Source organism: Bos indicus, chromosome 20, assembly GCF_029378745.1.
Source record: "Bos indicus isolate NIAB-ARS_2022 breed Sahiwal x Tharparkar chromosome 20, NIAB-ARS_B.indTharparkar_mat_pri_1.0, whole genome shotgun sequence".
In the NCBI taxonomy this organism is placed as follows: Eukaryota; Metazoa; Chordata; class Mammalia; order Artiodactyla; family Bovidae; genus Bos; species Bos indicus.
The window spans coordinates 23,047,864-23,169,759 of NC_091779.1; the positions used below are offsets into that span (position 1 = coordinate 23,047,864).

Below are 121,896 nucleotides of genomic sequence, written 5' to 3' on the forward strand. Positions count from 1 at the left end.
CCTGGCATTTCACATGATGTACTCTGCATAGAAAGTCAAATAATCAGGTTGACAACATACAATCTTGTTGTACTCCTTTCCCAATTTGGAACTAGTCCATTGTTCCATGTCCAGTTCTAACTGTTGCTTCTTGACCTGCAAACAGGTTTCTCAGGAGACAGGTAAGGTTGTCCGCTATTCCCATCGCTTTAAGAATTTTCCAGTTTGTTGTGATCCACACAGTCAAAGGCTTTAGCATAGTCAATGAAGCAGGAATAGATGTTTTTCTGGAATTCCCTTACTTTCTCTATGATCCAACAAATGTTGGCGATTTGATCTCTGGTTCCTCTGCCTTTTGAGACAGCCCTGACTTTTCCCATAAGCCTCGCTAGAAGCCCTTGTGTTATAAAATATATATAAATTTTATCACAACCTCCAGAAAGCAAGTTGGGCAAATTCTCCTGATGCCAGATGGCTCGGCAGACTTTTCTGATGTTACTACTCTATTGCACATCTTTCCCTCTATTACCCCATGCCCCAAGTACATCCAACTAGAAAGTGCATAAAAAGCTCATTATTTCACAGGTCCTCAGGCAAAAGTTCCTTCTCTTCAAAGGAGTCATTTGATCCCTCCCCAAACTGTGAGTAGTGAGTCTTCCTCCACAGTTTCAACCGGAGCACCTAAGTAGGGAGGAGTGTGTGAATGGCAACCCACTCCAACATTCTTGCCTGGGAAATCCCATGGATAGAGGAGACTGGTGGGCTATATAGTCCATGTGTTTGCAAAGAGTCAGACACCACTGAGCAACTAACACTTTCACTTTCAGAGGGAGAAGGTCATCTATTACACATATAATCAGCAAAGATAAGGGAAAGCATAATCCAAGGGCTGGAGACCACTAATACAGTTTTCCTTTCTGCCTCTTTCTTCTGCTTTTCTCTGCAAGAGAAAAAGAGAGGGAACAAAGGATGCAAACCACATTTGTGTACATTGAGATGGACACACACACTCACCAGTCACATTTAAGATTTAGTCTATATATTAGAGCAATGAGATGCAAGGGAACAATGTCCAAAAGGAAGAGGACAACACAAACGTGGTCCCTGGGAGTAATGTTTGAACCAAGAAGAGATTATTTTTATCTTAAGGCATCATATATTTCCAGGCACAAAGCCTCAGATTCCCAAGAATACATTGACGTCATTATGAGAAGCACAGACGTGTCATACCGTACTTTAGAAGGCCTCAAATCCATGTCCTGTAAAGAATTCTCTAATGAAGCATTGTCTGTTCTTTGATAAGACATTTAGATGGACACTGAGAGCCTCAGGAACTTTTGGAGATAAGACAGTGAGAGAGAGTTAAAAATCCTTTTCAGAAAAAAAAAAAGAGCAGGAATGTTGGGTTATTAAAAGAAAGAAATGGATGAAAGGAATCAAGTGAGAGAACAAGTCTACATGAGCCTGAGCACTGCATTAAAAGTCCCTAGTAGTTAGAAGGCCGAGGAATCTCTAAAACTTAGGAGCTATAACATTAAATGTGAAAAAATTTGCATCTCTGTGGTGTAAATCCTCTGACCAAGACAGATTTGGTATTGTACAAAGCCATTTTCTTTTCTTCCTTGGTTCAAAACTAGACTATATTTCCCAGCCATCCTGGCAGTTAGGTGCAGCCACAGCACTAGTTCTAGTCAATGGAATGTGGGCAGGAAGGATGTGGGCCACCTCCAGGCCTGGCTACTATAACTCCCACCTTATCCTCCACACCTTGCCCTGGGTTGCAGAGGATCAGGTGGAGGAAGCGAAAGCCCCAGAAGATGCTGGAGCCACCAGATGAAGGACTGGGTAGATCAGGCCCCTTCCCATAACCACTGGACTATGACTTAGGTAAGGGATCATCCTTTTCCTCTTTCCTTTTGTTGTTAACTTCTTGCAGTTGGGACTGGTTTGCTATAGTGGTTAAGCAGACTCATCCTGACTAAAACTTCTTCATCTCATTTCCTTTCAAAACTTTTTAAAAAGTCTACCATATATACAAATATGGTGGCTCTGTGGTGATCATAAAGGAGACTGGCTGAGTTTCACATCTGAGTTAACATGGCATGGAACAGAAATTGTATTTATAGGAAAGCAATATGTTTCATGATCCAAATCCATCTACAAAAGCAGGCGTGATACAGGATGAGATAGTTGGACAGCATCACCAACTCAGTGGACATGAGTCTGAACAAACTCCAGGAGACAGCGAAGGACAAAGAAGCCTGGTGTGCTGCCATCCATAGGGCTGCAAAGAGTCGGACGTGACTTAGCAATTGAGCAACAACAACAACAAAAGCAGGAGTTCAGGGCAAGCCATGACCATGAGATCATAAACTCTTTCAGTGCTTTACAGAAGTACTGAAATGCACTTTGACTTCTACAGAGCGTGGAATGAGGGAGGTTTTATGAAACTTTATCTAGATCTGAAGGGAATGACATGGATTATGTTGCTATTTTTATTGTGGGTCAAGATGCAATGAGTGAAAACAGTTTTTGACTAACATGTCAAGGGTGGAGATTTTAAAATTCTTAGAACTACAACTTCCAGATGTTCAAGCTGGTTTTAGAAAAGGCAGAGGAACTGGAGATCAAATTGCCAACATCCTCTGGATCACTGAAAAAGCAAGAGAGTTCCAGAAAAACATATATTTCTGCTTTATTGACTACACCAAAGTCTTTGACTGTGTGGATCACAACAAACTGTAGAAAATTCTGAAAGAGATGGGAATACAAAACCACCTGACCTGCCTCTTGAGAAACCTATATGCAGGTCAGGAAGCAACAGTTAGTTCCAAATAGGAAAATACATCAAGGCTGTATATTGTCACCCTGCTTATTTAACTTATATGCAGAGTACATCATGAGAAATACTGGGCTGGAAGAAGCACAAGCTGGAACCATGATTGCCGGGAGAAATATCAATAACCTCAGATATGCAGATGACACCACCCTTATGGCAGAAAGTGAAGAGGAACTAAAAAGCCTCTTGATGAAAGTGAAAGAGGAGAGTGAAAAAGTTGGCTTAAAGCTCAACATTCAGAAAACGAAGATCATGGCATCTGGTCCCATCACTTCATGGGAAATAGATGGAGAAACAGTGGAAACAGTGTCAGACTTTATTTTTTTGGGCTCCAAAATCACTGCAGATGGTGACTGCAGCCATGAAATTAAAAGACGCTTACTCCTTGGAAGGAAAGTTATGACCAACCTAGAGAGCATATTGAAAAGCAGAGACATTACTTTGCCAACAAAGGTTCGTCTAGTCAAGGCTATGGTTTTTCCAGTGGTCATGTATGGATGTGAGAGTTGGACTGTGACGAAAGCTGAGTGCCGAAGAATTGATGGTTCTGAACTGTGGTGTTGGAGAAGACTCTTGAGAGTCCCTTGGACTGCAAGGAGATCCAACCAGTCCATCCTAAAGGAGATCAGTCCTAGGTGTTCATTGGAAGGACTGAGTGTTCATTGGAAGGACTGATGCTAAAGCTGAATACTTTGGCCACCTCATGGGAAGAGTTGACTCATTGGAAAAGACCCTGATGCTGGGAGGAATTGGGGGCAGGAGGAGAAGGGATGACAGAGGATGAGATGGCTGGATGCATCACTGACTCGATGGACATGAGTTTGAGTGAACTCTGGGAGTTGGTGATGGACAGGGAGGCCTGGCGTGCTGCGATTCATGGGGTCACAAAGAGTTGGACACGACTGAGCGACTGAACTGATCTGAACTGATAACCACAAAATCCTGAATTAATACTTAAATCCCTTGGATGCTTACAGAAGAATTTTGCTCTGAAAAATCCCTGATAGCTGAATGGAGTCTGTTTTACAGGCAAGGAAAAGAGCAGCCAGCATCTACTTCCCTGGCTCCTCAACATAAATTACATTCTCCTCATTTTTGTCTCTTGTAACACGCTGTTGTTTTCCTTTAGGCATTAATGAGATATTTATTATTGCATTTGTTTTTATTGTGTTTCCTCCATTAGACGCTAAGCTCTAGGAGGACCAGTCTGTGTCCGTTTCATCACTCAGTGTATACATACCGTCCAGCACAGCACCTGGCACACACGTCATGAATATTTGTTGGGATGAAATGAAATCTGTAGGTGTGGGAACTTCAGATAGTCCCTGGTTGTTCTTAGAGAATTCACCTCCTAATTTAGGTTTAACAAATCAAATATCTTTTTAAACTATCTGGTCATTTGCAAATGCATTACTACTTTTATTTAAAGAATAAATGACATCTATCATACATGAATGTGATATGGGTTCTCATACATGAATCTTACAACAGCACAGCTATATAGAGTTATTATTATTTTTATTATTATTATTGATAACATCTGCTTCTTCCTAGAAAACACATGAATCCTTTTTCCATGTGTTATAGCCTAGGCTGAGTTTGAAGCTAAGAGTGTCTCTTTCTCTTCAATCCAGGCAGCAACAATATTAAGTAAATAGCCTTCCTGGCTGAACCTCAGCTGACCTGAGTACTGGAACCATTCTTATCAGAGTTCCAGGAATAATCACTTTTGTTTTTTAAGAACGAGATATTGATAGAACATAGCAGCATCCTTTTTTTCTGATTGCTTTGCACAAGTCTGGCAAATCTTCCTCAAACAGGACAGCTTAGACTCACAATTATGTTCTTTCTCACCATATTTTACCCCTCCCCCAGCCATTGGCATCCAGGAGTCCAAACTTCCACCTTAACACTGTCTTAGCAGATTTTAATCATTTTGTGCAAGTTTATACCGAAGACAGACTTATCTCCTTTCCGTTGTTTGCTTATAAGATTATGGAGACAGATTGAATAAATACCTATTGATCTTTTTTCCTTCATTCTGAGAATGAGTCCTTGGGATAATTATTGTTTCTTAGAATAGTAGAAAAACAATGAAGTCTAAATTCTATATTGAGCTCTCCATTTTACAGATGAAGCAACTAAAACCTAGAGTAACCAAGCTGACTTGCTTGACGTCAGATAGCTAATTAGCAGCATGTCATTTTCCCTCTGACTTTACTGCAATATTATAATACACTTGTATTTCACATGACAGCATCTTCACAAACATAACAGCCTCACTTACATACCAAATGATTACTTTGAGTTCATTATGAAATTGCAAAGTAGTTTACAATACAGCACTGTAAGTGACTACACATCGCCTCCAGAGCAGAACTTTTAGTAATGGTAAATCGCTCAGTTTCTCAAATATGCCGCATGATCTTGTTAAACCTCCATGCTATTATAAATGATTTTACCCCAGTCTAGATTCTCTAGCTTCCCTGGTGGCTCAGATGGTAAAGAATCTGCCGGCAATGCTGGAGACCTGAGTCTGATCCCTGGGTTGGGAAGATCTTCTGGAGGTGGGCATGACAACCCACTCCAGTATTCTTGCCTAAAGAATCCCCAAGGGCAGAGGAGCCTGGAGGGCTACAGTCCATGTGGTCACAAAGAATCAGACACAACTGAATGACTGAGCACAGACTCTCCTTTGCTGCCTGATGAATCCTTTTCATCCATCAACACCCAGTAAAAGGGTCACCTTCTCTTTACAGCCTTTCTTGCCTCCTCAAACACACTCTCCTCTGTATTCCCGTGGCTCTTCGTTCTTAGTTTGTACTCCAAGTACCTGAGTACTTAGAAGCCAGGACCTTGTTTGTATGCCGCACCCTAGCACTGGCTTTTACACTTAATAGATACTTAAATAATATCACTGAAGGAATAAATGAATGAATTAATAAGTAAATTGAATTAAATATTCTCTGCCAGAAATTATTCACTTCTTGGGAGGTACAGCAGAAAAGGAAAATTAAAGATGCTTCTTATACGCTGTCAGTGTGGTTCTTCTAGCTGCTAAATGACATCAAATATCTGTAGCAACTTGCAATGTGCTGACACAGACATTTAGGAAATGTTCTTTTGTTTTTCTTCTCCTATGTCCAGCCTCCAGTATGTATGTGTGATTAACAAAGTGAAATGAAAAGCAGAAGATCAATATTTAAAATTTTGTCAAGTATTGTGAGGGACTTCCCTGATGACTCAGTGGTAAAGAATCTGCCTGCCAATGCAAGAGACACAGGAGACATGGGTTCAATCCCTGAGTCAGGAAGATCCCCTGAAGGAGAAAATGGCAACCCACTTCTGTATTCTTGCCTGGAGAATCCCATGGACAGAGGAGCCTGGTGGGCTACAGTCCATGAGGTCACAAAAGGACCAGACAAAACCGAGGGACTGAGCACCCATTCATGCAAATACTGTGAGGAGGGAAAGGAGCGCCTTTGTCCTTTAAATGACTGGACTGTCTCAGAGTAGGCTGATGTCCAATCACATTTGAAATAATATCTGGGTTTTTAACACAAAGAAGAAGTTGCAGATCTGTGTGGCTGAAATGACTAGGATTTAATTCTGAGGTGACGCTTTAGAAAATGCTCAACACATTATTAGCCCTTCCTCTCAATGAGCAGGGGCTTTACAGAGCCTAACTGTAGGGAAAGATTATAAAATTTTTCTGCTCAGAAGGGAAAAATTGCCATGATCAATTAGTTGTGTCACCTGGGGCACAGATGGGGAAATGGAACATTTTTCCCTGGATCTAGAATCTATTGCCTTAAACGTAAGCAAGCTTCGATTAACTTTCTGAATTCCTGAGGCTCACAGAGAGACAAAAGAGAAGTGAACTTTTGATGTATTGTGTTAATGTTGATGGAGTGACCAAATAGCATTGACTGTAGATAGCTGCACGGGACAATACAGGAGCCACTAGCCACACGTGGCAATTTAAATGTAGATGTCAATTAATTAAAATTAAAAGAAATTTAAAGTACAGTTCCTCATTTTTCCAGCACTCAATAGCCACATGTGCCTATTGGCTACCATACTGGACAGCATAGACCTAAAATATTCTCATCATCTCAGAAAGTTCTATTGGACAGAGCTGGCCTCTAGGACTCCTTAGAAAATTGTGTTAATGCTTAAAGCACATTTTAAGAGCTTCGGAGCCTGGACCTTGTACTACTGCTGCATATTGTCTTTCCTATACTGTAGACAATTTGTCGAACCTAGGTCTAAGAACAGTTAGGCTTCTAGCTAATTTTTATTTTATCATAAAAGTAAACCAGCTTTTCCTCCCATGTGGTTTGCTCCTTGGGCCTTGCTGTATGTGACAGATCCACTCTTTGATTTTCAGCTCATCTCCCTTGGCTACTCTGAGGGCACACTGGCATATCTACTGTATACTTTAGTACACATGCTGTTTGTGCATACGTGCTAAGTTGCTTCAGTCATGTTGGACTCTTTGTGGCCCCATGGACTGTACCCTGCCATGCTCCTCTGTCCATGGGATTCTCTAGGCAAGAATACTGGGATGGGTTGCCATGCCCTTCTCCAGGGGATCTTCCTGACTCAGGGATCAAACCCATGTCTCTTGTGTCTCCTGCATTGGCAGGCAAGTTCTTTACACTGGCACAACTTGGGAAGCCCCTGATATGCTGTTTACTTAGAAGTAATGAGGATACACTTGTCAGATTTAGGAGGAAAAAAGGATCCCTAGATAAACAACAAATACATTTTAGTATAACTATGTCTCATGCAATATTTGTGCTTTATCTGGCAACCCTAATTGAAGATACCACTGGTTCCATACTAAAGGGATCAGTTGTCCTACCATGTGATGTATAGGAAAGCTTAACAGGAACGTGGTAAATTAAAGATGGTCACAAATTCTTTGCCACTTCTCCAGTTGAGAAGATCAGTTTATTCCCCTCCTTTTGAATCCTGGCTAGCCTTAGAGATGTTCTTAACAAATATTAATACAATGTGACAAAAGTGACATTCCATGATTTCTGAGGCTAAGGCACAAAAAGCCTTGCAGCTGTTACCTGGGTCATTCGAACCCTCAAGAAGCCCTGAGAAGGGTAGCATCTGAGAAATGCTACCCTTTCTAAGGGTAAGAAATCTGAGCATCTAAGGGTAAGAAATGCTACCCTAAGAAATCTGAGCATCCTGAGATCACCATGCCGGAGAGGACACATGGAGGTGCCCTGGTTGACCATCCCTGCTGAGCCCAGACTTCTAGTCAACCCTGCTGAGATATCAGACATGTAAGCAAAGCCATCCTGGGCCCTCCAGGCCAGCTCACCCCACAGTTGAATCAGTCAGTTCAGTTCAGTTCAGTCGCTCAGGTGTGTCTGACTCTTTGCGACCCCATGAATCGCAGCACGCCAGGCCTCCCTGTCAATCACCATCTCCCAGAGTTCACTCAAACTCACGTCCATCGAGTCAGTGATGCCATCCAGCTGTCTCACCCTCTGTTGTCCCCTTCTCCTCCTGCCCCCAATCCCTCCCAGCATCAGGGTCTTTTCCAATGGGTCAACTCTTCGCATGAGGTGGCCAAAGTATTGGAATTTCAGCTTTAGCATCATTCCTTCCAAAGAACACTCAGGGCTGATCTCCTTCAGAATGGACTGGTTGGATCTCCTTGCAGTCCAAGGGACTCTCAAGAGTCTTCTCCAACACCACAGTTCAAAAGCATCAATTCTTCAGCGCTCAGCTTTCTTCACAGTCCAACTCTCACATCCATACATGACCACTGGAAAAACCATAGTCTTGACTAGACGGACCTTTGTGACTAAGTTGACACCTCATCCTGCCCAAATTTCTGACACACAATCGTAAACTATTTAAAAAAAAAAAAAAGCTGTTTTCAGGCACTAAATTTGGGGGTTCTTTGTGACACAGCAGTAAATAATCAGAACAGAAGAAAACAAAACTATTTTATTACTTAATATTTTAATAATCAGTGTATAGAATACCAGGAATAGGGTGTTTGCTCACATAATAATCTCATTTAAACTAATACCAAGATCATACATAAGGGTGAAGCAAAAGCAATGTATTCATTAACATCAAAAATATAAGAATGATTACTCTCAAAATTATTATTTAGGTTTTCTGGAATTTTAGGTGCATTTCAATGAGCAATAGTAACACAAAACTCATTTATTCTTTTTGGTATCTGATACCTCTAGTGGCCAAGCCTGACATCCTCTCAGCCCACACTTTCCTCCAGTCACTGCTAGGAAATCTGCTTTTTGCAGGTGTAACCTGGAAGCACCTTCCTTCAGCTTCCCCTCATTTCTCTAACTTTCTGCCCCCGGGGCTTCTCTGACATCCAGGAAGATGCCTGCCAGAACCTGCTTAGCACCCAGGTAGACACCTAGGGCCTGAGAGCTTGGTGATGAGGCTTATGCAGTGTCCCGGGCTCTGTGCTCAGAAGGGCCCCAGGCTTGATTTAAGACTCTTTTATCATTCATTGTCTTGAATTTCTTACTACTTTTTGAACAAGGATCTATAAATTCATTTTGCATTAGACCTCATGAATTTTATACCTGGTCCCACACGTACCCATTGGAATGACAGCCCTTGACCAGAGCCGCAACAGAATCCAGTAGGTAGATACCCACTTCCTCTGTCCCTTGAATGGACAGTTCTGAGACACATTCTATGTGGCTCCACAGCAAAAGCCTGTTTCCACGATCCTCTGTCTGAGTAGCGGCTTGAGGACAAACATTTGTATTGGGTCTCCTGCTTCACTGTTTTTCTTCCCCAACCCCCAATCTTACATGAAATCATTTCCCCCAAATGCACGCAAGCTCTGGTAGCAGACATCATTTTCTAGGAATAACACGGGCCAAAGTAGTGTTTTCCAAGTGCTTTCTATGCCACGGTTCTGGATACCAGGGATTCAGACGTAATCCGATGTAATCAGAACAAACCAAATTCAGGTGGCAAACATATGATTAATTAGTGAACAAATAAACAAGATCATTACAGATTGTGATAAGTGCCTTGACGAACACAAACAAGGTGCTCTAAGAGCAGGAAGTGTGGGGATATTGGTATTGGATATGATCCCTGAGGGGCTTCCTTGGTGGTTCAGATGGTAAAGAATCTGCCTGCAATGAAGGAAACCTGGGTTAGATCCCTGGGTTGGGAAGATCCTCTTGAGAAGGGAATGGCAACCTACTCCAGTATTCTTGCCTGGAGAATTTCATGGACAGAGGAGCCTGGCGGGCTACAGTCCAGGGGGTCACAAATAGTTGGACACGACTGGGTGACTAACAAACACACATGAGGCCTGAATCATAAGAAGGTGAATATATGCCAAGGGTTAGAGTGAAAAACATGTTCCAGGCAGGAGTAGCGAGTCCAAAGGAACCAAGGTGAAAATGCCCTTTGTGCGCTCTAGAGAAAAAGAGAAAGCAGAGTGGCAGGAGCCCAGAGAACAGGAAAAGAGAGTGTTAGATGCTATTAGAGTTAGAAAGGAGAAGGCGATGGCACCCCACTCCAGTACTCTTGCCTGGAGAATCCATGGATGGACGAGCCTGGTGGGCTGCAGTCCGTGGGGTCACTACGAGTCGGACATGACTGAGCAACTTCACTTTCACTTTTCACTTTCACACATTGGAGAAGGAAATGGCAACCCACTCCAGTGTTCTTGCCTGGAGAATCCCAGGGACGGAGGAGCCTGGTGGGCTGCCGTCTATGGGGTCGCACAGAGTTGAACACGACTGAAGCGACTTAGCAGCAGCAGCAGCAGCAGCAGCAGCAGAGATAGAAAGGGCTTCCCTTTTAGCTTAGCTGGTAAAGAATTCACCTGTAATGCGGTAGACCTGGGTGGGGACCCTTGGGTTGGGAAGATCCCCTGGAGAAGAAAAGACTACCCATTCCAGTATTCTGGCCTAGAGAATTCCATGGACTGTATAGTCCAAATCACATGGCACCATGTTCAGGAGTTTGCATTTCATTCTAAGCCCCATTGTTAGCCACAGAGTGTATGCATGGGATCCAGCTGCTCACTGCTCAAAAGCCAATAAACAGGCCAGGTTGGTGGAAAACAAAGTTTGCTTTATTTCAGTTGCTGGCAACTATGGGGTAGAAGGGTGGCAGACAACTGTCCAAAGGCCAACGCCCCAACTGACAAGCAGAGGGTAAGGCCTTTTACAGACAAACTGGGGGCGGGGGAGTGCTACATATAGAGACAGCACAGTCATCTCGAAGTCATCTTCAAATTGGTCATTGGTGGTCTGACCAGCATTATCTTGATTGTTTTAGGTACACTCAATCTTCAGTTTTAGGGTCCATTCATTTCCCATTTCTTTGCTGTCAATTCTCAGAACTGTGGCAGCTCATGTCCTAGGAATAGTCCAGTCATCATGGAGTTAACTTCTCCACCTGGGGTTTTGGTATCTACAAGACAGCTCACAGGAATATTCTCTGTAACCCTTGAGAGAGAACTAAAGGTCCTTGACTATGCTTAATGACATTATTATTATTATTATTTCATCTCCTTTGACTGCTTTCCTTTGTTTCAGCATTTCTCACTTCTCTGATTCAACTTATGCTTTGATTAAAATTTTCTGCAGACAAAAAGCAGGCAGAGTACATGGGGACATGATGGGGGGTTGGGGGTGGCAAAGACCATAGTGTCCTGCTCCGCTTCACAATGAGGGCTGGAAAGTTTTTAACAAGGGAGTGCACTTCTGATTTTGGTTTTTAAAATACGTCCCTGAGAGGAGAATGGATTGGAGAGGAACCATTTAGAAAACTAATGGAAGTGTCAATGTGAGTGCTATTGGTGGTTCATAAGAAGCTGGGAGCAGGAAAGATGGGGAGAAGGGAGGAATTGCATCAGGACAGGAGCTTCCCACGTGGTGAGGTGGTTAAGAATCTGCCTGCCAATGCAGGAGATACAAGAGTGTGTCTCTTGTATCTTGATCCATGTGTCAGGAAGGTCCCCTGGAGAAGGGAATGGCTACCCACTCCAATATTCTTGCCTGAAGAATTCCATGGACAGAGGAGCCTGATGGGCTACAATCCATGGGGTTACAATGAGTCAGACATGACTGAGTGACTAACACTTTCACTTTCAGGAGCATAATTGCACTCATCTTATACGCTAGTAAAGTAATGCTCAAAATTCTCCAAGCCAGGCTTCAGCTATACGTGAACCATGAACTTCCAGATGTTCAAGCTGGTTTTAGAAAAGGCAGAGGAACCAGAGATCAAATTGTCAACAAGCCTGGATCATGGAAAAAGCAAAAGAATTCCAGAAAAACATCTATTTCTGTTTTATTGACTACGCCAAAGCCTTTGACTGTCTGAATGACAATAAACTGTGGAGAATTCCGAAATATTGGGAATACCAGACTACCTGACCTGCCTCTTGAGAAACCTATGTTAGGAAGCATAGTTAGAACTGGACATAGAACAACAGACTGGTTCCAAATAGGAAAAGGAGTACGTCAAGGCTGTACACTGTCACTCTGCTTATTTAACTTACATGCAGAGTACATCATGAGAAATGCTGGACTGGAAGAAACACAAGCTGGAATCAAGATTGCCAGGAGAAATATCAATAACCTCAGATATGCAGATGACACCACCCTTATGGCAGAAAGTGAAGAGGAACTAAAGAGCCTCTTGATGAAAGTGAAAGAGGAGAGTGAAAAAGTTGGCTTAAAGCTCAACATTCAGAAAACGAAGATCATGGCATCCAGTCCCATCACTTCATGGGAAATAGATGGGGAAACAGTGGAAACAGTGTCAGACTTTATTGTTTGGGGCTCCAAAATCACTGCAGATGGTGATTGCAGCCATGAAATTAAAAGACGCTTACTCCTTGGAAGGAAAGTTATGACCAACCTAGAGAGCATATTGAAAAGCAGAGACATTACTTTGCCAACAAAGGTTTGTCTAGTCAAGGCTATGGTTTTTCCTGTGGTCATGTATGGATGTGAGAGTTGGACTGTGAAGAAAGCTGAGCACCCAAGAATTGATGCTTCTGAACTGTGGTGTTGGAGAAGACTCTTGAGAGTCCCTTGGACTGCAAGGAGATCCAACCAGTCCATTCTAAAGGAGATCAGTCCTGGGTGTTCACTGGAAGGACTGATGCTGAGGCTGAAACTCCAATACTTTGGCGATCTCATGCGAAGAGTTGACTCATTGGGAAAGACTCTGATGCTGGGAGGGATTGGGGGCAGGAGGAGAAGGGGACGACAGAGGATGAGATGGCTGGATGGCATCACCAACTCGAGGCACATGAGTTTGGGTGAACTCTGGGAGTTGGTGATGGACAGGGAGGCCTGGCGCGCTGCGATTCATGGAATCGAAAAAAGTCGGCCACAACTGAGCAACTGAACTGAACTGAACTGAAGGACTTTCAGAGCTGGTCCAAGGTCCTATCCCTGGGCAAAGATGAACTGGCTCCTAGTAGAACTAGAAGCATGTCAGCAACTTCTTTCCTGGATGCAGAGGCTACAGCCCCTGCCATATCCTCCCCTCAAGGAATAAGAAGAGGGAAAAGCAAGGTTCCAGGCAGAGAAATGGGAAACAAAGGATCAATGACAAGAGTAGGTCAAGCGCCAGCCCTCAGTTCAGTTCAGTCGCTCAGTTGTGTCCAACTCTTTGTGACCTCATGAATTGCAGCATGCCAGGCCTCCCTATCCATCACAATCTCCCAGACTTCACTCAGACTCACGTCCATCGAGTCAGTGATGCCATCCAGCCATCTCATCCTCTGTCGTCCCCTTCTCCTCCTGCCCCCAATCCCTCCCAGCATCAGGGTCTTTTCCAATGGGTCAACTCTTCGCATGAGGTGGCCAAAGTATTGGAGTTTCAGCTTTAGCATCATTCCTTCCAGTGAACACTCAGAGCTGATCTCCTTCAGAATGGACTGGTTGGATCTCCTTGCAGTCCAAGGGACTCTCAAGAGTCTTCTCCAACACCACAGTTCAAAAGCATCAATTCTTCGGTGCTCAGCCTTCTCCACAGTCCACCTCTCACATCCATACATGACCACAGGAAAAACCATAGCCTTGGCTAGACAAACCTTTGTTGGCAAAGTAATGTCTCTGCTTTTCAATATGCTATCTAGGTTGGTCATAACTTTCCTTCCAAGGAGTAAGCGTCTTTTAATTTCATGGCTGCAATCACCATCTGCAGTGATTTTGGAGCCCCAAACAATAAAGTCTGACACTGTTTCCACTGTTTCCCCATCTATTTCCCATGAAGTGATGGGACTGGATGCCATGATCTTCGTTTTCTGAATGTTGAGCTTTAAGCCAACTTTTTCACTCTCCTCTTTCACTTTCATCAAGAGGCTCTTTAGTTCCTCTTCACTTTCTGCCATAAGGGTGGTGTCATCTGCATATCTGAGGTTATTGATATTTCTCCTGGCAATCTTGATTCCAGCTTGTGTTTCTTCCAGTCCAGCGTTTCTCATGATGTACTCTGCATATAAGTTAAATAAGCAGGGTGACAGTATACAGCTTGATGTACTCCTTTTCCTATTTGGAACCAGCCTGTTGTTCCATATCCAGTTCTAACTGTTGCTTCCTGACCAGGACGTAGGTTTCTCAAGAGGCAGGTCAAGTGGTCTGGTATTCCCATCTCTTTCAGAATTTTCCAGTTTATTGTGATCCACACAGTCAAAGGCTTTGGCAGAGCCAATAAAGCAGAAATAGATGTTTTTCTGGAACTCTCTTGCTTTTCCATGATCCAGCAGATGTTGGCAATTTGATCTCTGGTTCCTCTGCCTTTTCCAAAATCAGCTTGAACATCTGGAAGTTCACGGTTCATGTATTGCTGAAGCCTGGCTTGGAGAATTTTGAGCATTACTTTACTAGTGTGTGAGATGAGTGCAATTGTGCGGTAGTTTGAGCATTCTTTGGCATTGCCTTTCTTTGGGATTGGAAGGAAAACTGACCTTTTCCAGTCCTGTGGCCACTGCTGAGTTTTCCAATTTTGCTGGCATATTGAGTGCAGCACTTTCACAGCATCATCTTTCAGGATTTGAAAGAGCTCAACTGGAATTCCATCACCTCCACTAGCTTTGTTCGAAGTGATGCTTTCTAAGGCCCACTTGACTTCACATTCCAGGATGTCTGGCTCTAGGTCAATGATCACATCATCATGATTATCTTGGTCATGAAGATCTTTTTTGTACAGTTCTTCTGTGTATTCTTGCCACCTCTTCTTAATATCTTCTGCTTCTGTTAGGTCCATACCATTTCTGTCCTTTATCAAGCCCATCTTTGCATGAAATATTCTCTTGGTATCTCTAATCTTCTTGAAGAGATCTCTAGTCTTCCCCATTCTGTTGTTTTCCTCTATTTCTTTGCATTGATCGCTGAGGAAGGCTTTCTTATCTCTTCTTGCTATTCTTTGGATTCTGCATTCAGATGTTTATATCTTTCCTTTTCTCCTTTGCTTTTTGCTTCTCTTCTTTTCACAGCTATTTGTAAGGCCTCCCCAGACAGCCATTTTGCTTTTTTGCATTTCTTTTCCATCGGAATGGTCTTGATCCCTATCTCCTGTACAATGTCACGAACCTCATTCCATAGCTCATCAGGCACTCTATCTGTCAGATCTAGGCCCTTAAATCTATTTCTCACTTCCACTGTATAGTCATAAGGGATTTGATTTAGGTCAAACCTGAATGGTCTAGTGGTTTTCCCTACTTTCTTCAATTTAAGTCTGCATTTGGTAATAAGGAGTTCATGATCTGAGCCACAGTCAGCTCCCGGTCTTGTTTTGTTGACTGTATAGAGCTTCTCCATCTTTGGCTGCAAAGAACATGATCAATCTGATTTTGGTGTTGACCATCTGGTGATGTCCATGTATAGAGTCTTCTCCTGTGTTGTTGGAAGAGGGTGTTTGCTATGACCAGTGCATTTTCTTGGCAAAACTCTATTAGTCTTTGCCCTGCTTCATTCCATATTCTAAGGCCAAATTTGCCTGTTACTCCAGGTGTTTCTTGACTTCCTACTTTTGCATTCCAGTCCCCTATAATGAAAAGGACATCTTTTTTGGGTGTTAGTTCTAAAAGGTCTTGTAGGTCTTCATAGAACCATTCAACTTCAGTGTTACTGGTTGGGGCATAGACTTGGATTACTGTGATATTGAATGGTTTGCCTTGGAAATGAACAGAGATCATTCTATCGTTTTTGAGATTGCATCCAAGTACTGCATTTCGGACTCTTTTGTTGACTATGATGGCTACTCCATTTCTTCTGAGGGATTCCTGTCGCAGTAGTAGATATAATGGTCATCTGAGTTAAAATCACCCATTCCAGTCCTTTTGAGTTCGGTGACTCCTAGAATGTCGACATTCACTCTTGCCATCTCTTGTTTGACCACTTCCAATTTGCCTTGATTCATGGACCTGACATTCCAGGTTCCTATGCAATATTGCTCTTTACAGCCCTCAGGTTACAGCAATTGTGCTAGGTGGGCTTCTCTGCCTCTTCCCAGATAAGCAGATAAGCACCACCCTTGCTCCTCACCCCACCCTCAACTCATCCTCTGCAAATTTGTCATAGAAGTGGAGAGCACAGAGAAGAAAAGATTGCTTTAGATATAGCATTTTCCATACATTTTCGACAATTAACAATATCCATGAAACAAAAAAGATACAATTATTTGAAAAACATTAATGTTATGCCAGATGGTCTGATTATGAACTAAGAAAATCCAACTGACTCAACCATTGTAGTTCAGTCGCTACGTCATGTCTGACTTTTTCCAACCCCATGGACTGCAGCCTGCCAGGCTTCCTGTCCTCCACTATCTCCCAGAGTTTGCTCCCATCATGTCCATTGAATCAATGGTGCTATCTAACCATCTCATCCTCTGTCGCCCCCTTCTCCTTTTGCCTTCAACCATAAGTCTGTGAAATTCCTAAGAAAGTTCCTCAGAGTGGTCATGCAAAACAGCCAGAAATCTGTAGATGTCTCATATGTCCGCAGTAAGTTAGGTAATATAGGGGGAGAAATAATCCAATTTATGATGCAAAAATATTTTTTAAACTGTAGAAATAATCCTAGTAAGAAACGTATAGGCCTATATGAAAACAACCACAAAAACAGTAAACCTGTGTAACTTTAAACTAAAATTGCAATAAATCAAGAAACAGTTCATGGGTCTAAAGCAGATTTAATTTATGAGTTAAATCTTGGTCTAATTAAAAATATTTTCCATATATGGGAACTTTACAACAGGACATGAAAATAACTGAGAAATGAATATTTCCTGCCAAATCAGTAAATAAGGATTTCACAATCCTCAGTAATTGCAGCCCTCCAGTGTGAGTGGGTGGAGAAGGCAATGGCACCCCACTCCAGTACTCTTGCCTGGAAAATCCATGGACAGAGGAGCCTGGTAGGCTGCAGTCCATGGGATCTCTAAGAGTCGGAACGACTGAGCGACTTCACTTTCATTTTCACTTTCCACTTTCATGCATTGGAGAAGGAAATGGCAACCCACTCCAGTGTTTTTGCCTGGAGAATCCCAGGGATGGAGAAGCCTGGTGGGCTGCTGACTCTGGGGTCGCACAGAGTCGGACACAACTGAAGCAACTTAGCAGCAGCAGCAGCAGTGTGAGCGGGTGAACCCTAAAGGAACCCAGGAAGGAGAAGAAAACCTGCTATCTAGCAGGCATCAGGCTACAGCCACTCCCTAAGGCGAGCCTTGGGGAACTCAGGATGTGAAAACAGGACACTAGCCCCAGATAGCTGAGTGAGTGAAAAGTGAAGTCGCTCAGTCGTGTCCGACTCTTTGCGTCCCCATGGACTGTAGCCTACCAAGTTCCTCTGTCCATGGGATTTTCCAGGCAAGAATACTGGAGTGGGTTGCCATTTTCTTCTCCAGGTGACCTTCCCGACCCAGGGATTGAACCCACATTGTAGGCAGACGCTTTATCATCTGAGCCACCAGGGAAGTGGTTCGTGTCAAAGGAATGATTTCACTGAGCCCAGACTCTTGCATCTTCCCCTATGTAGAAAAGTTTCTAAATTCTTTAACTTGGGATATATGGTTTTCTTTAATTTACGGAATCTTGACATTTAAGCCACCTGCCCTTTGCTGCAAAATTTCTATATAAACTAGATCCACCTCTCACCTCCCCAGAGAAGTACTCACAGGCCACTTGAAATGCTATCTCTCAGTCTTGGAGTTCTAAAAATTTCCACCAAATAAAACATAACTCTACACTTTTAGGTTGCATGTATTTTTTCAGTCGACATAATTATAAATTGAAAGAAAAAGAATATCTAAGAAATTTTTGAAAGAAAAAAGCTATCAGGTATTAAAACATAAAGCTAGAATAATTAAAACATGGTATTACTGATGCAAAAATGGAATCTTTTCAGTACAGTTCAGTTCAGTCACTCAGTCGTGTCCGACTCTTTGTGACCCCATGAATTGCAGCATGCCAGGCCTCCCTGTCCAACACCAACTCCCGGAGTTTACTCAGACTCACGCCCATCGAGTCAGTGATGCCATCCAGCTATCTCATCCTCTGTCGTCCCCTTCTCCTCCTGCCCCCAGTACCTCCCAGCATCAGGGTCTTTTCCAGTGAGTCAACTCTTCGCATGAGGTGGCCAAAGTATTGGAGTTTCAGCTTTAGCATCATTCCTTCCAAAGAAATCCCAGGGCTGATCTCCTTCAGAATGGACTGGTTGGATCTCCTTGCAGTCCAAGGGACTCTCAAGAGTCTTCTCCAACACCACAGTTCAAAAGCATCAATTCTTCGGTGCTCAGCTTTCTTCACAGTCCAACTCTCACATCCATACATGACCACAGGAAAAACCATAGCCTTGACTAGATGAACCTTTGTTGGCAAAGTAATGTCTCTGCTTTTCAATATGCTCTCTAGGTTGGTCATAACTTTCCTTCCAAGGAGTAAGCGTCTTTTAATTTCATGGCTGCAATCACCATCTGCAGTGATTTTGGAGCCCCAAACAATAAAGTCTGACACTGTTTCCACTGTTTCCCCATCTATTTCCCATGAAGTGATGGGACTGGATGCCATGATCTTCGTTTTCTGAATGTTGAGCTTTAAGCCAACTTTTTCACTCTCCTCTTTCACTTTCATCAAGAGGCTCTTTAGTTCCTCTTCACTTTCTGCCATAAGGGTGGTGTCATCTGCATATCTGAGGTTATTGATATTTCTCCTGGCAATCTTGATTCCAGCTTGTGCTTCTTCCAGTCCAGCGTTTCTCATAATGTACACAGCATATAAGTTAAATAAGCAGGGTGACAGTATACAGCCTTGACGTACTCCTTTTCCTATTTGGAACCAGTCTGTTGTTCCACGTCCAGTTCTAACTGTTGCTTCCTGACCAGCATATAGGTTTTTCAAGAGGCAGGTCAAGTGGTCTGGTATTCCCATCTCTTTCAGAATTTTCCACAGTTTATTGTGATCCACACAGTCAAAGGCTTTGGCAGAGCCAATAAAGCAGAAATAGATGTTTTTCTGGAACTCTCTTGCTTTTCCATGATCCAGCAGATGTTGGCAATTTGATCTCTGGTTCCTCTGCCTTTTCCAAAATCAGCTTGAACATCTGGAAGTTCACGGTTCATGTATTGCTGAAGCCTGGCTTGGAGAATTTTGAGCATTACTTTACTAGTGTGTGAGATGAGTGCAATTGTGCGGTAGTTTGAGCATTCTTTGGCATTGCCTTTCTTTGGGATTGGAAGGAAAACTGACCTTTTCCAGTCCTGTGGCCACTGCTGAGTTTTCCAATTTTGCTGGCATATTGAGTGCAGCACTTTCACAGCATCATCTTTCAGGATTTGAAAGAGCTCAACTGGAATTCCATCACCTCCACTAGCTTTGTTCGTAGTGATGCTTTCTAAGGCCCACTTGACTTCATATTCCAGGATGTCTGGCTCTAGGTGAGTGATCACACCATCGTGATTATCTGGGTCGTGAAGATATTTTTTGTACAGTTCTTCTGTGTATTCTTGCCACCTCTTCTTAATATCTTCTGCTTCTGTTAGGGAATCTCTTAGTGAATCTCAAAACAGACTTTGGAATATAAAAAATCCAATTTATGAATGAATGGTAAAGAATGTATGATAAACTAATGTGGGCAAAGGGCTGGATTTCTAAGTATAAAAGCAGTAGAAAAATATGTCAAAAATGACATTATATTTGACCACATAGAAATTTAAGCTTTCATATAACAAAAAATTTATAAAGATTAAAAGGAAATCACAAACTGGGAAAAAATATTTGCAGTATAAGTGACATGCATGAAGTAAATCTCCTTACCATGGAAAAGTCCAAAAAAAATCTGTAACAAGAAAACTGCAACCCCAATTGAGAGTAGTCAGTGGACAGGAATAGTAATTCACAGACGTGCACATTGGCCAAGAAGCATGAAAAATATTTATCATCACTAGTAATCAAAGAATGCAGTTTAACCATGAGATAGTTTTCATATATCAGATTGGAAGGGAATTTTACTGATGATCATAGACCAGCATTTATTGGTTATTTACTATGTACTAGGTACTCTTCTGAGTGTTTATGTATGTCATTTAAATGTCATAATAACTCTACAAAGTAAGCAATATTGCTAAGCCCACTTAATAGAAGAGAAACTAAGACACAGAACAGCTAAGCAGCTCCTCCCAGCCAAGCAACTCTTCCTAGTCCACACAGCTAGGATGTGGTCAAGATTCAGTTTTAGACAGTTTGATTCCGGAGCCTGATCCCAGTGCTAACCTATGAGGCAAGAGTTAGTGTTGGGAGGAAATCATGAAACAAACACTCTTCTGTGCTACTGGTGGTGGAATAAGTTGGTAATGCCTCTTTGAAAAGCAGTTTGACTCTAAGTATCAGGGATCTCAAAAGGATTTGTGGTTCTTGATTCCAATAATTTCATTTCCCAGATTCAAATTCTAAGGATGTTAGAAATAGAGAATTGCATGAAGAATATTTATTATAGAATTATGTATAAGACTGAAAAATTTAGATACAAGCCAAAGTGTTCAACAACAGGAAAGCATCTACTAAAATAAATATGGATTTTAAAATACATTTAGTGATATGAGGAAATGCAATAATTTAAAATATTAAATTTTAAAAAGCAAGATATAATATGTTATAGTATGGTCTAGGTATTTTAATACAGAACAGAAAGACTTGAGCAAACACATCAGGGTGTTCACAGTGTTTATCTCGAAGAGGTAGAATTACAGGTGAACTGTTTCCTCTTAATACTCTTCTGTGCCTTGCAAACTTTCTACAAATAAATCTATGAGATTTTTTTTTCTGTAATCAGTAAAAGGCCAATGAACATTAGATTGTGCTTTAACAGAATTATTTGGCACATTATGAATGACTTTTACTCCTTTTCAGGAGATAAACTGCATACCAGTTAGAGGTATCTCCCAATCTTATCCACCCAAAACTAAAAACAGCAGCAGAGTGATTATTTCTGTCAAAAGCAGAGCTGCAGAGAGAAGGCCACAACTCTTTCCTCCTGGAGTCAGAAGAGGAACCACCTGAACTGCCCAAGATGTGAGCAAAGATGCTCACAAACTTACAGCCTCAGTTTTTGTTGGGGTACTTGTGCTCAGTCACATCTGTCTCTTCGTGACCCCATGGACTGTAGCCCGCCAGGCTCCTCTGTCCATGAGATGTTCCCAGCAAGAATACTGGAGCAAGTTGCCATTTCCTTCTCTAGGGGATCTTCCCGAACCAGGGATTGAACACGCATCTCTTGCGTCTCTTGTATCTCTTGTGTTGGCAGGTGGATTCTTTACCGCCGTGCCACCTGGAAAGCCCTACAGCCTTAGTGGGAGGAAACAAAATACATCAGCATACCTTCTTAAAACAATTTCCTTTGATAAGCACAGCTAAGGTCTGAATAAGAAATGTCCATACTCTCTGGCCGTTGTATTTTTATAGCACCCTACAGAAGAGTTGATGCCAGAAGACATGAACTCAGCTCTAAATTTCTCAGCTGCATGACTATGGGCCAATCATTTTATTATTGTCTCTGAATCTTAATGATGTCATTTCCCAACTAGGAATACTAAAAGTGCAGGGCCAATCAGCTTAAATGCCTTCAAATGTGTAGGAGTCATTTGGATATAAAAAATTCCCTAGGTAAATGAAAATTATTATTATAATTATACCTTTCTCCATACCCAAAAAGACTGTCATTATCATCAATGGAACAGGTTACCTATCACCAAAAAAAGGACAGAAGCTGCATAAAACTCCAGATGTGCTGGACCATGTTTCTCTAAACCTCGATCTTCTGAGGTCCTACCTGTTCCCCTCTCAATGCCCCCAGGCCCTCAGGAATGAGAGAGAACATGAGCTCCTTTACTGAACTACATCTTGGCCTCCTCTACCTAGCTTCAAAGTGCTTCCTTCATGTGACCTCAATAGACTTTTAATGTAAACAAACATTTCCTTTGAATCTCAAAGGGCCATATTTGCTATAGTCATATGTTTGTCTTAATGCGGGTGAATAACAGTCTGTAAATATTTAAAGTCTTGCCCTAAAAACTTATTAAGCACTTTTTCCTAAGTTAATAAGTATAAAGAAAAATGCAAATAATTTCATAGCAGCTATGTATGTTTTTTAACCAAATGCTTTTGTCTCATCAACCCTGGGTCAAGCAGACATGAGTAGCTCTGGCCTACAATGAAGCAAGGATTCTTTTTTTTAATAATTTTATTTATTTGTTTTTGGCTGTGCTGAGTCTTTGTTGCTGTGAGGGCTCTTCTCTAGCTGCAGCGAGCCGGGGTGACTCTCTAGATGTAGTGTACTCTTTGCGTAGCTTCTTTTGTTGCACAACAGAAGCTCTAGGGCGAGCAAGCTTCGGTAGTTGTGATACGTGGGCTCAGTAGTTGTGGCTCCCAGGCTCTAGCAGGCAGGCTCAATAGTTGTGGTATACAGGCTTAGTTGCTCTGCGGCATGTGGGATCCTCCCGGATCAGGGATTGAACCTGTGTCTCCTACACAGACAAGCAGATTCACCACTGAGCCACCAGGGAAGCCCAAGAACTCTTAAAGCATTCTCCAGAGTTCTTCTCCTAGCAAATTTAGTAGGCCTCTGGAAGTTCATCCAAAAATTAGGAAACTTGAGCTAATAATTAAAAAGAGTGTCTGCCCAAGATTTTAGAGAGCCAAAGTCTCTGCAAGGTTCTCTGCAAACTCTGGAAAGTCTGTAGACCTCAGTTTCTCCAATTGTAAAACCAAGGCCAAATGACCCCTAAGGTGATTTCTAGCTGAAAAGTCCATGACCATAATTGCCAAGGTCCATTTAGTTCTTGGGTTTCTCCAGTGACTCCAGCAGTAAAGAATCTGCATGCAAAACAGGAGACATGAGTTTAATCCCTGAGTCAGGAAGATCCCCTGGAGGAGGAAATGGCAACTCATTCCAGTGTTCTTGCCTGAAAAGTCCCCTGGACAGAGGAGCTTCCGGGCTACAGTATAAAGGATCGAAAAGAGTTGGATTTTGGCCTAAACTCCCAGGCTCAGTCTCTCTCCCTAGACTAAGTACAAATGAAATTCATAGATTCTCCACTTCTCCCTGAGGAGGACCATGCTTAGGGCTCAAAAGGATTCCTGCCCTGAGGCCCTCTCTTTAGAGGAACTCTTTTGGAGAGCTCTCCTCTGGTTGCTTTTCCTCCACACAGATCAAAGACCCTGCAGGGCCAACCCATGTGCCCAAAAAGAGCCTGCCCCACACTCCCTGTATTAGTCAACTCCAGCTGTCATAATAAAATACCACAGACTGGGGGCTTAAATAATCGAAATGTATTTTCTCACAGTATAGAGGTTACAGGTTTCCTAGGTGGCTCAGTGGTAAAGAATCTGTCTGCCAATTCAAGAGACACAGGAAACATGGGTTTGATCCCTGGGTTGGAAAAGATCCCCTGGAGGAGGAAATGACAACCCACTCTGTATTATTGCCAGGAAAGTCCCATAAACAGAGGAGTCTGGCAGGCTACAGTCCATGGGGTTACAAAGAATCAGATACCACTGGGCAACTGAGCACTCACACACACTTCCATTAGAGGCCCTATCTCCAAATATAGCCATACTAGAAGTCCGGACTTCAAAATATAAATTCGGGGGTGGGGGGGACACAATGGTTAGTGTATAACATTCCCTTTAGAAGGAGTTCCTAGTATCCAGGACTCCACCTGGGACTTCCCTCAAGACTGCTAGGTAGCACACTTTCAACACTGAGCTGTGTGTGGTAGTGGGGATGAGGAGGGTAGACCTTCAACACCGAGGCGGGGCACAGGAAGAAGCTGGGCGATGGAAGAGGCTCTGGGCCAGAGGCTAGACTCTGGCTCCATTTCTACCTCCAAGTTCTGACACGGAACTCTGAGGAGTGGTTGTAAAGAAATATTTCTCAAGATAGGAGAATTTTGTTAACGTCTTACTTAACAGCTTTCTAGCTTGATCTATAACATTTTTCCATTTTTATTGAGATATAATTGACACATGACATTGTATAAGTTTAAGGTCTACAACTTAATGATTTGAAGTATGTATAAACTGTGAAATGATTAATGCAATAAGCATAGTTAACATCCATCACCTCCTATATATACAGCTTTTTTCTTGTGATAAGAACCTTACTATTGACTCTCTTAACTTCCAAATATGTAATACAGTATTGTTAACAATGGTCACCATGATATACCTTACATCCCCAGAACTAATCTGTTTATTTATGAGGTGTGGTTTGCTTGATCTATAACATTTAAGCAGTTGAAATATGGCAGGCAGGGCTGATTAATATACTCTGTCTGGTGCCCTACAGATGTGAGGGACAAACCTGATGGCAGTGCTGTCCAGGTTCCCTCTGGACTACCTTTTCACTTCTCTCTCTGATAATTAGCCAGCCTTCATCAGGTAAGGAAGTTAAGGAGAAAAATACTAGTCTGATTCTACCTGAGAGCAGGTTCTTGACTCATCCCTACTATATACTGAGAAAAATTCTATGTCATGATTCCTATATCACAGGACTAATACTTAATTCAAATTTATGCCAATACTTAATTCAGCTATATGCCAATTGATGTTATAAGCCCTTCACATGCAGTGATTCATTTGATCCTCCAGCAACCTGTGAAATAACAGTATTACTATTCCTATTTTATAAATAAGGAAATAGAAACACAGAGAAGTTAGGAAACATATCCAAGATCACCCAGCTAGTAAGTGGCAAAGCTCAGATTTGAACTAAACAGTTTGGCCTCAAGATCCTGTTCTTAACCAGTTTGCTGTACCACTCAAATAAGAGGTAATATTTATTGAACACTTCCTGTGTAACAGACCCTGTGCTATTGCTAATACTATGAGGTTGGTACTATTATTTCCTCATTTTATAGGTGGGGAAACTGCGCTTTAAAAAGACTAAGAAACCACCCAAAGGTACACCACTTTCAAGCCATGCTGGTAGATTTCAACAAGGGTAATCTGATTCCAAGCACATGCCCTTAACTAGACCATTTCTGTTTGCTCAATGTCCTTCCTTGAAGGAGAAGACACAAGTGGCCAGGGGAGCCTGATCACTGGGTCAGATTGTAACAGTTACCACAGAGGAAATTCATCTATGCTCAATGAAGAAATAGGCTGTTTTGAGTAATATGGCAATTTGAGGAAGTTAAATGGATTAAGATTACAAGTTGTGTTTCACATTAGGAAATATAGTTGCATTTTTAGTTCCTGTGGCTTGATATGAAATCTTAGAGTGAATCATTAGATTCTGACTTTAAACATGTCTTCAGTCCCCGTAAGAGTGATCTATTTCTCGAGAATTTATAAGCTATATGAAGCAGGTGTGATCTAAAGCAGCCTATCCCTTAGACCTGTTTCAGTCTATAATACATTTTTCCACAACAAAGAAATCTGAAAGTTTGTCAGTGGGGAGGCTTTTCCAATGATATCACGGTTTTCCTGCTTAGGGCACTGCTGAAGTCCTCACTGATGAGATCAAAAGCTGAAAACAGAATATGAAGCATGTGCGAAAACACACAACTTCCCACCTCCAAAGTTTCATATCTAAAGGTTCCCTCAGAGCCAACAGGATCATTGAGGGACAAAATAGATCAGAAAATATCATTCTTCAGCTCCAACTGTGACACAGCTCTCTGGCATGACCGAATCACGCGATGGCTGTAGTAAGGACCCAGTGGATTCCCAGGGACATGTCTTGGCTCAGCGTGACTTTGAGCGTTTTCAGACCTTTTGTCAAGTGCAGGGTTTTGTTTGCTGATCTTCATTGTCTTTGAAAATATTGTTTGATTATAGGGAAGGGCCTACATTGAATGGGTTAAAATATAAGCTCATAGTCAATACAAAAAGAGCTTAGCTCAGGGGAGAAGATGTCAGCCTATGCAGTGTGATTTCTTGGGGAAAGAACCTATACCTCAAAGCAGAGTCCTCTTCAGTTACTGTCTTAGATTTCTACAGACACATTTTATTTAGCCAAGCAAAGCCTTATCTATATTCTCATTTATAACTAAAATGTTCTATCAGAAAAAAATAGGTATCTAACCCATTTAGGGGCTTCCCCAGTGGCTCAGCAGTAAAGACTACCCGCAATGCAGGAGCTGCAGGAAACAGGGGTTCAATCCCTGGGTCGGGAAGATTCCCTGGAGGAGGGCATGTTAACCCACTCTAGTATTCTTGCCTGGAGAATCCCATAGGCAGAGGAGCCTGGAGGGCTACAGTTCATGGGGTTGCAAAAAGTCTGACAAGACTGAAGCGACTTAGCACGCATGCTGGCAACCCAATTGTATTCACATTACAAGTTCAGCATACTATAGGTTAAGTTAGAACAGTGGATCTCAAATTTTACTATAGATCACAATCATCTGCAGGGTTTTTTAAAACATAGATTTCTGGACCTCACCCTGAGAGTCTCTAATTTAGGAAGTCTGGAGTTAAGCCGGAGAACATGCATTTTCAAAAAGCTCCCAGGTGATCCTGATGCTGCTGGTGTGTGAACTATAGTTTAAGAGTCACTGGGCTGATGGTCCCCAAGTTTTTTTCTCCACACTCATACACTGGGCTTGGGACATGGAGGATGGGTTGCTCTCCTGTCAGCCACAGGGGATCACCAGGGCGGTGATCCTGGCTGTGCATTAAAAGCACACTGGCGCTTTTGAAAAATGTCATTCAGGATTGTACCTTAGACCAAAGAACTCAGAACACCTGGAGGTGGGCCTCAGGCCGGGAAATTTTGTTTTTAATTCCCCAGGTAATTATAAAGTGCAACCAGGGTTGAGAATCTTCACTAGCATGAGATCCTCTTGGGAGGGTCTAAGGCAGAGATTCCCAGTTTAACACCACTCCATCAGGTATTTTTGGACTTCCGTGGTGGCTCAGATGGTAAAGAGTCTGCTTGCAATGCAGGAGACCCAGGTTGGATCCCTGGGTCAGGAAGATCCCCTGGAGAAGGGAATAGCAACCTGCTTCAGTACTCTTGCCTGGAGAATGGACGGAGGAGCCTTGTGGGCTGCTAGAGTCCATGGGGTCGCTATGAGTTGGACACGACTGAGCGACTTCACTTTCACTTTTCACTTTCATGCATTGGAGAAGGAAATGGCAACCCACTCCAGTATTCTTGCCTGGAGAATCCCAGGGACGGGGGAGCCTGGTGGGCTGCTGTCTATGGGGTCGCACAGAGTCGGACATGACTGAAGCGACTTAGCAGCAGCAGCAGCAGCCAATATTTTTGCCTGGAAAGAGGAGCCTGAATGGTTACAGTCCATGGAGTCTTGAAGAGTCAGACACGATTGAGCAACTAACACTTTCACTTTATTTTCTTTCTCAGGTATTTTTCATACATCTTCATGGGGTAATATGCCTTCTGTCCATTTTGTAACCAGATTGAAAATCATCAGATAACAATGTTCAAAAGTTAAGGTGTGAACACGTGCAGGGTCAGGCCACTCCAAAAGTTCTCTTGCTCTTTGTCCATCCCCTGCTCAGCCAGCCCTGCCTTACCGACACCCTACTCATGTGAACATGCGTGCCCCCTGCCTCAGTGAGTGACTGTTTTAACCCTTAGGCCAGAATGACTCCACCTGCTAATTTACTAAAGGAAAACATCTGCCCTCGTGATGGTCATTAACCTGGAGGGCTGGGAGGGATGTCGTTCAGCCGCTTGTTTCCTGGGTAGCTGATGAGTCCATCTGAGGTCAATTTCTCCTAGAAATAGTAGCCTCCTCCCTGCCGCCCTCCACCACACCAAGAGCGAAGATTGCTGCCACATTCTACCTACTGTCTGTCGTACAGTGGCATGTTGCTCCAGCACTTTTTGCTGCAGACATGTAAGATCCCCTCCTCAATAAATTGTTGCGGTCTCTGTCACTGTCTACACACTCTATTCGGCCTCCAGCCTGGGCAACCACAAGGCTTGCAGGTCTGTGGGTACAGCCTAACAACATGACATTCCCAAAAGCTAAATGGTCAGTGGCACTTGTCTAGATTCTTTTATGATTCTCATTTTCCTGTTTTTTTGTTGTTGTTCCTATAATTGATTAGAAGAACGATAAGTTACAAGCTGGGAGTAGCAGTAAGATAAAGGAACTGGAATAAACATGATTGCTTCCTTCTTCTGGCCTTTCCTCCTGCCCCACTTTCACTCCTACACCCTCCTTCTGTATCTGCTGATATCTGGACTAGAGGGAAGGCTGGGCCCCATTGGCTAAGAGAGATGACCTGGAGTATCCTGAGAACTGCTGCTACCTGAGGCCTTTTGACACTGAGAATGTGGACCCCAGAAACAGGGGAGGTCAGAATGAGTGTTACAGTGAAAGGCCCCTGGCTCCCAGAGACACTTGGAGGCAAAGCTACGTGACCTCTTACACTAACTGACTCAAAATCAGATGTTGCTAGACAGTGACCCTGAAATCTACAGTTTCCCATTGCCATTCTAACACTGCCGGAGTGACTAAGTGCAAGATACCTATCTTCATGGTGTTTCAAGTTTCCCCACATATACAATGAGGAAAGCATGCTAATCTATCTACCAGAGGACGTATTTTAAGACCAACCAACATGTTCTTACTGCTGCTGCTAAGTCGGTTCAGTCATGTCCGACTCTATGCGACCCCATAGATGGCCTCCCACCAGGCTCCTCTGTCACTGGGATTCTCCAGGCAAGAACACTGGACTTACACAATGGTAAAAACAAAAAAATGAAAAATACTCGTCAGTTCAGTTCAGTCGCTCAGTCATGTCCGACTCTTTGCGACCCCACGAATTGCAGCATGCCATGTCCATCACCAACTCCCAGAGTTCACCCAAACTCCTGTCCATTGAGTCAGTGATGCCATCCAGCCATCTCATCCTCTGTCATCCCCTTCTCCTCCTGCCCCCAATCCCTCCCAGCATCAGAGTCTTTTCCAATGAGTCAAGTCTTCACATGAGGTGGCCAAAGTATTGGAGTTTCAGCTTTAGCATCAGTCCTTCCAATGAACACCCAGGACTGGTTGGATCTCCTTGCAGTCCAAGGGACTCTCAAGAATCTTCTCCAACACTACAGTTCAAAAGCATCAATTCTTCGGTGCTCAGCTTTCTTCACAGTCCAACTTTCACATCCCTCAGCTATATTCTTTGCATTCGAACATACTTCCATTTTTTAATTTCACAATATTTCTAGACACCTAATTCTACCTTTATAAATATCCAGGAATTCTAGAGTTTGTAATTCTTTAATTATAACTTTAATACATGTACATATAATTCAACCTTCTGCATAACAAGCAGTCCATAAATATTTGTTGACTAAATTATGGATGATGGGTCAGTTGACTAAATGAAGGCATTTCAAAGTCAGATATATCACTAATAAATAAAATCACAAGTTGTTACTCTAAATGAATACCTCAGTAACTATTTCCTAAGCTGAATTAATTACCAGAGTCTACAACAAACCTGCATTACAGATATTAAATATGTGAAATACATAATAAATTTCCAAAGTGATCAATTTATTCATGGCTGAGTTTGAGGCAACAGAAACAGAAAAAGTTAACAACCATGTTAATGAACATGTGCTTCTTGCTGTGCTCTGACCAGAAGAATGTAATCCCCAGAACTCCTACTCTGCTTTCCTTTCTCTTGTTTTCCATAGAATTTAGCCCTTTCCAACATACTATATAACTGACTTACATGTTATGTAAACCAATTGGCTCTTGGAATTCACAGCTATATGGTGAAATCCCATTGACCATTGAAAAATGAGGAGGTTAGGGACACCCATGCACTCAGATATCTGAGTTTACCTTTCTAGTCAGCCTTCCACATCCAAATTTCCACATTCACAGATTCAATCAACTGAAGATCATGTAGTGCTATTTATTGTGGGAAGGGTGGAAATGTTTAAACCTGTGTTGTTCAAGGGTCAACTGAGTGACTTTTCTTTAAACTTCTACATTTTTCTTCATATGATCTCATGCTTGGTATGAGCCTATTCGATTACAGGACCCAGAAAGAAGCTCACTTTTAAAAATATGCAGATTTTAGGTGGCCACAAATTTAAGTTGTAAATAATGTGTTCCTGAAAACCCAAAACCAACGTTTGTATGGCCCACAATAATACATGCAATCTAGCATAAAGAAAATAATGTTTTAATGTATACTTCACTGGTCAGAATGAATTTAGAATATTCTATGTTCATTTTTAGACAACTTTATTTTAATGAGACAGACCCAAGCTGCACAGAAATTAGGTAAAATAGAACTCATGGTGAATCTTCATTTTAAAGACTGTGTTAGGATAGCTGAGACCTCTGGTATTGAAAAGGCAGTCTGTATAGCATATCTTCGTCAGCTCAGGTCACTATAACAAAATACTCTAGTGTGTGTGTGCTAAGTTGCTTCAGTTGTGTTTGACTCTTTGGGATCCTATGGACTCTAGCCCAACAGGCACCTCTGGCATCAGATTCTCCAAGCAAGAATACTGGAGTGAGTTACCATTTCCTCCTCCAGGGGGGTCTTCCCGACCTAGGGATTGAACCTGTGTCTCTTATGTCTCTTTCATTGGTTCTTTACCACTAGCACTACCTGGGAAGCCACAAAATACTGTAGACTGAGTGACTTAAATGCAGAAATTGATTTCTTACAGTTCTGGAGGCTAGAAGTTCAAGATCAAAGTGCCAGTCTATTCAGTTTCTGTTGAGAGCTCTCCTTGTGGCTTGCAGATGGCTGTCTTCTCACTGCGTCCCCACATGGCCTTTTCTCATTCAATGCATGCAATGGAGAGAAAGAGCTCTTTCTTCCTCTCTCCTTATAAGACCACTAGTCCTATTACATTAGGATGCCACTCTTATCACCCCATTTGGGGCTTCCCTGGTAGCTCAGCTGGTAAAGAGTCCACCTGCAATTCAGGAGACCCCAGTTCAATTCCTGGGTTGGGAAGATCCCCTGGAGAAAGGGATACCAATTCCAGTATTCTTGGGCTTCCCTGGTGGCTCAGGTAATAAAGAATCCACCTGTTATGCAGGAGACCTGGGTTGGGAAGATCCCTTGGAGGAGGGCATGGCAACCCACTCTAGTATTCTTGTCTAGAGAATTCCCATGTATAGAGGAGCCTGGAGGGCTGCAGTCCATGGGGTCAAAAGAGTCAGATATGACTGAGCGACTAAGCACAGCACAACACAGTTGTAACTCACTGTAAGAAAACTTTCTAGCAAAACTTTTCAACAGTGAAACCAATCCCCCACCCTTTGAGACTGTGGCCTTCCTATCACTGGAAGCAGTAACTCAGTTTAAAGAACCATTTTCCCAGTGATGTTAGAGAGGGGACTCCTAAACGATCAGCAGTTTAGAGAAGAAGACTGCTAGGCTCTCTCCAACTCAAAACTTCTACCTTCTTTAAACTTTTATAATATTGCTGTTTTACTAGTTTCACCCCAAGTTGTCTTCCTCTCAAAGGATTGAAACCATAAGTGGCTACATTGGCATAAGAAGAAAAGTCTAGTAAAAGGCTTGGAACAACACAATTCAAACAATTTTGAATTAAGTAAAATTTCACAATTCTTGGTTTTGCAAAGAGCAATGAGATATCTATGAGTCTCATCTAGATTTTGCTTGAATTTATGATTTTGTGTGGGGTTTGGAGGAAGTGGTTTAAGTAAACTCTTAAGCTGCACCCCAAACACTGCTTGCTATCAGTTTCTTAAGAAACTCATGAGGTTAAATCTGATTTTATGAATAAGGTGGGAGCTATCTGATATGTAAGATCATTCCAAACCTAGTCTTGGTAACCTTTAGGTAGAAAAAACTAAGAAAAGTGTACTAGATTAAGAAAGAAAAACAGGAATATTCTTTCATTGCTTTTCTTCCAGAAATTACATGGCCTCCTACTATGACTGCCAGATGTAATAAATTTTCAACAAAAATTTTTAGTTCTGGATGAATCAGAAGTACTTGGCAACTAACACTATTTATTAATTCTGAACTCTGTTTTACTGTGAACTGCATTATGGTCAAAGTTTTTAAAATAGAATATGTTAGATTAATATACATGTTTCACATTTTCATAAAAATTATAAGTCAATAAACATGAGACATTAAATGAGTTATTTGCAATTGATGGCTTACAGCTTAGTAAAGTGGTAAAGAGTCCACCTGCCAATGCAGCAGACATAAAGAGACTCGGGTTTGATCCTTGGGTTGGGAAGATCCCCTGGAGGAGGGCATGGCAACCCACTTCAGTATTCTTGCCTGGAGAATCCCCATAGACAGAGGAGCCTGGTGGGCCTCAGTCCATAGGGCCTCAAAGAGTTGGACACAACTGAACCATGTAGCTTAATAAAATGAGTTATACTGTTAAGAACATTAAGCAAAAAGGGTATCAAAAGCTATATTTATTTTATGAATAGAGGATGCTGCTGCTGCTGCTGCTGCTAAGTCACTTCAGTCGTGTCCGACTCTGTGTGACCCCATAGACGGCAGCCCACCAGGCTCCCCCTTCCCTGGGGTTCTCCAGGCAAGAACACTGGAGTGGATTGCCATTTCCTTCTCCAATGCATGAAAGTGAAAAGTGAAAGTGAAGTCGCTCTGTCGTGCCCGACTCTTAGCAACCCCATGGACTGCAGCCCACCAGGCTCCTCCGTCCACGGGATTTTCCAGGCAAGAGTACTGGATTGGGGGTGCCATTGCCTTCTCCGGAATAGAGGATAGTTTCCTAATAAATTAAGAGCAATGCTCCTACCACACATCAGTCAGGACCCAATAGTATAAAATATGGTTGATGCTGTTGGATTTTCCCCCTCCTTTACATCGTTGGATACAGGACAAATAAGAGATTTCCCAGTTGGAATACATACTTTCCTGATAGATCCTAGCCTGGGCTCACTTGTAGGGAAAGGTCTCCATCTTCAGATAATGGCTTCATCCAGCAACTAAACAGTGCCAGTCAGATATATCTGATTATATCTTATATATATATATATGTGTGTATATATATATATATATATATATGACTATATCTTATAGTCAGATAATCATACAGTTTATATGTGAAAGTGACCAGGGCACTTTTGAGAGTAAAGGAGACATAATCACACTGGCTTAACAGACGTAAACAGGAACTGTATGCCAGATGAACGAGTGCATTCAGTGGCCATATCCATAGGAGACATTGTGATTGAGGCCCCAACCTCCACTTCACCCCCAATATGAATAATCATTCTAAGATAGTGCTCCCCAAAGTGTGGTTCCAGACCAAGTAGTATTAATCATACAGCAACTTGTTAGAAATGTAAATTCCAACCCAAGACCCACTGAGCCAGAAACTCTGAGGGAGAACAGGGTGGCAATATGTGTTTGTATGAGCCCTCCAGGTGAGTCCAGTGCAGATTGAGGTTTGAGATCCACTGATACAAGCCATTCATAATATTCAATTTCCTTCAATGATGGGTTTAGGAACAGGCAGGCCTAAAGCCAGTTTGAGCCAATGAAATACATAGACAGGTTAGTTTGAGATTTTGGGTAAAGATAAATCAATCATTCTTTTGTTGGATATGAACAAGGAAATCTATTGCCTGACTGTTAAATGTGACACTGGGAACTGCAGAGCAGAGACATGAAAATCTGGCACTGTTTAGTTGCTGGATAAAGCCATCCAGAAGCCCCTCCAACTTCTGGACTATGTTAAAGAATTAATGTGTGGAAGCCATTTCTGGCCAATGAGCAGAAAGCATCCTTACACACTAGTGCTCATTCCCACTTTTCTTGAACCTACCTTGGCACTAAACCTTCTCCCACAATGCCATCCTTTCTCACCTTTCTCCCTTCAATCCCCACCCATTTTCACATAGTCAGATTTCATTCCTCTTTCAAAGTCCAGTTCACTCCCTCCTTCATAAAGTTCATCCTGACTTCCCCACCCCAAATTGTCTTTAGAATCCACTTACTTTCTGAGCCACTGATTTGTCTTCATCATATGCTATCTTCTGTCACTTTCTTTTAGGTTTAAGTGCCTTATTATCTATAAGTCCCTGGCACCTGGCTTTGTGTGTGGCATTCCAGCCATGCTCAGGAATATTTCCTACAGATGGTGATTCCATTGGTCCATGGAGGTAAAAGTTGGTGTGCACCAGTTGCTGTCACAATTGTTGTTGTTAGCAACTGTTCCCCATCTCCAGGTCACAGACATTCCTTGGTTTATGTCCACATCATCAAACCCTGCCTTGCGACTTCCCTAGTGGTCCAATGGTTGAGAATCCACCATCCAATGCAGGCGTCATGGGTTCTATCCCTGGTCGGGGAACCAAGATCCCACATGCCATAACTAAGCCCATAAGCCACAACTGGAGAGGCCTGCACACTGCAACTACTCAGCCCTGGCACTCTAGAGCCATGCTCCACACCGAGAGAAGCCCGTGTGTACCACAAGACCCAGCACAGCCAAACAAAGAAAAACCCTGACTTAATTACAATGCTAATCCTGTGGTGGCCCAAACCTAGGGTTAGACAACTTTATGACGCCTATTAGCCAGAATCTCCAGCAGCAAAAAGACACAGGTAACCAGATAAATGCTTGGTCACCCTTCCAGGACAGGACTTCACTGCGCTGATGCAGCTCTACATGGTGAGTAAGAAATGCAGTTTCTAGATCATCATTAGCACCCAACCCCCTTCTCTGCTTTTGCTTTCTTCAGAATCTGGATCCCACCAGTGGGGTTTTGTTTGGTGGCAGGAAGCTAAGGGTGTGAGAATGTAGAGATTACTTGGGCTTCTAAGAAGACAGTACATCTCAGTGTTTGAGGATGTGGGTTTTAGAGTCAGACTACCTGGATTAAACTCTCAATGAAGACCGCTGTCTACTTATAATCTTGGGCAAGTCATTTGACTGCTCTGACTCTCAGTTTCCTCGTCTATAAAATGGGATAATACTCATACCTATCTCATGTTCTGACATGCAAAATACATAAGATCATGTACGTAAAATCCTTGGCATCATGCCTGACACATAGTAGATAGCAGTTATTGTTAGGAACCCAACCTCTCTGTGGCTCAGCGCTGGCTTCCCTGCTCTTTGTGGTTGTGGGATGTGAAGGGTCTAGTACTTCCCTGTTCACAGACAAGGCAGTGAGTGAACAGTGCAGAGAGGAACTGGAGTCTCACATGCAGTAGAGAGAGCAGGCTTGGCTGTGATTTAACATCTGAATGTAAACACTACCAATGTCCTCCTTAGCACCACACTTCCACCCCTTCCCCACCTCCCCACCCACTACCCTCTCACAGAAGCCATGCACAAAGCAAGGAAGTTCTGCAGTTGCTACTAACTCCCTACATCTCCTTAGCTCTTCGTGGTCTTTGTCTCATTTGGCCGTCACACCATCCCTGTGCAGTACCCAGGCGCAGCCTTTGTTAGTCCCATGTTACCCATTAGGAAAGTGAAATTCAGAGAGATTATGTGAATTTCTCTTCCAAAAGCTGAACAGTCAGGAAGTTACAGAGCCAGGGCTCAGAGATGTTCTGACCCTTGGTCATTTGCCCACCCACTTCACGGCCCATATGCCTGTCACATGGGATGAGGTTTTCCAAAGGAAAGCATAATGTGTATGTTCTACATGTAAGATAATTGAAGTCAAATTGTAGAATAGTAAAAGCTTTCTTACCTTCCTCTCCAGGATCTTTTGCTCAGTACTCAAGTATGTGTACTGCTCCCAGGAAACACAAGGGTCAGGTCTGTTCTTCAGTTAGTTATCCAAAAAGTGTCTAATGTCGTGTTTTAGGGCTTCCCTTGTGGCTCAATTGGTAAAGAATCCACCTGCAATGTAAGAAATCTGAGTTCAACCCCTGGGTTGGGAAGATCCCCTGGAGAAGGGAATGGCTACCCACTCCAGTATTCTGGCCTGGAGAATTCCATGGACTGTATAGTCTGTGTTGTGTTTTAACCCTAAGCTGTAATCAAATCCTATTTAACTTGAGTGTTTGCCCAAATCTCTACTTCTTGTGTTTATTCAAACCAAAGTTTCCATATGTGACTAGGTATAATGATTCTTCTCCTTCCCTTCAAATTCCAGGCAGGAACGTGAAGTGTTTGGAAAGATTTGGAGAGTTGGGGTCAGCGCAGTGTGAATTCACTGTAACGAGGAACATTCCAAGCACTTATTTGAAGTAGGGAATTTTAACAGTATGAATTGTGTTAAGCAAGAAACTCTGCTTTAGGACAACTAATTTTGGGGGCAGAAGTTTTGTTTTCAAATTAGCTAGGAACTAAAGATATGGCCATCAATGAGACAATCAGTCTTTGTCCCTGAGTCGTCCATACTAAGTGGTATAAAGAACCTAGGTTTCATTGCCTTACCGACTTGGCTTAGAATCCTGGGTCTGACATTTACTAGATCTGTCACCTTGAATAAGCTCCCTAGTCTCTCTGAGCTTTGATTTCAGTAAAATGGGAAACTAGTATCAACTTTCCAGATTTGTGGAAAGATAAAGTTACCTTAAGTAGAATACCTGTCACATAATGCATGGTTAACTCATAATGGTGGGCATAATTTCTTATCCTAAGCAATTAACAAGAATTATGCTATGGCTGCTGCTGCTGCTGCTGCTGGTAAGTCGCTTCAATCGTGTCCGACTCTGTGCGACCCCATAGACACAGCAGTGTTTCCTAAACAATATCCTTAAGATGATGTAATGTATGATATCAGAACAATCTATCTCTGACCTCTATCAGGCTCAGCCAGTTACTCAAAACTCTCAATTATTTATAGACAAAAGACTCTGTATCTCCATGTAATGGGATCACTTGAGGGTTTAACATCAGACCCACACTGCTCTGCGTCAATGGGTCCTTTACTTACCTACCTGGGACAATGGAAAGAGCCTAAGGCTGTGGGTTATCATCCCAATTCTGCCATTAACGATTTATTTGAACCACGGTCTAATTAGAAGCAGAGCAGGTCCCAATTTTCTCATTTGTGAAATAAGATTGGATGTACAGTCAAATTTCTGGGGTATTTACCAAATCTTAAAAGTTAATGATCCTGGAATTTGAAAGAATCCTGCCTTGACTACTTTGCAAATGGGTGGCAAAAACTAGAAACATTAAAAAAAAAAAAAAAAAACTACACTACCACATCATTACCAAGGGCACCAAGTAAACAAATTGCAGTGTGTGTGTGTGTGTCTATGTGTCTGTGTGTCTATGTGTAAAATCAGGATAGATATTTGTTTGTTTTTATAAAATGGGAGACTATTACCAACATTTATGTTTTTGTTGTTATTTTGAGACCCTAAGCCACAGATCTCTACCAAGCTATCACAGTTCACTATTCAATATGCAAGTGTTTGAATGGTTAAACTTAATAATAATTTTAATGACAATAATAACACACCTTAATATTTATATTTTTCCACATAAGTCAACTTTACATATACAATCTGATTTAGATTTCATAATAACTTTTATTTTTATAATTTTTTTAATATGGTTGATTTACAATGTGTTAGTTTCAGGTATGCAGCAAAGCAAATTATGTGTGTGTGTGTATATATATATATGTGTATATATATATATATATATATATATATATATATATATATATATATAATATGGTGAAAAAAGTGAAAATGTTAGTTGCTCAGTCCTGTCCAACTCTTTGTGACCCCATAGACTGTGGCCTACCAGGCTCCTCTGTCCATGGAATTCTCCAGGCAAAAATAGTGGAGTGGGTAGCCATGCCCTATTCCAGGGGATCTTCCCAACCCAGGGATTGAACCCATGTCTCCCACATTGCAGGCAGATTCTTTACTGTCTGAGCCACCAGGGAAGCCCCATATATATGCAAACTCATTCTTCTTCAGATTCTTTTCTCATAGAAGTTATTAGAAAATACTGAGTAGTTTCCTGTGCTCTGCAGTAGGTTCTTACTGCTGCTGCTGCTAAGTCACTTCAGTCGTGTCCGACTCTGTGCGACCCCATAGACGGCAGCCCACCAGGCTCCCCCATCCCTGGGATTCTCCAGGCAAGAACACTGGAGTGGGTTGCCATTTCCTTCTCCAATGCATGAAGTGAGAAGTGAAAGTGAAGTCACTCAGTCGTGTCTGACTTTTAGTGACCCCAAGGACTGCAGCCTACCAGGCTCCTGCATCCATGGAATTCTCCAGGCAAGAGTACTGGAGTGGGGTGCCATTGCCTTCTCCAAAGTTCTTACTAGTTATCTATTTTATATATAGTAGTGTGTATAACGAAGATCATGGCATCCGGTCCCACCACTTCATGGGAAATAGATGGGGAAACAGTGGAAACAGTGTCAGACTTTATTTTTCTGGGCTCCAAAATCACTACCGATGGTGACTGCAGCCATGAAATTAAAAGATGCTTACTCCTTGGAAGGAAGGTTATGACCAACCTAGATATTGTTGTGACCAACCTGCATATTCAAAAGCAGAGACATTACTTTGCCAACAAAGGTTCGTCTAGTCAAGGCTATGGTTTTTCCTGTGGTCACGTATGGATGTGAGAGCTGGACTGTGAAGAAGGCTGAGTGCCGAAGAATTGATGCTTTTGAACTGTGGTGTTGGAGAAGACTCTTGACAGTGCCTTGGACTGCAAGGAGATCCAACCAGTCCATTCTGAAGGAGATCAGCCCTGGGATTTCTTTGGAAGGAATGATGCTAAAGCTGAAACTCCAGTACTTTGGCCACTTCATGCAAAGAGTTGACTCATTGGAAAAGACTCTGATGCTGGGAGGGATTGGGGGCAGGAGGAGAAGGGGATGACAGAGGATGAGATGGCTGGATGACATCACTGACTCGATGGGAGTGAGTCTGAGTGAACTCCAGGAGTTGGTGATGGACAGGGAGGCCTGGCGTGCTGCAATTCATGGGGTCTCAAAGAGTCGGACACGACTGAGTGACTGATCTGATCTGATCTGATATGTTAATCCTGATCTCCTAAATTATCACTTCTCCCAAAGTTTCCCTTTTGGCAACCATAAATTTGATTTGGGGATCTCCGAGTCAGTTTCTGGCTTGTAAATAAGTTCATCTGTATCATTTTTCACATTTCACATATGAAAGTGAAAGTGAAAGTTGCTCAGTTGTGTCCAACTCTTTGCGACCCCATGGACTATATAGTCCATGGAATTCTCCAGGCCAGAATACTAGAGTGGGTAGCCATTCTCTTCTCCAGGGGATCTTCCCAACTCAGGGATCGAACCCAGGTCTCCCACATGGCAGGTGGATTCTTTACCAGCTGAGACACCAGGGAAGCCCAAGAATACTGGAGTGGGTAGCCTGTCCCTTCTGCAGTGGATCTTTCTGACCCAGGAATCAAACCAGGGTCTCCTTCATTGCAGGCGGATTCTTTACCAGCTGAGCTACCAGGGAAGCCCAGATTTCACACATAAGTGATATCATATGATATTTGTCTTTCTCTGTCTGACATAGTTCACTTAGTATGATACTCCCTAAACCCATCCATGGTGCTGCAAATGGCATTATTTCATTCTTTTTTATGGCTGAGTAAAATTCCATTGTACATATGTACCACATCTTCTCAATTCATTCTTCTATTGATAGACATTTAGGTTACTTCCATGTCTGGGCTACTGTAAAGAGTGTTGCAATGAATGTTGCACATATCTTTTTGAATTATGGTTTTCTCCAGATATATACCCAAGAGTGTGATTGTTGGATCACATGGTATTTCTATTTATAGTTTTTTAAGGAACCTCCATACTGTTCTCTATATGGCCATAATAACTTATGGAAAGAGATTATATTCCCATTTTACAGATGAGGAAATAGAGGTTCAGATGAAACCTTCCTAAAGTTAGTGACTTGCCTAAAGTTACTAGATCTGAGAAGTGGTAGAGCTGTTTGGTCTTCTGTCTCTTCTCAGACCCATAATATAAACACCAAATCATTACTAATTGCCCCTCATGTGAGTGAGAGGCATTTGTCTACCTCTATTCACCTAACTGGTTGCTTCTATCCAGGCCCAGCAGAACAGAAATCAGAGCCAATAGCTGCCCACTGCTTGGCCAGTGCCTTGCACCATCACACATAATGTGATCACTATAAACTTTGCTTAGAGACTAACACACAAAGCGTCAAGTCATCTGAGAGCACAAAACACTGATTAATAGTTCTCCATATTTGTATAGTTCCCACTCTTCTAGAATGTTAGCTTTACAAATACTATCATATAACCCACCCCCAACCCCCGCCAAGGCAGTGTTAATGATGTGACCTATTTCCTTATGTGTGAAAGGTCCAAGTAGAATATTGGAACTTGTTACATGCCTCAAAGAAGAAAATATTTTGTTTGGCACATACTGACTGTTAATCCACAAGTTCAACCTGCCTATTCTACTTGGGAAAAGCACAAATGAGTGTGGACCCACAAATTCAGGATCTAAAATATTCTGTCCAAATCCAAGAGAAATTGGCCCTCTTGCAAGTGAAAATCCAACCAAAGTGAAAAACACCTCACACAGAGGCGATACTGTATGTCTTCAGAGACTGATGCCAGGGCCATGCTGGGGGTTTTCAGAGTCATGCAGTGGAAGCTCCTTCCACCCATAACTTGCCATAATTCTAATTAATTTCTCCACACTGTTTGGTCTTTTTACTCAAGCTATAGAGTTTCTCAGGTCATGAAGAAGCATATGTTGGTGTCTATAGTTTTTTCCGTTGGGGATAATGGTGATGAAGCAAAAGAGGCTGAATACTGCTGGGAAGTTAGAACCTACATTCTCCTCATCCTCTCCCCTCACAAACCAAACCCCAAAAGCCATGCAAAGAGGGACTTGAAGCTTGGCTGTAGGAGAGGCAAGAGTAGTGGGGAGCAAAAGAAGACATACAGATGGTAGTAGTCACATGAAAAGATACTTGACATCACTAATTATTAGAGAAATACTAATAAAAACTGCAATGAGGTACCAACTCATAGCAGTCAGAATGGCCATCATTAAAAAGTCTACAAATGCAAATGCTGGAGAGGGTGTGGAGAAAAGGAAACCTTCCTACCCTGTAGGAAGGAATGTAAATTGGTAGGAATGTAAATTGGTGCAGCCACTATGGAAAACAGTACGGAGTTGCCTCAGAAAACTAAAAATAGAATTACCGTATGATCCAATAATCCCACTCTTGGGTATATACACAGGCCAAACTATAATTCAAAAAAAGACATGCACCCTAGTGTGTTCATAGCAGCAGTATTCACAATAGCCAACAGAAACAACCTAAATGTCCATGGACAGATGAGGGAATAAAGAAGATGCGGTATATATACACAGTGGAATACTACTCAGTCATAAAAAGGGAAAACAATGCCATTTGCAACAACATGGATGCAACTAGAGATTATCATACTAAATGAAGTAAGTCAGAAAGAGAAAGACAAATACCATATGATATCACTCATGTGTAGAATCTAAAATATGGTACAGATGAACCTATCTATGAAAGAGAAACAGGCTCACAGACATAGAAACTTGTGGTTGCCAAGGCAGGGGAGAGGGAGAGACATGAACTGGGAATTGAAGTTAATAAATGCAAACTATTACATTTAGAATGTATATCAGCAAGGTCCTCTACCACAGGGAACCACATCCAACCTCCTGGGATAAATTATAATTGAAAAGAATACTTGAAAATATATGTGTGTGTATAAAACTGAGTCACTTTGCTGTATAACAGAGACTGGAACAACATTGTAAATCAACTGTACTTCAGTTTAAAAAAAAAAAGAGTAGTTGGGAGCAGCCAGGCAGCTGCCTTTTTCCAAGACCACACCCAGGCTAATTTGAAATTACTATACCTTCCAGGCGGGCTTCCCAACTGGCACTAGTGATAAAAAATCCACCTGCAATGCAGGAGATGAAGGAGATTTGAATTCGATCCCTGGGTCAGGAAGATTCCCTGGAGGAGGGCATGGCAACCCACTCTGGTGTTCTTGTCTGGAGAATCCCATGGACAGTGGAGCCTGGTGGACTATAGTCCATGAAGTCACAAAGAGCTGGACATGACCGACTAATACGTATGCCCTCCAGCTATGTCTATTGTTAATATCTATATCAGAGGGATTTATTTGAAGATCTCTGAGAGCTAATAAACACATGATGAGTGTAGTCAGTAGAATGAGCTTCTAACAATACAGGAAATTGCTTGGGCTATAACAGTAGGATGAAGAAACAAAAAGTATATGGAAGTAAAAATATTCTTAGAAAATATGAATAATTCTCAGCCGTAGGAGCATGGGTGTCATTGGCAATTGCCATTTCCTGCCCAGCATATATTCCCCCTCCATGAAATAACCCCCTGCATTTGCTTTGGGGAACCATCCTCTCATTCTTAGACATGTCTCTTGTGTGAACTACATAAGTGGGACCCAGCGAACTGAAGCTAATCAGTTTAGCTCATTCTCTTGGTCATGGTTTATGTGTGGACATGCAACCTAATTAGAGCCAATGAGACATGAGGAGATGTTTGCCAGAGCTTTGGGGAAAGGCAAGCTTTCACTCTTTCCCCATTAAAATGGTGTAGTAATGTTAACTTTCAAACTTTTGCAGGTATTTTGTCACCACAGGATGAAAACATGTAATGTCTCAGGTGACCGCTTTGTAGAGCCCAAGGCTCTATCTATACCATGGAAGCAGAGTAGCGAGATAAGAGAGAAGACATATCCATGGTGCCAACATTTGAGCCATTGGATCAGTTTTCCTGGAGCCTCTGGACTTCTCTCAGAAGTAGTACTGGGTTATTCTGTTATTTACAGGATAAGGAGCCCTAGCTGATCTAGACATTGATGCTGACTACATATTTTAAGGGCTTCCCTGGTAGCTCAGAGGTTAAAGCATCTGCCTGCAATGCAGGAGACCTGGGTTTGATTCCTGGGCTGGGAAGATCCCCTGGAGAAGGAAATGGCAACCTATTCCAGTATTCTTGCCTGGAGAATCCCATGGACGGAGGAGCCTGGTGGGCTACAGTCCACGGGGTCACAAAGAGTTGGACACGACTGAGCGATTTCACTTAAATAACTTTATACACTATAATTTATAAATAGCTGTTTCCAGAGTGTTCAAGAACACAGTCTCAGGATTCAAGTCCCAGATTCTCCATTTAGCAGCAGTGAGATCTTGGGAAAATTGCTTCACCACTGAGACTCAGTCTTTTTCTCTTTTTAATATTTATTTAATGGCTGCCCCAGGTCTTAGTTGTAGCATGCAAACTCTTAGTTGTGGGATTTGGGATCTAGTTCCCTGGCCAGGAATGGAACCCTGGCCCCCTGCATTAGGAGCATGGAGTCTTAGCCACCAGACCACCAGGGAAGTCCCTCGGTTTTCCCATTTCTAAAACAGAGATAATAACCATACCAATTTCATAGACTTGTCATGAGAATTGAGAATTAAGATATAAAGGACTTAGGAAAATGTCTAGTGCATAGTAAGCACTAAATGTTTGTTATTATCACTTTGATTTTCACACATAGTAAACCTTACTCATAGAAATTAGTGCCATGACATCCCTGAATTAGAAGGAGCAACATGACAAAACTTTGTGGCTAGAAAAGACTTTTCTCCAAAGCCTCTCTCAATACAATTTGATAAGCTCAAAATGGTTTCCCCTGGTGGCTCAGTGGTAAAAATCTGCCTGCAATGCAGGAGACACGGGTTCCACCCCTGGGTCAGGAAGATCCTCTGAAGGAGGAAATGGCAAGCCACTCCAGTATTCTTGCCTGGAGAAAACCTTGGACAGAGGAGCCTGGGGGGCTACAGTCCATGGGGTCACAAACAGTCGGACGTGACTGAAGTGACAGAGCACGCACAGCAGCTCAAAATAATGAAAATCAATAGAAAGCATTTGTGAGACATGTAGTAAGGTGACAATGCAGCATCATGAAATAATAGACTTTCAGCAAAACAGACTCAGGTTTCAGTCTCCACAAATAAAGTTCTGTGTGTCCATGGCCAGTTGTTTGAACTCTCAGAGCTTTTGCTTTCTGATATATAAAATGGAAATGACAACAGTTTCCACATTGGTTTATTGCAAAGATTAATTGGGATATAAAGTACCTAATATGGTGAGTTCCTGTCACATAGCTATGCTCAAGAAAATGGTCACTGTTATGATTACCCTTGTTATTCAGGCATTGAAAATTTGTTTCTGATCAGTTATAGAATGCAGCATAAAGTATTTCTACCTAGAAAAAAATTATCTTTAAAAAAAAAAAATCAAAATCACAGTCTAAATGGTTTAGAATAGCTTTCTGCATTTCAGGTTGGGTTATTTAGTTCATCTGTACTTTTTCATCTCAAAAAAGAGTCAGACACAACTTAGTGACTAAACAAGAAAACAACAAGCTAGTCATTAGAGAGATTTAAAGATATTCCCTGGTGGCTCAGAGGTGAAGAATCTGCCTGCAATGCAGGAGATGCAGGTTCCATCTCTAACTCAGGAAGACACCCTGGAAGAGGAAATGGCAATCCATTCCAGTATTCTTGCCTGAAAAATACCAATCCATGGGGTTGCAAAAGAGTCAGACATGACTGGAAGACTAAATAACAAACAACAACAGCTTTCTTATCACCTCCTGCCAGGTAAACACTTCAGAGCTATTGCTCATTCTTTCATTGCTTGTTCTGCCTTCACACATGCAGCAAAAGACAGGATATGGAAAAACATTTGTGATTATGATGTTAAGAGGTAAGCGAGTGTAGAGAAAGGAACACGTGAAGAAAGCCAAAGGGGGAGAGATGTGTGACAGGGATCCTCGCTCCCACAGCTGCACAATGCACAACTGGTTGAGCCACAAAAGAAGTCTGGTGCTAGGCAGCTTTTTCAGTTTCCCTTTATTTACCACAATAGAGAGTGTGGCCTACCTTGAATGTCACTGGGAAATTTTCTACATGACCTCTGAGGCTCAGTCCCAAGTCAATCAACCCCTGGGAAAATATCCCGTTCTAAGCTCTGGCCTAGGTGGTGGTGGTGTTTAGTTGCTAAGTCGTATCCGACTCGTTTGCAACTCCATGGACTGTAGACCCCTTGGACTAGAGTGAGTTGCTATTTCCTGCTCCAGGGGATCTTCCCAACTCAGGGATCAAACCCATGTCTCCTGCATTGACGGGCAGGTTCTTTATCGCTGAGCCACCAGGGAAGCCCCTGGAGCAGGTACTTGAAAGCAAGTTTTCATCTAGTTGATCTTTCCCCTCTTTTAACCCACACAGCAGATATTGGACTAAAGAAGTAGACACTCTTCATTCCAGTGTGAATCCAGTATGACTTCATTCAGGTCAACACCTATGACTGTGTGGGCCAATGTGAGAAGAGGAAGCCTAGATTTGGAAGAGCTAAAAGCTTTATTCTGGTATTTTACAATATTTTAGTATTCATTCCAAATTATGCTTTTTCTCTCTGCACTCCCCTTTTACTAAATTTTCTCCATTGCTTTAGAAAAATTAGTTCATCATTAGCAGAGAATCAAGTTGTCAGACTGTTAACGTCCAAGTTCAGAAGACTTGATCCAGGTATAAGATAGAGGGACTTGGGAAAAGTGTGTGCTGATCAGTTTTAACTGCCCCTCTACTAACATCAAGCTCCCATCCATCCCCATCTTCAGACTAGATAAAGACTTTCCGAGTTGAGGATCACAGAAGTGGATAAATGAGGGTAAGCAAGAGAATTCAAGGTACTGAAGGTGTAAGAAAGTGTCCTTCGCTATGCCTCTTACCTTGAGGTTGGCTCCAAGATGGGGAAAGATGATGAAGGCTCATGATGCCATCAGGAATCTGTTACTGTATGAAATCCTAGGAGGCAAGAGCCTAGTAGATGTTTCTTCGTGCACAAGGTCGTGCCAATGGTGAGTTAAAGATGACCACATAGCGTGCCACACGTAGGGAAAGCCTGAGACAGCCTTTCTAAATCTCTAGCAGCTCCAGAGAGGCAGAAGCAAAGAGTTAAATTGCTCCTCTCCCCCGAAAAAGGGCACACAATTTAGCTGACAGAAGGCCCAAGAGGCTATGTAATTGAGACAACGAGTCATGAAAGTGGAAAGTGGCATGGAGTGTATATCAAGAATCCAGTTGGGCCAAAGACATCTCCATAGATGCTTAATGTGGGGGTGATGACACCTAAGCACAGGGCTATTTGCTTATCTCAACAGATGCCAGGGCATGTCAAGACTGAGGACAGAAGCCCTCTCCTACTGATGCAGAAGTCAGCTTATTCTGGCAAAAAGGAGATAGTGGATAATGCCTAGAATTATTTTCATTCTTTTTCTGTGAGTTTCTCAGGGCCTAGAGCTGGGAGAAGTCAGAAAAGACTTCTGGAAGGAGGATATAACTCCCAAGATATTGAAGGAAAGTGATCAGTTTAGATAAAGAGAATGAGGAAGGCAGGGATAGGCCAAGGGAGCAGCATAAGCTATCTTTGCTTGGCATGGAAGCAGGAAATTGTATGCTGGAGGCTGGCCTGGGCACCATTAGCAAATTGGTAATGTGATGGCCAGGAGTTATATTAGAGATAAGGCTAGAGAAGTGAGTAGAGGTCAGGTGAAGGGGGACTTTTATGACTTACAAAAAGGGCTAAGGTAATAGGAAAGCATTGACAGACCCTCAAGGAGTGAGATGGTCAGATTTTCAGCACTGTGCATTTGGATGTGAGGGTTTCATTCTGGATATTTACTGCTTCCTAACAAAACTTAGTGACTGAAAATAACAAACATTTTACTATGTCTCACAATTTCATGGGTGAGAAATTTGAGCAAGACTCATTAAGGCAGATTTTCTGCTGTATGTGGCCCTGATTGGCATCACAGTAATATTTGCCTGGCAGCTGATACAGTTTGAAGGTTCTAAGGTGGCTTTATTCACATGCCTCTTGCCAGGACTTGTGCCTGGAGCCTGGTCCCTCTCCATGTCACGTCAATCCTCTCCATATGGTCTAACAAGGCAGGGGGACTTATAAAGATAGCTTAAGATTTCCAGAGACCAAAGTGAAAGCTCCTCTAAAAGGCTAGCCCACCCCAACTGGCACATTGTCACTTTCTCTGCATTCTATTGAATAATCAATACAGTACTCAAGCCTATGTCAGTGAGAGAGGAGGGGGAATAGACCTCATCACAAAAAAATTTGTGGCCATCTTTAACCCACCACAGTCTGAGGATGTGAGATTGGAGGTAGAGAAGAGTACAGAGTTCCTATAATCCCCAGTTCCTGAAGTATTGTGCACGAATATTCCCAGAATGGGCTTCCCTGGTAGCTCAGTCGTAAAGAATCCACCTGCAGTGCAGGAGCCACAGGAGACACGGGTTCAATTCCTGGGTTGGAAAGATCCCCTGGAGAAGGGCATGGCAACCCACTGCAGTATTCTTGCCTAGAGAATTCCATGGACAGAGGAGCCTGGTAGGCTACAGTCCATGGACTCAGGTCACAAAGAGTCGGACAACACTGAAGCAACTTGACATGCACATATTCCCAGAATGCTCTTATATAGAAAGCTCTCTTACTTTATTATAATTGATGATTTATTTAATCCCTCTTTCTCTCATTAAATTTTAAGGGAAGAAAAATATCTATCTTGTTTAGATCCAAATCTAAGTGTCTGATACATAGTTGATACTCAATAAACATTTATGGAAAAAATAAACTGAATAAACTGAAATAAACTGAGAGCCCCTTAATTTCTGGGTCTTTAGGACACCAGAGCAGCCTCCTGTCTGATATAATTTCCTTCACCAGATACAGATCTTCTAATTGACTTAAGAACTGCTTGAATTGAATGTATAAAAATAACACTCACTATGAACATTTACATGAAGAACTTTCAGCTTTTGCTGGCTGTATTAGACTTCTAATGTGGGATAACACCAGCCTCTAATGGAGGCAGGGCTCTTGTCAGAGGCTCTGGAGGAAAAGAAGTGTGGGAGAGTGGCCTCCTTCACATTTACCTGGGAGTCTCCACATGCCTTCTCTAGGAACCTCGGGGGTACTTGGCACTTAATAGCTCCTCCCCTAAACCTTCAGGCCCCAAGTTGCCCACAGCTGATGCAGCGTTGACTGCAGGATACCAGCAGCATCCTTGGAGCATTGCATCCTGATTGCAGGATACCAACCTGAGGATCTCCAAGTAGCTGAGTCATACTGGGTATCACGGCCACCAGGGCAGGTCCCTGGGGACCAGATTGGTAGGTTGCATTGCCCATAGCCAAAGTGTCACCACGCCACATAGCAGGGTCCTTGTCTCCAAGCGCCAGCAGCAGAAGGTTGAGCAGTCCTTCCTGGCTCAGCAGGGCCCCACACAGGGCCATACTATGTTGGAGCAAGTGTCCCAGGAGCCCATAAGTACAGGCCCACACAGAATTCTACTAAAAACTTAGCACCTTCAAACAACACACATTTATCTCACAGTTTCTATGGGTCTGGATTCCAAGCACAGCTTGACTGGATTCTTTCCCTTGGGTCTCCAAAGGCAGTGATCAAGTTGTTGGCTGGGGATGCTGTCTCATTTGGGATTTGACTGGGGCAAGATCTGCTTTTGTTGGCAGAACTCAGTTACTTGAGGTTGTAAGACTGAAGGCTTCAGTTTTGTACTAGCATTTGGCCAGAAGCCACCCTCTGTTCCTTGACACACGGATCTATCTATGTGGTAGCTTGTTCATCAAAGCTGGCAAGGGAGAAATAAAGAGTCTCTTCACAAGATGAGCACTATAATCTCAAGTAATATAGAGGCCATGATATGGAAATTTGATTTTTCAAAGGCATAATGAAGAGACTAGTAAGACGGCACTAAAATCTATGCAACATAGTCACACATATCCCTTTAAACTCCTGGGAAGAAAATCACACCAAGAGCACTGGGAAGCAGGAGGTCAGAGAGTTCACCCTACGAGTCTGCTTACCATGCTGCTTATAGCAACATTATGATTCTCATAAAATTAAATATGAGGTAGATTAGCTTTCTCTCCAGTGTAATTGGACACTGAAACAGAATTCCATTTGTTATTTGTTGATCATGGAAAATGATCAACCCCTAAAATTCTAAAGAAAAATCAGGATGGACAGTTTTCAGAACATTCCAGTTATCTCAGAAAGTAGTGTTACTTAATTTTTGCCTTTTCATCAGGCACTGCCATCTTCCCTTGAGGAAACAGACGTGCATTTGCCTAAGCCACCATTTAATGCAATTAGTATCATATCTTTACCCAAATCCTAACCAAGGGGCTGGGAATTCTGACCCATACAAGCCCACAAAGCACATATTTTTAAACATTCATGTTGGTACTTTCTCACCTATCTGGTTTTAGTATAAGTATCAGACTTGGAGCTAAGGAATGTATTTTGTACCTGAGGAGGATTCCTTCAAACAAGGGCCAACATAGGAGAGCCTTTTCTTCTGTAGGAGTTGTCAGAGTAAGCAAAAAGAAAATCTGCTCCAACTCCTCAGGATGGTGTTCCAAAAGCAGTCTGGGCCATCCCAAAGCTATGGTCCCAATACCTGACTTCTTTATCCTATATGTGTGCCTAGGAACCGTATGAACCTAACTGCTGCTCTTTCCTGCATTAGCCTTCCCTTCTCTGGAGCCAAGCTCCCTGTGAAAAAGGTAATACAACATTATTAACCAGCGCAGGGCCATTTGACAGGGTTTCCCAGAAGTCCAGAGTTACAAGAAGCTAGACTCCCTCTGCTTCAATTTGTGTTGTTTGACCTTCGACAGAGTAGTACTTATTTCATTTCAAACTCTCTTGCTTTACTATAGTTATTCATTAAAATGAAATCAAATAAGAAATAACATTAAGACGTTTCTGCTAACATCTCAATTTTAAAATGACAGTCATAAAACTCTGGTATTACAAGTCTGAATATGGTCACCAATAATATGAGTGGCCTTCCAGTAACTAGAAGGGAGGAGGAGGGGCTTTTTGAGGTTCTGGTCATGTTCTGGTTCTTGATCTAGATGCAAGTTATGTGGCTGTGTTCAGTTTGTGAACATTTTTCAAACTGTACTCATAGTATGCTCATATTTCTGAATATATATTATCCTTAAGTAATATTTTAAGTGTTTAAGCGATTTTGAGTCAATCTTTGTGTACGGTGTGAGGATGTGTTCTAACTTCATTGATTTACATGTAGCTGTTCAACTTTACTGTCTGAGCCACTAGAGAAGCCCAGACTTTCCCAGCACCACTTGCTGAAGAGACAGTCTCATCTTCATTGTATTAATATATTCTGGCCTCTTTTGCCAAAGATTAATTGACTGTAGGTGTGTGGGTTTATTTCTGGGCTCTCTATTCTGTTCCAGTGATCCATATGTCTGTTTTAATGCCAATATCATGCTGTTTTCATTACAGTAGCTTTGTATTCAGTAGCATTTTTGAAATGGAGATGTAATGTTGCTAACTTTTATTGCCATAAAATGAATTTTTCCTGTTTTCTAGCTTAGAAATTTACCTAAACTTGATTTAAGTTCATATTTCATTACAAACTTCTTTTATTAAGTGGATTACAATGTGCCTTAAATAGCTTCATTTTGAAACATATATTGAATTAATTACTTTTAATTCTTTTCAGTGAATTAGATGCTATTAGGTTCCAAAGATTTTAACACATACAGCAATACTGTCTCCAGTTCTTTGCGCTGACGTTTAATTTTTTAATTTTCCAAGGTATTTTATGCTAGTAATGAAAAATATAAAACTATGAACAAAGCTAGTGGGGGTGATGGAATTCCAGTTGAATATTTCAAATCCTGGAAGATGATGCTGTGAAAGTGCTGCACTCAATATGCCAGCAAATTTGGAAACTCAGCAGTGGCCACAGGACTGGAAAAGGTCAGTTTTCATTCCAATCCCAAAGAAAGGCAATGCCAAAGAATGCTCAAACTACCGCACAATTGCACTCATCTCACACGCTAGTAAAGTAAAGCTCAAAATTCTCCAAGCCAGGCTTCAGCAATACATGAACCGTGAACTTCCAGATGTTCAAGCTGGTTTTAGAAAAGGCAATGTGTATACCTGTGGTGGATTCATTTTGATATATGGCAAAACCAATACAATATTGTAAAGTTAAAAAATAAAATTAAGAAAAAAAATGAAGAAAAGAAAAGGCAGAGGAACCAGAGATGAAATTGCCAACATCTACTGGATCATTGAAAAAGCAAGAGAGTTCCAGAAAAACATATATTTCTGCTTTATTGACTATGCCAAAGCCTTTGACTGTGTAGATCACAATAAACTGTTCTGGAAGAGATGGGAATACCAGACCACTTGACCTGCCTCTTGAGAAACCTATATGCAGGTCAGGAAGCAACAGTTAGAACTGGACATGGAACAACAGACTGGTTCCAAATAGGAAAAGGAGTACTTCAAGGCTGTATATTGTCACCCTGCTTATTTAACTTATATGCAGAATACATCATGAGAAACGCTGGGCTGGAAGAAGCACAAGCTGGAATCAAGATTGCTGGGAGAAATATCAATAACCTCAGATATGCAGATGACACCACCCTTAAGGCAGAAAGTGAAGAGGAACTAAAGAGCTTCTTGATGAAAGTGAAAGAGGAGAGTGAAAAAGTTGGCTTAAAGCTCAACATTCAGAAAACAAAGATCATGGCATCCGGTCCCATCACTTCATGGGAAATAGATGGGGAAACAGTGGAAACAGTGTCAGACTTTATTTTGGGGGGCTCCAAAATCACTGCAGATGGTGATTGCAGCCATGAAATTGAAAGACGCTTACTCCTTGGAAGAAAAGTTATGACCAACCTAGATAGCATATTCAAAAGCAGAGACATTACTTTGCCAACAAAGGTCCGTCTAGTCAAGGCTATGGTTTTTCCTGTGTTCATGTATGGATGTGAGAGTTGGACTGTGAAGAAAGCTGAGCACCGAAGAATCGATGCTTCTGAACTGTGGTGTTGGAGAAGACTCTTGAGAGTCTCTTGGACTGCAAAGAGGTCCAACCAGTCTATCCTAAAGGAGATCAGTCCTGGGTGTTCACTGGAAGCACTGATGCTGAAGCTCCAATACTTGGGCCACCTCTTGCAAAGAGTTGATTCATTGGAAAAGACCCTGATGCTGGGAGGGATTGAGGGCAGGAGAAGAAAGAGACAACAGAGGATGAGATGGCTGGATGGCATCACCGACTCGATGGACGTGAGTCTAGGTGAACTCTGGGAGTTGGTGATAGACAGGGAGGCCTTGTGTGCTGCAATTCATGGGGTCGCAAAGAGTCAGACACGACTGAGTGACTGAACTGAACTGAGGGGACTGAACCTAGTAAAAGCAAGACCAAAAACTTAGAAGGGGGGAAACTTTTAAAAGAATAAGATTGTTCTTCTTGGGCATTCAGAAGACAGGCAAAAGATACTCAAAAATGATAGTCCTGGTTTTTCCAGGGAATAATGAAACAAGGCTCTGCAGTAGTGTTGGGATAGAGCTGCCAGTTCAGGGAACTAGGATATAACACTGAAAAGGTGCCATGGCTGAAGGTCAAGGGAATTAAAGATACTAGTGAGAGTGCAACTAAAATGGTTGATAAAAGGGTTCTCAGAGTTTAGGAGGATAAGAGAAGGTGGGAAGTAACTGATTAACTATGAGAAAAAAGATTGGAGGTCACACTAAGGACAAATGACAGACTCAGTGGGAGTAAGTAAGAGAGGCAGAAGGTGGGTGGCTGTGGGTAGAGAGGGAAACTCACAATCCAAAATTTTGCAGGTAGTGTACTTTCATCTGATGACTGGCCTCAAGGTGTGGCTACATGTGTGGGTTCCTGATATAGAGTGAAGTTGAAGATGACTGAAAAAAAAGAAAGATGAGAAATTGTGAGGTCAGGGTGCTAATGAGTCATTTTCGTGGATGCTGAAATCGTTGGGTCGATGAAGGACTTGGGGATAGTTCAAGGCTGACACAGAGTTTCAGAAACACAGTTGGGCACAGGCAGGGAAGTGGATGGCCAACCTGGGCAGGGCCAGATTTATGCAAATAGCAAGGCAGGCAGTTGGTCTTTGAAATTTATCACCTTTGTTTGTTCTGTAGCATTATCCATTAGTTTTGTTCATTTACTCTCAAGTAGCCTCCAAGTTCTCGTGTTGTCCTCTCACTGTACAGGTTCCCCTTCTGCTTCTGATATATCTAAAATCCTGAATAAGTCTCAAAGCACAAATGGAAAGTTCTCAATTGTTATATCACTTTTTCCCACTTTTCTTTGCATTTTACAGGGCATTCTAATGACAAATCCTTATCCTGAAAGTGGTTGTTTCAGGACCAGTACCTTACAGAGGTTTTGCAAAGTCATGTCATTCCAGCCCAGGGGAGATGAGCTCTTGCTGTGCTGAAAAATCTATCTCCAATATTGATTTATTGTTTTAGCCAAGGACTTTAACCATTCCCAGGGCTTCCACGATGGCTTGGCAGTAAAGAATTCTACTGCAATGCAGGAGATGCGGTTTGACCCCTGGGTCAGGAAGATCCCCCAGAGGAGGAAATGGCAACCCACTCCAGTATTCTTGCCTGGAAAACTCCATGGACAGAAGAGCCTGGCGGGCTATAGTCTGTGGGGTTGCAGAGTCAGACACCATGGAGTGAAGCGCACAAATTAACCATTCCCCCACAAAATGTGAGTTTTTTTATGGGTTAGTGTTAGCCAATATAAAGACATCCACAAAAGAACTAACTCAGCTCTTTGCTTTCCTGCCTAGTGTACAATACAGGCTAGTGTGCTGTGAGATATTGATTCCCTCTATCTACTTCTATGCCAGAGAAGTACTGTCATTTTCAGTATACACTGCAATACAAACAAAAAGGTTGAGGAAGCACTTTCATAGTAGACATTCAAGAAAGATAACAGCAGATGTTTATTGAGCATCTACTATGTGCCAAACATTTCATGTATTTTAGTTCATTTAACCTTGGTAGCAATTCTGTTAGGTTGGTACTGTCAACTACAAATTGGCATTTGCCATCTATCTCTACACAGATTAAATCATTTACGGCTGCAGCTGCTGATTTTCAACGCCTCCTGAAAGGAGTTCAGGAGGTCAGAGCAGAAATGAGGCATTCTGTGCTCTGGGAAAAACTGGCAGGACAGGTCTTCAGATGGTTAGGTATTTTCAGGAGCTGATTTCAAGAGCCCAATTCTTGTATCTCTTCATATCTAGAAAAGCACTAAAATCCTTCCTGGTGATGACTGCTCCTTGTGACTAGCAGAAACCTACAAAAAAATTAAAAAAAAATAAAGTGCTTTAGTGCACATACTCCCCTTTCACCAAAATCCCGGATATATGGATCTTTCCCCTACCTCTTTGAAGCAGTTTCTCGGAGGTATCTGAGGTGCTGTCTCCTGCGCTATTGTCTTCTGCTGCTGCAGAGTCGTGTCCGACTCTGTGTGACCCTATAAACGGCAGCCCACCAGGTTCCTCCATCCATGGGATTTTCCAGGCAAGAGTACTGGAGTGGGTTGCCATTGCCTTCTCCGGCGCAATTGTCTTCATTTTGCCCCAAATTAAACTTAACTTGCAACTCTCACATTTTACACTTTTTTAAAGTTGACAGTACTGTTTTCTTCTCATTTGATTGAAGAATCTGAGAAGATCTGCCCAAGTTCATAGGCATGGAAGGTAGTAGCACCAGTATTCAAACCCATGCAATTTGAAAACAGAAAATACACTTAACTGGTATATATTGCCCCTAAATAAATCTAATGTCCATTAGATCTAAATGAAATTTTTAAGTTTAGTTGCAGCACATGAGCTCAGTAATTGTGGCTCCCCAGCTCTAGAGCACAGGCTCAATAGTTGTGGCACACGGACTCAGTTGCTCTGCAGTACGTGGGATGATCCCAGATTAGGGATCAAACCTGTATCTCCTGCATTGGCAGGCGAATTCTTTACCACTGACCCACCAGCTGGTGCTGCTGCTGCTAAGTCGCTTCAGTCGTGTCTGACTCTGTGCAACTCCATGGACAGCAGCCCACCAGGCTTCCCCATCCCTGGGATTCTCCAGGAAAGAACACTGAAGTGGGTTGCCATTTCCTTCTCCAATGCATGAAAGTGGAAAGTGAAAGTGAAGTCGCTCAGTTGTGTCCAACTCTTTGAGACCCCATGGACGGCAGCCTATCAGGCTCCTTGATCCATGGGATTTTCCAGGCAAGAGTACTGGAGTGGGTTGCCATTAAGCCCCAAATATTTTTTTTAATTTTAATTTTTTAATTGAATAATACTTTATTTACAATGTTGTGTTAGATTCAAGAGTATAGCAAAGTGATTCAGTTACATATACTATTTTTTTCAGATTATTTTCCCTTATTGTTGGTGTTCAGTCACTAACTTGTGTCCAACTCTTTGAAACCCCATGGTCAGAAGCACACCAGGCTTCCCTGTCCTCCACTATCTCCCTGAGTTTGCTCAAACTCATGTCTGTTGAGTCAGTAATGCCATCCAACCATCTCATCCTCTGTCGCCCGCTCTTCTCTTGCCCTCAATCTTTCCCAGCATGAAAGTCTTTTCCAATGAGTTGGCTCTTCGAATCATGTGGTCAAAGTATCGGAGCTTCAGCTTCAGCCCTTCCAATGAATATTCAGGACTGATTTCCTTTTGAATTGACTGGTTTGATCTCCTTGCAGTCCAAGGGACTCTGAAGAGTCTTCTCCAGCACCACAGTTTGACAGCATCAGTTTGGCGCTCAGCCTTCTTTATAGTCCACCTCTTACATCCATACATGAGTACTGGAAAAAACATAGCTTTGACTAGACGGACCTTTGTTGGCAAAGTAATGTCTCTGCTTTTTAATATGTTGTCTAGGTTGGTCATAGCTTTTCTTCCAAGGAGCAAGTGTCTTTTAATTTCATGGCTGCAGTCACCATCTACAGTGATTTTGGACCCCAAGAAAATAAAATCTGTCACTGTTTCCACTTTTTCCCCATTTATTTGCCATGGAGTGATGAAACAGGGTGCCATGATTTTAGTGTTTTTTTTTTTCATGATCTTAGTTTTTGAATGTTGAGTTTTAAGCCAGCTTTTTTCACTCTCCTCTTTCACTTTCATCAAGAAACTCTTTAGTTCCTCTTAACTTTCTGCCTTCAGGGTGGTATCATCTGCATATCTGAGGTTGTTGATATTGACTGTAGTTCCCTGTGCTATACAGTAGGTCCTTGGTTATCTGATTTATATATAGCAGTGTGCATATAAAACTCCTAATTTATCCCCCCTCATTTAACATTTTATAAGTTTGTTTTAAAATAAATACACCCATAAAAGGCTGAACTAGAATACAATCCAGTCACTCTCTGGAGGTTAGATATAGGATGACAGGAAGCAGCAAGAACCAAACACACAATGGAGCTTTGTCTCTTCTGCAGCACAACCCCTGAGCTGGCCTGAGACTCACTCCCTTAGCTAGACACAAAACAGGCCCACTTTCCTGTGTTTTAAAAATTATCTGATCAACTAGGAGATCATAATTTGCTTTGTGTTTTACTGTATCTGAATCCTCAATATAATGAAGAACGTTACAATTGTTAATTTATGGGTATAATTTGTTCAAGTCTATTAAATCATTATTGCCCTCCAATAGCCTGCCATTCTTTCACAAAAGGCGCTGGCCTTGGGTGTGTTTCTTGATACACACACACACCATTTATATTTTAAGCTTCTCATCTTACTTTGAAAAAATATATATCAAAGTGAGCCTAAAGGTTCATTTTCCAGACCACTAGTGTGAAAGAGAAAGGCTGTAATGAAATTTGTTTTTATTTGGTATTTTTGTCACAGATTGGGAGGTACAAATTGCAAGAAAAACTAGTTTTTTAGCGTGTCACCAACTCTGAGGTTCTCTGATCGATCACACCCAAACATATTTATTAACTTAAAAATATATATCATGGCAAGGTTCTTTTATGTAAGACTTGGACCGAAGCCGCCACAATCTGCGGTAACCTCACATGGAATTATTGTCACTGAGCCCTTCACGTTCCCTGAGGAACTCCCACGCTTCCCCAGTCCCCAAGGACAGCCGGCGGTCCCTCGCGGCTCCGAGGTCCCTGGGGAAGGCACTGAACGCAGGCCAAAAGAGCCGCGGCAAGAAGTGAGAACGGACGGCGCGGGTAGCACCCGAGCTTTAGTTCACGACCCCGTTATTCCACGGAAAAATGGAACATTCCGCTCCTTCCGCCCGCAGAGGGGAGGTGGGGGAACCCTTCGATCTAGTCTGGGAGAGGCGACGCGGGCGCAGCCACCGGAATCCGGGACGCCAGGAACCGCGTTACGGGAATAGCAGCCACTCGGAGTACCGCCTCCTCGCCTTCGGGCTACAGCTGAGCCAATGCCGTAGCGCGCCGGGTATCACAGAGGCCAATCAGCTTACAGAGTCCAGGACCAAGTCCGGGGGCGGGGCGTTACGGGGCGCCGCGGGGCGGGGTCAGGGGGCGCCTTGCCCCGCAGCGGGAGGAGGGACGCGTGCCGCGTCTGCTGGAAGGTCTGGGGAGCTAGCCGGAGCTGGGGCAAGGAGCCGACAGGCCCGCGGAGCCGCGCGGGGAAGGCCCGGGCGCATCTGAGCTTGGGGCCGCGGCTGCTGGCCGACGGACTCGGCCGGGCCAGGCGCCGAGTGGGACGTGTTCTGTGGAGACGCGGAGGAGCGAGTCACCGCGGCCTGAGGTGAGGAGGGGCCTTGGCCGGGTTGAAGGGCCGTGTAGCCGGAGGGTGAGGGCTGCGTGGGGGCGGCCGGGTCGGGGGACTTGAGGGGGCCATACTTCTCCGGGAGAGGGGCGCCCCGACAGCGCGCGCCCCAAACTTCTTGTTACCCCAGCCTGGAAATCCCCACATTCCTTTCTCTCCCTGTTCCCACATCTCCGAATTTGATCTCCACAAGTTTATCACCTAGATTTCCCAACGCTAAAAAAAGCCTCACTTACACACAAACACACACACACACACACACACACACACACACACCCCTTCTTAAGCCTCTAGTTTCCAACGCCTTTCTTGACTCTACCCCTTTTGGCTACCAAGTCCCCGGTTTCCCTCGGTTCCTCTTCTGTCTCCCTTAAATTCCATTAGCCCCTCACTTGACCCTTCATTTTCATCTCGGAGATTAATTTCCTTTTCATCATTGTAACGCCTCAACATTGCTGAAAGTTACACCGTGTACTAAAATTCCTCACTAATGCCTCTTTTCATCTTTTGATTGCTTACAGAGCCAGGCCCTAATGAACCCCACATATCACTGTATCCTAAAGGCGCCGGATTTAAAAAAAATTCTATCACCCCTCCCCCAAGTTTAAAGATCATTCCAAGCAGCAGAGTTCTGTTTTTCAGTATTTTTTCGAACTGAAAAAGAACAAAATCTCAGCTTAAAGATAAGACCTGCCACTTTTGTTCTTTTCTTCTTCCCATTTCGGTTTAATTTGTGTAGTATTGGGCATTTCAGCGATTATACTGCTTTAAAATAATTGTTAGGATGCCAGGATGAAATTCTAAAAGATTGGAGTGTTTGGTTTAGTCAGTACTGTAAACAAACCCTTTAGACTGTGCGACTGCCAGCTTCAAGTTGGAACAACTCTTAATTTGAAATTACTGACTCAGATCATCATATGAGCTATTCACCATTATCATAATTTCTTAAATTCATGTTAATTCCTATTTGAAGTATTTTTGAACTGTAAACTGGAATACTACAATTATAGAACCAACTTGCTATTAGGTTAAATTGTGCTTTCCAAATATTTCTCTTTGGGGACAATTTTGAATACTTGTTTTTAATCACAAGTGGAAGAAAAAATTACTGGATGGAGAAAGTGTCATAAAAGATGAATTTTGTGGTAGAATTTTTCCTTCATCCCAATTCTGTGTTATTGACTCTACATGTTTAATTTTCTCATAGGTAATTTAGAATATACATGGCTAATTTAATACATTTTCTTATGTACTGAAAAATGTGTTCAGTTATTTATGAATTACCATGTTTTCAATTTATTTAAAATTTTTCCAAGGGAATTTACATTTCAGTTAAATGTTAGGGTGGATGTCGATTGTCTTATACCCGTGAAATTGATGTTACAGTACACACACTTTATAAAGAAGGAAACTAAAGCTCAGTGTCCCTTTGAAACCTAGATCTGTAATTCCAAATCCTGCACTCGCAATCAGTCATTTTGTCATACTAACATGTTTCTCATGGAGGGTCCACTGCTACAATTTGGTTTGGGAAGAACTCCCCAAAATTCCTCTGCAGGGAGGGTTTTTTTCCTCCCAGAAGCTATTTGAGAGCAGCTTATTTTAATGGGAGTCAGAATTCCCTGGCGCTAATACATTTGCAGTTTGGCTCTTAGAGAAGCATGGAATGTTCTCCCAGTCTTCTCCATTTCTTTGATTGCAAAGACATTTTGATCAGAGTTGAAGTTTCTACTGAGCTTTATTATTTTGCATAACAAGTACTAAGCACTTAGTTACTGTAGGAACTCAGAAAGGTGCATGAATTGTCCTTAGGACCTTCAAAGAGTTTACAGCAATTGGGTAGACATTTTGTGAAAAACAACAAGGATGCAAGGTAGTTTTAATTAAATGCACAGTGATACAGAAGATGCTATAAATATCCAGATTAGGAAGTAATCTTTTATGGGTTGAAATGATCAAAGGATTTACCAGAGGTCATCAACCTTGAAACCTGGGTAGGTGGTGGTTTAGTTGCTAAGTCCGACTCTTTCGACCCCGTGAACTGTAGTTTGCCAGGCTCTTGTCCAAGGGATTTTCCAGACAAGAATACTGGAGTGGGTGAAACCTAGGTAAGATTTAGATAAAGGGAAAAATGAAAGGAGCCCATTCCAAAGAGGAGTCAATGTGGAAAGGGTCAAAAATAATCAAGGTATAGTAATCATAGTAGTACAATGTGTGTGTAATCCTTATTTTGTGTCAGTCACTGTTTTGAACACTTTGCTTATATTAATTCATTTAATCTTCATAACCTTATAAAGTAGATCTTATTATTTCCCTTTAATAAAGAAAGAAACCAAGGCATAGAGAGTTTAATTAACTCACCCGGTGCCACAGGGCTATTAAGTGGTGGTTGTTATTGTTCATTCGCTAAGTCGGTTCCGACTCTTTGCAGACTCGTGAACTGCAGCAAGCCAGGCTTCCCTGTCCTTCACTATCTTCTAGAGTTTGCTCAAACTCATATCCATTGAGTCAATGATGCCATCCAACCATCTCATCCCCTGTCACTTCTTTCTCCTCTTGCCTTCAATCTTTCCTAGCAGCAGGGTCTTTTCCAGTGAGTCAGCTCTTCACATCAGGTGGCCTAAGTATTGGAGCTTCTGCTTCAGCATCAGTCCTTCCAGTGAATATTAAGGGTTAATTTCCTTTAGGATGGACTGGTTTAATCTCCTTACTGTCCAAGAGACTCTCAAGAGTCTTCTCCAACACCACAGTTTGAAAGGATCAATTCTTCAGTGCTCAGCCTTCTTTATGGTCCAACTCTCACATCCATATATGACTTCTGGAAAAACCATGGCTTTGACTAGATGGACCTTTGTTAACAAAGTGAAGTCTTTGCTTTTTAATACACTGCTGAGGTTTGTCATGGCTTTTCTTCCAAGGAGCCAGTGTCGTTTAATTTCATGTCTTCAGTCACTGTCTGTAGTGATTTTGGAGCCCAAGAAAATAAAATCTGTCACCGTTTCCACTTTTTCCCCATCTATTTGCCATGAAGTGATGGGACTGGATGCCATGGTCTTAGTTTTTGAATGTTGAGTTTTAAGCCAGCTTTTTCACTCTCACCTTCATCAGGAGGCTCTTTAGTTCCTCTTCGCTTTCTGCCATTGAAGTGGTATCTTCTGAGGTATATCCAGAATTTATACCTAGACATCCTGACTTCAGAATCTGAGCTCCTAAAACTGGTAAGTATACTGCCTCTTCATATAGTATACTTGAGTGACAGCTGGAATAATATGGCCATTCCAGGAGGTCTTTTAAAACCCACTCTTAATTGTCCACCGTGTGCTTCAGAGGGCTTCCCTCTTGGTTCAGTGGTGAAGAATCCACTTGCCAATGCAGGAGATGTGAGTTCAGTCCCTGGGTCTTGAAGATCTGCTGGAGAAGGAAATGGCAACCCACTCCAGTCTGCTTATCTGGAATATCCCATGGACAGAGGAACCTGGCAGGCTGCAGTCCATGAGGTTGCAAAAGAATCATACATGACTTAGCAGCTAAACAGCAACAGTCTGTGCTTTAAAGTATGTTAGATTCTCAGGATGTAAAAAATATAAACAAAAATTACAATGCAAATGCTGTGGATCCTGTTAGGGAACTGTATACAAGTGCTTTGGGAGTAAAGATGTTTATGGGAGTGGGGAGGAATTCCACAGAAGAGATAATGTTTCTTCTGAGTTATAAACAATACAAAGCAGAGTTTGGGGAAAGACATTTCTGGAGTCAAGGAATAGCATTTGTGGAAGCACACTCTGAAAAACATAGAGCTTGAGGGCAAAATCTGAGTAGAGGGTTTTGGTTTTTCTTAAGATGGACGTGAGTTTGGGTGAATTCCGGGAGATGGTGATGGACAGGGAGGCCTGGAGTGCTGCGATTCATGGGGTCGCAAAGAGTCGGACACGACTGAGCAACTGAACTGAACTGAAGAATAGATTTAAATATTAAAAAAGAGAAATTGGACAAGCACACTGGAACCAAATTTTCAAGTTCTTAAATAGCTAAAATATTGGGCATTATTATTCACCCTTTAAAAATCTATGAGGAAAAGAGTGACAAGTTTGAAATATGTTTAGAGATATTTCACCCATCAGTAATAATATTCAGAATGAGTTGGAGGGAAGAGACCAGAAGGAAGAAGGCAGTTTGTAAGAACTGAGGTGATCAGTGCCTGAATTAGTTGGTCATGGTAGAGGGTAGAAAAGAAAAAACAAGTGGGAAAGATTATGAAAGAAGATTGAATAAGATTTGTAACTGAGAATAGCTAGAATGTAATGGATAGGCAAGAGACAATGAGGGACCCCACTGTAGAAAATTCAAGAAGGATGTGTTTTTAGATGAGGATTCCCTGATAGCTCAGTTGGTAAAGAATCCACTTGCAATATTGGAGACCCCGGTTTGATTCCTGAGTCGGGAAGATACCTTGGAGAAGGGATAGGCTACCCACTCCAGTATTCTTGGGCTTCCCTTGTGCCTCAGCTGGTAAAGAATCCGCCTGTGATGCGGGAGACCTGGGTTCGATCCCTGGGTTGGAAGGATCCCCTGGAGAAGGGAAAGGCTACCCACTCCAGTATTCTGGCCTGGAGAATTCCATGGACTGTATAGTCCATGGGGTTGCAAAGAGTCGGACAGGACTGAGTGACTTTCAGAAAGCATTATGATTTTTCTTTTTTAAGTGGGTGCATTTATATATTTATGTGTGTGTTGAGTATGTATTTTTAGACATATTAAGCTTATTTGAGTTAACAGGCAGAATATCCAAGATGATGATATATAACTGAACTTAGAAGGAAGGTCTCAGAATATTTGAAATTATTTTGTGTGAAGATAGCAGGTGAAGTCATACATTTTCAAAGAAGTTGGTATTTTAAAAGAAGAATAGATGTCAAATACTTTTGGGTACATTCATAGCCAGAAAATAAGACCTAGCAGAGAATGCTGTGAATGAGACAGTAAAGTGAATAAAGGAAAGAATTCAACCACTGATATGGTTACATAGAAACTGAGAGATATGAAAATGCAGGAAGCGGAGATAATGTGAAATGCTTCAGAATGTTTGTGATATTGTTAAAATGGCTATAGTTTATTTTTTATTGAATTTATCATATCTTAGTGCAATTTCATAAGAAATATTAGCCAGTTGACATGAGTAAGAGAGCTCCATCCCTTGAAATGTGGTATATTATGGATTATTGTTTTAAAGCTGAATGTATGTATATCCATAGAAGGAGCTTCATTCCTTTCAGCACAATGAATCTGTTGCCCTGTGAAAATTTGACAGTTCTGCTTGTAAATTCTCATTTGCTTTTGACCCAAATTAACTAGTTTCACCATTTGCTCTAAGATAGATTGGTTTTATCATTACTTCTGAATAATGCATTTCCTATTGGTCTTCTTAGCAGTCTGTTTTTGTTTGGATGCTCTGTGGCATGTGTTCCCCTATAGTAATAACTTGTAAAAGGCTTTCTCCAACTCTAAGGTCAAAAATATACTCTGTATTTTCTTCAGTAGTCCTACAATTTTGGTTTTGCATTTAGATCCTTAATCAATCTGGGATATATGCTCTTTATTTTTTCACTTGTGGAACCAGTTGTCTCAATGCTATTTATTGAATATTCCTCTATTTCCCCAGTGATATCAGTAGTTTTTTCCCATAAAATATTAAATTCTTATATACACAGAGACAGACACATACACACTTGTGTCTGTTTCTGGACTTTTTGTTTCTATGCCAATGCCATGTTTTACTTACTATAACTTTATAGTATGTCTTAATAGATGTAACATCAAGTTTCTGTTTCTTCTTTTTGAAAATTGGCTTCTGGCTGTTCTCTAATATTTTATGTAAAATTTTAAGTTGGTTTGTAAAGTAAACCACATTGCAAGTTAAAATTGTATTAATATGTTTGTGAAGAACTGATGTGTCTATATGTGTGTATATATAATTTTTCTTTCCATGGTGTTTAGGTCTTACTAATGAACAATTTTTAGTAAAGTTTTGTAGTTTTCTCCATAAACTTCTTGCATTGCTCTGATTTTACTGTTTTGTCTAGATATATTTTATTATTTTAAATGCTCTTGTTAATAGGATTTTTGTTTTCTATTACATTTTCTAACTGGATATTGCCGGTGTATGGGAGAGGTATTTTTTTCATCATCTTTTTGTTCAACTGTTCTGTTATGCTCTCAGTGGTCCTAGTAGTTTGTTAATTGATTCCCTTTGTTTTCATATCATCTACAAGTTTTTCTTTTTCCATTTTTATATCTTATCAGTTTATAATTTTTTAAGGCTGCTATAACAATGTTGAATAAATGATGACTCAAAGCATCTTGTTTGAAGCCTGACCTTAATAGGAATGCTTCTTTTTATCTTTAAATATGATGTTTACTATAGGTTTCTGATAAGGTACTGTGGCAGAAACAGCAAGAGCAACACTGCTAACAGCTGTTACTGTTTATTGAGTATGAGGCAAATGGATTCTAAACAGTCCGTGTGTGCTGACTTATTTACTCCTGACATTTCAGTAGGTGGTATTATCCTCATTTTTATAGGTAGGGAAAATGAAATTTAGAGCTAATAAATAACTTGCTTAAGATGTTTTACAAAAAATAGAGGATCTAGAATTTTAATACAGGCAGTCTGATTATAGAGTCCATCCTCTTACCTATTTCATCAAGATAAATATCCATCTCTTTCAGTTTTAGGTTTCAATACTTTGTTGTTATTTAAAAATTTTAAGTGAATAGTTGTTGAATAGTATGAGTTGCTTTTCAGGCATCTAGTGCAATGATTGTGTTGTTTTCTTTTTAATCTTTTAATAAATCTAGGGGATAGCATTGGTGTATTTTCTTGTGCTGAAAGATACTTGTGTTGTTTAGGCAGAATACTTCTTCAGTTCAGTCACTCAGTCATGTCCAACTCTTTGTGACCCCATGGACTGCAGCATGCCAAGTTTCCCTGTCCATCACCAGCTCCCAGAGCTTGCACAAACTTATGTCCATGGAGTTGGTGATGCCATCCAACCATCTCATCATCTGTCGTCTCCTTCTCCTCCTCCCTTCAATCTTTCCCAGCATCAGGGTCTTTTCCAGTGAGTTAGTTCTTCATATCAGATGGCCAGAGTATTTGAGCTTTGGCTTTAGCATCAGTCCTTCCAATAAATATTCAGGATTGATTTCCTTTAGGATGGACTGGTTTGATCTCCTTGCTGTCCGAGGAACTCATAGAGTCTTCTCCAACACCACAGTTCAAAAGCATCAATCCTTTGCTGCTCAGTTTTCTTTATTGTCTGACTCTTACATCCATACATGACTATTGGAAAAACCATGACTAGAGAGACCTTTGTCAGTAAGCTAATGTTTCTGCTTTTTAGTATGCTGTTTAGATTTGTCATAGCTTTTCTTCCAAGGAGCAAGCATCCTTGAATTTCACAGCTGAGGTCACCATCAACAGTGATTTTGGAGCCCAACAAAATAAAATCTGTCACTGTTTCCATTGTTTCCACATCTGTTGGCCATTAAGTGAAGGGACCAGATATGATCTTTTTTTTGAATGTTGAGTTTTAAACCAGCTTTTCACTCTTCTCTTTCACTTTCCTCAAGAGGCTCTTAAGTTCCTCTTTGCTTTCTGCCATAAAGGTGGTGTCATCTGCTTATCTGAGGTTACTGATATTTCTTCCAGCAATCTTGATTCCAGCCGGTGCTTCATTTGTGTGGCATTTTGCATGATGTAATCCGCATATAAGTTAAATGACCAGGGTGAAAGTATACAGGCTTGACGTACTCCTTTCTCAATTTGGAACCAATTTGTTGTTCTATGTCCGGTTCTAACTATTGCCTCTTGGCTTGACCCACATACAGATTGTTCAGGAGGCAGATAAGGTGGTCTGGTATTCCCATCTCTTGAAGAATTTTTCACAATTTGTTGTGATCCACACAGACAAAGGCTTTAGTGTAGTCAATGAAGCAAAAATAGCTGTTTTCCTGGAATTCTCTTACTTTTTATATGATCCAGCGGATGTTAGCAATTTGATCTCTGGTTCCTCTGCCTTTTCTAAATCCAGCTTTAACATCTGGAAGTTCTCAGTTCACGTACTGGTGAAGCCTGGCTTGGAGAATTTTGAGCATTACTTTGCTAGCATGTGAGATGAGTGCAATTGAGTGGTAGTTTGAACATTCTTTGGCATTGCCTTTTTTGGGACTGGAATGAAAACTGAGCTTTTCCTGGCCTGTGGCCACTGCTGATTTTTCCAGATTTGCTGGCATATTGAGTACGGCACTTTCACAGCATCATTTTTTAGGACTTGAAATAGCTCAACTGGAATTGCATCACTTCCACTAGCTTTATTCATAGTGATGCGTTGTAAGGCCCACTTGACTTTGCATTCCAGGATGTCTGGCTCTAGGTGAGGTGAGTGATCACACCATCGTGGTTTCTAGGTCATTAAGATTTTTTTTGTATAGTTCTGTGTATTCTCGCCATCTCTTCTTAATATCTTCTGCTTCTGTTAGGTCCATACCATTTCTGTCCTTTATTATGCCCATCTTTGCATGAAATGTTCCCTTGGTATCTCTAATTCTTTTGAAGGGGATCTCTAGTCTTTCCCATTCTGTTGTTTTCCTCTATTTCTTTGCATTGATCACTAAGGAAGTCTTTCTTATCTCTCCTTGCTTTGGAACTCTGCATTCAAATGGGTATACCTTTCCTTTTCTCCTTTGCCTTTCACTTCTCTTCTTTACTCATCTTTTTGTAAGGCCTCCTCAGGCAACCATTTTGCCTTTTTGCATTTATTCTTCTTGGGGATGGTTTTGATCAACACTTCCTGTACAAATGTCATGAACCTCCGTCCATAGTTCTTCAGGTGCTCTATCAGACCTAATCCCTTGAATCTATTTGTCACTTTCACTGTATAATAGTAAGGGATATGATATAAGTCATATGTGAATGGTGTAGTGGTTTTCCCTACTTTCTTCAATTTAAGTCTGAATTTGGCAATAAGGGGTTCATGATCTGAGCTACAGTCAGCTCCTGGCCTTGTCTTTGCTGACTGTATAGAGCTTCTCCATCTTTGGCTGCAAAGAATATAATCAGTCTGATTTCGGTATTGACCACCTGGTGATGTCCATATGTAGAGTTGTTTCTTGTGTTGTTGGAAGAGAGTGTTTGCTATGACCTGTGTCTTCTCTTGACAGAACTCTGTTAGTGTTTGCCCTGCTTCATTTTGTACTCCAAGGCCAAATTTGCCTGTTATTCCAGGTTTTTCTTGATTTTCTACTTTTGCATTCCAGTCCACTATGGTGAAAAAGACATCTTTTTTTGGTGTTAGTTCTAAGAAGGTCTTTTAGGTCTTCATGGAAGGCAATGGCACCCCACTCCAGTACTCTTGCCTGGAAAATCCCATGGACGGAGGAGCCTGGTAGGCTGCAGTCCATGGGGTCACGAAGAGTCGGACACGACTGAGCGACTTCACTTCCACTTTTCACTTTCCTGCATTGGAGAAGGAAATGGCGACCCACTCCAGTGTTCTTGCCTGGAGAATCCCAGGGATGGCAGAGCCTGGCAGGCTGCCATCTATGGGGTCGCACAGAGTCGGACACGACTGAAGTGACTTAGCAGCAGCAGCAGCAGCAGAACTGTTTAACTTGTTTCTTCGGCATTAGTGGTTGAGGCATAGACTTGGATTACTGTGATGTTGAATGGTTTGCCTTGGAAATGAACCGAGATCATTCTGTCATTTTTGAGATTGCATCCAACTGCTGCATTTCAGACTCTTTTGTTGACTCTGAGGGCTACTCCATTTCTTCTAAGGGATTCTTGCCCACAGTAGTAGATACAATGGCCATCTGAATTAAATTCACCCATTTCAGACCATTTTTGTTCACTGATTCCTAAAATGTCGATGTTCACTCTTGCCATCTCCTGTTTGACCACTATCAGTGTACTTTGATTCATGAACCGAAGATTCCAGGTTCCTATGTAATATTGTTCTTCACAGCATCGGACTTTCCTTCCATCACCAGTCGCATTCACAGTTGGGCATTGTTTTTGCTTTGGCTCCGTCTCTTCATTCTTTCTGGAGTTATTTTTCCTCTCTTCTGCAGTAGCATATTGGGCATCTATTGACCTGGGGCATTCATCTTTCAGTGTCCTATCTTTTTGCCTTTTCATACTGTTCATGGGGTTCTCAAGGCAAGAATGCTTAAGTGGTTTGCCATTCCCTTCTCCAGTGGACCACATTTTGTCAGAACTATCCATCCTGACCCATCTGTCTTGGGTGGCCCCACACGGCATGGCTCATAGTTTCATTGTTAGACAAGGCTGTGGTCCAAGTGATCAGTTTGGTTAGTTTTCTGTAATTGTTAGCATACAAAGAATAGTCATAATCGAGAGACTCAACACTTGGTGGTGAAAAGCAATGATCTTGCAAGATGGGAAACAAGTGAGCCTGTGATTGAACTAGCTTACCACCTTAAGAGGGCTTCTCTGGTGGTGCAGTGGTAAATAATCCGCTTGCCAATGCAGGAGATGCAAGACATGCAGGTTTGAGATCCCCTGGAGAAGTAAATGGCATCCCACTCCAGTATTCTTTCCTGAAAAATTCCATGGACTGGGGAGCTTGTACATTCCAAAATAGCACAAAGTCAAGAGAAGAGAAATGTATGTTTACTCTTAAGAGTTTACTTTACATGAGGTGATAACAGTATCATATGCTGGAAGATTGTGATACGTTTAAGATGTATGAAAATGAAAATGTTAATCGCTCAGTCTGTCTCTGTGATCCCGTGGAACAATGTATATTATAAACCATGAAGCAACCTCTAAAATAACAAAACAAAAATTATAGATTATAAGTCAACCAAAGGTGACAAGTGAAAAACACACAGAAAAGCTCAGTTAACAAAAATAAGGACGGGACTTCCTTGGCAGTCCAGTGGTTAAGACTCTGTGCTTCCACTGCAGGAAGTACCGCTTCCATCCCTGGTCAGGGAATTAAGATCCTGCATACTGCACCCTGCAGCAAAAAAAAAAAAAAAAAAAGAGAGAGAACAAAACCCAGGAAACAAATACATGCTGCTTACAAAACCAAAGCAAAACAAGCACCAGCAACAAAGAAGATAGTACTCTAAATATGAAGAGATAAACAGTCTAAACATAAAGGATGGGGAAAGAGACATCTATCAATAGTGCCCAAAAAGCCAAAATATTTACTCTGTGGCGCTGTAGGTAAAAAGCTGAGATATGTCAAGAACTATCAGCTGCCACCGGAAGTTTTGAATAGGTGAAGAAGAAATCTATCTAGAGTCTCAGAAGGACTTTTGATCTCCAGAATTTTAAGAGAATAAGTTTTTTTTTAAGTTTGTGGTACTTTGTTACAACTGCCCTAGGAAACCAATACTTTCTTTGTGTCCGCAAAATAGAGTGTAAGCAAATGAGGCAGGATCTTGTATGTTTTGCTCCATTCTATATTCCTAGTATCTGGAATCATACTCAGCATCAGTTCAGTTCAGTCGCTCAGTTGTGTCCAACTCTTTGCGACCCCATGAATCACAGCATGCCAAGCCTCCCTGTCCATCATTTATTTGTTGAATGAATAAACTGAGTTCATTTTTGAAGCAGGTACATAACATATACTGCTGTAATAATATACATATGCTTTAATTCGGGGCTTCCCTGGTGGCTCAGTGGTACAAGAATCCTCCTGCTAATGCAGGAGACATGGTTTTGATCCCTGGGTCAGGAAGATCCCCTGGAGAAGGGAATGGCAACCCATTCCAGTATTCTTGCCTGGGAAATCCCATGGACAGAGGAGCCTGATGGGGTGGCAGAGTTGGACACGGCTTAATGACTAAACATCTTCTGCTTCATTGACTATGCTAAAGCCTTTGACCGTGTGGATCACAACAAACTGGAAAACTCTTCAAGAGATGGGAATACTGGACCACCTTACCTGCCTCTTGAGAAATCTGTTTGCAGGTTAAGAAGCAACAGTTAGAACCAGACATGGAACAACGAACAGGTTCCAAATTGTGATGGGAGTACATCCAGGCTGTATATTGTCACCCTGCTTATTTAACTTATATGCAGAGTACTTCATGCAAAATTCTGGACTGGATGAAGCACCAGCTGGAATCAAGATTGCCAGGAGAAATATCAATAACCTCAGATATGCAGATGACACCACCCCTTATGGCAGAAAGCAAAGAAGAACTAAAGAGCCTCTTTATGAAAGTGAAAGAAGAGAGTGAAAAAGTTGGCTTAAAGAAAGCTCAGCATCAAAAAATGAAGATCATGGCATCCAGTGCCATCACTTCATGGCAAATAGATGTGAAAACAATGGAAACAGTTATTTTCTTGAGCTCCAAAATCACTACATATGGTGGCCTCAGCCATGAAATTAAGACGCTTACTCCTAGGAAGAAAAGCTGTGACAAACCTAGACAGCATATTAGAAAGTAGAGACATTACTTTACCGACAAAGGTCTAGTCATGGTTTTTCCAGTAGTCACGTATGGATGTGAGAGTTGGACCATAAAGAAAGCTGAGTGCCGAAGGATTGATGGCTTTTAAACTGTGGTGTTGGAGGACTCTTCAGTGTCCTTTGGACAGCAAGGAGATCCAACCAGTCAATCCTAAAGGAAATCAATCCTAAATATTCATTGAAAGGACTGATGCTGAAGCTGAAGCTCCAATAATTTGGCCGCCTGGTGTGAAGAACTGACTCACTGGAAAAGACCCTCATGCTGGGAAAGATTGAAGGAAGGAGGAGAAGGGGATGACAGATGATGAGATGGTTGGATGGCATCACCAACTCGATGGACATGAGTTTGAGTAAGCTCTGAGAGTTGGTGATGGACAGGGAAACCTGGCTTGCTGCAGTCCATGGGGTCAGAAAGAGTCAGATGTGACTGAGCGACAACTAAACTGAACCATTCTGTCAGTTTTAAAACAGGATAATCCCTCAAATCAAAAAAGCAAGAGAATTCGAGAAAAACATCTACTTGTGCTTTATTGATTAAGCTGAAGCCTTTAACTCTGTGGATCACAACAAACTGTGGAAAATTCTTCAAGAGATGGGAATACGAGACCACTTACCTTCCTCCTGTATGTAGGTCAAGAAGCAGTAGTTAGAACCGGACACAGAACAATGAACTGGGACTTCTTGTTTCAGAGTTTTGTTATGAGACTATAGTGCGTAAATAGAAAGATTGCCCTTTTTCAGAATAGAACCTCTGTACAGTGTGAACAAGGTACTTGCTAGGGTAGTGGGTCAGGATGACATGACCACATAGTACTCTGCATGCAAACTCAGTTGCTGTGGTGTCTGACTCTTTGTGACCCTGTGTATTATAGCCCAGAGGCTTCTCTGTCCATGGGATTATCCAGGCAAGAATACTGGAGTGGGTTGCCATTTCCTCCTCCAGAGCATCTTCCCAGCCCAGGGATTGAACCCACGTCTCCCGCATTGGCAGGCAGATTCTTTACCACTGAGCCACCTGGGAATCCCCTTGTAGTACTCTACCAACATGCTCATATATATGTATTTTTTGTTCTGTTGCTTTGATGAACAGTTCAATGACATGGTAGATTTTTCTATTCTAGGACTATTCAAAGTTGGGAAGTGAAGGAGTAAAACAGGTAGAAAAAAGGGATCCTGCAACTAGTTCTTTTTTATAGCTTTACCTGAGACAGTCTAAAGAATTCACTATGAAATCGCTTTGTTATAGATTGACTATTACCTGGTTAGGGATTATAAAAGTGCAGTTAGTATTAATATTTCATGAAATAATACTGTTTCATGTGTAGTACTGTGAAGTTCTCATCAAGAAGTTAGTAATTTTATCTGGGAGAGATAAAACTTCCCAGTTTTAAAAAACACATTAAGTGGTTTTTAATTTAAATTTTATTTACTTTCTAGTACTGAAGCCACAGGGTACTAAGTTGGAAAGGTACAAAGACTGTACTGTATAGAGGTTCTCTCCCAGTCTAGTGTCTCAAACAGCCCGTGGCAGCTAGTATTTGAATTTTTATCCTTCCTGAGATATGTTATGCACATATTTAAATTAATATGTGTTTTGTCTTTTTTGCTGTGTCTTTGCCCATGAATAATAAATACACTGTTTATACTTTAGCAGTGTATTTTAGATACATTTCTATCTGTACACTTCTATATCTGTACATTTTTTATGACTACAGTATACTATATTTGTATATGTCATAGTGTACTAGTCCCTTATTCACAAACATTTAGGTTGCTCCTGCCTTTTCCTATTAAATTGAATGCTATAGTGAATAACTTTGTATATGTGTTGTTTTGCTTATATCCATAGGATACTGTAGTACAAGTAGAATAATTAGATTCAAACATGTGTACTTTAATTTTGATTGATAGAGCGACACTGGCCATACACCTTGTGTAGGTAGGGTTTTTGTTTTTAACTGAGGTCTAATGTACAAACAATGAAATTCATAATTTTAGGTGTAGAATGAGGGGAAGGCTATGCTAGTTTACACTGTAACTATCAGTGTAGAAGAATGCTTTTATGTCCTATTTCACAACACTTATTACTTTTTAGTTTTTAATTTTTTTGCCAGTGCTGAAGGTGAGAATATTGCAGTAATTTTGTTTGTTTACTATTTTTACGAAATACAACTTACATTCAGTGAAGTCCACAAATCATAGTATAGAGCTCACGGTCACTAACCCAGCACGTTCTCTCTGTCCTTGCACTGCCCTCCCCACAAAAGTAACCACTGTCAGGACCTAGCCCCATAGATTTAAGTTAGCCTGTTTTTGAACTTAATATAAAGGAAATCATATAGACCCTACTTTTATTGCATTTGGATTCTTCTGTATTATATGTGAAATTTAGTTATGTTGCTGTGAGTACCTTTAATTTATCCTTTTTCATTGCTGTGATTTAGTTAGTTGAATATACTGCAATTTATTCTACTGCTTGTGGATTTTTGGTTTGGTTGCTTCTACTTTTCAACTTTTATGAATACAACTTCTGTGAAAATTCTTGTACATTTCTTGAAGAAATTTAGCACTCATTTCTTTTGCCTGGACGTGTTATCTGGATAGGTTTTGTTTGTTTTTAATTGAGGTCAATTTATAAACAATAAAATTCACCAACTTTTAGTGTACAGTTATTTAGAAAGCAATTTCCCTTGGGTCTCTTGCATTTCTGCATGTCTTATGAGCAATAGCTCTAACTGCCTTTTCTTCCAGACTGTCTTTTCAAGGATATTGAAAGACAGAAATGGTATCTCTTCATAAAGCAAAGAGCAGGTTTCTGACAGCCGTGGAAAACAGATGCCATGTTTCCCTCCAAAGTAGAGGGCAAGTGTACTTGTGTGTGTGTGTGTGTGTGTGTGTGTGTTAGTTGCTCAGCCGTGTCTGACTCTTGGCAACCCCATGGACTATAGCCTGCCAGGCTTCTCCATCCATGGGATTTTCCATGCAAGAATACTGGAGTGGGTTGCTATTTCCTTCTCCAGCAGGTGTGCTTCCTGCCATTTTAAAAGATTCAGGTTTCCAATAAGCTTAGTCTTCCTCTCCTGGAACACAACCCTCTGTGTGTACAGGTGTTCCATGACACTTTTCACAGTGTTCTGTGAATTCGGGTTTGGGCAACTGGCACAGGAAAATGCTGTTAATTCTGACTGGTGTTCCTGGTATGAGTAATAAAATCATATGTAGCTGACTCAAGAGTCTCGTGTCTTCTGCCAGTATCCATGGAACTAGCAGGTTAACTTGTAAGCAGGATCAAATCTCAGAGCCTTCACAATTCTTGACACAATTTGGTAAATTTTGACAAATGTATAAAATCTTATCACCACCATAGTCAATTCATAGCACATTTCTGTCCCCACAAGCTCCTTTGTGCCCCTGTATATCTATTCCCCTTTCTCTAGTTTTGCCATTTGTTGAATTTCTCATACATAGAATTTTACATTGTATCAGTTCAGTTCACTTGCTTACTCATGTCCAACTCTTTGTGACCCCATGGACTGCAGCACGCCAGGCCTCCCTGTGCATCACCAACTTCCGGAGTTGACTCAAACTCATGTCAGTTGTGTCGGTGATGCCATCCAACCATCTGATCCTCTGTCATCCCCTTCTGTCCTCAATCTTTCTCAGCATCAGGGTCTTTTCAAATGAGTCAGTTCTTCGCGTCAGGTGGCCAAAGTATTGGAGTTTCAGCTTCAGCATCAGTCCTTTCAATGAATATTCAGTACTTATTTCCTGTAGGATGGGCTGGTTTGATTTCCTTGCAGTCCAAGGGACTCCGAAGACTCTTCTTCAACACCACAGTTCAAAAGCATTACTTCTTTGGCACTCAGCTTTCTTTGTAGTCCAACTCACACATCCATACATGACTACTGGAAAAACCATAGTCTTGACTAGATGGACCTTTGTTGGCAAAGTAATGTCTCTGCTTTTTACTATGCCATCTATGTTTGTCATAGCTTTTCTTCCAAGGAGCAAGCGTCTTTTAATTTCATGGCTGCAGTCACCATCTGCAGTGATTTTGGAGCCCCCCAAAATAAACATCTGTCACTGTTTCCACATCTATTTGCCATGAAGTGATGGGACTGGATGCCATGATCTTAAGTTTTCTGAATGTTGAGCTTTAAGCCAACTTTTTCACTCTCCTTTTCCACTTTCATCAAGAGGCTCTTTAGTTCTTCTTTGCTTTCTATCATAAAGGTGGTGTCATCTGTATATCTGAAGTTGTTGATATTTTTCCTGGCAATCTTGATCCCAGCTTGTACTTTATCCAGCCCAGCGTTTCTCATGATGTACTCTGCATATAAGTTAAATAAGCAGGGTGACAATATATAGCCTTGATGTACTCCTTTCCCTATTTGGAATATAGCCTGTTTTGTATGGCTTGTTTCATTCAACATAGTGCTTTTGAGATTTGTTCATGCTCTTGCCTGTATCACTAGTTCGTCCCCTTTTATTGCTGAGTAGTATTCTATTGTATGGATATACTACTGTTTGAATATTTGTTTATCCTTTCACCAGTTGATTGACATTTAGATTGTTTCTAGTTTGGGGCTATTATAAGCAAAACTGCTGTAGGTTTGGATATAAGTCTTCATGTGGACATTTATTTTTATTTCTCTTGGATACATTATTAGGAGTGGAAATGCTAAGTCTTATGATGTGCTTTTAATTCGTAAAGAACTGCCAAATTGTTTTCCAAAGTGTTTGTATCATCTTACATTCCCGTCTGGCTTGTTTTTTTTTTTTTTTTTTTAAACACAGGGTTATTGTTACCATCTTTCTAAATTCCATATATATGTGTTAGTATACTGTATTGGTGTTTTTCTTTCTGGCTTACTTCACTCTGTATAATAGGTTCCAGTTTCATCCATCTCATTAGAACTGATTCAAATGTATTCTTTTTAATGGCTGAGTAATACTCCATTGTGTATATGTACCACAGCTTTCTTATCCATTCATCTGCTGATGGGCATCTAGGTTGCTTCCATGTCCTGGCTATTATAAACAGTGCTGCGATGAACATTGGGGTACACGTGTCTCTTTCCCTTCTGGTTTCCTCAGTGTGTATGGCCAGCAGTGGGATTGCTGGATCATAAGGCAGTTCTATTTCCAGTTTTTTAAGGAATCTCCACACTGTTCTCCATAGTGGCTGTACTAGTTTGCATTCCCACCAACAGTGTAAGAGAGTTCCCTTTTCTTCACACCCTCTCCAGCATTTATTGCTTGTAGACTTTTGGATTGCAGCCATTCTGACTGGTGTGAAATGGTACCTCATAGTGGTTTTGATTTGCATTTCTCTGATAATGAGTGATGTTGAGCATCTTTTCATGTGTTTGTTAGCCATCTGTATGTCTTCTTTGGAGAAATGTCGTTTAGTTCTTTGGCCCATTTTTTGATTGGGTCATTTATTTTTCTGGAGTTGAGCTGTAGGAGTTGCTTGTATATTTTTGAGATTAGTTGTTTGTCAGTTGCTTCATTTGCTATTATTTTCTCCCATTCTGAAGGCTGTCTTTTCACCTTGCTAATAGTTTCCTTTGTTGTGCAGAAGCTTTTAAGTTTAATTAGGTCCCATTTGTTTATTTTTGCTTTTATTTCCAATATTCTGGGAGGTGGGTCATAGAGGATCCTGCTGTGATGTATGTCGGAGAGTGTTTTGCCTATGTTCTCCTCTAGGAGTTTTATAGTTTCTGGTCTTACGTTTAGATCTTTAATCCATTTTGAGTTTATTTTTGTGTAAGGTGTTAGAAAGTGTTCTAGTTTCATTCTTCTACAAGTGGTTGACCAGAGTTCCCAGCACCACTTGTTAAAGAGATTGTCTTTAATCCATTGTATATTCTTGCCTCCTTTGTCAAAGATGAGGTGTCCATATGTGCGTGGATTTATCTCTGGGCTTTCTATTTTGTTCCATTGATCTATATTTCTGTCTTTGTGCCAGTACCATACTGTCTTGATAACTGTGGCTTTGTAATAGAGCCTGAAGTCAGGTAGGTTGATTCCTCCAGTTCCATTCTTCTTTCTCAAGATAGCTTTGGCTATTCGAGGTTTTTTGTATTTCCATACAAATTGTGAAATTATTTGTTCTAGCTCTGTGAAGAACACCGTTGGTAGCTTGATAGGGATTGCATTGAATCCCTTGTTGTCTGGCTTGTTTTAATTTGTATCTCATTATGAGTGAGGTTGAAAGTATCATTTCATATGTTTGAGTTACTTGTGTTTCCTTCTCTATAAATTGCCTGTTTGGCTCATCTTGCATGTTTTCTTCTAAACAGGGAAGGTGAGTTGTTGGAATTTTTGTAATGATTTGTAGGCATTCTTCATATATTGGGATAATTTTGGTCAGGCTATGAATTACAAGCTTATTTTTTCCTGTTTGGCTATTATCTTTTGAACTTGCCAATGGAGAGGTTTTGCCATGTAGAAATTTGTCTCTCTGAACTCTTCAGTCTCACAGAATATTTACTAGCAATGTAAGACTTCATAATATAGAAACAGGATTGCTCTTTTAATTGACCTTAAAGTATAAATTGGGCTTCCCTGGTGGCTTAGTCAGTAAAGAATCTGCATGCAATGCAGACCTGGGTTTAATCCCTGGCGCCAGAAGATCCCCTGGAGAAGGAAATGGCAACCTACTCCAGTATTCTTGCCTGGGAAATCTCATGGACACAGGAGCCTAGTGGCTCCAGTCCATGGGGTCACAAGAGTTGGACATGACTTAGTAACTAAAAACACCAAAGTATAAAGTATGTTTCCCAGCTGTATTTTACGTAGCCATAACATTAGGGGGAATAAAGAAAAATATTCTGAAGAGTTCAGTTTGTTTTCTGCATTCTCACAAGAATTTTACCACCTTTTAGAAAACAACTATACAATGGAAACAAAAGAGCTTTAGAACTTGTGTCTTTATTATGCATAGTAAGAGTAAAAATATTTAAAATAATATTGCATGTGTCTTTTACAGAAATATCTATGCAAGATGTTCACATTGCAAACTTGGATAGTGCAAGCCTTGTTTATTTTCCTCACAACTGAATCTATAGGTAAGGTTCATGAGATATCCTACTTCCCGATCCCACAAATTAGGTTTGTGTATTGCTGAATAATTATATAATTATGCTTACATATTTATTCTTTAGGATCATTATTGAAACAACGATGTTGCCTTAAAAATGGACTCAAGTTAAAATGCTCTTGACAAAGTATAATTTGTATAATTTGAGTTGAAGCACTCAGTAATCCTAAATCTTGTTCAGCTGTACTAACAGTAAGTTTAATATTGAGAAGGAAAAAAGGGAATTTTGTTAATTTTTTTAAATAAAGAAACAGAATCAGGTTTGTTAACTTTTAGCACTTCACTCCTTAATAGCCAAAGATGTCACTGAGCAGCAGTGAGATTGTGATACCAGAAGAAAGATCACTTAGAGCAGTACCGCTCCAACTGGTCCACAGCCTGAGAACTGGTTATTATTGGTCCATAATGAGTTGAGTACAGAAATTAAGAATAAATGTTTAGAAACGCTTTTAACAATTTGATATAGCCATGATATCTATGGCTATGTGATCAATGGATTTGCCTCATCAAATGTAAAACAAAAGTATATGTCTGTAAAGGATTGGGTGAAGAAAATCTAAACTGATCCTTCACCCCAGATAATTTGAGAAGCATTGCTCTAAGTCAAACCCTCTTCAAATTCAAGAACACAGCCTCTTTTTAAACACTGGAAATGATACAAACCTTAAGCTGAAATTTTTTCTCATTTAAAAGTCTTTCCTTAGTCTTAAACCCAAATTTTCTTCCTTGTAACTTTTCTCATTAATCTTAAAAATGCTTCTGTTGTAGGTCCACTTTCCTTTTCCACTGTTCAAGTCTTCAAGTATTGAAGAAATGCTTTTTAACCCCTCTCTTGCCCAAATTAAATTTACCTAGTTATCCTAATTATTCTTTGTAGGACTTGACTTCCAGTCTGTATGCACTGATTACTCTCCTGACTCTTCCCTTGATTTTCCATATCATATTTAACATATAATACCATCCCACTTAATTCTAGTTAACAACAATGAAACTTTAGCCATCACTTAATCTGTGTCTCGGTTTCATGATCTGTAAGATGGGGATAGTAATGTCTCTAACTTCTAGGGTTATTGTGAGATTTAAATGAGTTAATACACAGAAGGCATTTGAGCAGTACCTGGCCCATAGTATGCTTTATAAAAAGGAATGTAATAATGTATTTATTATTAAGGTTTGAATAAAATGCACTTAAGGAAAAAATATATCAGAACTTGACATATTCTAAGTATAGTGATTTTATTATTTACTTTTGAAGGATCATTTTTATTAAAGCAGCATAATTTTTTGCCAGTTAAGATACACTGTAGTTTTATGTTAAGCCATCTACCAGTCACTGAAAATTCTCAGATTGTTTTCACATCAATTACTTTTAAGCCATTTCCCCTTCACTCTATATTTGTTTATCAACCTAAATAGAAGATGTTTTTGCCAAATTTATTAGCCTATCAGTCTAGTCCTTAAGCATAATTTTGAATCCTGACATTATCCAAATTGTGGGCAATCCATTATAATCTTTTGCTGATTTGTTAAGTGTGTGTGTCTGTTTTCCCCCTAAGTTGTTGATAAAAAGGTTGAAAATAACAGGACTATATTATCTGTTGCTGCCAGACAGATTACTCTAAAGCTTCATGCCTTAAAATGGCATTACTTATTATTTCTCATGGTTTATGTGTGACAGGCTCAGTCAGACACACAGATTCTTCTTTTCTCTGTGATATCTGGGCCTCAGCTAGAATATTCAGAGATGAGTAGCTGGAATCATCTGAAGTCTCATTCACTTATTATGTCTGGTGTTGATGCTGGCTGTAGATTCAGGGCTTTGGGGCTCTTGGCTACACCACCACATGTGGTCTGTCCTTGCGGCCTTGGCTTCCTTACATGTGGCTGGGTTCCATGGCAAATGTCGCAAGAGAAAAAGAGAGCTAGTCAGAAGTTGTATTTTTTTATGATCTAGCTTTGGAAGTCACTTAGCACACTCTGTTGGCTGGGGCAGGCATAAGCACCCTTAAAGATCTAAGAGCAAAAGGGAAACATAGATCTCATTTCTTTGGAGGAGTATTAGTCACTTTGTAAGATGAGCATGTTGAATGGGATACATTTATAAGTATGACCTTCTTTGGAAAGTACAGTCTACCCCAAGGTTTGAGGGGAGGCACTTCAGCATACTCCTTTAGCCTCCCTCTCATTGACTCTTTTTAGTCAGTGATTTTTTTTATGTGTAGGTAATCAATCAAGTGAAAATGTTTTAGTTTGAAGTTACAAAATATCTGTTTTTATAGATCAAGAGTAGTAAAAAATCAGCCTGCTGCTGCTGCTAAGTCGCTTCAGTCGAGTCCGACTCTGTGCGACCCCATAGACGGCAGCCCACCAGGCTCCCCCGTCCCTGGGATTCTCCAAACAAGAATACTGGAGTGGGTTGCCATTTAAATCAGTCTAGTAACCCTGTAAAAGTAGGTTTCATTTGGCACAGGATGGTTTCAGTGAGCCTGTGCTTCATTTCGAAAACTGGAACATTTGCCTGTTTCTAGCATTTCTTATTCTGTGTGATAAAAAATTGTTAGTCTCTGGCTATATCTCATGTTCTTTAGTACTCTGAAGTATATTTCCTAGGTAAGGTTCCTTTTCATTATTAAAGAGAAAGTCAAACAGGAATGATTTTACCAAGGAACAAAGTGCGATTGGAGGAGTTTTAAGGACTTGCTCATTGTCACAGGGTAACTTACTAGTCTGTCACAGGATGGACATTGACAGGAGCTTGTGCGCTAGGACTTGCCACAGCCATGCATCAGTAATGGAAGGCCACTCAAACAGGCTGCTGCATAAGCTTTGAAACAAACATTTTGACTCTGGGCCTTATGAGCTTAATGACAGATATGGAATAAGAAGTTAATTGTTTAGTTTTTAAAAGTACTTTTATCCTTTGTGCAGTCTAGCCTGGGACCAAGTTGAGAATTGGAAGAATCTGTCTGATATTTGAGATTTACTCCATAAAAGTATCTCAGCGTTCTTTATAAAATAAACGATTGAAGTAAATTCTCTCCAAGGTTTTTGTCAGTTTTTTGATTCTCTGGTTCTATACATCTTTTACCTTAACTGCTAGAACCAGTCACCTCTGAGAGACCTTTCCAGAGTCAGTGTGACTAGATTACTTGTCTCTGGATAGCAGTAGTAATGATGATTTGTTGTTGTTTAGTCACTAAGTCATATCCGACTCTTTTGCAATGCCAGGGACGGTAGCCCACCAGGCTCTTCTGTCCATGGGATTTCCTGGGCAAGAATACTAAACTGGGTTGCCATTTCCTTCTCCAGGGGATCCTCTCGACCCAGGGAGCAAAGCTGCATCTCCTGCACTGGCAGGTAGATTCTTCACCACTGAGACACCAGGGAAGCCAAGCAGTGGTGACAGGCTACCATTTATTGGAGGCCTTTTGAAGACCAGGCATTGTAGTAGATTCTTTCCCTTAATAATATCTGATCTCAATAAACTTTCAAGATAGCCATTATTATCTTCATTTTCCAAGTGAATAAATTAAAGCTGTTAGAATTTCAAATTCCATTGATAAATGGGATTCACTCAAGAAAGCTGCCTTAAGTTTCTAGATAGTGAGAATAGAGAAGGAGGATAGAATCATGTCAAGTATTGAGCATTTTATCTTGATGGTAATAGGTAGGCACCAAATAATTTAAAATAGGTAAATGGCATAATCATTTTTGAACAGTAACTTTGGGAGCTGTATGTTTAAGATAAACTAGAAGGAGGTCAGATTGTGGTATAATACGATAGCCTGAGTGCCAGCAGCCAAAATAGGGTTGATGAGAAGAGGTTGCTATACGTACTAAGAATATAGAAACAAAAAGACCGAGGGAGTGTGGAAGGAGGCTAATTAGAGAGTAAGGACTGCAAGGTTATCTGGCCTAGGCGACCGGATGGGAGTAGTGTCTCAGCAGCAATAGGGAAGTGAGAAGAAGAAAAAATAAGTTTGGAAGGGACTGTGATACATAGTCTATGCCCAACCAGTAATACTGAAGAAGCTGAACAGTTCTATGAAGACCTACAAGACCTTCTAGAACTAACACCAAAAAAAGATGCCCTTTTCATTATAGGGGACTAGAATGCAAAAGGAGGAAGTCAAGAAACACCTGGAGTAACAGGCAAATTTGGCCTTGCAGTACAGAATGAAGCAGGGCAAAGGCTAACAGAGTTTTGCCAAGAGTACACCCTGGTCATAGCAAACACCGTCTTCCAACAACACAAGAGAAGACTCTACACATGGACATCACCAGATGGTCAGTAGTGAAATCAGATTGATTATATTCTTTGCAGCCAAACATGAAGAAGCTCTATACAGTCAGCAAAAACAAGACTGGAAGCTGACTGTGGCTAAGATCATGCACACTCCTTATTGTCAAATTCAGACTTAAATTGAAGAAAGTATGGAACACCACTAGACCCTTCAGGTATGACCTAAATCAAATCCCTTAAGATTATACAGTGGAAGTGACAAATAGATTCAAGAGATTAGATCTGATAGAGTGCCTGATGAACTATGGATGGAGGTTCATGACACAGTACAGGAGGCATTGATCAAGACTATCCCCAAGAAAAAGAAATGCAAAAAGGCAAAATGGTTGTCTGAAGAGGCCTTACAAACAGGTATGAAAAGAAGAGAAGTGAAAGGCAAAGGAGGAAAGGAAAAATACACCCATTTGAATGCAGAGTTTCAAAGAATATCAAGGAGAGATAAGAAAGCCTTCCTCAGTGATCAATGCAAAGAAATAGAGGAAAACAATAGAATGAAAAAGACTAGAGATTTCCTCAAGAAAATTAGAGATACTAAGGGAATTTTCAGGCAAAGATGGGCACAATAAAGGACAGAAATGGTATGGACCTAACAGAAGCAGAAGATATTAAGAAGAGGTGGCAAGAATACACAGAAGAACTGTACAAAAAAGATCTTCATGACCCAGATAATCATGATGATGTGATCACTCACCTAGAGCCAGACATCCTGAAATGCAAAGTCAAGTGGGCCTTAGGAAGCATCACTACAAACAAAGCTAGTGGAGGTGACAGAATTCCAGTTGAGCTATTTCAAATCCTGAAAGATGATGCTGTTAAAGTGCTGCACTCTATATGCCAGCAAATTTGGAAAACTCAGCAGTGGCCACAGGACTGGAAAAGGTCAGTTTTCATTCCAATCCCAAAGAAAGGCAATGCCAAAGAATGCTCAAACTACTGCACAATTGCACTCATCTCACATGTTAGCAAAGTAATGCTCAAAATTCTCCAAGCCAGGCTTCACCAGTACGTGAACTGAGAACTTCCAAATGTTCAAGCTGGATTTAGAAAAGGCAGAGGAACCAGAGATCAAATTGCCAACACCGCTGGATCATCGAAAAAGCAAGAGAGTTCCAGAAAAACATTTATTTCTGCTTTATTGACTATGTCAAAGCCTTTGACTGTGTGGATCACAACAAATTGTGAAAAATTCTTCAAGAGAAGGGTATACCAAACCACCTGACCTGCCTCCTGACCAATCTGTATGCAGGTCAAGAAGCAACAGTTAGAACTGGACATGGACGACAGACTGGTTACAGATCGGGAAAGGAGTACGTCAAGGCTGTATACTGTCACCCTGCTTAGGCTGGATGAAGCACAAGCTGGAATCAAGATTGTCAGGAGAAATACCAATAATCTCAGATACTGCAGAAAGTGAAGAGGAAACAAAGAGCCTCTTGATGAAAGTGAAAGAGGAGAGTGAAGAAGTTGGCTTAAAGCTCAACATTCAGAAAACTAAGATCATGGCATCCAGTCCCATCACTTCAGGGCAAATAGATGGGGAAACAGTGGAAACAGTGACAGACTTTCTTTTCGGGGGCTCCAAAATCACTACAATGGTGACTGCAGCCATGAAATTAAAAGATGCTTGCTCCTTGGAAGAAAAGCTATGACCAACCTAGACAGCTTATTGAGAAGCAGAGACGTTACTTTGCCAACAAAGATCCATCTAGTCAAAGCTGTGGTTTTTCCAGTAGTCATGTATGGATGTGAGAGTTGGACTATAAAGAAAGCTGAGTGCCAAAGAATTGATGCTTTTGAACTGTGCGTGTTGGAGAAGACTCTTGAGAGTCCCATGAACTGCAAGGAGATCCAACCAGTCCATCCAAAAGGAAATCAGGCCTCAATATTCATTGGAAGGAATGATGCTGAAGCTGAAACTCCAGTATTTTGGCCACCTGATGCCAAGAACTGACTCATTTGAAAAGACCCTGATGCTGGGAAAGATTGAAGATGAGAGGAGAAGGGGACAATAGAGGATGTGATGGTTGGGTGGCATCACCAACTCAATGGACATGAGTTTGAGTAAACTCCAGGAATTGGTGATGGACAGGGAAGCCTGGCATGGTGCAGTCCATGGGGTCACAAAGAGTTGGACATGACTGAGTGACTGAATTGAACTATGATACATATAATTTTAGACATGTTCATTTTAAAGTACTTATGAAATATCTTGTAAGCCACTGAAAACAGGAAATTAGAGTCAGAAAGAGGGGTTTATATGTCATCAACATGGAGTAGGTCATAGGAATTTATTTTTTTATATAATTTGGTTCTTTGTTTTTTAATATGAGATTATATCCCATTACTTATTGTTAAAACCAGTGTATTTGGTTGTATTATTTTACTCTTCCTGTGTTTATTTTGCTACACCCTTGCTCTTTACTTTTTGTCTGATTTTGATGTATGAACAACATATACTGTCTTTGCATGTCCCCATCTGCACCCTCAAAGGCATTCAGGACTGGCGAGAAGCAGAGACCATCGCCTGTCTTCTGGTGGGTCTATTTAGACACGGAGTGTGAGTTGAGAAACAGAATTGGTGGCAGAGCAAATATGAATCACCCTGCAGGCAAACTATTTCCTAAGGCAAGGTAGAATGTTATAAAAAGGGCTGAAATTTGCATAGGTCTTTTTTATTTTGGTAAAATCCAGTTCCATTTGCCATGTAATTGATATAATTCTTTTCAAATTTAGACATTAAATTCTGGTGATACTAACTTTCACTGTGTTTCTTCTTTTTCTGTGTCTTTAGAGATATTTTAATGATGATTGAGGAACTGTACTGATATAGAATGTCATTTTGTACCAGAAAAATTCAGTCTGTTCTTACATTTTCTGTTATTATTCCTTTCCAGGTGAACTTATAGTTCCATGTGCTCATATCCACCCTGAATCTTCAGTTGTACAACTTGGTTCGAATTTCACGGCAGTTTGTGTGCTAAAGGAAAAATGTATGGATGATTATCATGTGACTGCTAATGACATTTTCTGGAAAACAGGCCGTGTACCTGTTCCTTATGAACAATATAGTGTCATAAACAGAACAGCATCTAGTGTCACATTTCCAAATATAACTTTAATAAATGCTCTGCTCACTTGCAACATTCGTATGTTTGGACAGATTAATCGGAGTGTTTATGGAATCAGAATCATTTCAGGCTGTAAGTTTTGTTTTACTTTCTTTCAGACTTTGTCATGACTGTTGAATTATATCTTTAATGTCCATTGTCTTTTGGTCTTTTTGAAATGCAGTAACTGTCAGCTCAGTGAGTTTTGAACTGTTTTTTCTTTTTAATGTTTAAAAAAAAATAAGCTTAGAAGTAGAACTGCATTTGCATTACAAATATATAAAAGCCTAAGGAGTAACACAAGTTTAATATTTTTCCTGAAAGTCAAGCATCTGTCAGCTTTCCAGAAAAATACTTTGACAAGATATACCCACCAAAAATGTTGAGTTGAAATCTGTGACTGAGCTCATAGTAACTTTCAATATCCCTTAGTTGTGGAGAAAATACAGTGTAAAGCAATTATCTGAAGAAAGTGAATCAATACTGGAGAATGCTTTTATGTTGAAGTAGACAAATAAATTTACTATGATCCAAGAATGGATTGCCAAATTTGTGGATCGTCTAACACTATAATTTTAGCATTTGCTTTCTCTCCAGCAGAGTTTGGGAAGGGAGAGATATAAATGAGTCATTTTTGCTTCTATTTACTTGCCTCTTACTAACATTTAAGTATTAGTTTCTAAAATACACTTGAGAAGTCAGTTGATAATGCTTTCCAGCTATAAATGAAAGTTGACTTTGTGTAGAAAGTTAACTTGAAACATACCTATTAATGACAAGTATGATAGAAAATGTATGTTACTATCTAAAATGTTTGAATTTACTTAGAAAAGAAATTAGTTTTTTAGTCACCAGTTTTTCATTATGTCTTTTCTTGGTTTTGTTTTTTTCTGTCTGATTTTGGTTATCTTAAATGTCTAGAGGAGTATATAAATTGCATGCTTTTTGTGAATATGAAGCTTTTTGAAAATTGCTAATTTTTCCCTTTTAGTGCCTCCTGAAAAACCTAAAAATTTGAGTTGCATTGTGAATGAAGGAAAGAAAATGATGTGTCAGTGGGATCCTGGAAGGGAAACATACCTGGAAACAAACTACACTTTAAAATCTGAGTGGCAAGTTATTTTAAATTTGTTGTACATTGAATTTATTAAGTTTGCCTTTGTGGTAGAATTTTTATCTTGTGAGGTAGTATTATTAAATGCAAAGTTTTAAATGTTTTACTTAACTTTTTATTTTAGAACACCTGAAATATGAAAGTAGAAAGAATAGTGTAAGAAATCCTCACGCTCATCACCGAGCTTCAGTAGTTATCAGCCCATTACCAGTCTTACTTTATATATACCCCACACTTAGATTGTTTTAAAGAAATAAACATCATCTCATCCATAAATATTTTAGTACTTTTATGGAAAAGATAAGGACACTTAAAAAAAAATCCAAATATAATTGAAAATACTCTCATATTGTTACATTTTTAATTAGTGTTCAAATTTTCCCAGTTGTCTCATGAATGTATGTATATATTTTTATACTTGTCAAATCAAGATTTAAGTAATCACCACATATTGCCAATTCATACATCTTGTCTGTCTTAACCATAGGTTCTACCTTCTTTCTTTGCAGTTCAGTTGTTAAAATAATGGTTTACATTATTTAACACATTCTTCTGTCCCTTTATTTACTAAAACTTTCCATTAGATCTAGACATTTAATCAGTTTTTTCCCCCCAAAAAATAATTCATAGTAGTTATATATATTTTCATTAGGAACTACCATATAATGTTTGTTTTTGTTTTTCTTATATCAAAATTTGAGCAATGGTTTCAGGTATTACAGAATTTCCCTTTAGTTTTTTTTCTTCAAATATAAAGAAAAGTTGAAAGAATTTTACAGTGAACATTTATACATACTCATTACCTAGATTCTACAGTTAACATTTTACTGTGCTTGTCTCCATCTACCAACCCATCTTGTTTTAATGAATTTCAGAGTGAGTTAGACATCCATATACTTCCACCCTTAATCACTTGAGCATTTACATCATTAATTAGATTAATTAATCCCTACACGACTGAGCGACTTCCCTTTCACTTTTCACTTTCACGCATTGGAGAAGGAAATGGCACCCCACTCCAGTGTTCTTGCCTGGAGAATCCCAGGGACCGGGGGAGCCTGGTGGGCTGCCGTCTATGGGGTCGCACAGAGTCGGACATGACTGAAGCGACTTAGCAGTAGCAGCAGCAGCATCTTCCAAATTCCAAAGGTAGATGTAAGGGATTTTTCTCCTCATTATGAATTCATATTTAAACATTTGATGTCTTGTTATTTATTGGCTGCGCCAGGTCTTAATTGCAGCATGCAGGATCTTTGATCTTCTTTGCATCATTCAGGTTCTTTAGTTGCAACATGTGAACTCTTAGTTGCGGCATGTGGGATTTAGTTCCCAGATCAGGGGTGGAACCCTGACCACCTGCATTGGGAGCGCAGAGTCTTAGCTACTGGACCATTGGGAATTCCTGATTTGATGTGTTTTAATCCATTACAGTCATTCTTCTTAATACTTAAATTGTCCCATCTTTGGTTAGTGGGAACTTTTCAGATTGGCTTATCCTTTTAACACAACTTCATGAGTTCTTTGATACCTTCCTGATTTCTGAAGTGACAAGGTGTTCCAGGTTCATCTTAATATGTTTTCTGTTCCAGACCTAGAATCAACCAATTCCCAAGTAGTCATGGTTCCACTTAGTGTGGAATACAATTAATTACTGGGTTGTTGTTTCTAGGCTTTTTTTAGTGGAAAGAACCAAAAATGTTTTTAAGATAAAATACATCATGAACTCGTACTGGTATTTCCAATTTAAAATCCAGACTATAGGTTTTTAGTTAATTCATCTATCTAACATCTATATTTCCTTTCTTCGAGCTGTTTCATTTTGCTTGTGGTTTTTAAGAATTTTCTTCATTGTATAAAGTAATAAATTAATCCACACAGATTTCTAAGACAAAGTATGTTTATAGAAGTCTCCGTACCCTGTTCCTTTTCCTTATTTCCCCACTCCTTCCAAAGGTTACCTGTTTTGGTTTGGTTTTGATTTAATATATATATGCATACATATGCATATATATTCTTAATTGATGCATGATTTAAACGTATGTGAGTAAATTTAGTCATATCACTTGAAACTTTCTATGGTAATAGAAAATTAGAAAGTGGTTGAGTGGTTGGAAAGGGGCTGAGGGAATTTTCTGGAAGGATAGAAATTCTATCCCTGCTCTATCACCTCCTAGCATATTGTGTTTTGAAAAAGCATACTGTGCTTAAAGAAAAACATTGCTGATACTGTAAAGATTCTGTTCAAGGAAAGGAAAAAAACTGGACTAATATCACTAATAAGTTTTGAAGAAGGGTCATTGGGTTAGAGCATAAGATTCTAAATATGATATTCTTGGAGTAAAATTTTGAAAATAATCTTGTGTTTTAAGATATAGATCAAACTCAGTTTTAAAGAAAAACAGGTGAATTTTTAACAGATTTTGTTTCTAGTGTTCAATAGTTTGTTTTAAATGTATTGAAATTAACTTATTTATTCTAAGCTATGATAATCTGGGTCTCATCAAACTCTTTTCAAGTAACCTTTTTCACTCTAATTTATTCAAATCCATTTTTAATGACTGATTTTACCATTTTTGTATTTAGGGCAACAGAGAAGTTTGATGATTGTAAAGCAAAACGTGACACCCCCACCTCATGCACTGTTGATTATCCTCCTGTGTATTTTGTCAACATTGAAGTCTGGGTAGAAGCAGAGAATGCCCTTGGGAAGGTTACCTCAGATCATATCAATTTTGATCCTGTAGATAAAGGTATTTATAAACCTAAATTTGAGAATTTATTAGAATATACAGTGTCTTATAAATTAGTTTTGAGTTCAATATATAAATAATAAGCTTTTATTTTCTTAGTGACTTCTACAAACTAATTTTATCAACATTAAAAATACTTTGGGAAAAGAAAAATATCCATAATCCAACCACACTGACAGCTGTTTTTATTTTTAATATTATCTCTGATATCTATTCAGATATCAAACATCTTACAGCATTATAGTCATAGTGTATATGCTTCATTTTTATACTTTTTATAAATTCCATATGTCATCACTATTTAACTTAATGTCTGAACCTGAAAATATTAACAAATGTAATAAATTGACAAGGAAAAGAACTAGAATTTCTTTAGGAACCTTTTCCTTCCATTATAGTAGTATGGTATAGCATTTTTTTAGACAAATTTGTTCATTTGGTGAGAATAAATGCATAGCATATTATGAAATAAAATATAAAGAGCATATTGGACTTTGTAAGAAGTTGTAAAAGTAAACCATGGTAAACATTAGGATCTTTTTTATTTTTCAGTGAAGCTCAATCCACCACATATTTTATCAGTCAACAGTTCAAAGGAACTGTCTAGTATTTTAAAATTGACATGGACTGATTCACGTTTTAAGAGTTTTATAACACTGAAATATGATATTCAATATAGGACCAAAGATGCCTCAACTTGGAACCAGGTAAATTGAAAGTTACTGTTTATTCAAGTAGTCTTTTCTTTAACCCACTAACCTAAAAGTCTCAGTCATTTTCTGAATGTCTTAAATTTCTGGTTATGTGAAGTAGTTTGCTTGACACTTCTAGAGCTGTATTTCAAGCAAGGACCAATAGGAAGACATCCAGACAGAGAATACAATTTTGCTCAGCACAGTAGATTTTAAGTGAAGTATGGAAGTGATGCAGAATGAGAGGGAATAGCATTTCTAGTGAGAGGTGAAAGGGCCACAGATAAGAGGAAGCAGATTAGGTAGAGGAGTAAGAATGAATAGATTATATGGGTAAGGTAGAGCAGGCATTAACAAACTACATCTGCAGGCCAAATTCAGCCTGTCATCTGTTTTTGTAAATAAAGTTTTATTGGAACACAGCCACAAACATTTGTTTACATATTCTTTCTGATGATTTTTGTGCTACATAGAAAGAGTTGAATAACTGCAACAGAGACCATCTGGCCCACAGCCTAAAGTATTTACAGTCTAGCCCTTTATAGAAAGTTTGCCAACCCATGAAATAGAGGGATTGTAAGATTGAAAAATAAAAGGACTGTATACCCAAAATTACAACAAACTGTGGAAAATTCTTAAAAGAAATGGGAATACCTTACCTGCCTCCTGAGAAGCCTATATGCAGGTCAAGAAGCAGCAGTTAGAACTGGACATGGAATAATGGACTGGTTCAAAATTGGGAAAGGACTACGTCAAGACTATATATTGTCACCCTGCTTATTTAACTTACATGCAGAGTACATCGTTTGAGCTTCCCTGGTGGCTCAGATGGTAAAGAATCTGCTTGCAGTATGGCAGACTCAGGTTCAGTCCCTGGGTTGGGAAGATCCCTTGGAGAAGGGAATGGCAACCCACTCCATTATTCTTGCCTGGAGAATTCCATAGACAGAAGAGCCTGATAGGCTACAGTCCGTGGGGTCGCAAAGCTGGACACGACTGGGCAACTACCACTTTACTTTTAACTTTCTTTCACATCATGTGAAATGCTGGACTGGATGTGTCACCAACTGAAATCAAGATTGCTGGGAGAAATAACAACCACCTCAGATATGCAGATAGAGGAACTTAAGAACCTGTTGATGAAGGTGAAAAAGAAGAGTGAACAAGCTGGCTTAAAACTCAGCATTCATAAACCTAAGATCATGGCATCTGGTCATGTCACTTCATGGCAAATAGACAGGGAAAAAATGGAAACAGTAGCAGATTTTATTTTCTTAGGCTCCAAAATCACTGTGGATGGTGACTGCAGCCATGAAATTAGAAGACACTTGCTCTTTGGAAGAAAAGCTATCACAAACCTAGACAGTATATTAAAAAGCAGACATCATTTTGCTAACAAAGGTCCATCTAGTCAAAGCTATAGTTTTTCCACTAGTCACATACAGATGTAAGAGTTGGACCATAAAAGAAGGCTGAGCACCAAAGTATTGATCCTTTCAAACTGTGGTGCTGGAGAAGACTCTTGAGAGTCCCTTGAACTGCAAGGAGATCAAACCAGTCAATCCTAAAGGAAATCAACCCTGAATATTCATTGGAAGGACTGATGCTGAAGCTGAAGCTCCAGTATTTTGGCCACCTTGATGTGAAGAGCCAACTCAACTGGAAAAGACCCTGATGCTAGGAAAGATTGAAAGCAGGAAGAGAAGGCGGTAACAGAGGATGAGATGATTGGATGGCATCATTGACTTAGTGGACATGAATTTGAGCAAACTTCAGGAGATAGTGAAGGACAGGGAAGCCTGGTATACTATAGCCCATGGGGTTGCAAAGAGTCGGATCCGACTTAGTGACTGAATACCACCACCACCACCCATCTTATAACAGATGATGTTATAAGCAGAAGAAATACTAGGAGCTTTTAATTTAAAAGGTTATCATCATAGCATTGAGATCTGCATACTACTCTCTGTTGTAACTCCATTTATCATTAACAGTATGCCTTTGCTTTGTTTCTCTGGTTGCAATAATGAGCTCCGAAGGGAATTGAGCTCCGAAGGGAATTGAGCCCGTGACCTTCCTGCTTCTGTCCTCCATTCCACATGGACTCAGAATACAATCAGAAAAAGCAACAAACTAAAGTGGATTAGCTTCATGTTGTACATGAGGATTGTACAGAGAAGATATATACCAGAAGTTCTTCAAAATTTTTTCAATATCATAGAATCTTAATTCACTTGTATAAAGAAGACTGACACATTTTGTATTCAATATTGAAATCTCAGAGTGGTAGAAGGAACCTGTTATTTATGTTTGAAGTGAAGTGAAGTGAAGTTGCTCAGTTGTGTCCTACTCTTTGCGATCCCATGGACTGGGGCCTGCCAGGATCCTCTGTCCATGAAATTCTCCAGGCAAGAATACTGAAGTAGGTTGCCATTTCCTTCTCCAGGGGATCCTCCTGACCTAGGGATCGAACCTCGGTCTCCTGTATTGTAGGCAGACGCTTTACTGCCTGAGCCACCAGGGAAATCACTAAATCTGTGTTTAGTCTACTCTTTTTTTCTGAAAATCAAGTTTATCTACAAAGATAGCTTTTGTTTTTCATAATTGGGCTGAATATCTTCCTTTTGCCCATCTAGATTTATATTCTACCTTTCTTCACCTACTGTTTGTCTTGGGATGCAGACCTGTATGGATTTTATTTGTTGGTTGTGGAGGGGTCTTGGCAAGAGGGAGGAGAGAGAGAAGTGAGATCATATTCTTTGCGCTGCTTCCTCCCTAAAGCTTTCCTGTCTCAACCTAAAGTCACTATTTCTCTCAAGTTAACCCTTTGTGACCCTGTTCTTCCAGGTTCTGGTACCACCCCTCTTCCCTTTGATTCTAAAGGTGGTAACACCACTAAGCCCCAGAGTACTGCCTGTACTATCTAATAAGGTTTCCTACACTCTGCTCATATTTCCTTTATTAAACCCTCCTTGAATTAAATTTTAATTGGAATTTCTCTTTTTCCTGTTAAGACCATGAGTGTTATAGGAGCATAGAAGAAAGAAATAAAAAAAGGATGAGAAGATTAATAATACTTGTTTCCATATTTCCCAAACCTATTAAGTTTTACTAATTTTGACTGCTTTTTTCACTTGAATTTATTTCTCTGCAGAGCTTGAGTCAAATTAGTCTTTTTTCATTAGTTATTAGGCTTGTTTCATATATTAGCTTCTAAATATTAGGCAACTTAGAAGATCTGTAATAAATACCTCTGGATTTTTTTGTTGGTCAATTTGCTTTGTTTTCAGGTTCCTCCTGAAGATACATCATCTACCCGATCTTCATTCACTGTTCAGGACCTTAAACCTTTTACAGAATATGTGTTTAGGATTCGTTGTATGAAGGAAGATGGTAAAGGATATTGGAGTGACTGGAGTGAAGAAGCAAGTGGTATCACATATGAAGATAGTAAGTAAATAAATATATAAAGAAAAAAATGTTTGAATTTTGACTATAAATTTTATCTACTTTTAATAATATAGACTTCATTACATCTTTTGTGATCATTTTATTCAAACTGATATTTTATACTTTTTAAAGGACCTCAAGATATAAAATTTAATATACATTATTGATAGTACAAATCTATTTAATATAATTAAAGGAAATTGTGGAATGGTATCTTAGCTACAATGAGAAAACCATTAATAGTTGGTAAATCCAGAACATTTTATTAAAGGAGAGTAGTCTCGAAATATCTCTAACTAGAGGATCATATCCTGAGTCTTTAAAATCATATTACCTACCAAAATGTGCGTTAGACCTTCACTATCAAAAAGATAGCTGTACTGTAGTTTTTATTCATTTTTTTATCAGTACTTAATAAGCCCCTGAAAAAGTATCATTGCATTTTAATCAGTTGGTTTATTTTCATTTTCCCTTTGTTTTTCATGATAATACAAGGCATATAGGTAGAATCCAAAAGGCATAAAAGGATATACAATATGAAGTAAGATTCCTTCCCCAAAGCATCTGATGTTACTAATTTCATCTATAACCATCAAGAAATAATCCTATGGAGGGGGGAAGACAAGATGGCAGAGGAGTAGTGGACACCTCCATAAATGTTTCAGGAATACATCTTCAGATTCAGAAGATCTTTTAGAACACCAGCTGAGAGCAGGCAGGAGTCCCTGATCCCTGGAAACGAATGTATAGATCCACACAAAACTTGGCAAGACCAAAGAAGGAAGTGAGAGAGAGGAGAGTAAGCAGGCTGGACCTGCACTTGGAGGGTGAGGGAACTGAAGCAGGGGTCAGATCACCACATTTGGGGCATTGTTTGGGATGCAGGGAAGCATTTGAGGCTGTTAGAGAGTGCAGCAGTTGATCTGTGACAGTCTGAATGGAGTGAGAACCACACAGACGATCCTTGCCACATCCATATGTATCCCAGACAGGAGTGCAAGTCCTCTGGAATGCGTGGTGGCTGGGAGCTGAAATGTAGGGATTGGGGAGCAATCCCAGGGTGAGGTCTGCTGTTGATTGCAGATGGCCCCTGGGGTTGTGAGGGAAGAGATTGCAGAGGGGATTGCCTTTGGAGGAAAGTCAGGTAGTCATGGAGGTAAGGTGACACTGCTGAGTCACATGCAGGGGATGGAGCCATCACTGTAGTGTCTCTGTCTCCACATGTCAGCTGAACAACAGAGAAAGAACCCAGAGAGGGTGGCCCTTTGAGTGCCTGACACACTAAGCAACAGAGAAGCACCCCAGCCAGCTTCCCTGGTGGCTCAGACAGTAAAGTATCTGCCTGTTATGCTGGAGACCCGGGTTCAATTCCTGGGTTGGGAAGATTGCCTGAAGAAGGGAATGACAAGCCCCTCCAGTATGCTTGCCTGGAGAATTCCATGGATAGAGGAACACAGTGGGCTACTGTCCATGGATTGCAGAGTCAGACATGATTGAGCGACTAATACTTTCACACTTCATCACCACCCTGGGGGGACCTCTGAGTGCCTTCTTTGCCAAGAAACAAGGAAAGGACCAGCCAGGGAGGCCCTTTGAGGCTACAGGCCGTGAGAGGTTAGAAAAAAACTCGTAATAGTGCCACAGCTCCTGCACCTGAGGCACCTGGCATCTCTGAGCACTTTGTGCCTCCAGGGTGAGAGGGTAACACGCAGGAAGGCTGGGGGTCTCCAGACGGAGGAAATAGGCTGCACGAGTCAGACATTTTTCCTCTCAAGTGGCAGGAGGAAACAAACTACAAGTGACAGGATTTTTTTTCCCTTCTCTATACAAAATTATACATTTTGTGTATGTATATATATATATATATATATATATGGCTTCCCTCACAGCTTAGTTGGTAGAGAATCTACCTGCAATGCAGGAGACTTGGGTTCGATTCCTGGGTTGGGAAGATCACCTGGAGAAGGAAATGGCAACGCACTCCAGTATTGCCCGGAGAAGCCCATGGACAAAGGAGCCTGGCAGGCTAGTCAATGGGTTGCAAGAGTCGGAAATGACTGAGCGACTAAGCACGCATGCGCGCGCGTGCGCGCACACACACACACACACACACACACACACACCCCCGATAATGGCGACTAAGCACGCATGCGCGCGCGCACACGCACGCACGCACGCACGCGCGCGCGCACACACACACACACACACACACACACACACACACACACACACACACACACACACACACACACACACACACACACACACACACACACACACCCCCCACCCCCCCACCCCCCCCCCCCCCATAACGGCTCAACAAACCGGTATGTTTTACTCATACAATTGTTCTCCTAATCTATGTTAATGAGACTATGTATTTGTTTGGAAACCTGCGTTTCTTCAAGACTCGTGTCAATCATTTTAAGGCCCAGGATGACTCACCTTGTGCCAGTGTTATCTCAGAATGAATGTTGTGGGTGAGGGGTCTGGTGCCATTCTCTCAAGTTTTGAGACATTTCCTTTCTCTAATTAGTAGCCTGCTAGTAGGTATATATATAGAACTTCCTGCTAAAGACCAGCAAGGGAGCACTGTTTCTGCCCCCTTCTGATGTCTATGTCAGAAGTCTTCTGTCTCTTTTATACTTTAATAAAACTTTATTATACAAAAGCTCTGAGTGATCAAGCCTCATTACTGGCCCTGGATTGAATTCCTCTCCTCTGGAGGCCAAGAATCCTTGCGTCTTTCATGGCTCAGCAACAACCTTTCAAGGGTCCTCACAATCCAAGCAACTGTGCTACCTGCACACTTGATCCCTACTGGGGCAGAGCTGCCAGAGGCTTGAAAAAACCCTAACATACCTCCTGTGTCCATGGCCACAGGCTCCCCTGTGCTGCCAAGGTCCCCATAATCCAAGTAGCCTCACCACCTCCATGCTTTATCCTCTCTGGGGCAGAGTGGCCAGAGGCTAGAAAAACCCTAAGAGCACTATATCTCCTGTACCTGTGACTACCAGCTCCCCTACGTTCCTGGCACTGCCAGGGTCCCCATAATCGAAGCACCTCTACACCCGGTCCTCACTGAGGCAGACCCAAGTCCTCCAAGGCAGCCTCAGGAGCAGACTCCTGTGGACGACTCATATTCAGAGGAAGGGATAAAACCACAGTTGAACTGTGGGGGCAGTGTGGCTAAGGAAGAGGATTGAAAACCTTTCACCTTTCCACCAGCTGTACAAGCTGCAGATTAAACCTACACAGTCAAGTAGGCAGACTCTGTGTGTACGGAATATATAAAAGGAGAATGAGAACTCCCACAATAGAAAATGCCTCACTCGGGCAGCTGTGGACATTGGAGGCAAGAACATTCAGGAATAGGGCCAGATTATAGAGTCTGAGCTGTCCCCACAGCAGGTCCAGAGACCAGCCGGATATTGGAGGGCATCCTAGGGAGGCAGAGGTGATTCATAGTGAGGGAAAGGATGCTGACAGTTGAGATCAGAGAAAAACATTTTTTATTATTCTGATTCATTCTGTAGTTGGTTCTGGATTTTTTTTTTTCCCCTATTGCTGTGGTGGTCCATTTTATTAACTCTAAGCTTTGGAGAACTTTTTTTTTAATCACACTTTATATTTCCTTTATATACTTCTACGTCTGTGTTGTCTTTTTGCAGTTTTATGGGTTTTTTTCTTTTAAAAATTGTTTTGCTTGTTTATTTTTCTTGTTGTTCTTTTCCTGGTATATTCTTTAATATATATAAACCTTTTTAAAAACATACTTCTATTTAACTTTGCTTTTCTATCTTTTGCCTTCCTTTTCTTTCACCCTGTTCATTAGTCTGTTTTGGTTTTCTTTTTTTGCTTTATTCCCCAGTTGGCAGTCTGCTTCGTCTTGTTTTCTGATTTGTGTTTTGTTTTTAATTGGTCGATACCATTGTTGCTTTCCTTTGTTCACCACCAGGTCACTCTCTTATATTTTCTTTTCTTTGGACTGTTCTGCGTGTGCGTGTGTGCACGCACCTTTGTCTTTGACATTTGTCTGATTTTGTATTTACTGTTTGGGATTCATTTTTTGTTTCTTGTTTTGTTTTCTGTTTTGTGTGTGTGTTGTGAAAGTGAAAGTCACTCAGTCATGTCCGACTCTGTGTGACCCCATGAAACTGTAGCCTGCCAGAGTCTTGTGTCCATAGGATTCTCCAGGAAAGAATACTGGAGTGGGTTGCCATGCTCTTCTCCAGGGGATCTTCCCGACCCAGGGATAGAACCTGGGTCTCCTACATTGAAGGCAAATTCTTTACCATCTGAGCCACCTGGGAAGCCCTGTGTTTGTTTCAGTCCTCTTTAATGCCATAATAAATGGCTTATGGAGTCTTGATTCCCTGGCCAGATATCAGGCCCTGAGCCTTTGGAGTGAGAGGGTTGCATCCAGGACCCTAGACTGCCAAAGAACTCCTGACCCCACGAAGTATTAATCCGTGAGAATTCCCATGAAGACTTCCACCTGTATCCAGGACCCAGCAGCACCCAGTACAGGATTCTTCACCCAAAGAACAAGCAAAACAAAAACAAACCCAGTCATCAGCAGACCAGCTTCCCACAGATACCCGAGAATACCACCTTACACAGCCCTGCCCATCAGAGGAAAAAAAATTCACCTCCTCCCCTCAGAAGGCAGGCACAAGTCCTTCCCAACATAAAGCATACCACTGGAACAACCTCACCCACAAAGGGCAGAAACCAAAAGGAAGAAGGAATACAACCCTAAAGGCTGGGAAAAGGAGACTCAAACACAGTTGTCATGACGGTATGGTACTGGCACAAAAACAGAAATACAGACTGATGAAAGAAGATAAAAAGCCTAGAGATAAACACACGCACCTATGGGCACCTTATCTTTGACAAAGGAGGCAAAGATGTACAATGGAGAAAAGATAGTCTCTTCAATAAGTGGTGCTGGGAAAACTAGACAACTACCTGAAAAAGAATGAAATTGGAACACTTCCTAACACCATACAGAAAAATAAACTCAGAATGAATTAAAGACCTAAATGTAAGACCAGAAACTATGAAACTCTTAGAGGAAAACATAGGCAAAACACTCTTTTAACATAAATCAAAGCAAGATCCTCTATGACCTACTTCCTTAAATAATGGAAATAAAAACAAGTGGGACCTAATTAAAAGTTTTTGTACAGCAAAAGAAACTAAAAACACGGCGAAAAGGCAGCCCTCAGAATGGGGGAAAATAATAGCAAATGAAACAACTGACAAAGGATTAATCTCAAAAATAACCAAGCAGCTCATGCAACTCAATACCAGGAAAACAACCCAATCAGAAAGTGGGCAGAAGACCTAAGCAGACATTTCACCAAAGACGTACAGATGGCTGATAAATACATGCAAAGATGCTTAACATCACTCATTATTAGAGGAATGCAAGTCAAAATTTAAAATTACAATGAGAAGTCACCTCATACCAGTCAGAATCGCCATCATCAAAAAAATCTACAAACAGTAAATGCTGGAGAGGGTGTGGAGAAAAGGGAACCCTCTTGCACTGTTGATGGGAATGCAAATTGATACAGCCCACTATGGAGGACAATATGGGGATTCCTTTAAAAACTAGGAATAAAACTACCGTATGACCCAACAATCCCATTACTGGCATATACCCTGAGAAGACTATTATTGAAAAAGACACATGTACCCCAGTGTTCATTGCAGCATGATTTACAGTAGCAAGGACATGGAAGCAACCTAGATGTCCATCGATGAATGGATAAAGAAGCTGTGGTACATGTATGCAATGGAATATTACTCGGCCATAAAAAGGAACACATTTGAGTCCGTTCTAATGAGGTGAATGAACCTAGAGCCTATTATACAGAATGAAATAAGTCAGAAAGAGAAAAATGTTGTATATTAACACATACATATGGAATCTAGAAAGATGGTACTGATGAATCTATCTGCAGGGCAGCAATGGAGATGCAGACATAAGAGAACAGACTTGTGGCCACCAGGGAGAAGGAGAGGGCTGGACGAATGGAGAGAGTAGCATGGAAATATATATGCTACCATGTAGAAAACAGATCACCAGTGGGGATTGGCTGAATGACTTAGGGAGTTTAAACCAGTGCTCTGTGACAATCCAGAGGAGTGGGATGGGGTGGGAGGTGGGAGCAAGGTACCAGAGGGAAAGGACGTGTGTACTTATGGCTGATTTATACAGATTGATACATGGCAGAAACCAACACAATATTATAAAGCAGTTAGCCTTTAATTGAAATAATCCTATGGAATACAGATTTTTTTCTAAACATTTTCTTGTCACGGTCACCCTCTTGAGGTGTCAGTGGCAGCGGCTATGACTTTGAAACCTTCCCTATCTCCTAAATCCCTTCACTTCCACAGAGCTCTGCCAAAGGTTTCATGAAAGTTATGTGAATTGAGAATGTCAAAGGCAGAAAATTAAAGTACCATTCTCCACCACAAATTTTCTCTTATTCTGAAAAATGCCAAGAAAGAAAGTAATCTACTCTTGCTGGTTTGGGAGTCAGATACCTTTGTCTTGGCTAGGTATTTTGAAACTGGTATTCTTGAAGAGTTTAAAAGTACGTTGATCAGTTTGGGGGAGTTCCTAAACTACTTTAAGATGTAGACAAAATATTGGGGTTCCTACTTGTGTGCATTTTCTGAAGAGATGGCACATAACCTTTGTCAAATCAAAAGAGATTTCCTGGTGTCCAAAAAGCTGTGAACAATTGGATTATGCATTTCTTCAAATTAGTGAAAGAAGCAAGAGTTTTTTTTTAACATCTGATATTAAAAAACATCACAGTTTTTTGACCATTTCTAGCCTCTAAAATTTCCTGTATAGCTTTGTGTTCTTTATTCTTCCGGGATACTGCACTGTACTCATGTATGTATCTGTTCAAAGCCCCTGTACCAGCAGGTTTTCCCCCAGCCTTCCTGGTGTGCCTTTCCTCTTTGTTTTGTCCAACTGTAGTTAACTTCTTCATGGTCAGCACAACACTGCTTATATTTTACTCAGATTGTTTTTTATTCTATTTAATGCCATATTTTGCAATTATAAAATTTTTGAATTTTTAAAACCTAATTAGCAATCAGATTTGATGTTTTGTAAAGTGCTTTTTCACATGGTTGGTGATTATTACAACAATTCTGTGAATTTATTTATATTATATTCCATTACATTGACTCCCACTATAAGGTAATAAACTTAATACTATGCTTACTCCATTTATTTTGTCTTATATCCTTAAATATATTCATTTAGGGATCGTACACATGTATTTAAATATATTTCAGTTTGACTTTTAGCAATAAGAAAGTGATGCATCTTTGGTTATTGCTTAGGATATATTTGTACCTTCACAGTTTTAAGATTACTAAAGAATTGCAATATAATCTAAATTGTCAAGCTATCACCCTGATTAAAGGTGTGAAGTCCAAGACATATGCTGAGGTGGGAAAATGCTGGTGTAAAGAAAGAAATAAAGACACCATATCATTGAAGGGCAAGAATATTAAAAATAAAGTAAGAGAATAATTTCTAGGATTTTAGCTTATCTTGTTATAATAGAAACTTTTATTTTAAAAATTTTATATCATTTCTTTAGGACCATCCAAGGCACCAAATTTCTGGTATAAGATAGAGCCGTCTCATGCTCACGGCACTAGATCTATACAACTCAAATGGAAGGTAAGAAAAAAATATTGACTGTATCCTTTTATCTCATATAAATATATTTTATATGGTATCATGGATGGGGCTTAATTTTTGGTATCAAATAGTATTTGATAACTTTAATAAAAATGCAAAGCTTTATGTATACTAAAAAAAAAAGGTTCATAAACTGCCAGTGATACCTCGTAGATATTTCAGCATCATTCTGTGAAAGTTCTATAAGGGGCCTGTGTTTTATCGAACTTTCCTCAGTGCCTCATAAAAAATAATTAACATTTGGGGTAGTCAGAATGTATGCTGGTAATAGGAAATAAAGTTGTTGTGCACTCCATAAATGGTCATGAGTGGATCATGCTAAAATAAGGTAGAAAGAAAAATATTCAGACTTAAAATAGTTTAGGCCAGCATACCATCAGTGAAGAATTGTATCAAGAACTAATAGCTAACAGAATGGTGCTACTTTCCCTCTTCGCTGAAGCCATGCTTTTACTCTTCATTCGATGTGAAGTAGTTTCCCTTTAGTAGTGAGTTCAAAGTAAGGTTGCCAGCCCCTTGCAATTAAATATTCAGAGATTTGACATAATAGAATTTGTGAACATGAAGAAAAACATTACCTTTATTCAAGATTTATGAAATATGTTTTAAAAGTAAATTGTTTTATTACAGACATTGCCTCCTTTTGAAGCTAATGGAAAAATTTTGGATTATGAAGTGACTCTCACAAAGTGGAAATCACATTCACAAAATTACACAGTTAAAGACACAAAACTGACAGTAAACCTCACAAATGATCGCTACGTAGCAACTCTGACAGCAAGAAATCTTGTTGGCAAATCAGACGCGTCTGTTTTAACTATCCCTGCCTGGGATTTTCAAGGTTTGTCCCTAAGATGGAGCCTCACTTACGAATGGTAAAGGGTAGTTAGGTATGGACAGGACTCCTGTAAAAACATCAGTATCCTAAGACTATGTTCTCAGTATCTATGGTGGTTAAATTTTTAGAAATCAATCAGCAGCCAAACTGTTCCATCATTTTGTGGTTCACTTAAACTTTGCACTAAGCTACTTAGTTCGTTTAAGCATTTTATGATTGTCTTTTTAAAAAAATATATTTTTTAGGTTTGAGGTACCTATTATATACATTTAACTTAAATATATTGTTTTTCTGTAACTTTATCTGGAGCTTTCAAAGAAGAAGAAAATGCAACTTATATACACAAAATACTTGCAGAATTTTGGGAAAGGAATTAACGTTTGAAAATAAATTGACTGTTTATAAATTAGTGCTTTTATTCATGTAAATACAGTTTAATCTTATGTGCTACGAAAACGTGATAGCAAGATAGATCACATGGTTATAAAAATGAATGTAAAATGTTGGAACTTCAGAGTTTTAAATGTTCATTTATCATATCAGTATTCATACTTTGTTTTTTTTTAAAGCTACTCACCCCATAACCGATCTTAAAGCATTTCCCAAAGATAACGTGCTTTGGGTAGAATGGACTGCTCCAAACGAATCTGTAAACAGATACATACTTGAGTGGTGTGTGTTATCTGATAAATCGCCCTGTATCCCAGACTGGCAACAAGAAGATGGTACTGTACATCGCACCTATTTAAGAGGTATATCTTGCTAGAAACACTTAAGTCGATGTCTTCTCTAGTTCTTTAGACAGATTTTTCTTGTACTTATTCTTTTCTGCTTTGTAGGCTTTGTGGTCCACTGAAAAGACTTCCAGTTTATCATTGTTACTTACTAGTTAACTCTTGTTTACTAGATTTGAGACTCTCAGCAAGTCACACTTATTAACCTCACTAAACTGCAGGGTCTGTCTATGGACTGCTACTGCTGCTAAGTCTCTTCAGTCGTGTCCGACTCTGTGCGACCCCATAGACGTAAGCCCACCAGGCTCCCCATCCCTGGGATTCTCCAGGCAAGAATACTGGAGTGGGTTGCCATTTCCTTCTCCAATGCTAAGCGGGGTTAATACTATCTTCTTGCAATACTCTCCTGTTGTTTTGATCATCAAAGGAATTCTCACAAAACTGTAAAGTAAGAAAAACACAAGGTAATCCAATCTCTGCTCCTAACTAGTATGTTCTCTATACCTGATTTAACTTCATCCTTTAATGAGAAAAATTTCCCTGAGCATATGGATGGCTTGTTAACTTTTTATAGCTGTTGAACAAGGGAAGCAGAATCAGAACTTAGATTTTCTTGTCTTTTAAACTGGAAGTACTGATGAAGGACAGAAAGTAAGTGCTCCAGTATGGATTGCTCTCATTGCAAGTTACTACTTTTCAAGTAGCTTTAAAGTGATAGAACAACTTTAAAAAGAAAACAAAGCACTCAGTTTGTATGTGTGTAAAGAGGATAACCATTAGAATTTAGCTACCATTTGCATTTAGTCACAGGAAAGGTGTTAAAAATATACTGTTTATATATAGCCATAAACAGCTTTATTCATAACATAGGCTGTTTGGCCCTCATTAACCCATTATTTTGAAGAAGGCAATGGCACCCCACTCCAGTACTCTTGCCTGGAAAATCCCATGAAACGGCGGAGCCTGGTAGGCTGCAGTCCATGGGGTCGCTAAGAGCCGGACACAACTGAGCGACTTCCCTTTCACTTTTCACTTTCACGCATTGGAGAAGGAAATGGCAACCCACTCCAGTGTTCTTGCCTGGAGAATCCCAGGGACGGGGGAGCCTGGTGGGCTTCCATCTGTGGGGTCGCACAGAGGCAGACACGACTGAAGCGACTTAGCAGCAGCAGCAGCAACCCATTATTTAACGTATAATTTTACTAATCCCACTTGTCTAGTTTATCAGTCTTGTCCAAGTAAAAGCAAAGTAGAGCTAGAGAGGAAATAGATTGCTAATAACTGGACCATGGATGGCATACATGCTCAGTCATGTCGGACTCTGCGACCTCCTGGACTGTAGCACACCAGGCTCCTCTATCCATGGAATTCTCCAGGGTGGGTTGCCATTTCCTCCTCCAGCTCTTCCCCACCCTGGGACTGAACCCCCATCTCTTGCATCTCCTGCACTGGCAGGCAGATTCTTTACCACTGGTGCCACCTGGGAAGCCCTAGCTGGACAGTAGCTGGACAATAGAGCAAAGGCTCTGGAGACCTTCAGTTTGTGCATGTATTCCCACAGAGCTCAGTAGGCCTGGTAAAACATCACTGTATAAGCAGAATATAAAAATTATCTTCCTGATAATATTGAATCATTAAGAAAATGACTCTGTTTATGAAGACAAAGAAGCATATATAACTTCATGAATAAACAGTTAAGGAAATGTAAGTTCCTGTTGAAGGTGTAAACTGCAGTTTATAAACAAAAATACATTTTTTTGTTGTTGTGTGCTAAAGACAGATTACTTTGTAAATTTGGAAAGATTATAAAGAAAGGAAGTATTTAAGATAATTTTTTCTTTTAAAATTCTGTTGTTGTGGGAAATAATACTTAATTCCCCAGTCACCAGTCCAACCACAGCCATTTGTGCTTTCCCTAGCTCTGATTAGTGACATCTTGCTCATAGGCAGTTCTCAATTAGGTAAAATGTACAACAATTGTCAAACTATAAGAAAGACCCATTTGATAAATCCTGAATATAAATGCAGTCATTTGTTACTTTTATTGACAGTATAAATATTTATTGCCAGTAAGTGAATAAAAATAACCTTTTATTTTCATAAATATTTACTCTGTTAAACTTGAATCTAGTACACAAAAGGCAATGTTTACTTAAAAAGTTGTAGTTTTAAAAGAAAGTTCAGTGGTAATCATTTCATAATGTAAGCAGATGTCCAATTATTATTTAGTATACCTGAAATTAACATTGTATATCAACTGTACTTCAATTTTAAAAACATAAATGAATAAATAAAAGAAAATTCAGTGGTCATGAAACTATAATGTAAAACTAAGCAATAGAGTTATTTTTTTTTTCATTATAAGGAAGAAAATCTTAATCTACTTAATCTACTATTCTTACTTTAGGAAACCTAGTAGAGAGCAAATGTTACTTGATAACAGTTACTCCAGTATATGATGATGGACCAGGAAGCCCCGAGCATATAAAGGCATACCTTAAACAAGCTGGTAAGTCCGGCCCTACTTTCTTTGAAAAACCATTGCATTTTGTACTGACAAAGACATTTTTGCTTTTTAAATAAGGGTATGTCTCATTATGTTCAAATAATTCCATGATAATGAAATTTTACCAAGTTCTAATGGTTTACTAAATTCTTATGCTTTTCAGTTAGTAAATACCTTATTCTGTTTCAGCACCTTCCAGAGGACCTACTGTTCGGACAAAAAAAGTGGGGAAAAATGAAGCTGTCTTAGAGTGGGACCACCTTCCTATTGATGTTCAGAATGGATTTATCAGAAATTATACTATATTTTATAGAACCGTCATTGGAAATGAAATCGGTAATAAAGCTATATCAGTTATTAAGAATCAGGTGTTTTTTCTTAGGCTTTTAAATACTAATTTAAGTCGTCTTGTGTTTTTTACATCTTAATGTAGCATTTTATGCTCAGAAAAGAGATACGTGAAAATATTCTTTATGGTTGCCTTCATGATCCTACTAAAAATACATTGTTTTCTAGTGAAATATGGTTTGATTCCTTTTTCGTACTCTCCCAATGTCAAATATAGGCCAAACCATGCAAGAGTAGTTGGTTAAAGTGCACTTACTGCTTTCTTCCAGCTGTGAATGTGGATTCTTCCCACACAGAATACACACTGTCCTCTTTGACTAGTGACACTCTGTACATGGTACGAATGGCAGCCTACACAGATGAAGGTGGAAAGGATGGTCCAGAATTCACTTTTACTACACCAAAGTTTGGTAAGGAATAATCATGCTTGAGTTTTCCTTTTTTCTCTTTTCTTTTAAAAATTTAATAACACTAAAAATGGGCTTAACTTACATGCTAAAATTTTGTTTAAAGTGCATCTTTGCTGCTAAGTCACTTGAGTCGTGTCCGACTCTGTGCAACCCCATAGTCGGCAGCCCACCAGGCTCCCCTGTCCCTGGGATTCTCCAGGCAAGAACACTGGAGTGGGTTGCCATTTCCTTTTCCAGTGCATGAAAGTGAAAAGTGAAAGGGAAGTCGCTCAGTTGTGTCTGACCCTCAGCGACCCCATGGACTGCAGCCTACCAGGCTCCTCCGCCCATGGGATTTTCCAGGCAAGAGTACTGGAGTGGGGTGCCATCGCCTTCTCTTTGGATTCATATAAATGATGTGTTCATAAAATTTTTGTTTTGTTGTTTGGTTATTTCTTTAAACTACAGAAAATTTTTTCCATACTTTGCTGTTGTTCCTTCAACTGCTTCTAATTTCACCTGTACTCTATAAATCCCAAAATAATTTGTTTATCTTTCTAAATGGGTTCATTTTTTTCACTGGCAAAACTTGGGTATGGTCTCACTTAGTCAGACAGGCATGGAGACGCTTCTGGAAGTAGCATCGCGTTGGCTGCCCAAGGAGAACCCCAAGTTCAAACCTGTATTGGTTGGTGATGGTGGTACTGGAAAAACTACATTCGTGAAACGTCATCTGACTGGTGAATTTGAGACGTATATAGCTACCTTGGGTGTTGAGGTCCATCATCTTGTGTTGCATACCAACAGAGGACTGATTAAGTTCAGTGTATGGGATATAGCTGGTCAGGAGAAATTTGGTGGACTGAGAGATGGCTATTATATACAGGGTCAGTGTGCCATTATAACGTTTGATGTAACATCAAGAGTTACTTACAAGAATGTGCCTAGCTGGCATAGAGATCTGGTATGTGTGTGTGAGAACATCCCAGTTGTGTGTGTGGCAACAAACTGGATATTAAGGACAGAAGGTTAAGGCAAAGTCAGTTGTCTTCCACCGAAAGAAGAATCTTCAGTACTATGACATTTCTGCCAAAAGTAACTACAACTTTGAAAAGCCCTTCCTCTGGCTTGCTAGATAATTGATCGGAGACACCAACTTGGAGTTTGTCACCATGCCTGCTCTTGCCCCGCCAGCGGTGGTCATGGACCCAGCCTTGGCAGCACAGTACAAGCGCGATTTAGAGGTTGCTCACGCGACTGCTCTCCCAGATGAAAGTGCTGACCTGTGAGAAAGTGAAGCTGGGCCCAGCGTCGGAAGTCTAGTTATATAGGCAGCTGTCCTGTAACGTCACTGGTGCAGCGTGTTTGCCACTTTATTACGTAGCTAAGCAGAACATGTGCTTAATCTTTGTTGCTGAAGGAGATGGATGGGCTTTGGAATGAATGTGGCTGTTTAAAAAAAAGCTTCATTTTTTGGACCTGCGTATTTAGGCGTTTTGGAACACAGTTGTTTCCTCCTTGAGTTTCAAATATAAGACTGCTGTAGTCACGTGACTATATTGAGAGGTGGAATCTTGTTTGTTACTGTCATTCCCACTCCTTTTTATTTAGAATCAGGATAAAGTTGTATTTCAACTATTTTAAAAAACTTGGGTATAGTCTCTTCTCTTGTTCTTCCTTTAATGGGCAGGTTGCCTGGAGAATTCCATGGACAGAGGAGCCTGGCGGGCTACAGTCCATGGCAAAGAGTTGGACACGACTGAGCACCTAACACACAGGCTGTAAAGACTAATCCATGCTTGCAGTCTCATTTCCGTACCTCCAGCTCAGTTTTTAACCTGCTGAAACCAGATTCCCACCCACCTACCACTCCACTGAAGCCTCTCTGCTGTCACACGTGGTAGACCTCTTATTCGTCCTGTCCAGTGCATGCTTTTTAGTCATCTTCTTTCCCTACACTTGCCAACATTTGATCCTTCCTATTGGCCTGTTCATCCTTGAAACAGTCTCTTCCCTTGGTTTATTTTTCTAATAGCACTCTCCTGAGTCTCCTCCTCGTGTGGTACTTTTTTCTTGGTCTCCTTTTCTGCTCTTTTAAATGTTCTGTATTCTCCACAGCTCTGTTCTTGGCACTGTTTTCTTATCTTCCATTTCAGAGTCCCTGTTTAAGACTTCAGCCACCCTCTCTGCTCTTCCCAAACAGGTTTCTTTGTTCCATGTTACAGCTCTTTGCCAAACCCAGAAGTTTAGGGTTAGTTGTAGTAAATGTCTTCATCTCTTTTTTTCACTTACATAAACTAAAGTTCAGTTGCACATGCTTTCAAATACTGCTTGTGCATGCCCTTTTATAATCTCTTTCTTTGACCCTAAACTTCATTTTCCCCACCTTTATGTCTTTTCCCAGTACATTCCCCTATACCTTTTCTTGTTCTGGCTATTCCTGTGGCCTCCCTCGGAGAAAGCAATGGCACCCCACTCCAGTACTCTTGCCTGGAAAATCCCATGGACGGAAGAGCCTGGTGGACTGCAGTCCATGGGGTCACTTAGAATCAGACACGACTGAGCGACTTCCCTTTCACTTTTCACTTTCATGCATTGGAGAAGGAAATGGCAACCCACTCCAATGTTCTTGCTTGGCGAATCCCAGGGATGGCGGAGCCTGGTGGGCTGCCGTCTATGGGGTTGCACAGAGTCGGACACGACTGAAGTGACTTAGCAGCAGCAGCAGTGGCCTCCTACAGCAGACTTAAAATGCATTCTTTCCTGTAACTACTACATTTTGAATCATTATTAAATTACCTTATTTTATTGTAATTGTTTTTGTCATATCCAAGCACCAACACAGTGAATGATAAATAGTAAGCTCCATATTCCTTGTTGGTTGAATGTTTGCTGCATGAGCAGGTAAGTGGATAAGTGACTACTACATAAGATAGATATTGAAAGATCCTGAGCTTTTCTGTGATGGCCAATAATGAATATAGTCTATGGGATAAGATTTGTGGTGACATGGTTGTAGAATATATATGTAACAAATATAGGTTTCCACCTCTAACCAGAAGTTGAGCATTCCTCTGAAACCTTTTATAAGCCAAAATGGTTTAGAGCAGAGTATCTCTCACCTTTTGCAAGTTTGCATTATGCCACTTCATTTTCATGAAAGACCTACATTAAATACAGTAACAAGCTTTTTTTATAAATTTATTTTTGTTAGCAAAAACAATGTAATTTATGAAAAACGCTTTTTAGTATATTAGTGTAAGTCTTTTGTGAAAGTGAAGTGGTAAAATGGGAACTTTCTTAAAGTGGGGGCATACCTGTAATATTTGAAATAAAACTTTGTGCCATGATCTTTAGAAAAATAAAAGTAATTAACTTTAAAAATGTATGCTGTTAACAAAAGTAGTGTTCATTATAAGGAATTTAGACAATAAAGTAAAATACAAAGACGAAGAAAAATCACTCCTAATCCCTCATCCAAAATAATCTTTTAACATATTTATATATCCTCCTAGTCTTTTCTATGCATACATTTTTTCCCAAAACTGAGATCATACTTAATATTGCTTCATCCACTTTTCCCTCTGACCTATTGTTTTATGGATCCATTATACCTACTTCACATGGCTTTGACTTTGCCCTCAAGGACCATATAGCTTAGTTGAAGAAATAAAGTATAAGTAAACAATACAGAGAGCCATTTGAGCCATGCTGCTAGTAAATAGAGCAAGAATTTAAAGATACTGGTAGTTGGAAGTTTCACCTTCAAAGATTTTTGTGGAGAAGACAGCACTTGAGCTTTGAAGTTAAGATGTGGACAGATAGGAAGAAGGAGGCATCCTGGAGCACCGTGAGCGAAAGGCCCAAGGCGTGGCAGCTGAGAAGGAAGTTCAGCACCAGTAAAGGACAGGTCTGCCTGGATTTGATGTGTCGTGTGCATGAGAATCTTCACATTCAGGAGTTAATATTCTCCAACCTATAGTTTATTCCTCTGATTGCTCAGTTCCTGTTATGCTTCACAGAATGTAAAGTTACTTACAAAGGGATATGTGTGGTGGGAACGTAAGACTGAGTAATGTGTAGCTGTCCTACTACTTGGATACATTTCTCCTGTAAAAGACTAATTGAAGGAGGGTTGGAGGAGTTTACCAGAAACAACCAAATCATTAAAAAATCTCTAATATAAATTCTCCCAATTAGCGGTTCATTTGATTACTAAGCTCTCTTTCAGATTCAAAGAGGGTATTTAGGAATCTGAGGCTTGCTGCTTTTTAGATGATGATATTCTTACTTCTGCCACTCCTTGTGCCTGTTAAGGTTCTCCTTAAATTCTTACCCTATATCAGTAAATAACAATTAAAAATTTTACCTGAATTTTACATTTTTATTCCTTATAGAAAGTTACATTTGTAGTTCAGTTGTTGAAATCATTTAGAGCTTTTCCAATTTTGCTCCTAGAACTCAAAAGTAAGTTTTGCTAAGATTCTGCTGAGTGCAGATGATAAATGTAATAAATAGTTAAGTTTGAAAACTCTTACCAGGTATATTATTTATCCAATAAACTGAACTAATCCATTTATTCCCCCAGCCAACTTCTATTTTATGTATACTTTGTGGTCAGGTTACCATGACCTAAGGCATAAGCAACTAGGGTATGATTTACCAAGGGAGAGGGGTGGGGAGAGAGAAACACCTGTAAGTTTGAAAAGGTTGTAAAAAGAAAAAAAAGGATGGTATTTCATCTTTTCAACAGTAATCTGGTTGGAAAGTTGCATTATTTGTCCGTAGCATATGTGTCAACAATTATTTTCCTTCTTTCCACTTTTTGTTTTTTAGCTCAAGGAGAAATTGAAGCTATTGTTGTACCTGTTTGCTTAGCATTCCTATTGACAACCCTTTTGGGAGTTTTATTCTGCTTTAATAAGCGAGACCTGTAAGTACCCTTGTTCATATTTTTGCATTTTCCCCCACTTCTGTTGACCTATAATTTACATTAAGTGAAATTCATCCATTTGAAGTGAACAGTTTGATGAATTTTTGTAGCTGTATGTAGATATTTAACTACCACCACACTTAGGATGGAGAACATTTCCATCACCCTGGAAACTTCCTCTTTCTGTTTTGTAGTCTGTCCTCTCCCTTAGCCCCTGGCCCCAGCAGTCAACCATGTGTGGTCGTATTTTTGCCTTTTCTAGGATTTCACATATATAGGAATCAAGTAGCATGTAATTTTTTGTGTATGATGTCTTTCACTTGACTTTTTTGAGATTTATCCATATTGTTGCATATACTAATATTTTTCTTCTTTTTATTCCTGAATAGTATTCTATAGTATGGAAAGATCAAAATTTGTTAACCCATACATCTGTTATGAAAATTTAAGTTGTTTCTTTGATTTTTGGCTGTTATGAGCATTCACATACATATCTTTGTGTAGGCATAGATTATCATTTATCTTGAGTCAATATTTAGCAGTGGGATTGCTGGATCATATAATCCAGGATTACTGGATGCATATTTAACTTTGTAAGAAACTGTCAAACTGTTTTTCAAAGTGGCCATATCATCTTGTATTCCCACCAGCAATGTGAAAAGTTCCATTTGCTCGATATCATCCCCAGTTCTTGGTACTGTCAAGGTTTTTAATTTTAACCATTCTTTCTCAGGGGTTTATAGTGCTATCTCAGTGTGACTGTAACTTCTGTTTCCCTGAGGACTAGTAATAGATATTTTCATGTGCTACCTTACATCTTCTTTTGTGATATGTCTTGAAATCTTCTGCCCATTTTTAAATTGGGTGATTTGTTCATATTGTGCTTTAAGAGTTCTTTATATATCTTGTTACAAACTTTTTGTCACAAATGTTTTGCAAATTCTGGACTGTGGCTTGCCTTTTTGGTTTCTTAACTGTGACTTCAGAAAAGCAAAAGTGTTTAATTTTGATCAAGTCCATTTTGTTAGGGTTTTTATTTTTTAATGGTTGTTGATTTTATGTCCTTTTTATGAAATCTTTGCTTAACCAAGTGTCACAAATATGTTCTCCTATGTTTTCCTCTAGAAATTTAATGATTTTAACCCTATGCTGTGATCTTTTTAGAATAAATTTCTGTGCATGGTGTGAAGTCAGAGTCAAAGAATTTTTTCCATGGATATCTAGTCATTCCAGCATTATTTATTAAAAAGACTGTCTTTTCCTGTTGAATTGTCTTCAGCCTGTACCAAAATCAATTATTCTTATAAGTCTAGATCTATTTGTGGACTCTTAACCCTGTTCCTTTGTTATATATGTCTATATGTCTGTTGGTGCTGATACCACATGGTCTTGATTTATTATAGCTCTGCAATAAGACTGGGTGGCAGAATTCCTCCAGTTTTTTTTTTTTTTTCCCAAAATTATTTTTTTCTAGCTTCTTTGCCTTTTCATATAAAATTATCAGCTTATAAATTTCCTTTAAAAATCTGTTAGAATTTTTAGTGGAATTTTATTGAATCTCTACATCAGTTTAGGGGGAAATGCAGTGTGAACATGAGTTCAAATGTTCATGAGTCACATACATCTTTCAGTACATGAACATGGTACATTTCTTGTTTCCTTTTGCAATGTTTCTCAGTCTTCAGGCTGTGTTAAATTTATTCCTTCCTAACTTTTTTTTATGCTATTATAAATGGAATTTACATGTTTTTATTTTCTAGTTGTTCATTGCTGGTATATTGAAAATTGATCCTTTTAAGCATATTAATCTTATATACTGAGATCTTGATAAATTAATTTATTGTAGTCACTTTTTAGATTCCATAGGACTTTCTGCATATACAGTCATGCTGCCTGCAAGTAAAGATGGTTATTCCAGTCTTTATACTTTTAGTTATTTTTCTTATTCTACTGGCTAAGACCTTCAGTAAGTACAATGTTGAATAGAAGTGTTAAGAGCCAGCATATTCCCATTCTTCCCAATCTTAGGGGAAAGAGCATTCACTCTTAACACTATTGCATGTTATATTAGCTCTAAGTTGAGGAAGTTCTTATATTTCTGTTTTGCTAAGAGTTTTTGTCATGAATGGGTATTTAATTCTGTCAAATGCTTTTTCTGCATCTGTCGAGATGAGCTTATGATTTTTTTTTCCTTTTATAAATATGGTGAATTTTATCATTGATTTTCAGATGTTATATCTTGCATTCCTTGGAATTTGCCGGATTCGGTGTGTTAACAGTTTTTGTATTTTTATGTTAAAAAGTGGCATTGACTTGTCCTTTTTTTGTGGTGTCATTGTTTAATTTTGGATTCAGGGTAATACTGATTATCTCATCAAATGAATGCCCTCTTAATTAGTACATATTACCTCAATTTTCTGGGAGAGTTTGTGTAGGGTTTGTATTATTTCCTCTTTAAATGTCTAATGGAATTCACAAGTGAAGCTGTCTGGGGCTGCTCTTTTCTTTGTAGGGAGATTTTTAATTACAAATTGAATTTCTTATAAGTATAGGGCTATTGACGTTTTCTTTTCCAGTCTGTTTCAGTAATTGGTGACTTTCAAGGAATTCTTTTTTTTTGGTTAGTCAATTTATTTAGGTTGTTAACTCTATTGCTTTTTCTGTTATGTCCAGATTTCATAGTTGTTCCTGCTGGACAATCTGTTAGGATCTTACTACCCATCTTTATTTTTTATTTGAACTTATTCTCAAGATGACTCATTTCCTGTGTACTTATATACACTTGTGAACGTCTAATGTTGTGCTCGGGACTATATTAAACATATTTAAATAGGTTTTTGATGAAGGATATCTTGAATTAATTATTTTTCTGTTAGCCTTTTCTTCCTTGTGAAAAATCATATTATTTTATCTTATACCGGTGTGATAATTTATCATTGTCGGAATTATTTTGGTTGGAAATTGAACATTTTGGGGGTTTTGTTTTGCAGAGAAGGTGTGCCACAATGTTTTGTACCCCTGGCTAAAGTTTTTAAGTGGTTTTTATTGCAGAATTTGATTTCAGAGATTTTAAAAAATTGAATACTGATTACCAGCTTTAGTCATAAACAGTTTTTCTTTAAGGATAAAGATTCAGATCCTTATGCATTTTTAAATAGTATTTTATTCTATTGGTTACAAGAAAAATGTTTTTGTTAGCTTTGGAGTACAGTAGGTATTTTTTGTTTAGTTGGTTTTATTCTTAAGATTTAAATGATCACGTTTATTACAAGCGGTTCTCCATAAGCAGTATTTCTTTCCTCTCCAGAATTAAAAAACACATCTGGCCTAATGTTCCAGATCCTTCAAAGAGTCATATTGCCCAGTGGTCACCTCACACACCTCCAAGGGTAAGATAAAATGTTTCTGACTACTTAGAATACACGCACATATTGGGATATATTTGTAGAGTTTAAGCAAAAAATAATCGGGCTGAATTGAAAAGTAAATGAAAATAAAATAGTACATAAATTAGAATTTTAGTCAAAATTAAAAATAGTACTTGCATATTCTAGGAGTTTATTATCACCATAGCATATTTGTCTTTATATTCCTAATTCTATTTAGTATACATTAAAAATATTTTGACTGAACTTGTAAGTTGAAAGCCTAGTGTTTTAATACAGCTATGTTAAGCATTTTAGATTGTATATTAAAATCAAATTTAAAGGCTGTGATTTTAATATGATTAAATGACTTCTGGAAGCCTATAATAAATTTCTTAAATTTCCTTAAAGGGAAGATTATTTGTATTTTTTACTTCTGACAGTCCTTCATAACCTATGAAACTTGAGTTTGATTTTTCTTAACGTTTTCTTCATTCTTCTATCCAGTTAATCCTAGGCTGCCTAGACTAGGAATGAAATATTACTTCTGGACTTTTGTTACTGTTGTTCAGTCCCTAAGTCGTATCCGACTCTCTGCGACCCCATGGACTGCAGCATACTAGGCTTCCCTGTCCTTCACTATCTCCTGGGGTTTGCTCAAATTTATGTCCATTGAGTTGGTTAGTTCATAAAAACGTAACACCCCAACAATATTGATTTGGAATTCTGAGGAAATACAGTCTAATTCTTACCTTCTAGACAAATTTCACAAAATCCATGATTCAAGTAGTTAGCAGTGACTTAGTGATATAGATTATCTTTGCACTATTAAGTTACTGAGAAGTTTCAGAGATGCATTTTGTGACTTTAACTAATATGTTAGATATAATTATTTCAGATTTTCTAAATGAATGTGTACCATAGGTAATAATTCATTTTCTGTCTTTCTTAGCATTTTAATTCAAAAGATCAAATGTATCCAGATGGCAATTTCACTGATGTAAGTGTTGTGGAAATAGAAGCAAATGACAAAAAGCCTTTCCCAGAGGATCTAAAGTCTTTGGACCTATTCAAGAAAGAAAAAGTTAATACTGAAGGACACAGTAGTGGTATTGGAGGGTCTTCATGCATGTCATCTTCTAGGCCAAGCATTTCCAGCAGTGATGAAAATGAATCTGCACAGAACACTTCAAGCACTGTCCAATATTCCACAGTGGTTCACAGTGGCTATAGACACCAGGTACCATCAGTCCAAGTCTTCTCAAGATCTGAGTCCACCCAGCCCTTGTTAGATTCTGAAGAACGGCCAGAAGATTTACAGCTGGTAGATAATGTAGATGGCAGTGATGGCATTCTGCCCAGGCAGCGGTATTTCAAGCAAAACTGCAGTCAACATGAAACCAGTCCAGATATTTCGCATTTTGAAAGGTCACAGCAAGTTTCCTCAGTCAATGAAGAAGATTTTGTTAGACTTAAACAGCAGCAGATTTCAGATCATATTTCACAACCCTATGGATCTGGGAAAATGAAAATGTTTCAGGAAGTTCCTGCAGTGGATGCTTTTGGTCCAGGCATTGAGGGACAAGTAGAGAGATTTGAAACAGTTGGGATGGAGGATGCAGTTGATGAAGGAATGCCTAAAAGTTACTTACCACAGACTGTGAGACGAGGTGGCTACATGCCTCAGTGAAAGACAGTTCCTGTTACATCTTCAGAAGTACCTGTAAAGTAAAGCTAAAAATACTTTATCTGTGATTTCAGATCTTCACTCGCTGAAGATGGTCATTTGCCCTTAAGGACAAGAATGTACTGTCCTGCCACATGGGCTTTTTCCATCCCAGTATATCTGGGATTCAATTTTAAGCACTACATAAACTGACTTCATCCTCTGAATAGCTGACTGACTTTGTGCTGTTTCAGGATGTTTGCACTGAAGAAAAACAAAGCTTATCTAAAATTTATAAAGTGAAACTTTTTGTTTTGCTGTCTAGAAAACAGAGGGTATTTAAATTAAAGCTAGTCCTAAACAGCTATACTGATTTTAATGAGAATAGTCATTGAATATCAAATCTTAGGGAGAGAATTAACAAAAATTAGAGGAGCAAGGTCTTAGACTCTCTACTTTAGCTGACAACATAATTTAAAAAGAATCCAGATGATGCAGCTAATACGAGCCCAGCTTTTGTTGTCTGCCAGAAAAAATTCAGGTCATTTATAATCATACCAACAAGTAAAATATTAGTCCTCTTCCATTGGTAGTGACACTGCCAGTTGCTGGAGAAAAGGAATTCTGTTTTAACACAGCAAACTAAAAATATCAATTTTTGAATATTAGACAATCAATAATTAAGGAAGTTTTCAAACATTTGCTTTCTATTGTTATTGACAGCCTTTGAAGATAACACATCACAAACTCAGCAGAGTGTCTGGATAAGAGCTAGGAATGAATATGACAAACTATCTCAAACATTCTATACCTGTATATAAACTTTATTGACCCTTCTTTTTAAGACATCAGAGAATTTGGTTGATTAAGCACTTTATACAATATATCTTCACCTTAAAATGTGTTTTGACTTAATACACTGTTTTTCAGTAGGCCAAGATTGAGTTTGTTTTTTTCCCTAGTAGGTATCTAAAGCAGACTAATAAGTTATAGGACTTGGGCGATACTCACCAAAACAAAACACCACCCCCAAAATGTACATATTGATCTTAGTAAGTATCACAGTTAGCAAATACCCTTATTGTAGAGGCACTTAATGAAGAGATAGTATTTAATGTCTGCCAGTCCTGAGGTAGGTGGAACTTAGTTCCACACGATGATTTAGGAATATTTTAAACCTCTTCCCATTATGTTCTGTTCTTCAGGGGGAAAGTGATTGAGCCTCCAGAGTTTAGTGCTAAACTCACTTTCACATTCATGTTATCCTCTACCCACCACCTTTGACAAGGAGGCAGGGCTAAAACCAGGGGCTGAGTAAGAAGAAATAGATCATGTATTGACTACTGCTATCAAGTAAGTTTGTTTCTCTGCCATATTTAAGATACAGAAGCCAGGGCAACTGAAAATATTTGCAGAGGTTATTGAAGAATAAAAGGTTGAGGAAATTTAGTGCACATTTACAGATGAGATGTGAGTCTACTCATTACTCTCTCATCAGTATTGTTCACAGTGGATTTCCTGTTATGCTTTATCCTTTGTATTCTTGCCTAACACTTCACAGAGTTCTTTCACATATATGCTCTTTGTGAGACAGAGCAGATGCTATATTCTGATATATCCAGTTCTTCTTTAGGCAAAACCAACAAGAGATTGGTAGACTGTCAGAATTATGAGGAAAAGTAGGGACAGACCCCAAACTCACACTCTACAAGGTAATAGCACCACCACCATCTAAGTTGGCCATCAAAGGCTGGTCCCTGTCAGGAAAGGATTGGTCTTGCTAAATGTCAACAAATTTATATCTACTACATTTTTTTTATTTCCTCAAAATAAGTAGTCATGTTGTTATAACCATGTTTAGCTCTGACCTTCCTCCTAACAAATAGCAGTGTTGTGAAGAACATTTTAGTGTAATGATTATACATAGCGGGAGGGAAGTTATAAAATGTGAACTCACGATCTAAAGGAATGAGAACAGTTATTTAAGAAAGGACATCATTATAAGTAGATTTGATGTTGAAACTTAACATACAACATGGTGCAGTGAGTGAATGCCCTCTAACCACAAAAGCACTTTAGGCATATTAAATGGATGTTTGGATACTGTGCAAAAATTCATTCAGGAAATATTTATATACGTCTTTGCCCCAAAAGAGAAAAGCAGTCATGAAACTTGATCTAAGTACAAAATTACTTTCATAAGGCATGTTGTAGAAGAATCTGTTTTGATACATGTGAATTATACTTTAGGTCGGCAGAGAAATTAGGTTAATTTATGTGAAAATTAGACTGTGTTTAAGATAGTGGGTTTATTACTCATTAAATATCTAGTATCCAAAAGTTTGATGCAGTTACCCTCTTGTAAGATTAAAATAATAATCAAGAATATGTTACATTTGTTGTTACTGTAATTTGATTATTCATTACTGGTGTCTTTGATATCTTACCCTCATCCTTCATAAAGGCACGATGCTAAATAACTCTTGGAAAACTATCAGATTTCAAACCTACTAAAACCTTACAGTTTAATCCTTTTTTTAACATGGATCATTCATCGCTGGGGAATATACCCAACACATGAGCAGAAACAGGGAAAAGGCAGAGTCATTCACGTGTGTTGTGTTCACGTGTGCTCTTCACCTAGTTGTTCAAGTTCAGCCTTTTTCTTTGATGAGAGATTTTTTTTTTAACATGTGAAGTCATCCAGTGACCCTAGTTTATTGTGAAAACATTTATTTATGAAAATTCACATTGGAAGTAGAACATCTAAAATAGCTCTATAAATATCAATCAAACAAGTTTTAAAAAGATGTCTTTTTTCTGCTCACATAGTTAAGTAGTTAAATAATCATGACATAAATTTAGAAGTAGAATAATTATATAGTAGCATTCCCTAAAATATTTCTGTTAACTGGCATGTATTGACTAACTATAAATCAAGTAGGAAAGCTCTTCCTCTATTCCATTATATTCCACATCAATCTCTTCCTCTGGTGTCAAGAACAAATTTCTGTACCTTACACTTCTGTTTGTTGAGATGGGTAAAATGTCAACATAATAAGCTACATAAAACTTAAAAGTTCAGTTGTTTAAAAATATTGGGATAACTTTGTTGTAGGTTGTGTTTGATTCTGTTGCCCTCTAAGATTACTTTAAAAAGTTTTTTGCACTTTTTTTGTAAACTAAAAGAATATGAAGCCATACAATGGCAATATATTAGGTTTAAGAAATTTTAAACCAGCAAACTTAACAGCCTAGTTCTTTAGACTGGTCCTTGATAGCAGTTCCTTTCAGGCTATTTATAAGCAGAATTTAGATGCAAGTCAAAACTTTCCAAATCCAAATACTGATCTTTGGAGTTAATCTATTTTTTTTTCATTGTATATTCTACTTGTATGTGTATTCACATGATATTCTAATATACATTGCATTAAAAATGAAAAGGTGGCTCTGGATGAGCCCATTTGTTACATATTTGTTCCTAAATTTTTAAAGGCTTTTTGTAGTTAAAGCAGGTTAGTTTAACTTAATTACCCAGTTCTTTACACTTCATAGATCATGATGAAAGTGCATTTGAGGCCAATAGTGGTAGATGTTACAGACCTTTTATCCCTTAAACATAAGCTTTGACAATGATAACTACATATTTCAAATGCTATTACATGAATATCAAAATGTGACATGTCAGAAATAAAGGGATAATTTAAAGGTGGATATTTGACATTTCTTTAGTCTTAGTATATATATATATGTTGAATAGTATACTCTAAAAATAAGTGTGCAATTTGCTAGTACTGCAGTACAGTGGTTAGCATTAGGTATGTCTCCTCTTTATACCTGGCTATGTCCCATTTAATTATAAGTGCAATCCTTTCAAGTTCACTTGCTCTTTTACCTTGACCTACTCTAACTTCATATAGAAGGCTTGTCTAGAAAGAGTAGTGTGTATTTTTACTTTTGCAGAATGAATTGCATGTGCAAATCGTAACCACAGCTATTGTTTTTATGTTGACATAATTAAATGTTCTCTCATATATCAGCTCTAATCCTTTAAGTAAATGTAATAAATTCTTCCTCAAATGTTTTCTGGGTGTGGTCACTACCATTTGACGTCATTACACATAATATTTAAGGTAATTTTATCATTATTGGTCTTGAGGCTTTGTGTAAGCTTGGTGCTTTTGGAGAGTTCTGTGGCTTCTGAATTCCTCATTTAACATAATGGGTCAGGATTTAGAAGAAAATCAATACCCTACCTCAGCCTTAATAAATACAGAATAGACTTGGAGATGGCAAATTCATTTATGAGTTTTCTGGATTTACAAGATGATTTCTAGAATCCCAGCATCTCACCCCTCGTTGGATATTTTTCAGCGGGTTGCCCGTGGAAAGTACAGGTGCTGTGCTGCCTTGTGGCCTGCGTGTGCCCACACCCTCCTGGAGTCTTGTCACTGAGGCGTGAAGCCGATTGATCCAGCCCCACCACCGCTCCCCTGAGCTTGTTGGGTATGGTGTATAAAAGTACTACTTCCACCTAGAAGGAAATCTGAACTACTAGATTTCTGTAACTTCACATTGTGGTTTTATCTAAATATGCAGGGAGTGAAAAATCCACACACAAATTAACTTCATCCTTTCATACATATACTAGAGGTTGTAGAAATAGCATCTCAGCCTGGGGCTATGTGTTTGTGTAAATCTTTGGTTAGGTCTCTTACAGGCTCTTACAGCATGACTTCTTTGTGATACTGCTTGTCTTATCCTAATTTATATTACGGGTCCAGTCCATCCTACTGCCAAAAAGGCATTCAGTTTTCCTGGCCCAGAGACAATTTTAACTTCTGGTTTAAATTTTATTCTTCTTAATATACAATCTTCCTTCACTGCTTTCAAAATACAAACAAGAATAGTACAAACTGTGCTCTTAAATACATGTTTGCATTGCACGTGTGCTCAGTCATGTCCAATACTTTGCGACCCTGTGGACTGTAGCCCTCGGGGCTCCTCTGTCCATGGGGATTCTCCAGACGAGAATACGAGAGTGGGTATCCATTCCCTTTTCCAGGGCATCTTCCTAACCCAGAGGTCGAACCCATGTCTCCTGCGTTGTTGGCAGATTCTTTAACCAAGTGAGCCTCCTGGGAAGCCCACATACATGTTCCATTGATGAGTCGCTAAGTCGTTTTCCACCTCTGCAACCCCATGTACTGCAGCACACCAGGCTTCCCTGTCCTTTACATCTCCTAGAGTTTGCTTAAACTCAAGTTCATTGAGTCGGTGATGCCATCCAACCATCTCATCCTTTGTCACCCGCTTCTGCCATCAGTCTTTTCCAGCATTAGGGTCTTTTCCATGTTTCAGTTCAGTTCAGTCGCTCAGTCGTGTCCGACTCTGCGACCCCATGAATCGCGGTACGCCAGGCCTCCCTGTCCATCACCAACTCCCGGAGTCCACCCAAACCCATGTCCGTTGTGTCGGCAATGCCATCCAACCACCTCATCCTCTATCTTCCCCTTCTCCTCCTGCCCTCAATCTTTCCCAGCATCGGGGTCTTTTCAAATGAGTCAGCTCTTCACATCAGGTGGCCAAAGTATTGGAGTTTCAGCTTCAGCATGAGTCCCTCCAATGAACACCCAGGACTGATCCATCCTTTAGGATGGATTGGTTGGATCTTGCAGTCCAAGGGACTCTCAAGAGTCTTCTAACACACCACAGTTCAAAAGCATCAATTCTTTGGCACTCAGCTTTCTTCACAGTCCAATTGTCACATCCATACATGACCACTGGAAAAACCATACCCTTGACTAGACGGACCTTTGTTGGCAAAGTCATGTCTCTACTTTTTAACATGCTGTCTAGGTTGGTCAAAACTTTCCTTCCAAGGAGCAAGCGTCTTTTAATTTCATGGCTGCAGTCACCATCCACAGTGATTTTGGAGTTCAGAAAAATAGTCAGCCACTGTTTCCACTGTTGCCCATCTATTTGCCATGAAGTAATGGGATTGGATGCCATGATCTTAGTTTTCTGAATGTTGAGCTTCAAGCCAACTTTTTCACTCTCTTCTTTCACTTTCATAGAGGCTCTTTAGTTCTTCACTTTCTGCCATAAGGGTGGTGTCATCTGCATATCTGAGGTTATTGATATTTCTCCCGGCAGTCTTGATTGCAGCTTTTGCTTCTTCCAGCCCAGCATTTCTCATGATGTACTCTGCATATAAGTTAAATAAGCAGGGTGACAATATACAGCCTTGACGTACTCCTTTTCCCATTTGGAACCAGTCTCTTGTTCCATGTCCAGTTCTAACTGTTGCTTCCTGACCTGTATACAGGTTTCTCAAGAGGCAGGTCAG

At 40.1% G+C, this 121,896-nt stretch overlaps 1 protein-coding gene and 1 pseudogene across 2 annotated transcripts; both read left to right on the plus strand.

The window, feature by feature from the left end:
• Window positions 1-57,750: 57,750 nt before the first annotated feature.
• Window positions 57,751-119,631, plus strand: IL6ST (interleukin 6 cytokine family signal transducer). 2 transcript variants are annotated; one of them, XM_019982787.2, is made up of 16 exons: window positions 57,751-57,976; window positions 77,498-77,576; window positions 84,806-85,111; window positions 86,010-86,130; window positions 88,716-88,882; window positions 89,435-89,589; window positions 92,865-93,024; window positions 100,665-100,747; window positions 101,399-101,609; window positions 102,176-102,358; window positions 104,748-104,849; window positions 105,036-105,182; window positions 105,464-105,604; window positions 110,420-110,516; window positions 113,824-113,905; window positions 114,834-119,631. In XM_019982787.2, the coding sequence occupies exons 2-16, from the start codon at window positions 77,513-77,515 to the stop codon at window positions 115,569-115,571; spliced, it is 2,757 nt and encodes a 918-aa protein (XP_019838346.2). In that variant the 5' UTR covers window positions 57,751-57,976; window positions 77,498-77,512; the 3' UTR covers window positions 115,572-119,631. The 2 variants fall into 2 exon arrangements, with proteins under 2 accessions (XP_019838346.2, XP_070630763.1); XM_070774662.1 differs by lacking the exon at window positions 57,751-57,976 and adding an exon at window positions 61,134-61,215.
• Window positions 105,612-110,516, plus strand: LOC109574818 (GTP-binding nuclear protein Ran-like; annotated as a pseudogene).
• Window positions 119,632-121,896: the final 2,265 nt, after the last annotated feature.

Coding starts and splice junctions, on each gene's coding strand:
- IL6ST (XM_019982787.2), top strand. CDS start 77,513: ATGTTCACATTGCAAACTTGGATAGTGCAAGCCTTGTTTATTTTCCTC. Junction 101,610..102,175: donor CCCTGCCTGGGATTTTCAAG/GTTTGTCCCTAA, acceptor TTTTTTTTAAAG/CTACTCACCCCATAACCGAT. Junction 102,359..104,747: donor ACATCGCACCTATTTAAGAG/GTATATCTTGCT, acceptor TTCTTACTTTAG/GAAACCTAGTAGAGAGCAAA.